General features: G+C 39.9%; 11 protein-coding genes, 1 long non-coding RNA gene and 3 other non-coding genes across 21 annotated transcripts in view; 8 read left to right on the plus strand and 7 right to left on the minus strand.

The window, feature by feature from the left end:
- Positions 1 to 418, plus strand: part of foxo4 (forkhead box O4) — a 9,237-nt gene extending 8,819 nt beyond the window's left edge. Inside the window, exon 3 of the mRNA XM_008304030.1 lies at positions 1 to 418. This exon is cut by the window's left edge and continues 2,806 nt beyond it. The gene's annotated coding sequence lies outside the window, so the exon portion shown is untranslated.
- A 1,880-nt stretch (positions 419 to 2,298) lies between these two features.
- Positions 2,299 to 14,244, minus strand: sesn4 (sestrin 4). Of its 2 annotated transcripts, none has more exons than XM_008304042.1 (9): positions 14,065 to 14,244; positions 7,886 to 8,083; positions 7,504 to 7,686; positions 7,037 to 7,282; positions 6,338 to 6,452; positions 6,029 to 6,153; positions 5,103 to 5,269; positions 4,838 to 4,982; positions 2,299 to 4,279 (listed from the first exon to the last, which is right to left on the minus strand). In XM_008304042.1, the coding sequence occupies exons 1-9, from the start codon at positions 14,128 to 14,130 to the stop codon at positions 4,190 to 4,192; spliced, it is 1,335 nt and encodes a 444-aa protein (XP_008302264.1). In that variant the 5' UTR covers positions 14,131 to 14,244; the 3' UTR covers positions 2,299 to 4,189. The 2 variants fall into 2 exon arrangements, with proteins under 2 accessions (XP_008302264.1, XP_008302271.1); XM_008304049.1 differs by lacking the exon at positions 14,065 to 14,244 and adding an exon at positions 10,931 to 10,964.
- Positions 14,245 to 20,531: 6,287 nt separating this feature from the next.
- zgc:92907 (ALG13 UDP-N-acetylglucosaminyltransferase subunit) lies at positions 20,532 to 26,198 on the minus strand. The gene is made up of 4 exons (XM_008304058.1): positions 26,040 to 26,198; positions 24,308 to 24,470; positions 22,176 to 22,314; positions 20,532 to 21,712 (listed from the first exon to the last, which is right to left on the minus strand). The coding sequence occupies exons 1-4, from the start codon at positions 26,118 to 26,120 to the stop codon at positions 21,601 to 21,603; spliced, it is 495 nt and encodes a 164-aa protein (XP_008302280.1). The 5' UTR covers positions 26,121 to 26,198; the 3' UTR covers positions 20,532 to 21,600.
- Positions 26,199 to 31,166: 4,968 nt separating this feature from the next.
- rap2c (RAP2C, member of RAS oncogene family) lies at positions 31,167 to 35,307 on the minus strand. The gene is made up of 3 exons (XM_008304070.1): positions 34,598 to 35,307; positions 33,036 to 33,321; positions 31,167 to 32,477 (listed from the first exon to the last, which is right to left on the minus strand). Exons 1-2 carry the CDS (start codon positions 34,868 to 34,870, stop codon positions 33,043 to 33,045), a joined length of 552 nt encoding a protein of 183 aa, XP_008302292.1. The 5' UTR covers positions 34,871 to 35,307; the 3' UTR covers positions 31,167 to 32,477; positions 33,036 to 33,042.
- Positions 35,308 to 45,289: 9,982 nt separating this feature from the next.
- mbnl3 (muscleblind-like splicing regulator 3) lies at positions 45,290 to 73,887 on the minus strand. Of its 2 annotated transcripts, none has more exons than XM_008304083.1 (8): positions 73,617 to 73,887; positions 66,040 to 67,052; positions 57,289 to 57,453; positions 56,562 to 56,765; positions 56,229 to 56,468; positions 55,023 to 55,176; positions 46,679 to 46,773; positions 45,290 to 45,373 (listed from the first exon to the last, which is right to left on the minus strand). In XM_008304083.1, exons 2-8 carry the CDS (start codon positions 66,211 to 66,213, stop codon positions 45,371 to 45,373), a joined length of 1,035 nt encoding a protein of 344 aa, XP_008302305.1. In that variant the 5' UTR covers positions 66,214 to 67,052; positions 73,617 to 73,887; the 3' UTR covers positions 45,290 to 45,370. The 2 variants fall into 2 exon arrangements, with proteins under 2 accessions (XP_008302305.1, XP_008302313.1); XM_008304091.1 differs by lacking the exon at positions 73,617 to 73,887 and adding an exon at positions 67,145 to 67,279.
- Positions 73,888 to 76,734: 2,847 nt separating this feature from the next.
- On the minus strand, positions 76,735 to 79,817 carry hs6st2 (heparan sulfate 6-O-sulfotransferase 2). The gene is made up of 2 exons (XM_008304099.1): positions 79,009 to 79,817; positions 76,735 to 78,120 (listed from the first exon to the last, which is right to left on the minus strand). Exons 1-2 carry the CDS (start codon positions 79,590 to 79,592, stop codon positions 77,292 to 77,294), a joined length of 1,413 nt encoding a protein of 470 aa, XP_008302321.1. The 5' UTR covers positions 79,593 to 79,817; the 3' UTR covers positions 76,735 to 77,291.
- Positions 79,818 to 80,159: 342 nt separating this feature from the next.
- Positions 80,160 to 80,232, plus strand: trnaf-gaa (transfer RNA phenylalanine (anticodon GAA)). Its single transcript has one exon. It is a non-coding gene; the product is annotated as a tRNA-Phe (tRNA).
- Positions 80,233 to 81,432: 1,200 nt separating this feature from the next.
- On the plus strand, positions 81,433 to 81,505 carry trnaf-gaa (transfer RNA phenylalanine (anticodon GAA)). Its single transcript has one exon. It is a non-coding gene; the product is annotated as a tRNA-Phe (tRNA).
- A 1,164-nt stretch (positions 81,506 to 82,669) lies between these two features.
- Positions 82,670 to 82,742, plus strand: trnaf-gaa (transfer RNA phenylalanine (anticodon GAA)). The gene has a single exon. It is a non-coding gene; the product is annotated as a tRNA-Phe (tRNA).
- Positions 82,743 to 87,018: 4,276 nt separating this feature from the next.
- Positions 87,019 to 94,895, plus strand: LOC103374078 (transmembrane protein 179). Its single transcript, XM_008304111.1, has 4 exons — positions 87,019 to 87,584; positions 88,854 to 88,991; positions 89,478 to 89,556; positions 91,616 to 94,895. Exons 1-4 carry the CDS (start codon positions 87,262 to 87,264, stop codon positions 91,811 to 91,813), a joined length of 738 nt encoding a protein of 245 aa, XP_008302333.1. The 5' UTR covers positions 87,019 to 87,261; the 3' UTR covers positions 91,814 to 94,895.
- A 739-nt stretch (positions 94,896 to 95,634) lies between these two features.
- Positions 95,635 to 103,969, plus strand: si:ch211-107m4.1 (heterogeneous nuclear ribonucleoprotein U-like protein 2). The gene is made up of 11 exons (XM_008304151.1): positions 95,635 to 96,267; positions 97,273 to 97,349; positions 97,515 to 97,757; positions 97,886 to 97,998; positions 98,120 to 98,386; positions 98,860 to 98,982; positions 99,088 to 99,189; positions 99,466 to 99,634; positions 102,057 to 102,284; positions 102,360 to 102,412; positions 103,578 to 103,969. Exons 1-11 carry the CDS (start codon positions 95,735 to 95,737, stop codon positions 103,653 to 103,655), a joined length of 1,986 nt encoding a protein of 661 aa, XP_008302373.1. The 5' UTR covers positions 95,635 to 95,734; the 3' UTR covers positions 103,656 to 103,969.
- On the minus strand, positions 103,813 to 108,860 carry nudt22 (nudix (nucleoside diphosphate linked moiety X)-type motif 22). 4 transcript variants are annotated; one of them, XM_008304121.1, is made up of 7 exons: positions 108,799 to 108,860; positions 107,233 to 107,397; positions 106,512 to 107,103; positions 106,326 to 106,445; positions 105,430 to 105,527; positions 104,369 to 104,462; positions 103,813 to 104,140 (listed from the first exon to the last, which is right to left on the minus strand). In XM_008304121.1, the coding sequence occupies exons 2-7, from the start codon at positions 107,316 to 107,318 to the stop codon at positions 104,000 to 104,002; spliced, it is 1,131 nt and encodes a 376-aa protein (XP_008302343.1). In that variant the 5' UTR covers positions 107,319 to 107,397; positions 108,799 to 108,860; the 3' UTR covers positions 103,813 to 103,999. The 4 variants fall into 4 exon arrangements, with proteins under 4 accessions (XP_008302343.1, XP_008302357.1, XP_008302365.1 ...); XM_008304135.1 differs by having other exon boundaries at positions 107,233 to 107,382; positions 108,799 to 108,853; XM_008304143.1 differs by having other exon boundaries at positions 107,233 to 107,377; positions 108,799 to 108,816.
- A 1,570-nt stretch (positions 108,861 to 110,430) lies between these two features.
- Positions 110,431 to 112,674, minus strand: LOC103374122 (uncharacterized). The gene is made up of 2 exons (XR_521110.1): positions 110,993 to 112,674; positions 110,431 to 110,859 (listed from the first exon to the last, which is right to left on the minus strand). It is a non-coding gene; the product is annotated as an uncharacterized LOC103374122 (long non-coding RNA).
- Positions 112,675 to 114,783: 2,109 nt separating this feature from the next.
- Positions 114,784 to 119,697, plus strand: dnajc4 (DnaJ (Hsp40) homolog, subfamily C, member 4). Of its 2 annotated transcripts, none has more exons than XM_008304176.1 (7): positions 114,784 to 114,848; positions 115,966 to 116,090; positions 116,233 to 116,323; positions 116,718 to 116,899; positions 117,688 to 117,855; positions 118,355 to 118,441; positions 118,572 to 119,697. In XM_008304176.1, exons 2-7 carry the CDS (start codon positions 115,999 to 116,001, stop codon positions 118,666 to 118,668), a joined length of 717 nt encoding a protein of 238 aa, XP_008302398.1. In that variant the 5' UTR covers positions 114,784 to 114,848; positions 115,966 to 115,998; the 3' UTR covers positions 118,669 to 119,697. The 2 variants fall into 2 exon arrangements, with proteins under 2 accessions (XP_008302398.1, XP_008302390.1); XM_008304168.1 differs by lacking the exon at positions 114,784 to 114,848 and adding an exon at positions 114,947 to 115,059.
- Positions 119,698 to 124,088: 4,391 nt separating this feature from the next.
- On the plus strand, positions 124,089 to 136,985 carry vegfba (vascular endothelial growth factor Ba). Its single transcript, XM_008304187.1, has 8 exons — positions 124,089 to 124,166; positions 129,005 to 129,056; positions 129,146 to 129,342; positions 129,427 to 129,500; positions 129,591 to 129,626; positions 133,869 to 133,952; positions 136,165 to 136,377; positions 136,911 to 136,985. Exons 1-8 carry the CDS (start codon positions 124,089 to 124,091, stop codon positions 136,930 to 136,932), a joined length of 756 nt encoding a protein of 251 aa, XP_008302409.1. The 3' UTR covers positions 136,933 to 136,985.
- The last annotated feature ends 4,264 nt before the right edge of the window (positions 136,986 to 141,249 follow it).

The raw sequence follows: 141,249 nt of genomic DNA on the forward strand, positions 1-141,249 counted from the left end.
GAGGATCTGCCGCACCAGGCTTTCAATGTCTCTAGTTTACTGTTGCCTCTTTGAAACAGTCAGGTGTGGTGTTATTGCTTCTCTTGTAATCTCCCCTATATGTAACTATCTCCATATTTTTTCTTTTAAGTAGCAGTTAGTCCCTGTATGTTTTTAAAATTTTTAAATTGCCCCCATTTCATACAGTATTTAGTATTCGGCAAGGGTTGTCATTTTTTTTTTCCCACAAGGGAGGGTGGGAATGAAGAGTTGTGCATAAGCCAATTATGTTTATGATTTCTAAATAATGTTGGTAGTTTTTCGCTCTTTCTTTCTCCCCTCCCTCACGGTCTTTTCTTTCAACACACATTGTAAAGTCAGCCAGGGATGACAAACAGTTCTGAACAGCAGAAATCAATTCAATAAACCGTTTAACCCACTTGGTCTCATTAATGACTTTTAGACAAGTGACTTGATAAAAGAGAATCCCCACATAATGTGTCTCAGTAAGATGCCAAGCCTCCAGAAAAGCTTCATTTGTTCTCCAAGTCTAGAAATCTGGAGGGATGAACACCATTCTGCTCAAAGACATTCCCTCAGTTGGTGATGAGCTGTGTAGAGATGTGGTGACTGTGAAGGCCACAGTGTATGATTCATGTCATTTTTAATCAAACCACCCCCATGCCCTATTAATGGAGCCATTATCATCCTGGAAGAGATCACTCCCATCAGGATAGAGATACTTCATCACAGGATAAAGGTGATCACTCACAACAACTGTATTGACTTGCAGTAACTCTTTCCACTTAAGCGACAAGTGGAACCAAACCATGCCAGAAAAATGTCCCCCACAGAGTAACAGAACCACTGGATCGGCTCACTGTTGGGGTCCAGGGTTTAGTTATTTCCTTTTACAGTCACTAATATGTTTGCTCACAAGAAATCTTTGGAGTTGTTGGGTTTTTCATGTATAAGTTTGTAGGATATTAACCTTTATTTATAAATTAAGTAAATGTGTACAACATATATTGTAGGGCCCTGACTTTAATATATAAACTTGTTGGGTACATTGTTAATGTTTATCTTGTTCCTCTTTTGGAAACTTCAGCTCAACGTCTGTTGTTGTAAATGTGCCACAAACTGGTAGCTTTAGAAGGTACACCTGATGAAATCTAATGCAATCCAATACAACAGCTCCACCATAAATTCTACTTCTATCAAGCTTTTACATGTTCACATTCTGCTGTCATAAAGATGATGATTCTACTTTATATTCAGTATTGAGGGGACATTGTGTAGTATGATTTTTAAATGTGTTCTTAATATGTCGTCCAGTTCACCACCACTGCCCCCTACGACCTCAGCAATAACCATGAAGTAGAATAATCCCCTTTTAGTGAAACCTAAAAATGTAAATATTTTACAACAGTACAATTTGTGGCAGAGCTGTCATGGCATTAGATTTCACAGGTATATGTAATAAAATGGCCGGTGAGTGTGAATGGGCTACATCTAAATTTGCCACCTGTCTGTGTCAGACTTGGTTCAGTTCTTCAAGTTGGCCACCAGAGAGCGCTGTGCTCCTGGAATTTCTGAATACCCAGTCACTTGGAGACAGTTGCTGAACACAAAACATACAAGTCAGAAGTGTTCAAGTTCATCTTTCATTTTGGAAACAGCAGTGTGAGCAAGAAGCTTTTTCCACTTCTCCAGCGCTTTCAACCACCTCTCAGGGTCGTCCTCAGCAGACAAGAACATGTCGAGATTCAAACTTAATCCTATCAGCTAAGAACAACAGGGAGATGTGGTTGAAAACTCAAGGAAATGCGTGTACGAATACAGAAACCTGTTGATTTTTAAATTATTTACAATTACAATTGTTTTCCCATGTTGGTGTGTATTCCTTTTTCCACCCACTAAAGACTGGTTATGAGGCAAATTTTTGTTTTGTAATGTTAGGCAAGGACATATAACTAGATAACTTGGTAACAGTAAAAGTGATGACTGCAAAAAAAAAAATAAAAAAGCTGTTAACACAAGTGGATTTTTATGCACCCTGGAAGGGTCATTTTCAAAAAGCCTCCTGTGGACAAGTGTTGCGAATTAGCACATGTGCTAAAACACTCAAACAAAGCATCTGGTCTGTCCAATGTGATTGTGATGTCCACATCAAATAAACAATAAAATAAAAAAATAAAGGTTAAAGGTCTAAAAACTGAGGGAAACAATTGGGATAATTTGAGGTTATTATCACTCAATAAGGCATAAAAAAAAACTTTGGTATGGTTTTTAAGGAAGAAAGGAAACAGTAGGCAGCAGTTATTTTCATAGAGCATCTTTATAGAAAACATTTCTTCACATTTTCAAAAAACATTTTTTTGTCTTTTCATGTGTTCTCTTTTTTTAGTTGCTTTTTTTAAATAATTGTCCTTTTTTTTTTTTTTTTTGTTTAAATCTGCTAAAGTTGAACATTTTTAACATCCATCTGTGTCAAAGGCTCTTGCTGAGTTGCTGGGGCTTGTAGAAGGTGTCTGATAGAAAACACGGGCGTTCACAGCTGCAACAGTTATCAGAAATGGTGCTGAGCAACACCAAGAAAGAAAAACGTTCCCAATCATGAGGGAAATGCCCCAAGTTTTTTCAAGTGGGCGTGTTTCCCAGCTGCAACTAAAGCCCACATTCAGCCTCCAGTAGTCACATCCCTCCACTTCAGCAGCACTCCAGTTTTAGCCTGAAGGCACCTGTGTAACAGCGCTTTTGCTTTTGTCGATATGCACTTCTGTTTCTATTCTACGTCCTGCAGGTACTAATTCTAACTGTGTCACACCTCTACGTCTACCCAGGCTGCAGCACGACAAGAAGGTCCTACCGTCACACCCAGAAACAAACAAAGTACTCCAAAGTTTACAAAAACTGTAAAAATAAAAAAAAGACAAAAGAGATACACGTGTTTTTAACAGCTAGTTTGCACATTGTTCTGCTTTGCAAATTGTACCGTGGATTTTGACTTGATAATTAACTTTGATACAGCTCACAAATAAAAGCTTTAACACAAAGCTTGGAGAAAACATCTGAACTCATGACCAGCGCAGATCTACTTCTGGACGTTTTCAATCTATCCAATTTATTACTTCACTTTAGTGAACATTTTTACTGACCTTTGGTCTGAAACTCAGGCTCTGATTCGATCACTTCTGAAGGACGTCAGTAAAAAACAAAATTATCCTGTGAATGGCTCAGCTTAATTGTCGCTGTCGGAAACAGCTCACTGACTTCTTCAGATTAGTTACAAATTTTCTTAGGTTTTTCAAACACTACCTTCAAAATCCTTCTTTGTGTCGGCACTGAACTGAGAGTAACAGAAAAACAATAATTCAATGAAATACTTTGAATCAAGTACCTTCACTCTGAAATCTGGGGCAAAGTCTGAAAGTTTGAGGACAAATAGTCTAAAAATCTTACACATCTTACAGTGGAGAGGAAAGTTATCAGACCCACAAACTCTGTGTCTCAATGTCTACTAATGAGCTACATTGCATTATAAATATATAAAGTTTAAAAAAGTGCTTATTAAAAGAAACTATAGTGATGTGATGACTTCCAGCAGTGTCACTGTTTTGTTTGTTCTTGACCAGCATTAATACGAAATGTCAGGGAGAGCAGAACCGTCGTCCTTCACAGTCCACTTAATGTTTTCCAACACTGACAAGGATTGTCCAAAAAAAAAAAAAAAACCCAAACAAAACAAAACGAAGGCCCTGGTCTCCCCTTAACATTCATTCAACTTATACAAAAAGGTTTTTTTGGGGGGGAAAGCATAGTTTTTTACAAAAGGAGACTCCAACTAAAAATGTTGGCCACTGGTAACACAGACATAACTGGAAAACAAGACAACAGGTAAAAATTAAAATAACTAGTCATAATTGCACATAACCGTTGAGAGCCGAGACGTTTGATAAGAGGACTTCACAATAAGACGATTTGCAGGAGGGTTGAGGAGGGGCTGTGGCACACTATGGCATAAATACATTAACTCTGAGAAAAAGAAAAGCACATTCATGAGACACGGCTACAAACAAAAGGAGCTCTGTGTCCTTTAAAGTGCCGCTCTCGTCCCGCGTCCCCGTCAGATGTTGAGATGTCTTTATCCTCGTGTCTCTGGGTCTCTGTGTACCGGCGGAGAGTTTTAACTTCGTGTCTCTCCGAGCACTTAGGCAATCATGTACTGAGTGATGGCTCTGAGGGCGTACAGCAGCTCTGCCTGCAGCCGGGCCTCCATGATTAGTAGATTTACGTGTATCTGAGGAGACAGAATCAGACACGATTAACCCCAATCAGGTCCTGAGGGTTGATGAAACTTGTCTGACGCGTTTGTGAAAACATACTAAACATATCTGTCAAACAACACGAGAATTAGATGAGAAGACTGACAACACTCTTATATCTTTCAATCAAATATGAAGCCGACATGAATTGCAGGTTAGCTTAGCTTGGCTATGGGAGATAATTCACCTACCAGCAACTGTAAAGCTCAAAATTGAACTCCTTTTAATTTGCAAAACATACAAAATGTTAAAACAATAACACATAATAAGATGGTTTAGGAGTGGGTGTTCAACTATTTCTCCAGGCCACCACCTGAGATTCAAGGAAAGAAATGTTAACAAGTGAACACTGACAGCTGCTGGTAGGTGTTTTTTTTCTTCTTCTAAACTTTGAGCAGAGCCAGGTTAGCTGTTTTGCTGTTTCCAGTATTTATGCCATGCCATGCCAAGTTTGCCAGCTGCCGCCTGTAGCTTTGTATTTAGCAAATAACATGCCAAACGTGGAAAAACATGTCCGTAAAAAGCCCTCTTACCCGCTCTGAAGTTTTAATGGGAGTCAAACTCAGCGGACACACTGAAGTTTTGGTGGCATCCGGAAAACAGGCAACAGCCTTGATGTACAGCTTTAAATCTCGCTCCAGCAACTGGTTCACTTCTCCGTAATCATAATCGTCATAGCTGCAACCAAAAGCAAAGTCATTATTGTCTGCTAGACATAATGCAAAGCAGGATTCCTGCGTGCTCAACAGAGGATGTTTCTGTTATTAGCACATGCATAAAATGAAATGGCACTCTTACCGTATTCCTAACACACAGTGGATGTAGTTCCAGATCGCCCTCTTCATGTCGGGGCTGTGCAGCGAGGGGAGGGTGGTCACGCTCCTGAATCTGTCGTCCAAGAGGTGCCCGATGTCCGAATACAGTCTGTTGACTAAGGAGAAGCCGTGGTCTTCCCATGAATAGTCCTGTAGGGCCAGTCAAACAAGTCAGTGCCACAAAACGGGACAATCGCCAAATATTACAGAGAGGACGTTCTCAACAGTCCCAATATAGCTCCTGTTTAGCTTCAGGATGTTTTGTCTTTATTTTTGTATATTTAGTAATGTGAACATCTAAAATGACCCAGGAACAATAACAAGAAAAAAAAGATTTCAAACTCATTTAAACAACAATTAAAGGAAAGCCTGAAAAAATGAATATAGTTTTGTGTTTTCTGGTGCTTTTAAATCATCTTGGCAGCCTTTGTGGGGTTCCTGACCCTCAGGTTAGGAGCATGACACTTAACAACACCAGACTAGTGACCAACAGATGATCATTATTTTAAAAATATTATAAATGCAGCGTAAGGTTAAAACTATTCAAAATATATGCAGAAAAAAAGAAACTTTACTCCCATCATGTTTTGTCCTTTCAGGAATTCATTTAGGTTTATTGTGTTAAAATGTCAAAAACTGCACTGATTAACTTGTTTTGCCTGACTGCAGACATTACATTTACATCTAGATTTTGATCCTGATCACTTAGAAGTGCACTCTTCTGACTGTGGCACAGATATAGTTTGGATGTAAAGATGGCAACAAAACTTTGTTAACACACTGAATGTCTGCATGACACATCAAAAACAATTATTTCCTAAGGCCACTGCACAAAAGGCCATTACACACACGTTAAATGACGACACCACCACAATCCCACTAATGCATTCAGAAATGTAACGTCCTCACCTGAACTCTAAATACTTGGAAGTGGTCCTCCTCCCTGCGAGCAAACTCCTGATAGCAAAAGTCAGGGTCTGTGATAAAACGTGACGGATCTGCAAAGCAAATCATCTCCTCCTCTTCTTCCATGTCTAAAAAAAGAGACGATGAATGCAAAGGAGATGGAGGAGAGGCAGAGAGAGTGCGTCAGTAAGTGTGGCTGATGAGTGGTAATTGCTCGAGTTTCACAGCATGTGACCTCAATGTAACGCTCAAGATAACCATTGGAAGAGAGTGTGAACAACTAAGCAGTGTTTGAGTATTTCTGTGTCCGACCTGTTTGCTGGAGTGTCTGTGTCTGCAGAAGGCGCTCTTCTCGCTTCTCGCGCTCCTCCTGGGACTTCTGGATCCTCTCCTTCAGACACACCATGTCACAACTGGAGTCCAGAGACTGTTGACAGAAATACCAGTGAATGTGCTGACAAAGTTCAGTGAAGCTTTATGCATATTAAAAAGAAAAGACAGCAGCAACTACTGGGGCAAAAAAACAACTTAATTGTGCAACATCAGAAACCGTTGCATCTCCTGTGTGTGTGTGTTTGTGTGTGTGTGTGTGTGTATAAACTATAGTTAATTTTATACTTTTCGGTAAGAGATCAAGTGCACTAATGAAGTACCGAGATAAACCACATTTGCACATGCCGAAATACTGAAACCAAGTTTAAATGTTAAATTTTTACAACAAAATAATATTTAATACTGTGAACACAGCAGCCACTTGACAGAAAATTAATCAGTTCGACTTCCCCTCATATGTTGGACATGATATTTTTCTGTTCTATATTACTTTATGTAATATGTTTGAGGACATTTGTTTAGAAAAAACATGTAACCTTAAGAGTTGAAACATTTTTAATTATGATCTGACATTTTACAGGCTAAAAATAACACACACACACACACACACACACACACATATATATACTACATCTGCTCTGCAAATCTCTTTTGACAAGAAAAGTCAGATTTTTTTACCCGTCGTCGTGTTATGTGTTCAGAGGGAGCGGCAAGCAACTGAGGCACATTGGTGTTGCCGTTGGCAGCATCAAAGGGGCAGAAGGTCGGCGGGGTACCGTTAGGAGATTTAGAGAGAGGGACAAAGTCTGAGTCTGTGTCGCATCCAAACACAAAGCTGCAGAGGGAGTGGCAGTGAGCCAGGATCACTACGGCCTGCACCAGCTCAGCCAGCGACCAGCACTGCTCACCGGACTTCAGCAGCGTCTGAAGGGATCAGAGACACAAATACAAACTGTGATTTAGTTTCAGGAAACAACAACAATTATGACAAATTTTTTAAAAAGAGGCATGGCTTTTAATAAAAATTTAGACTCTCTGTGCTAAACTGGGTTTCTGTGAGTGGTAATAGTAAAACATGTACTGCCGCCTTATTGCGATTTACACACATCTTATGTGTGGTTCGTGTCTGTAATTCTTTGTCGTACCTGGATGTGTGAGCAGGCGGTGAGCCAGGGTTGGTGGGCCAGCACTTTGTTGATGTGGTCAAGCAGACGAAGGCGAGGGGGTGCCGCCTCCAAACCCTGCAGCCACAGAGGGTCCCCACCCACCCTCAGAAACTGTGCTGAGTGCAGGTACACCAGGTAGTTGCAGTGATGTCGTGCTGCAGCCTGGAAGTAAAGAGAGGAGGAAGTTGAGGAGACAAATTTGGAAAAACGATGGACTGCAGAACGCATGCAATTCTCTAATTTTGTGCAGCACTGGTTTGAACTCTGTTGATTCTTGCTGCCCTAAAGGAGCGGAACAGTTTTATTAACTATGCATTTGTACAGTAGGACAGTAAACAGTGAAAACAGCCAGGTTACTGACCATGATGGCGATATAATGGCGGTATGGCAGCGGCAAGGGGCCGTCCATGTGCAGGATGTAGTGCTGTGTGCGCAGGAAGCTCTCCAAGTACTGGGGGTGAGGCGCCATCTGCTGGGACACGGCATCCACACTACCCCTGCTGACCAGAGCCTTCATGAACAGCAGCGACACTCGCTCCTTCTCACTGTTCACCATTACCTGCGCAAACCAGGACAAGGAGGAGGGAGAAGGCCGGTTTTTAACGAGAAACTTTAAAACCAAAAACTCTTTGTTATTACAGTACAAGCTGTGGACTCCCCCCCCACCCACTGTGTTGATGTTTATCAGTCTGAGGCAGTGGTCATGGTATCAGAAACACAGCACTGAGAGAAAAAAAAGTGGCAGAGAATTAACTGCATTGAAATTTTACAATCTGTCAACTGTTTCAGTCCATTTTTAAGCAATAAAATTCCCAAATTTGCTGGTTCCATCTGCTCAAACATGAATATCTACTGCTTTTCTCTCTATTATATCGCTGTAAATTCAGCATTTTAGGGTATTTTTTTGACTTTTGGTCAAAGCAAGCCACCTGAAAACAACACTCCAAGATCTCCGTTTACAGACAAAACAATCTGTTGATCGAGAAAGCAGATAAATTCATGGATTTTTATCGATCTATGTGTAATATGTTTCCTTCACAATATATAAATGCACCTTTCAGTCTAACATGACAAAAACCCTAGCAATGCAGGACTGTCTTTCCTTGAGAGTAACTATTAAATTAGCCAAAGCAGGTTGGCTCAAGATAAGATTAGACTTTCAGAGTCCAGAACATGTGATGATGGGCTCAGACTGTGCTTTGGACCCGAGTCATGTTCCACACCTTAAATCAGCTGAAGAGAGGCAGACTTGGAAGAACGGCAGTCGCGATGCTGAGATACCGGCGCCACCGGCAAGTGAGTGCATTCCTTACGTTATTCTTTGTCCAAATAAAACAAGCAAACAACAGAATGTCTGCGGGGAGCTTGACAGACACACACACACACACACACACACACACACCAACTCAGGTTGGCTGCAGCAGGGTCAGATGCTTTATAAAAGTCCACCACATTATTATTAAATGCAGAAGGAGCACTGTGGATTAAAAGGTATCCACTTCTGTGAAATGAAAGAGGATGCAGTAAGCAAAAAACAAACAGGGCTGAAAACAGGGCAAAAATACCCAAAATTGTCTTTAGAAGAGGGGATTTACACACTGGGAGGAAGCACAGATGAAAGAACTAATGTGAAAGTTGAGCTTAGGAGGCCTTGAAAAGGGAAGCTCAGCAGCAGCAAAGAAATGGATGAGACCAAACACACAAACATGGGAGCGACTGGGCTGAGGAGCCTGAGGCCAAGAGAAACAGACCCATGTGGAGAGGGAAGCTGGCCTGCCCTCATAGCCCTGCCATTTATTAGCTCTCTCACCGTCATACAATGGCCTCTAGGAAAAGGTGTTTGGGAGCTTGGCCATGGGCGAGGACTCAGTTCCTCTGTATGTGAAACCCGATGACACAGCGCTGATCAAAGCCAAATGGTTCACTGCGGGTTGAATTGTACGAATGCTGGAAAAGACGACTAATTTTAACAGCACAAACAGCTGTCTAGTAATGTTACAGCACTGTTAAATCACAAACACCTCAACTTATGTCACAGGTTGATGGAGATAAGGGCGAGTAGCTGGCCGTGTTACTTAATTTTAGCCCTGTACAGCTTTTTTGGCATTCGGCACCGTGTTTATCAGGCTGGTAGCTCCATGTGGTATTTCACTTCTCCCTGCAGTGGATGAGGGTTTCCTCCTGATCCTGCAAGAGGCTCCACCTCTCGACCTATATAGAGTCCATACTCAGATCTTAAAAAAAAAAAAAGTAATGCACATTAAACAAATCGACCTCATTCTGACGTTTACATTTCCCTAATCTCATAGTTTATACAAAGCAAAAGACCCAAAGGAAGCGCGAGGATAAAAAGGCAGTGAGTGAGCGAGGGGAGCTGGCACTAAATGAAACACGCTCAGACACAGACCCTGACCCTCTGTCGTCTGTCAACGTACATGAGAAACGGCGAGTGGAGAACGTAGAGCACACAGGTGCCTGCCAATCAAAGACCTACTGACAAGAGCACATTCACACAAGTATCTCTCTGCAAACACGGAGCTACTCATTAGTATGCCGAGCTGCAGGAGCTGGGTTACTGCTCCATCAAGCACTAACTGGCTCAGTCACCAAGAGAACAGCATTTCAGACGCCTGCGTCGCATTGAATACGTGCTCCGAGTGAGACTTGTCAAGGACTTAACATGTCGGGAGACGCTGAGACTATTTTTTTTCCCCATTGTTGTAGAATAATCAGGGATTGCAACATCGACTGATCACACTTCCATCTGATTATAAATGATGCATGTGCAACTCTTCTAACTCTGCTGTCTGTTCAGTCTGTGTTATAGATCAATACAGATATTTTTAGGCAAATACTGCCATAAAATATGTATTTTCTTAAGCACAAACGGACTGAAAACATTTTAAAGTGGCAGCTGCTTATAAAAGCCAGGTCAGTAAAATCCCACCAACGCTATGATAAAACCTTAAAAGTGGGACATCATTAGCGCTCAAGTGACGCAATGACCCTGAGTGCAACAAAGGCAGTCACCCTGCTGATGTGTCCCTGTACTGTGGCTTCTTGCTCGGAGGGAAAACCAATTTCTGAGCGAGGATTACTTCAGGGAAAGGTTACTGCTGTTGTTAGACGAGCTGAAGCTAAAATTACAGACTTGTTCAATGAACTGTGAACCCTGTGCCCACACAGGACAAAGCACTGTACTGCATCTTTAAATGGGCTCCACGGAAAGATGGCAAACACACGGCAGTCACCATCAAGCAGGAAATACATACAAGACCAGAATAAATGTGAAGACTAAGGGAAAAAAACAACAAATCTCTAAAAGCCACTGACCTATTATTAGTCTTATAGTAATATTTTACTTTAAATAGTTGTAAAAATCAGTAGAATAAGGGACAGTACTTACTCTTGTACAGACAGAGGAGATGAGATTTGTCATCACACAATCAAAGAGGAAATTGGTATTTTGTGTGATCGCATAAACATGTCTGGACAAACATCGGGAAAAGTCAAACTGAAACAGGAACTACAGTAGATGTGAGCATGACACATCCTACAGGTTGAACAGTCTGCTGACAACACAAAATCACAATCAACAATTCAGCTTTATCTACACCTCAAGACACTTTACAGTGTGTTTGTTTAGATACAATTATAGAAGTTTCTAGATATTTCTAGATCTGATCTAAAAGAAAACATTAGATCCAGCTTAAATACCTTGAACTTTTTATCTTTAGAAAAGTCATTTATGTTCTGCCACAAAAGTGATCCATGTGTAAGAAGGCCTTTACATCCAAACCAATCAATATTAGTGATTAATAAACACTGTGGTGGAGGGTGTATACAAACATCCTTTGTCAAAACTGTGTCCAGACACCCATCCACACTGCTTCATCTTTACTGCCTGAAAACAAGCCACAGAGGCTGCACACAGCTCTACTTTTGAGAAGGCGATGCACTCCTTATTGTCCACCCACATGAAAAAAACACCCGCATGAAAAGGAGAAAAAAATGGTAACAAGCTTGTGTGGGTGGATATATAAAGCAACAAGAAACAATCGTCATTTAGGTGACTGTGTATGGTATGACAAATCATATTTTGGTTTCATGTATATGCACACAAACCTATTAATTGTGTTTACAGCACTGCCTACAGCAACTGATTTTGAAACAGAGCTATTTTTTGTCGTAAAAAACAAGCTCGAGGGTTGACAAAGAGGGACAGCAATGTTGATATTAGAGCGCTGGTGTATTCAAATCACAAGATGCATTCAAACTTGTGGCATGGCTGCAAAATATGACAAAAAAACAACTCACAGAGGGCCGATTGTGAGCAAAAATTCACAGGTGCATATCATTTGACATTCAAAAAATAATAATCTCCCTTACCAAACAAAGGAGAGGTCATTTGTTTATTGATCAGAGAGGAGCAAGAGGCAGGGATGAAATGAAAAACAGGGGTGACGTCATATAGGGGAGGAAAGGTACACGGAGACAAAGACGGGCTTTGATAGCAGGCTGACAAACAAAACAGCAGCACCGTACAAGCAAGAATACGAAGGAGAGCGCAGGACTAACATAACACACAAAGAAGTGGAAAAATGATGCCAGCAGTCTTCCAAGGGTAAATGTGTCAGCTTCAGATGAGATGGCATGTGCGCATGTAGTGTGTGTGTATGTAAGTGTGTGAGTGTGTGGTGGGCTGCAGGAGGGGGCTGCTGCAGATATAGGAGAAGGACATTCAATCTGCATTCCAATTGAGCCTGAAGGGGGCTCATCCTTATCATGCGCTGGTGTCCTGACGGCATTCACTCCCCTCGCACCACGCCCCCCAACCAACACCACCACCCCACATTCATCACCGGAAACAGAAGCAGCCAGGGCCGATTTTGGCTCTGCAACCTGAACTCAGGGAGTAGTGCAAAACAAACCAGCTGCAACCCAGGGAGGTTTTGCAGAGGGCTGAAGAGGGGAGGGAAAGGAGCTGCATATACAACACAACCAAGACAAACAAAACACTATGCTGCAGGATGAAGAAAAAAAAAAAAGACAAAGGCAAGCCCTCATACAGCAGATTAGTGATTGGACCTGTCAGAAAACACGGCAGGCAGGTAGAACAAGGGCAAGCTGCAGGTACAAAAGACTCTCACTGATAACGCGGTAATTTATGACTCTTCTCACTCACAAACAAGCAGGGGGGTGTAGGCTATCATATCAAAGTCAGATGCACACCGAGCAAATTTAACAGACAGCTTTAAACAGCTGTAAGCTCCTTTGCAAGAATACAATTACTGGCTGATTGCCCCCAGTTAGGGACACTTGTGTACAAATGCCAGCTGACAATGGAGATGAACAGCACACATAAAGAGGGGCGGTGAAGAGAAGCACATCTTGGATTTGAAAGAAGAGTTGCTGTTCACATTACTGCCCGTTTTGTTCCATATCTAGACTCTAATCTGCAGCAAACATGTCTTTTTTGGACTGCACTCGAGACAGCGCCCCCCATCTGTTGCAAAATGGAAAAACAGCAGCAGAGGAGAAAAACAACTTTGATTGGCAGTCCAGTTCAGCCTGCAAAAACAGCACAATAAAAGTCGTCAACACTTAGGAGGAACGCAGGCAGGGGGAAATGAAAATCCCCGTCGGTCCTCGTGGATTAAACACACGTACAGTGCAGTGTCCGGCCATCACGTCCTCATATCTTATTAATGAGTAAATAAACGCCACTGCATTACTTCACAGCCTCCAAACTGACTGACACTTTTCTCCCAAATCCTCAGATGATGTCACCGTCACCTGCAGCTCTCTGCTCGCACTGCAGCACGTCAACACTCAACAAAAATCACCGTAAAAGTCAATTATAAGCACGTATTTTAGAGGAGCTGCTCAAATGGTCGCTGCTGAAGCAACAAAGGAAGAGTGCTGGTTACATTCTTTGTGCAGTGGCTGTGTGATGGGAGTCTGGCAAACATGGGGCTGATTTTTTTTTTTTTTATCCAAAACGGTCGAATTTAGCTCAACAGTAACCATCAACCAGCGACTTAATATTACGAGCAGTACGTGTCATGTTAACGACAGGAGATGGAAACCACGACATGTTTTTTTTTTCTTTTTTTGGATGGTGTGTTCAAGGTGGCTGTTCATAAACCCCAAAATTCAACCATGAAAACCCCTTTGTTGTCCGTACAGTTGTGATGTATTCTGACATGTTTGCTCGATGAGCCGTTAGCAGAGTTAGCAGGCTGGATTCTAACTTTGGCTATTCTTCGTTCGCTAGCTAACGGCTGTGGTTAACGTTAGTAACGGATACTGCTTTTTAAAAAAAAGTTCAGACACTGAAAAACACATAAAGGTAAGCACCTCAGTGTCCTACCAAAACAGGTCGTTAAAAGCTTGGAAGACAGCCAGTTACGAGACGAGCTTTTCTGTTTTCGCCAAATGAATGAACGTTAGTCACTGCTCGGTTAGCCGCTAGCTTTAATTGTGTTAAAACTAACTTAGCCTAACTATTCCCTGATGTCAGCTAGCGTTGCAACCTACCTGTTTCTGGACTCGCTGGCACTGGGTTCTCAGGGGGTACTCCATTTTATTCGTACAGATGATCATTTTCCAATAAAAGTGTGCTATTGCATGGATGCGGCTGCGTCCTTTCTTGGTGCTTTCCAACCTTTCTGCTAACAAAGGCAGGGAGCCTGCCGCCGGCTGCAGTCGGTCTGTCTGTGGCTACAGACTGGACTGAGAGCACAGAAACCTTCCAGAGCCGAGCTGACAGCTCCAGTAACAGTGTGCCCAATCAAAGCGCAGGAGGCGGGGCGGCTGGCTCAGGGTTATACCCAAATGCTAATGAACATCTGCAAACAACAGCGCAGAGAGACGAAAAAACAGGCCAAGGCAGACACTGGGTCGGACTAGCAACTTCAGAGCAGCTCCTGGGACGGGACAGTTGTTGTTTAGGAAGGAAGGAGCAGTTTGGAGATGACACAGTTGCTGTTTTTGTGCTGCTTTGTGGACCATACTTGGTGCTAGCTGTGCTCTTTAAGCTGCCACAAACCTTTAAAGCATAGGTATACAGATTTTCAAGTGAAACTGGCAACCATGGTGAGGTTCCCTTATGAACAGTGTAGTTGCTGTTGTCTTTCCTGTCAGCAGGTAGCTATTAAAGACCCCTCTGATGAAAAACAAGTTGTTGTTGTTTTACCTTGTTAACATGTCTGTGGTGTTTTTAATATGCTACATCAAGAGCCAAATACACAGTCAGAGCCATAGCTGAGCATTTGCACCATAAAACTGCAGTGTACCAATGGCAATGTCAAAACACAGACTCAGATATCAGGGATTTCACATGTCACAAACCCAAAGGCCAGTTCATGCAATCTGTGTCTATGTACTAGTTATTCTAGTCTGTAGAATGATCTGGTTACACCTCATCATGCTTCTACTAAGGGGAGAAAATGCTGTGCCATTTTAAATTACCTTTTTAATCACCCCCGGCCTTCTGGTCAGTATACCACTGAGCCACTACTCCCTGCTTGATTGTATTTCTTTAAACCAATCACAATCGTATTGGGCAGATCCAAGCCAAGGATGCAGCAATGATGTCCCCTCAAAATAAAGACAAAATGAGGAATTGTTTTAATGAAGCGCAGTCAAAAAACTAGCAAGGCTGCCTTACTGCATGATCCAAATCCTCTGCAAAATTAGACATTTTCACTGTGGTAGCATGCCATCTCAGAAGTTGCTGTTTCCTGTAGTGAAGGTGACTTTGAAAATGGTAGAATATGGACATGGAAAAAAACTGCTTGACATGTGCGGCCAATAGCAAGCTTATACCTGCAGTCTACATCCGATGAGTCAGACCAGTGTGCACTGAACAATGCAGACTTTGAAAGCTGACAACGGACACGCACACAGTTCTGTTGATATTACAATAGGTACACATCTTCCTGCTGCACAGATGGTGTCATCGCCCATCATATGAAACACAGAGAAACACATGAGGCTCCTGTGCAAGGTGCTCACAGACTTGGGTGAATGACAAAGTTTACACCATGCCTACATGTGGGCGGAGAAAGCATGAATTGCATGGATCAGTATTCTTCTTCAGAATTAGTTTCCAGTTCAAACATGTATGGGTGAAGGACTCCAATATTACAATTTGACATTGTAGTTTTACAGTGTTTGACAGTGTCAGCTGTGTAGAATGACCTCTAAGCATTTTAAGGCAGGAAGGGATATTGTTTTCATGAAAAATAACACCTTAATAAGCAACTTTCATACACAGAGATGAATTTTTTTTAGCGGTTTAATTAATGACCAGAGGGGACTTTAAAATAATCTTTCCTAACATGCTAAGTCATGGGAGACAAAGCAATCCTCATCCTGTGCAAAATTTATGTAAAACTTTATCTCAGGCCACGATGAGGCATCAGCAGGCTGAGTTAACTATGTGGATATCTTCCAATGTTTCAGGCTCTTTAGTGTGAAGTCTTTGTTTCCATATAGTGCTTCCTTGTTGAGCTGCAGTGGAGGAAGAGGAAGGGAGAGAACAATCGTACTGTATGTAAAAGCTGTAAACTTAAAAGATACTCGCTTCATTTGTTGGCTGGTGCTTCATATTAGCAAAGTCCTCCTTGACTACCTTATAAAATTTACCGTGTTAGCTTCAGATTAGGATGAAGTATGTTTTTGTATTGAAGGAGGAATATAAATTTCCATTCAGAAAGGGATTTCTTTATGGCTGCTGAGAACAGAACCAGTTTCAGTGTTCACATGGGAACATGATTGTTGTTTTAAGACTTTGAAAAACTGCATCCTTTACCTATCTGGACACCTATTGCCGAGTTACCTAGATAGCTCCTGAATCTACTGCCTGGACTTTAAAGGCACCATTTCCACATTTTGCACATGATACATTCCAGCCTTCACACTTTTGTATGTTTTTCACAAGGGGCCTTCCATAGTTGGGCTGACTCCTGTATTTTCAGACATTTTGGAATACCCTTCAAAAAACTCTTAAATTACAAAACATTCACATCCATTAATGAGTTTAAGAGTGTCACAAACAATACAGTAAAAGAGGAATGTCACTGTTTTTCTTGAGAGGCCACTGTCCTTGAATAGCTGGCGATCTGTTTCATTGTTTTACTGTTCATTATTCATTTGTGGGTCATGGATTTGTTTTATATTAGTTTTTTTGACTTTGCATGGCTGCTACCTTGGCCAGGTCTCCCTTGTAAAACAGATGTCTAGTCTCAATGGGACTTCCTGGTTAAATAAAGGTAAATAAATAATAAATAATTAATTTTTTTAAGGAGTCACTTCAGTGCACTTTTGTACAAACTGCAAGAGACAGATTTTTGAAAGCTGTCCTAATCAATGCAGCAAAGCCTGCAGAACCAAAACACTTCCCATGGTGCAATCTTTATAGCATGAACAGAGGCCAGGTCACGTTTTCTGTATAATTTTGTATTCTTCAACCCCAGACTGACATCCGTTCTCCTGCAGATATGAAAACGTAAAACAGCTGCTTTCATAGGTTGAGTTACCTTCCTTGTGTCATTTAATGCTACAACATACAATGATATTTTAAACAATAGTGTGCTTCAGACTTTGTGGCAGCAGTTTGGGGAAGGTCTTTTCCTGTTTGACAACACCTCTATACACAAATCCATACATAAGGAAACCGTTTAGCCAGTTTTGTACATGGGGAAGAAATTAAGGGGCTTACATAGAGCTCTGACTTCAACCCCAGGCAACATCTTAATTATTACATATACATCCATACATCCATATCCGTATACATGGAAAACTTTCCCAGAAGAGTGGCGACTGTCAGTGCAACACTCAGGGGTTTGGATTGAGATGTTCAACAACTACAAACAGATGCAATGTTCGGGTGTTTATTGTTGTCTTGTGTCCCTTTAAACATCCAGTAAGAATACGGCATCAAATTTGATTACTAAAGATAAAGCAGCTGGAGTCGAGATGGACTGATATCTTTTTCCAAAGCTGCAAGAGGAGGTTGGATTAAAACCCTAGACAGATTCCTCGGATGAGATGGACTGATCTTATCTCATTTGAAATTTATCTATCAAAGTCATGCAAGACTGACCAGAAGAGACAATAAAATCTCCCTCATCTTTCTCTCACACATCAAGTCATTGAAATCCAAAGGAAAGATGCATGATTCATGCTTGTGCCCTGATTTAAACCAGATACACAACAAGCATTGCCTAAAGTTCGTCTTGCCATGTGATATCCACGAATGACCACTGCATTCAGGCTTCTTTGATTGACCCTCTGCTTTGACCCAGTTGTCCCTTTTTGTATGGACTTATTCAGGCCACTCTTGTCTTCATGAATGAGACGTTTGTGTCTTTATCAGAAATTGAATTTATTCAAGTCAGGCTGTTTTCCGAAGACAGGAGTCACAACCTTCATGTCAGCAGTTGCACAGTCTGAGTTTTTGTACTTTCTCATAATAATCAGAGCAGTTGCTACTGGATGTTCAATCTTGGAAGTTTAGCAATATTAAATAGGACTTTTATTTTATTTTCCTCGGTGGTTAGCACCGTTGCCATGCAGCAAGAAGGTCGCCAGTTCACCTCCTGGTGAGGACACCAGGATCTTTCTGCGTGGAGTTTACATGTTCTCCCCGTGCAGAGTGGGTTCTCTCTGGGTTCTCTGGCTTCCTCCCACACAGTCCAAAAACATGTTGAGGTTAATTGGTGAGTCTAAATGTTTCTCTGAGTGTGGCCCTGCGATAGACTGGTGACCTGTCCAGGGTGTCTCCTGCCTTCACCCTGAGTCAGCTGGGATAGACTCCAGCCCCCCGTGACCCTAGTGAGGATTAAGCGGTGTATAGATGATGGATGGATGGTGTGAAAGCCTTTTGCAGCATGAAAACATACATTCAAACAACACTAAAGACCCAATATGGTGAATATTCTTTTTAACTTGGAGGTGTCAACTTGCAGATGTTTACTTCTGCCATTCTTTAAGCTCCCCTACAACTAGTTCGCCTCCCAGTTTTACAAGCAAGTAAGAATTCACATGTAACACCTAATTTACTAATAATGATCCAGCTTCAATTGTTGCAGAAAGTGTGTTCTTCCTGAATGGGGTAGGAACAGCAGCAGTGCACTGATTCTGAGTTAAACAGCTCTTAAATTACACAGTCATGGTGAAATGAACCATCTTTGCATTATTTTTTTTGCTGAAAAAATGAAAAAGCACTGTGAGGACATGTGAGACTTTGATTAAATTGCAGAATAAAGGCATAGTATAAGACCTTTAAGGCACTGTTGCCTCAACTTTGATTTCTCCAAATCACTAGACTCCTTCAAAACGAAGCCAGATAAGACACTTGAATATGGAATAAACACTGGAGGCTCCCTCCCTATTAGATTAGCATGCACTTGGTACAAACATCATGTGAATCTTATTGGGTCAGGCAGAAGCACTTTAAACCAGACAGTTAAGCTAAATCAAGGGGAAACTCAAATAGGCTGTGTTGTTGCCCAAAATGTTCACAGTAAAGAGGATTTTCATTCAGGCATTAGGCATAGTTGAACATTTAAACAGTCTTTGATGGAGATGTTAAAGACCCTGACCAAGCTTGGTATGTGTCTGGGAAACTAGCAGCAAATGTTTTAAACTGCCAAGGAATTAACCAAATGACGTGTTATTTTGTGTCCTTGGTAAACTGGACTGAATCCTATTCAGTTGTTTATGTCTGATGAGGGCTGTGAGACTGAGCAAATTCTATTGCTATCATTTAAGTATTTTTGAGTATGTTGCCTGGGATAAATTCACTATAGTTTTGTGCTTTGACCTTTTAGAGTACTTGTGTTTCTGTTGTTAGTTAAAAGTAAACATTTCCTTTACTTTAAGCTGATGAGGTGTACCAGATATGTGTCTTAACCACAGAATCAGTAACTGGAACTATTATGCGTCATATAATGCACTCTTTACAATGCCTAGTTTATGTTGCCAGCTGCGCACATGTACTTAAAGAAAGGAACTGAAAAGAAAGAGTATGTCCTGGTGAATTTCCTACCACAACTCCATTCCACAGAAATTCTTTTAAAAGAAAAAAAGGCAGAGACTTTCCTGTGAAGTAAAGCTGCATGTCTAGTTATAAGCAATTTGATACTTATCAAGCTGGCTAAAATGCAACTTGATCGCTTGCAGTTGCACCATAACATAATGCTGTTGCTGTTTTTGAGACTGTGAACAGGTTTTATCCAGTAAAATAAAGGGCTGGTTTTGTAATAAATGAAATCTTTGTGTGTCTCCACCTTCTGTATAAGAGTGAACAAAGTTTCCTGTTGTGACTTTAAATACTGCTCAGAGGCTGAGGAGTCAAACTGGACTACGTGCTGCTTTTCACCCATCATTTCCTGTTTGACAAAACGACTTCTAGTGAAGAAACTCCACTTTAACGAAATGAGGAATCAGCACCATCTTACCATCATCATTTTCTCTAAATTGGACTATATGAGTGCCTTTAAAATGGCCACTGCACACTAGCTATATACAAGAGCCTCATTTACAATTCCTTATCCTTGTTCTAAACCTGCACATACAGTATATATTTTCTCTGCAGGTTATATCATTTATTACAGCCTCTCCTGGTTACTGGAGCAGATGTTGGTGCTTCTTATCCAAGCTAAAAAAAAAACTAAACTGTATTTCTCGAATATATATCTGAAATGTTGTTAAAATATTAACACTATGACCTGATACAGCATCAAAATCCTTCTCATAAAATGGCTTAGAGTTTAAGAGACATCCAGCGTCAGTGTCTGTTCCTACCAGTTTAGACCAGGAGGAGATGGAGTGGTGTGCCTGGAAGGACAAATGATAATCGAGCCACAAGGTTACAAATTTCAAACATCATCTCACCCTTGTGGCAAGTGTTGGTACGACTCGCCTCACTGTGATGCAGCAAATTCAGTCTGTGAAATCAGAATCATTTACAACAAACTGGCACTCTGAGTTTTACATAAGTTTAAAGTTATATATTTTTTACAATCAGAACGCCATACAGTGTGGGTTTTGTTTCATAACAGACACTGTCACTGAAATATGAGGTAATCATATAAACTTAAATAAAAATAAATTGACATGTTAATGTAATTTGGAGTTGCTACAGCTCCTGGCCTACAGTGAAATCACAGTCTGGGATTACAGACACAGAATGAAACAAATGAGCAGAATCGCAGACCTGCAGGCAGAGTTTAGCCTCATTCAAGATGTCGGTCCCCAGACTATGACACATGCAAACACGCATGAATTCACAGCAGACTGTAAATACAACCTAAATACCACATAAACACACCAAGAAACACAAATAAACAACAGACCGAAAGAAATAAGCTGTTAAAAAGTAAACCGTCTGTAGAGATGAATCAAAGTTTTCTTTGAAGATAAACTATTCTTAGCAATGGCTGTCTTTTTCCATCATGACACAAATAGTAAAAGATGTACAGCTTTATAAAAATGAATGCCATAAGTTGTTTTGTCTAAAATTAGGAGTGAGCATTAAGCCTGGCCTTTCCATATGTTCTCTAGATTGAGCTGCTGATGTCAACACTTTAGCACAGGCAAAATGTGGACATTGTATAAACATTTTTAGATTAAAATGTAACAGCAGCTCAGTCATTTACCCCAACCTGAGCCTTGTGGATTGTTGAGTTGGTAAGGATCCTAGAAAACAGTTAAGATTGTTTTTCGTCTTTGCTGCACTGAACCAATGCGACATTTTGTGCATCTTTGTCTTTAACTCATTGTGTGTAATTTGACTCAAACCCCTCAGGCTGATGAAGTTTTTTCTGTCACTTGTAGAGAACTTTAACATAAGCAAAAATTAGAATTAATATACAAATAATTCACAACATACACAGGGATCTGAAGTTAGAAATAAATTATTATTATAATTGCATATAAAAATATCAAACACTCAGCAGTGCCAGTCGTGTACTATACAGTCATGATTTACAACAACATCTATGACTACGTACAAATGATCAGCTTTCTGTGTAAAAGAGAATAAACGGAATTTGGAATGAAGTTTCACTTAATACCGAGAGCTTTGTCTAGAAAGTTTGCAAAGTTCTGTGGCTGTCCAGGTAAGAAGGGCCGGAGAACAGAAAGGTCCATGGTCCTCAGTGTCTCCGTCAGTGTACTGAAACATTCATCAACAGAAAAAGAAAAAGTTTAGTTTTGCTGGATAATCTTACAACTACGAGATGCAATCAAGAAGTTCTGAGAAAACAACCAGGTTTAAAATCTGCTCCTGTCACATTTGGAACACTAACTGGAAATTCTGTCTGTAAACAACAAGCACTATCTGCGATGGCTTAGTGGATCTCCTCCACTGTATCGACACAGTAACCTTTCAACTTGAAACGCACAAACAGATGTTTGCTTTCTGTGCAAGTCTGAGACCCATGGTGAAATCATAAATTTGCACCAGAGCAAACGTCTAGACAGTGTAATAAATGTGGCAGGAGCACTGGGAGTAGTGTATTGCTGCACATGACGGCTACTTTGGAACGGATAGTGACCGAATATAAATCACAATGTCAGAAATTTGTGACTGCACCTTGTTGAAACTGCACCTCCTGTGTGAGGAACACATACTGTACCTGCATGTGCAATACAACAAGTGAGAGTCAACGTGCAGCTGTTTAGCCAGTTCCAGCTGGTGGTTGTTCATGAGCTTGTCATTGACGACGACCAGCAGAGGTTTTCCTGCACCGAGAGCCTCCAAACAACTTCCTGCCCCTGAGGAGAAAAACAAAAATCCTCATTCAGGACGAGAACTAAAGTCAATCTGTTCAATCAACTACAGTATAAGCAAATGTTTTCAGTGAGATTTTAAACAAATTTCAAAGCTGATGATCCACCACAACAAACACATCGTTATAATGAAGGCTGCAATAACGGAAGATGTCAGTTACAAAATCTCCCAACTATCCCTTGACACACATATCAAGGATTGAAGAAACTGTGAATAGTGACTCAGCAGTAATTTGAAAAACGTGCCTATGTGTTTATCTGTTCTCTCTTCTCAGGTCCATCAGACAGTTGAGGCTTCACTAATGTTTCTGTTTGCCACTGCATTTTATTATTTTAAACTGTCTTTCACTGTAGTGTTGCTCTAATTTCATCTCACATGTTTAATCTCTTTTATTCTATTTAAGCTTTTTTTTTACTTTAAATCCTAATGTCTGTCTTTTCTATTGCCTTGTATGTGTTTGACATTTTCTCAATCATATCATCTGTTCACAAGCAAATGAACCACTAACATTAACAACAGCTTATTAAGTGTCCCAGGAGGCCTCCTCAGTCGGCCAACATAAACAGCATCAAACCCCAGATGTGGGTCATTGAATGGGAAACATCCATAATTAATGTTATTAATTGCACTTGTACTTTTCCTGCTTTGACATGTCAAAATGTCTCAAGTGGAACATTTCTACAGGGACAGGGAAACATTAAGAGAGGCAACTAACATGACTTTAAAGTCACAGCTGTGGCTCAAGAGCTGATTAGTCGATTAACTGATTAGTTGATCAATACAAAACTAATCAACTATTTTGATAACTTTCAAGTACGTCATCTACACTTGTGACTCCAGCTGCTTTAATACCATGACTTTCTACTTTCTGTTTGTATTTTACATGATTGTAATCAGAATATTTTGTAGGGTTTGCACTGTTGGTCAGAACAAACTGAGGACATCACTTTCTCTAACAGGGATGCCTGCAGACGCTTTACAGACCAATCCATTAATTATAAAAAATAAGCAGCAGATTAATTGGCAAGCCCGAACTTCAGATATGTGAATCATGTACTGAGAATGATAAACCAAAGCTGCTCTGTATGAATACAATTATGTTTTGTACATTGAACATCCCCCTATTTTTAATAGTTTGCCCTACGTCTTTATGTTTTCACCTGATGCATTAATCATCAGCTTTCTGTTTGCACAATGTTTAGATACCTCTATTTGTTTTTGCTTTTCTATACAACCCTACACAGCATCAACCTGTTCTGGCCAATGTTTTGAATAATTACTAATCTGCCTTCTGTTGAAAAGAACAAAAATAAAATACACAGTTGTCTAAATGTATTCATACCCTTCCATTAAAGAGAATGCAAAATTCACATTAGTCACTCAAATAACTAGAAACTGAAAAAAGTTATAACAAATAAAAATGTGCTAAATTATAATTTAGTGAAGTAAGACATTGCTTTTGAATTGTGGTTGAAAAAAAAAAATATATATATATATTTTTTTAAAGTCCCAGACAAATTACAGCCCTTTGCTGGTGAGCAGTGGGCCAAAATCAAAATTCCTGCGTGCAGAAGTCTGACTGAGAGTTACAGAAAACACTTGATTGCAGTGATTGGCTCAAAGAGTTGTTCAACAAAATATTAGTTTAAGGGTCCCATCATGCTTCTTTGTTTGTTGTTGTTTTTGTTTTTTAAAATATTTCTGTTGAACCACAATTCAAAACAATGTCATGATTTTCATTATATTTGTATTTATTATTACTTTTGTCAATTTCAGCTTATTTCAGTGACAGCTGTTTTTTTTTCCTTCTTTAATGGGAGGGTATGAATACATTTGAGGACGACTGTACATCAGTTTGATTTCTGGAACAGTGAAAAAAAAGACTCGTGTGTATCATGTATTTACTCCTGGCAGCATCAACACTGATGCATTGTGTTGACAAGAGTGAAGTGTTCAAGAGCTTGAACACTGACTCACCTGCATGGCTGATGATGAGGTCAGCCTGCTCGATGTCTTCTGCTAGAGAGTTTTTGTATCTAAAGGCCTCCAATCTGATGTTTGGACAGCTGTCAGCATCTGGCAGAAGCGCTCCTCTTCCAACCTGAAGAACCAAACGCCCATATCCTCGAGCTTTTAAAGCCTGTGGAAGATAAATAGAACTTAATGTAAAACTAGTCACAGATTCACTCTTAGAATCAATCAAGTTGCTCTTTAGATTAAATAAATATACAATATATATAATATATACAAAAAACCTAGATGCAATATGTTACGGCCAATGAAAGCAAGTTTCACACAAAGACATAATCAGAGGATGTCTCTGTGATATATAAATGCCTCCACTGATCACATGGACAAGCAGGTTTGATTCACCTGCAGCACCAGAATTAATTTCCTGAGAACCAGCTTTCAAACACGACACCTGACACGCCACAGGTTTGGGTTCGTATTCCCTATTGTGTGACAGTTTTGTTCACAAAGGTTTTCAGCACACAGACACAACAGTGTCCCAATTTCACTCAAGTATATTATGTCCATGGTGCAATGTTTGATCCTCATGACAGAATTATAAGACGCTTTAAGGTTGGAAACATTTTCTTTTCATGTTGTATTAGTACGCTTTACGATGTTTATACTGAGGGAATATATTCAGATTGTTTCTTGAGCTGTCAAAAATCTATGCAGGGAAAACTTTACATTGTGAGACAAGAGTGTCTATCAGTGCCACACAACATCAACAACAACAACAACAACAAAAATCTAAGTAATCCAGCAAGTATTGCCACATTTACAAAATAATCAATCACAATTATGACTAACAGGATTAATTGACAAAGTTGTATCTGTGCTGTGAGCAGACATCTACTAACAAGGTCATTTCTAATGCTTAAAACTGTTAGTGGCACGATTAGTAAGTAGTAACAGTGTATGTATAACAGTGGGATAGAACAGGGTTGGAACTTCAAGTTTTACCTAATTAACTGAGTTCTATTTTGTCTAGAAAACGCCTATTATCACCTATTGTCATCATTTTTATTTCAAATTCACATTCAAAAAAAAAAAGAAAAGAAACCAGAGGACATTTTCCATTTTGCTTAAAAAAATGCACGAGACAAATATCTGATTGTCCAGTTTGTGGAGACTAAATTTGACTCTTGTTGCAGCTCTAGTATGAACCTGGAAAACACATTATTATTGAACAAACTCAAAGTACATGAAGGTAAACATGCAATTAATCTGCATATTGTCAACCATGAAATAGACAAAGCAATTCTAGGAAGACCTAATGGCAGATCTAAGACAAAATTAAAGAAAATGCAAAACAGGGACAGACATTTAAATCACTGCGGCAAATACTAAAGTAAATCATGAAATCATTAATAAAACAATAGAATTGAATGTCAGTGCGTCACCATTTACATACACAAACTGATTTTTTTTCCATTACACGAATACAGCTACCATTAAGAATACATATCACTAGTGAGAGTTTCTATTTAGCTCATATATAAGACAGACTATCTATGCTATGGCATGAACAGTTAAGTTTTTATTATTGCAAAGTTTTGAGCTGCATGTTCTTCATCAAGCCGAAACTTTTAGAGAACTATCAAAGTGCAGCTTCACCTGAACCCAGCTGGCGTTAACGTGCACGTTTATGTATGTTAAGAAATTCTTCTTTTAGCTGATTCACAGTAGCTCGACTCACCTGAGTAGCTTCAGAGGAAATTATAGTTTCAATGAGCTCATCGAAGCTCGTGGTGCCGACAGTGACAAACACCGTCTTCATGTCTTCTCACTGAAACTTTTCACATTTACTGTCAATTAAAGCCGAACCTCATCTTCTTCGTCACCCTGCAGCCGCAGACCTGACGCCTGCTTCCGCTTCGGACGTGATGACGTCACCGCAGAGACGTACAAATGCACCATGGCGCCACCAAGAGGCTCGGAGGAGTTTTCTGTAGACGGTGAAGCGTCTGGAAAAATACCAGTTTACAGCCTCTGTAGAAATGAGGATAGTTTATTAGATGAGCCCAAGAATTACATTTTACATAAAGTAAAAATATTGCAGTGTTCTGTTTTGCATTATCTTCCCATGTAACTGCATATGGTTAAAATAAAGGTGAAAATGTCAGACTTTTAAGTTCAGTTGTTCGTGAGACATTGTCATTCAAACAGCTTCAAGTTTCTTTCGCTTCCTCTCAGTTTGAGCAACACTAGAATGGAACTGGACATTAGCGATGGCTTTGAAAAGTAGATCAGACATCTGAACATAATTACAAAATATTTCTTCCTCCTTTTTGGTGCCTCTCCAGTAGGTGCCACCCAAAACAACAGTCAGATTTAATGTTCTGTCCAAAAACAGCCCTGTTCAGACATACACCAAGTGCTCATTCTATAGTGTTGGATAAAGACCAACCCTAAATTCAAACCTTTTTACTTTCATGTTTTACATCAGGAAAGAAGTTCTGCCCAGCTTCTGACTCTTATTTCTCCCTAAACACTCTTGTTTGTCTCTGGTTAAACTGATACAACGTTTGTGGGACCTGTGTATCATCAGGTCCCAATTTTCAATGAAAAGGTGGATAGCAAAATCCTGGACACACAACTATACGTCTATAACCTTAATGAGCCTTAAGGTAGGCCCTGTGTTGTCTCTGGTTAAAGTTTACTGTGCGCTGAAAGTGACCAACAGAATGCAAAGGGAATGGCGTGGTGGAGGGTCAGTGAGGACTCAGTAGAGCAGAAAAAGAAGCTTAAAGGCATAAAAATGTTTCTGAAGACAACACAGAAGTCCATTCACATTATGATCAATTTTAGTTTGAGCATTTCCTGCCGTGCTGGAAGCTTGTATCAACTCCGACACCTTCAACACTACCAGGTCACAACTACTACATATAAAGTCCAGTTCTGAGGCTGAGGAGGAAGAATATGAACTGTTCTTATGGTGAGATTTATCCTATTTACAGTCCTTCATTCTGACACCTGTCTGCTGGGAACAAGACTGAGTTTGTGTTGAATACCTGCCCTTATTCTGAACCCAGGTCCTTGAGTGTCAGTAATTGAGTGTATTTTGTCATTTAAAGAGTTGTTGTCCTTTCACTTTATGCCCAGTAAGCACTCCAGCACTGTAAGTGTGGGCGGTGGGTGATGTAAAGACCTCCTGTACCTGGAGGATGCAGGTGTGCAAACCTGCTGACAGAGCTCTGCAGAGGAATCAGGGCACAACTTTGTACTTGACACAGACAGCTGGGCTCTGTGGACTCGCTGTCACTGCTGAAGTGTTTCCTCTTCATACGGTGAAAAGGGTAGGGCAGGAGGTGTTCGGATAACCACATACTCAACAGCATTCCAGCAACCTTTTATTTTCTTTTTACGAGCCCTTTCCTAAAGATCTTCAACTTATCATTTCTCCAACACACCATAAACACTCAGGCCTTTGCTGTCATCACGCACACTTTTACCAGCGTATTATATGTACAATCCCACAGCAGCACTTTTAATGTCCTGAGTTGCTTTATTGTGTTTGTACTGCGTTCATGCATCCTGCAGAACAGTAGAGCTCTAAACTCTAGTTTCAAGTTACTTTACAGGTAAAACAATGCACTTCATTGCAAAACTGAAGTTAAAATGAGCTATAGCTTTGTACATTATCACTTATATTATAAAAATGTACAGGTCATAGTGCTGCATAATGAGCACTCTCACTTTTGATCCTATAAGTACTTTTAAATGCTAATACTTCAGGTAAAATATGACTGTGTTTTAAGTGCACTGTAGACAAAATTCATAAGAAATACTGTAATGTTCAAAACAGTAAAAGAAGTGAAAAAACAGAATAAAGACAGCAGAATGTCTCTAAAATAAGTATTTTTATAGCCAATTTAAATGTAGTAAAACCGTGTGATTTTGCATTTACAAGTTGTGAAAGAATGAATCACTATTTGTAAAAATACAGATTTTATATGTGAACATTATTGACAGTTTTGTCCCGTTTACTATTTTTTATGATTCAACAGAATTTAACAAAACAGAAAAAATATGTAAAACAACAGTATAAATAACTATTAATCATTTTCAAACCTTAATGTCCATATTTTTATTCCTGACTTCTGTGTTTTTTGATGATTTAAATGGAGTGATCATATTGGAATTTTACAGTTAAATGTTTTAAAAGAGCAGATTACCATTTGACATAATGCAGATTTTTTGTTGTTGATATGGGCATTATTTATGATTTTGGCCTATTTTTTTCAGTTACTGTACAATGATTTACTTTTTTCTGTAATTTTACAAATCTATAAAACAAAAACAGTGGAAAAAACAATCATTTTTAACATTTTAAAATATAGAATGCTGTTGGTATTTTTGCGTAGTTGTGTTGATGTTTTGACATGGGTAAAGGACTTGAAACCTTCCTCCACAACATATATTGACTTATGAAGCAAACTTAAACTAGTTCAAACTCATTTTAACCTGCAAAACACCAAAACCATGTTTTCTTACAGCTGACCACCAGAGTCATAGAAATAATCATGTTACAGAACTTTTCATCAGGTGAAGTGAACTACAAAGCAGGTAGTAACTTAAGATTTTACACCTTGATTATTCTGTAAGTAGACTAGTTTACTACGAGTCTATTGTTCAATCACATATCAGTTAGTGACATGCATCATAAGTACTTCTATGATCCTGGTGGTTCACCAAGAACCTCAATGTTCTCACCTGTTTTCCTTCTTAAAGGTTCAAACTCTGGTGTACATGGTCCCTGCTGAACACACATACTGTGAGCACAAAGTAGGACAGAGGCCCAAATCATTCAAACCACAACACGAACAAATGACTCACTTTGTTAGTGATAATCATGTTTTTGTATAGGATACCTCCTGGACACTGCAGGCAGCTGTAATGATTTTTTTTGCTTTGCTGTGGTGCAGACGGAGACAAACCCAGCAGGAACCAGGACAAGACATTCAAAGGGAGCTTGTGTTGGTGGAGGATCTCGCTGTGATGACTCTGCTGCTTCAGAGACATCACACAGCAGCAGCAGCAGCAGCTGGCGGTTCGCTAAAGGATGCACAGACTCACCGAGCAACCTTCAGCTCCACCTGACCAGCGACAGGAGGAGGCAGCTTTGTGCTCTGTGAGAAACTGCAGCAGCATCATGCACGACAAATGCAAGTGAAAAACAAAGAAGTGCACATCGACTCTGCTGCCAGGCCGGTGCATGAAAAAACACACAGCAACGAGGAAGTGGAAAGTGTGGCCTGTTTGTGACAGCTGGTATTTTTAGACAATGGAACATTTTAACTCTTTGTTTTATCGTTAAGTCATTATGTGAAGCTGCACTACTCCATACATGTTCGATGTAAAAAGCACATTCTGGCCTGTAATGATATACATTTTTAAAACATGGGATGGCTGTTAGCATCTCTCTGTGTAAAACAAGTACATGTGCTCACCCTTAAGGAGTTATTAGTCACTGTATTTGCTCTTCCTGTCCACACTGGCTGCTGTTGTTTGATCATTTCCTGAGGCTTCAGCAGTCTGACTTAAACGCACTAAGTTTGTATATTTCAACAATTACATATTTCCTTCGTGCAGTTAAACAAAGAGAGGATCTCACACTAACAGAACACTGTTTTCTAACTGCAACCGCTGAAGCCTTTAAACATTTTTGCACAGAAAGCCCACGGGGGGTTATGTTTAGGTCTCCGTGTGGCCAGTATGGAGAAGAGGAATGATTCCAGGGACAAAGAAAATCTCTCTGGTGGATCAGAGTCCATATGAGGAACCAGTGCTGTTCTTCTACACTAAACTTTACTTTTACCCTTAAAGCTCTCTGCAGTCACTCATATAAACCCTAAAAACTCATCTCTGCACACGTAATTACCCCATGGGGCTAATAAAGACTCCTTGAACCCCCTTTGGATAAAGGTTTAAAGGTATAAAGCTTGAAGGTTTTTTTTTTTTCAAAGAAAATATTCCCGTCCTGAATGAAAACAGTTCATGTGTCACTGTCCACTGTTCTGGGCTTCCTCTAAATCCCTCCCACCTCTCTCGCTGCAGCTCGGCACACCAGCTCACCTTCAAATTTGCTCAAACACTGTAAAACTGGTTTGCGCAACACAATGGCAAGTTATGACACTGGAGTAATTCAGTCGTACTCGTTTAAACCAGAAATCAGTTTCCTAGGAGAAATAATACAGAAAACCAAACTGCCAACTGACAGGATTGGGTTCTTTGATTTGTTACATATGAAAACCAGCAAAGTCTGAATCTGTGTTAAGAGTTTGTCATCGATACACTGCAGTTTGTAAGGTTATTTTTAATGCTGATGTTTGTTTTTTCTTAATTGATTAACTGAACAGTTGTTTGGCCTTTAAAGTTTAAGAAAATGGTGAAAAACATTGATATATGTTTTCCAAAGCCCAAGTTGACATCCTCAAAAGTTTTGTTTTATCCACAACCCAAAAATATCCAGTTTACTGTCATAGAGGAATAAATCAAACCAGAAAATATTCACATTTAAAAAGACACAAAGAATTTAGCTGTGTTTCTACTAGTTGGAATTGAAGAATTTATCAGCAAAATTACTCAAATAACTGATTAAGCTTAAGGTTGACACTCAAAATGCTCTTGAAGACTTGAATTACAGATTAACCCTGACAGTCTCCATTTTTGTAGAGAAATGATTCCCAAACTGGGTGATTCCACCAGTAGAAATGATGTGGCATAAAAAAGGCATAAATTCAACTTCTTGTTCTCACATTCTGAAGCTGAAATTACAAATGATTGTATCGAGGTTGTTATTGAAAATAATGGTGTATCTGTGTCCCGTCACAAAAGCAGAGTCCAGCACGTTTATTACCAAATGATGACAGCTGTTTATCTTCAAGGGGGAAAAGGAAACATGAGACCAGGGTGCAACAGAAATTTTAAGGCTCTGTTAAATTTTCAGCTTCAAAAAAAACAAAAAAAAGAACAAAAATGCAACATCATATCTGTCCCCAAAAGTCACAAAAAGCAAAAACTAGTATAAAATTAAAAGTTTAAAACCGGCTACCCATGTCATTAGTCTTTAATAAATAGGTTACTATTAGAAAAAGAAAAATACAAAGTTAAATCTGATTAACTGTGCCAGAACTTTTCAAAACCACGTTGCAGCGGGAGTTATTTGATGACAAGAAATCAGCGTCTCCTGAATTTAAAGCAACACACGTCATGTAGTCAAACACAAATATGCACTGCGAGCTTCCTTTGGTCGTTCCAAGATCGTTCTCCGACACAGACTCCCGGAGAAAACGGAAAATGGAAGACCTGCGTCCACGCGAGTCGCGCCTTGTAGAGACTTTGACAGAATTCAGAGTAAAAACAGAAAAATGGCTCATCCTCATCACTTCAAGTTGATTAAGCAGAACAAACATTTTCACTTTTGAGCGAGCATGTTTTCAGATGAGTTTAGCTGCTTCAGGTTACTGCGATAATAAAACCTAAATTCTCCCTTGATGTAAAGATTACTGGTTTAATCCACAGTTACACAAGTGTCCTAAAGCTAAAAAAAAAAAATACTCAGCACATACTGCTGTAATTTGTTTAAAAAGAACTATTTAGGACAAGATATTTAAAATAAGGTGAGCAGTACACCTCAGCAGCAAACTGGTGGAAGTATGCATGCTTAAAAGTCAAAATGCTTCAATATTATGAAATACTTTGTCAAATTCCAAACTCGAGACATAATACAAGTAATAATAAAGAATATAATAGTGATTAAAGCAGCTTTAAAAAGAAGCTGCAACCTCACAAACACTCCTGCTTAGTATTTCAGGGATACTTCCATCTACAAGGAAAAAAAGAAAAAAAGAAATTCACAGATGGCCGTTCTTACAAGTCAGTCTGTCTGACTCCTTCTTGGGTCATCACAAAGGCCGTCGAGGTTGCAGCAGAAACATCTTCTAACAGTTATGATATCAAAAATAGGACCGACGTCTTTCCTGTCATGTGCTCTGTAACAGACAGTCAGAAACCACCTCGAGCAGAAGCTTCACCAGCTGCGGTAAGTTTGTGTCAGCAGGGTTGAAAGTCAGGTTGTCCCCAGGTTCATGGTTCATCCAAATGCTTGTGGTGTTCCAGACAAATGATGCATCTGTTTGAAAAAAAAAAAGACAGAGAAACAGCAAAGATGAAGCTAATGCGACAGGCTTAAAAGGCTGGTGTGCAGCGGATAACACAGGCAGCATCTCTCACAGAATCTAAAAGTAAAGTTCCTGTTTTGGAACATAATTTCTTTTTCAGGATGTTACACTTTCCTCTTTCTGCGGCTCGCCTCACAGGACTGTCTGCTTCATTACCCTCTGCTCTCCGGGGCCCTTTTTTTGTCCCGGCCCTGAGCTGCTCCGACAGTTGTGTTCTTCATGCCACATACTTTCTGCGATCTAATGATAACAAGCTAAACCAACGGTTCTACGCCGAGCGGCACCACCCACTCGTCTTTCTCACTTCGAGCAGAATCTCTCCTCTCCCTCACACCGCACTCAAAACGCCACACAGTCATCCACCACATGACACATTTCTCCTCAGCTCAAGAAGCATCTCGACGCCGGCACTGCAGGGACATTTTAGCACATTTTGTAAAATTAGCGAGCGGCCAACTGTGCTGTGCGGTCCGAGTATGAACGCGACCTCATTAAGAGGATGCCCGTACCTCTTCCTCACTGCACCACACAGGCCGTGCAGCACTGTTCCTGCTTCTCCGGCAGTGTGGAGTAATTCATCTGTCGCACGATCTCTGCGAACAGCTCGTCCACCATGGTCTTGCTCTTGGCGGAAGTTTCAATAAAAGGGCAGCCCCACTCCTGAGCCAGAGCTCGTCCGTCTGATCCAGCAACCTCGCGCTCGGACTCCAGGTCGACTTTGTTACCGACCAGGATCAATGGCACCTTCTCAAAGCGCTTCACTCGCACTATTTGGTCTCGCATCGGTCTGATGTCCTGAAAGATGGAGAAAAAAAAAAAAAGAGAAGCATGAGAGTGTCATTCCTCCTGAAAGCCCTCAGGTTCTCTGGAAGGGGCAAATCAGTAAGGCAGAATGGTTGTGTACAACACAAACAATTACTAAAAAGTGGAAAAGTTGTAAAAACAACGACAAGCAAAAAGCTGACAGGTGGTTTTGTGAATATGCTTTTTATGTAAAGTCATGTCCCACAACACACCACCAAAGACAAAATGCAGGCATACAAGGATCTGCAAACAAATACTCATCAAGCACAGCTAAAAGAAGATTTCAGGCAACGACATGCCAAAGTCATAGTTTGACAGCTTAAGCAACTGCATCATTACACCAGTATTACAGCCTTTATCAAACCTTAACATTGTGGCTATTTCTAGTTTTTGTGTCCGTTCACTACAGCATATAGCTGCAACTAAAAATTATTTTCTCAATTATTGGATTAGTTGTTTATTCTATAGAAGATCAGAAAACATTGAGAATTGTTGAGCTGTGCTTCCCAAACCCCAGATGAAGTCTTGCTTTGTCCACAACCCAAAGATGTTCAGTTTACTGTTATAGAGGTTAAAAAACAACAAAAAAACACAACTTGAGATTTTTTTTTTTTTTTAATTACTCAAATCAATTGATTGACTATCAAAATAGTTGGTGATTTATCTGCTAATTGTTGCAGCTCCATTATGTTACACAAAGTGTGTAAAAACCCACTATGCAGACATTTACATTTTGGGTCATGTTAAGCCAAAGTTGTGGTCTTTATTTTGAGCCATGAAGCTTCACAGCCTCCTGTAAACTCTACAGATACACATCGATGTAATCTACAGTGAATTAATGTTTTGTAATATATGAGGTGTCTCTATGATGATGCCAACTGACGATGAGAGCAACATTTTAAATCAAAGGTTAGAGTCACCAGGTTGCATTTTTGCATCTTTAACCTGTTTTTGAATAACAAAGTGAAATTTGGATGGTGCAAATAGCAGCACTAACTCTTTAGGGCGTATGATCACACTCTTAAACAGTAATAATAGTCTTTTATATGTGATAACGAGTCTAAATGGCCTGATTAGCCACCTATAGCTGCATGTCTGGAGGTTCTCAGTTATCCAGGTCATGGTGATCCTGAGCTTCAGGGAAAAGCAGCTGGACTTATTCAGAGTAGCAGTCTACAAGAAGCAAAAAGAGACACCAGCTGCTTTCTACTGAAGCTCCGAGGATCAGCCAGGGCTGCAGTGTGCAGGTGTGTTGCTGCTCAGCTACCTGGAAGCTCTGCTGGTTGACCAGGCTGTAGACCAGGATGAAGCCCTGCCCGTTCTTTATGTACAGGTCTCTCATGGAGGCGAACTGCTCCGTCCCCGCCGTGTCCAGGATCTCCAGCACGGAGGGCGACGAGTCCACCTCGATCTCCTTTCGGTAGAAGTCCTCGATGGTCGGGTCGTACTTCTCGATGAAGGTGCCAGTGACAAACTGCACGGTGAGCGCGGACTTGCCGACGCCGCCGCTGCCCAGCACGACAACTTTGTATTCTTTCATTGGGGCGGTCGAGGCAGGCTAACTTAGCTTAGCTACACCGCTATACTCGCTCCAGAAACATTTATCAGGCCTTCAAAGGAGCGGACGAGCGAACCGGCGACAAGTAGGCGATATGAAATAACCCCTCCTCATTCACATAAACCGGGCTCCACCGCTCATACTTGCTGTTTTTCTGACGCTCGTCGGCGAGGAAAAAGTCCGTTAACTCCGCTGTTAGCTAGCCGTGAAGCTAGCTCTCGTCTGGATGAATTCCCGCTGTGCCATCCCGGAGCTTCAAGCCTTCACACCCGATCTGACGGACCACAAGCACCGGGGACTCATCGGAGAACTTGCTGCCCAGCTACAGACAGCAGGTCACGGTCATCCACAGTACAGTTCCCCTGCAGACGGACAGCATGCCCGCTCCCTCTCACAGCAGCCCGGGGTCGCAGCGCTGCCTCTGTCCGGGCCTGGTTCTGGCTCCGGCCCGGCCCGGCGCCTCGGCAGCCGGGCGTGCTATCGACACAGATTGACCACTTCGAGCCGACGGTCCATGGGCTGCGGTTCGTCGGAGCTGCGGTGGCTGTTTGAGTGCGAGCAGCGCAGGTTTGGTTTCAGAAAGAAAAGCTTTTTCCTCCAACTGATTTCCTGAAGAGAACAGCTTCCGCAACGAGGCTGCCGGAGACGCGGCTTTCACAATAAAAGCCTCGCTACGGGAGGCTTTTATTCTTTTAAAGTGAAAAAAAACTTCACAGCTGCTGCAAGCAACTCAGAGTTTCCTCTGAACACCCGCAGAACATGATCTTATAGTAGTCAGTGCGTCTGTTTTATATTAATTAGCACCAAAAGCTAAGGCATAAAATAACTGGACTTCTCTTTTAGGTTACTGAAGGCATTTCACCTCTCATCCAAGAGGCCTCTGCAGTTTTTTTATTTTATTTTTGTTTGTTTACTGATGACTCTCCTAATTACTGAAAACTGTCCACATAAGATGATAACCAAACCACTGCTTAACCAACAGTAAAATAAAGACATCTGGATGGCTGTGATGGAGCTCAGACTCCTACCTACCGAATGATTGAACAGCAGTTTTATTCCCACTAGAGGTTTGGAAAACTTCACCTGTTTTGCTCTGTTTTCCACATACTCCATGCCAGCAGTACACCAAACCCAATGCCCGGTTCAGTGCAAAGAGCCATAATGCAGTAAGGGATAGTATTCATTAGACAATAAAACTTGTAAGTGCGCAACTTTGATACCTAGAGTTGAGTTTTTAGGGATTTAATCAATAACCAGAGAGGAACTTTGGGGAACTAATTGAATTTCCCTTCTGGGATGAATAAAGTATTTTTCATTTTCATTCATTTCATTTTCATTCATTTAAATTAACTTTTCATTAATATGAAATTAAAAGAGTCATTTTCCATCTATTACTATCTAATTTTATTTTTATCTACTGGCATAAAACATCCATCTACTAGATGGTTAAACATGTACATTTGAAACTATTTCTTCCAGTTCCAGACATTCTGCAGAAACTAATTCACAGGTGTCTGACCCTTTTCATTTTCTATTCATTAAAGTACCATTTGAAGCCCCCTACCAATTGTGAGATTAAACCCATAAAAACCCATCTCTGTATTTCAAAGTTGTAGACTCACAAGTTTAACTTTTCCATCAAAATCATCCCTCTCTGCTTTAGGGCACACACCTGACGTGTCTACTTGGATAGAAAACAGTTTCTCCATAGATCTCAGTGGTCGTAGTTTTAATTCATTGAACTTTGTGTGTGCATGAGCTCGCTGCCATGGAGCAGCGCAAGCAATTGGAAATAATGGCTTTCAGAGAGCAGCTGTGCCATTGTCGTGCCCTGCGTGAAAGGGTCATTAAAATGGATTAGATGTAACTCGACATCTTTGCTTCCTCTAGAGTGTGCCGATCTGCATAATCCCTGCTCCTCTGTCCAATCAGCCCTCCACGCTTGCTGCAGTTTGAGCACACCAGCTCACCTACAACTCTGAGAGAGAGTAGACTAGAGTAAGTCAGCCATACGTGTTTAAATCGGAAACTGATCCCACAGAAGAACAACAATGTTAAAAGCCTCATCCTGCAAGTTGACAGGAGTGATTTGGTTGGCATCAAAGTCAAACTTGTTTTTTGGACTGTTATTGGTGCACTGCAGTTTCAAGGTAAACATGTTCAGCCGTTGCATTGACTGGTTATTTCACCATTACTGTTAGTCTGCTAATAATAAGTGAAGCAGCATTTCTGATGAGAAACAATGAAAAAGTGGGTCAGCTGCAGGTTCGTCATCACCACCTTCTTATGGAGGTCAGACACCCTCAGCTCAGACTGTGGTTTATCAGTTTTACGTCAGCGACATCAGAAAGTTTGAGGAGTCATAACTCTCTGTGTTCAGACTAATCAATCAGTTTGAGAGTGACAGCAGGTCATAATTCTGTGTTTTCAGTTCTTATGTTACCTTTTCTGTGTAACATACATTTGGATTGAACCTCTAAGTTCATAAAGTTTAAGGCTTTAAGTATGTCTGTGATGGTTTAACTTTTCTTTTTTGAACAAGTAACGATTAAATGCAGTGTCTTTAGTAATACTTAATGTACTGCACTCTAAAAGTAGCTGAAAAAAAAATCGAAAAAAGACAAACCTAATTTGCAAGCACTATTTGAATGGGTTGTGTTGACATAATAATGTTGGCTACTTGATATTGGGTATATTTTAAGCTGAAATTTCTGTGTTAAGTAAATTCAAGTTGTAGTAAATTAACAGAACTGGCTTGAATTACACTTTAAGATTTAAAAAAGTAAATCACTAACAATTTTGTTGAATTAATCGATTTATTAAAAGCTACAACATGAACAAAACTACTGATGAATTGGAGTAAGTTGTTTTTTTTTCTATTTGTTAACAGACAAAAATGTGTTTATATTTAGAGTAATTAAATATGTTAAACTGAAAAATGTGAAAAAAAGTAGCTGGAGCAACTAAAGACTTGTGTTTATGCCATCGATCATTAAATAAATAAATACCTTTGATTGAATAGGAAAAGACAATTCTCCGAAATAAATGTAGTTACTTGGTTGTAAACCTAACTTCAATTCATGTAAATATCATTATTCTTACACAGGTAAAAGAAAACAACAACAACAACAACAAAACTTACAGGTCAGGAGAAAAAATCCAAGTCTATGCAAAAATCTAATGAATAACAAAACACACAACAAGAGGGTCACAATGATGTGGTTTATTTAAGGTCAAACAGAAACCGCAGAACTCATCATAGGCACAGTAACTTACTCTTAATAGCTATACACTGCAAAGTAAATTGGCATGTAGCACAGCAGCACATACAAGCACCACAAGCAGAAAACAGAGTGAAACAAAAGGTGACTAAGAAACAGCAGTCACGTTCAAGTCTGTCCTAGAGTGTCAGAGAGAGTTTTCATATGGCTTAGTCCTGAACAGTCTTTGGCCCTCATCGTCTTCCACGGGTTGCCATTCCGTCTGTGATTGTACCCAATTTAAAAAATAATTTAAAGACTCACCGACAAAGGATTTTAAATAAAGGGATAAGTTTTACACACACTCGGTACATGTGCTGTTTTTAGTCAATTAAATGTAGAACGTAAAAGTACATTTTGCACAATAAAGGCACAATTACAGCTGAAAATAATGGTAACAACACATCAATTTTAAATCACAATCTTATCTACCGGTTTGGTGACTGGACACCCACATGTACTTTTCTGTACGCAGTGATGACGGGAGCTGGTGAGTCATAGTAAAGAAGCTTTGGTGAGTTTTGGGTACACGTCGTTCAGAGACCCGTCTCTGCACACAGACGCTTTGAAGTCAATATTCAACAGTCAGAGGGCTGTGAACCGATTCACCAGGATGACTCAGTCAATCCACCACTAGGACAAGTGCCATGGCAACAAAATCGCTGGCTTTAAGAGCAATTGAAGAGCATCACATGTCCAAATCTGCAGGAACAGAGTTGCGTAAGGATGTTGCTGCTGCTGCTGCTGCAAGAGTAACATTGGAAAACCAGGTTGTTTGACTAAAATCCTGAGGAGAATTCAGATTTATTGTTGTTTTGGATAATGACAACAAGGGAGCAAATAATAATAATAATAATCATAATAATCATAATAAAACTACAAAGTGACAGAAATTAAAGTGAATTTAAAACCCTGTGAACACATCCATGTTCCTCTGTGGTCTGATTTTATATCTGCTCCTGTTTCTCAGGCTGCTTTTCAACCTGCAGGTGGAGCTACTCTGTGCTTTATTCTGGTGCTTTACTGGAGAGAGGAATGTGTCTGCTGCCGTGGATTCATGGTGGGCATTTACACACAAGGTTAGAACTCTTTCTTCTAATCCGTCTCTCCTCTTTGATGTCAGGGTCACATGTTACTGAATCAAAGCTGATCCAGTAACTGAACTGAAAAAAGCTTTCGAAAGCAAATCATTCGTAGTTTACAGCTGGGCAGCGCCATGCTTGGCAGGGAACAGGGCTCTAGCAAACAAACAAACAAACAAACAAACAAAAGACAGATCCCCCAAAGCAATCATCTCACACTGTAATAAAACAATAGACATATCATTAACAATACATTGATTTGATTTTTTAATCAGCTCTTTTCTCTGTATTTATTCAAAATAAATTTTGAGTATTTTTGACATAGTTATGTACATAAGTGCAAACAAGGTGAACGTCACACATTCGTATACACCTCCGCAAGGATCGACATCACCCAGCACAGCTGGGCAGCAAGAGACTTCTGGACCGCCCTTCTCGGCCAAAACTGAAACAGAACTCACCAACGAAGGCTCTGAGCCGGGCTGTCCGGTCTGCAGACGAGTTTGACTTTACAGAAAAAGATCTTTCAGTCAGTCCAAAAGCCTCTTTACCTCCCTGACAAAAAGGTGTTTGCTTTAAAAGCCAAAGTCCATTCTTATTTTTCAAAAACACCATGTACAAGAAAAAAAAAAGAACGAAACAAAAAACGACAATTAAGGTCAAATAAACAAAACAAAATAAACACCTGACCTCCCCTAAGGACCTTTGGATATTACAAGGATTTAAGTTTTCCATATAAAATATTTAATCACGCTGCAATAACAAGACAAACTAATTAGACATTCCCTTTTAGAATAAGTTAGTGTTGTATGTTATTTTAATTAATGTGAAAAAAATTCACTATCAGGATAATAGAAAGGTAGCCATGTTGTCATTTTGTTGCCATAGCAACAGCAACTATTACCATTAACAATGACTCCATCATTGTGTACAAACGATTTTCATATCATATTGTTTTCTTGTCGGTCTACACAAACTATTAACTATATATAAATGAGTTTTTTAATTATTTCCATGCCGTGTTTTTTTTTTTTAATGTCAGATAAAAAAAGCGTAACTTACAATTAATACATGTCATTTTCATACACAGCTATCACATCTTTATACAGTGATCGAGAAATAAGGCCTTTTGTTTATTTGTATTCTCTGGACTGAATTAACTGTGTTACGCTGAAGGATCTGATCGCAGTACTGGAGGATCAAAGCGTTCAGCGCCCCACAGTTTGGATTCAGGACCGTGTGGGAAAATACAGCGAGGCCTAAAGGAAATCAAGTACAAGAGAATGAGGGAGGGAGAGAGGTAAAAACTATTTTTTTCTCGTGCCACACCACAGTTCCCCAAATGAACTCACTCTTGAGCATTATTAGACACACTCAAGTGTACTGAAAAATTCAAATGCCCTCAAGAGGCACATCTTATAAATCAAGTATTCTATTTTTCCAGCTGGACAGCAGTCAGTGAAGGCATACTGATGTTGGGGGTGGGGTAGGGTGGGGGGGTTTCTTGGCTGGACAAAGCTAGTCTTTAGTAGATTTAAGACAAACTTATTTGTCTGGACATTCTGATCTCAATTTCATCGACTAGGAAAAATGGAGCTGCTTGGAGGAAAGATAAGAGGCATGCAGGGGGCTACATACTGTATGCAGATAGAAGGTAATACACAGAGACTGCAGCATTTTCACTTATTTACTATTTGTTTTTGAGAGTTAAATGAGCAGATCATCACTCTCGTGTCTGTACAGAAAAATATGAAGCTTTAACCTGGAGAAAATTAGGTTGACCTGACACAGAGATTGGTAACTGAGCAGAGAAATGAGCCTGAAGCAGAATTAAACTGATATGTTGTTGGCTGATTGTATATACAGCGCTTTCCAAAAGTAGGATAACTGTAGAATGACAATGTTATGCTACTTTGAGCATTTGAAGATCAAAATGTAACAAAGAGTAAAAAGTAAAGACTGACTTTAGCTTTTACTTTATGCTATTTAATATGCAAATATCGTTTATATATATATATATATGTGTGTGTGTGTGTGTGTGTGTGTGTATATTGTATATATTAAAAAGTATGTTAAGTGTAGATTTAACTGTACTGTCAACGTACTTTTGTATGTGGGTATGTGTGTGTGTGTGTGTGTGTATAAACACTTTTAGCATATACACAGCATAAAAATAAAAGTTAAAGCCAGTCCCTACTCTTGTGTTATTGGTGTATTTTGATCTTTATATTATAACATTTATTTTAAACTTACATCTTTATGCAACATGTCGTGATGAAAACTGTCACCAGGTAATAAATACAGTAATTCTATTTAATCACTAACTAATCTCAATTTAAAATATATACATATCAGTTTCTATTTGAAAGCAGCACAACATGATATGAAATAAGGAAAAACTAAATTCTCCTGTGAAGAGTTGGATTGTATAAAACTCTCACACTCTCTACCTGTCACATGTATTTTTAAAGTTCTAAATGTTCTGTCAGTCTAATTATCTTAGTTTTTGTCCTTTTCATTCTTATTTACCGTTCGATTATTTTTTACTGTCTCGTGCGATGTCATATCATGTGCAATGTATGTGTTATCCGCTTTTTATAAATACATTTTTTGGAGGGCACAGTATATCATTACGTCAAGATTTTAATTGTGTATATCATGTCTATAAATAATTTTAAAATCAGCCAACATATCGGCATCTACGGTTTAAAAACAACCTCCTTTTCAGCAGCTCTAAAGCTCACTAATTGCCAAATTTTTGTCCTGTTTGTTTATTTTTGTACAGAAACTGGGTTGGAAAGAGGACAGTTTGTGGTTTTAGAGGGATTTTCTTCTTGTAACTATTACTTAATGAACAGTTCCTTGTCTCCAGTTGCACTGCTGCTGCCTGATAACCTCCCTGTGAAGAACCCCAGAATAGAAATGTCAGTAACACACGCTAAAGCTATAACTTGTCGCTCTACACTACTGTTTGCGCAGGGACTGAACAAACAAGATGCAATGTGTTGATTAGTGAGCTGTAGAGGAGCTGTTGGGTTTACTTTGTCACTTTTATACAGTTCCAGGCCTGTTGTAGCTTCATATTCAACACACAAACAGGAGAGCAGCATCGATCTTCTCATCTGACTTGGAAAGAAAGCAAATAAGTGCGCTGCTTCTTTAACCGCTACAATTAAGGTTGAACACTAATTGAGGCATCCAGATGGCAGGGAGGAAAAAGCATCGACTTGCCCAAAGCCTGGGTTAATCAGGGCTTCTAACTCGCCCCTGTTGAACTCAGCTGACAGTGCTGATGGGTGGGAAACCAGTGAGGGATTACATCCTTGTGGCAGCACCAGCAGCTCCTGCTGGATGGTCCGTCTACACTCCACACAGAGTTAACAGAAACAGGACTGCCGTGCAGAGGACGACTGTTCAGTCCACATCATTTGAAACAGAGAGATAAAAGTAGCACACTGACTTTTGCAATTTCTGCTCAATGATTTTAGGTTTTGTTTTTAGTGCATTTTGGCCACTTCGGGTACTTTCAAGGACAGGGGTACAAAAACTGACTAGCAAGAAAATGGTACTGTAATGTACCTGAATGGTGTACAATTGTACTTCAAAGAGTACAATTTTTCTCTACCTTTTCTGAGAGTGAAAGATATTTCTTAAAGTAGTCACACCACCCATTGACATTAAATATAAATCTATATAACAATACACATACTTTAATATGTCTTAACACAGTATCAGCATGGTACCTATGTGACCTCAGAAATAGTCTATATATAGTGAATCATTACATTTCAGCATGCCTGTCTTTTAGAAGGGCATGTGTAGAGTTTTTGCATTAGATACATTCACAACACATTAACATTATTTAAAATGAATAATGTTCAGTGGGAAATGCCGTAATATCTGCAGCATTTACAACTAACCAAATATGTGATTCAGTGTCTCTGTCGACACACTTACGTATGCACACAACTCACTGATTTATTTCTTTACATTAACAATAAGACAGCACAGCTGTCTCAGAGAAGAAACTAGCACAGATGTGATTTTCTATTATAGTATTGTACCAAATAACACACCTATCTTTGAGCACTGGTCTGTTCTTACAGTGTATTGACAGTGGTGGTTTGAGGAGACTTGAAAGAGGCACATTTGAATTTGGATAGAAGTGATTTCAGCCCAGTTTTCAAAGCTGTTTAGTTCAATTTTACTCGACTACAAAGCAATTCTTTATGGACATTTGAAATCCTAAAATCCACCAGGTTATATCTTTTTTTTAAATCTTTTTTTCTTCTCTTTTTTTAACCATCAGACATCTAACAGGTTATTTATTCCTACATTTCCAAACTTTAACACAACTCGATTCTGGTTACAACAACTGTGGCTTCAATATTTAGAGTCTCACGACTTTTGACAAAAAGGACACATCAGTAGAAAAGACGAGACATTTTAAAGTCGGACAGGACATTTTCAAGTTCTAAGCTTTCTCCCTGAAGAGCCATAAAACATAAAAATCTTGTGCCACTAATTCAATCCAAAAGCCACATGAAAGGAGATAATTACACAAACAAACTGCCTTTTAAAAAAATGCATCGCTGCGTTTGAGAGCGAGACATTTATTTGGAGGAATTTTTCAGGTATTGCATTACTGGGGGCAGCTCTTTGCATATAGCACAGACTTCAGGCACAACATCAGAAAGCAAGCCCAGCTTCCATTTTGTGCAATTACTGACATCTGGTGTAGAAGTGCCAATTATAAAAGTCTGCATTTTTAGATCTGATTCAGGATTATTGTTTTATTGTTATTATGATTTCAGGTAAGTTGCTGAATGTTGTTTGGACAAAGAATCATGATGAACAAATCTTTCCTTTTTGTCAGTTACAAACTAAGACAAATAACTGATTGGACATCATGATTCAAGAAGCATCAGTTTAATACATAATTTGGGCTGTTTGTTCTATTACTGGTACAGTTAAACAGAGTCGGGCCTTCACATTGACAACAAGACCTCATCTGCTTTAAGGCAGTTTGCTTCTTCAATCATTGTCAAGAAATTAAGAGTCACATCCTAAAACATTCGTGCACTCAGCTCCTTCAGTAGAAGTGATTGTATCTTAATTTGAAATAACTCAGTTTGCAGTTTTTAAGTTTGACAAGTAATGCTTCATTTGCTGTTTTGATCCATAACTGTGAAGCGGGGATGAAAACTTCTTCAAATTAAGCTTTACATTAAGGAAACAACGTCAATTTTAAGTGGCGATCCCTAAATCAGGAGTATTTCTGTAGCTGATGTTGCCTTTAATTGCAAATAAGAACATCTTACACTGTTTTGAGCTGTTTTGAAAAAAATTAAGTCTCCTCTGCAGCTGAGCAGAAAAATCAAAGGCACAAACAAATTAACTCCTTACTGACGTTTCATCAGGCAAGATGAGAACAAACTGAATGGTTTACATGGTTCAACACAAATGTTACATTTGTAGTCGTTTCAGAACGTAAACGTGACATGATATGAAACACTCTTTCATTTTGACAGCATGTCATGGTTGTAGACCAGCGGCAGGTCCGACTGAATATCCAGAATTAGCTTTTCAGAGTTTCTGACTTTGGAACAGTCAAATGTGTTGGGTTGCCTCATGAGATGGCTCCAACCCATAAAGGGCATTTTAGTCTTGAATGTGTGTGTGTGCGTATGTGTGTGTGTGTGTGTGTGTGTGTGTGTGTGTGTGTGTGTGTGTGTTTGTGTGTGTGTGCACGCATGTCTGCTGCACTTTAAGGTGTGGGCATGTATGGCTGTAAGAAGGAGGGAGCTCTATTGCTCAGCCTGATCGAGTCAGTATGCATCAGGATGGCTGCTTTAAAGCAACAGTAACACGTCCAGGCTTGTATTGCATGAGCCGTCGCAGCGTTCTTACTTTCATTACATCGTAGGAGGAGTTTCACATTGCCACTCAGTCAGTGTGCACTGTAGGTGAGGCACATGTTTGCTGCAGGTCGCAGGGACTTTAACTGGGGTTTCGGGAAAGGCTTACTGAGTTTAGCGCCATCGGAGCCGCCACCAGCAGTTTGGGGACGGGGCAGAAATGGGTTTCCATCGGAACGCACTGGAGCTCCACCGGATCAGAAGTCAGAAGCTCCGAGGTGTCTACTGGAAGAGCGAGAGAGAGAGAGAGAGCAGGGAGAGAAGAGCAGCAGTGAATCCCACTGATACAAACATCCGCTGATAACCTTCACAAGGAGATTACTGTAAATGCTGGTGTGCAAAATATATGTACAGCATTATTTTCAGCCTAATCATGACAATAAGCATCTTTAAAGCAAAGGGAGCAGTGAAGCACTGAGGTTGTTTTCATGGATATAGCTATTGAATAATCTCCTTCCCACTCGTGGCGCTCAGGTTATTTGCAGTAAGTAAGAATAGCTATTATAATGAGAGGTTTGTGTGATATACCGTGGAGCTTGTCCAGTGTTGAGTGGCAAAAATGAGCCGCAGCAAATATTTAAATGAAGGAAAGTGTGTTCTTTTGTGACTTCTCAAAAACCAGGATCGATGGAAAAAGATGAGCGCAAACTGAAACCAATCACTGATGCAGATCTGTTCTTCAACTGTAGAAGCAGCTTCTTGAAATCATTTCCTCGACATTCAAAGTCAGTACGGGCAAACTGATACTCTAAACAAACCCTGGTAGTTGGTGGCATTAATCATACATTTCCTCGTAAAGTATTTTACTGTAAAAATAAAAAAAACAGCTTTAACTAGTGAGCTCAGTTTAGGTGAAGTCATGTTCTTCTTGTTTACACTGAGCTACACTGTGAAGTTTTACAGTCTTCACGTGAGTCTAAATGTATTAAATTGCATTTTGGTTGCAGGTTTTGCAAACGTTTTTTCCTGCTCGAGCACAATAATTCAAACCGTTTCACAAAAGTGTCTTTATTGGACAACCAAATCCAACTCAGGTATTAAGGCGATAAAACAAACTCAAAATCTGCCATAATGCCTGGGAAAAGCTGTGTTGGCTAAAAGAATTTGTGTCTTTTTAAACAGAGCTACAGAGTTTAAAAGTGTAACATATCTGAGTCAATTATGCTGTTTTTTAAACAATGCAGTAAATATGACAATAACTAAATAATTGGCATGTATGTTATTTACAGCAGGGTTTCCAGACCACATGCTGTGTGTCCATAGATCAACAGAGCAACAATAAAGACTGAGACAGACGTGATGTGGTTCAACACCAAACCAAGACGTTTACATGAAAACAGTCGCTGATTTTAAGATTCCTCTCAAAAGCTAATTGTTTTCATTTGCTCACATGACAACAGACTGAAAAGTGAAGACAGATGAAATGTGTCTCACTACAGGCAGGAGTCTCTTTAACCCGATGAAAAAAGAAAAAGGACTGAACAGGACTACAGAGCTAAAATAAAAGAGAACTGAAATGAAAGAGCAAACCTGATTCGAGGCGGCAGATTCAGCGAAAGGAACATTGGTGACTGGGGTCGAGGCCGACGAAACAGTGGAGGTGGTGGCACCGTGCATCATGGGAACTTTTATTCAGGCGAGTCAGACGAAAGACAGAGGACGAGGATGTGGGCGGGCAGGAGGGGGGGAACAGGAATGATATGGTTACCATGGCAAAATGTGTAGAATCAAAAAGTCGTGGCACAAGTCAAGTGAAATTGCCAGGATGAATTTGAACAAGTATCAGGACACATGCAAACAAAATCAGAGATAAAGAAATTTACATATTTAATTAGCCAACCAGTTACAAAATAAAAGAAAATGCATCGTTCACCAACAAATGGTAGTTAAACAAACACGGCAATACACAGTCATACAATCAGATCAGACTGCAGTATCTGATAATTGTATTCGATGGACAGAGCATGTGTATGGAGGGAGCAAATGATCCATAAACAAAAAAAAAAACACATTTTCAGTCATGTCACTGCTTTAAAAATAGGTTTCTTTTTTCAGAAATAGTCCTGTATGTTAAACAAACGACTATTACTATCAGTTAAAATTTGACATTTTCACTGATAAGTTTGTGAATCAGTGACAACTTGAATGGAGTTTAGCATTCAGCTCATGCATGTCCTGTTGTCAAGGTGCTTTATATAAAGAGACATTATCCGTCTGGTGAGTTTTGCACCTGTCACATTTATACTTACTGTGGGTTCATTTTTCGTTACAATATAAAGTCCTGCACCTCTAAGGAGCCAGCACAATGGTTCGGTTGGTTGGTTTTGTGCAGTATAATAAAGGCTATAATGTCATAAAATATCTAAAAGATAATTTCACAAATGGATGTGTTGAATCAACAGGTTTCAATTTTTTCTAGGTGTCCACAATATATATTTTTGAAAATTCTACGTACTATAGATATTTTATTATTCATATATCTTATATTTGTTTCCATACTAGCCTCCTATCTGCTTTGTGTATACACAGCCTGCAGTTCAGATAGTGATACATGACTACAGTGGTGTTATTACTGGCTTCATGGTTGTGCTGAGGAGTGCAGAATATTTTCTTTTTACAAAATCTGATAATGCAAACAGTTTGCTTTTAGCATAAAAAAGAAGAAAATTAAATGTAGAATAAAGTGATTTCAGAGAAATACCATAATTTTACATAGTAAAGTTTGTTTAGGGTGGACCTGTAGGTCACAGAAGTGTAGGTCAAGAGCTGCCAATAGGGCTAAAAATCCAACGACTTTTTACTGTTTTTGCAGTGGCTTACTCTGGTAAACAGTGTAATTTCAGTATTTTTATAGATTATGTGCCTTTGAAACCCACTGGTGCGGTTTGGGATTTATAAGATTAACTGAAAAGTAATATATTTGTGCAGTTGTGCTTTCTGTCAGTCAGTCTACTAGTCATGGAGTACTACTAAGTCTGTGATATATGTGTTATGTCTCTCTGTGTGGAGTTTTATCACATTTGAGAGACAATGAATTTGTCCAAAAACCAACACTTGTGGTACTGGCGAGTAGTCCAGTGCCAACTCGTGTGACCTTTTTACCGGTACCTGTCACAGTATCCAGGAAGACGGCAAGTGTGTGTAAGTTTACCAGAGCTCACTGCTTGATGAATGAGAACATCAAATCACACTGACACACAAATGCTACCAGGACACAGTCAATCTCAGAGGATTTGTTGGAACAAAAAGTCACAATATCACAGTTACAATCACATGACTGAAAAAATGCACACAGAGGAGCTGAGAGAAGTAACACAGTTAAGAACTTTGCAAGAACTGTGTAGATGTACTGAACATAAAATAGACCTACGATGATCAATTTAGATGGTTTATGTCTGATAAAATGTTTACAGATGGAAAACATTTCTAAAAACTCATTTTATCTTCATATTTTTTATCTTGACAATGTTAAATCAGTGATATTCTGTCATGACTTTGTAGTGAATTGGCATGACTAATAATATCGTCTCTGAATCCAACATGTCATAAATCTAAACTTGTTCATGTCTGCTGATTATTGTTGTTCCTAAAACCCAGCTTACAGGTGCACTAAATGCACATTTAAGAGCTCAAGGCCACAATTGTGGGTATTGTGACACTCCTGCACACTTGTGGTTCACCCCCACAGGTGTTTTCACTTCTGCTGTCAAAAGAGCTCTTTTCTCAGGACTGTGTGGGTGGAAACACAGTAACGGACACCTCACTCACACCTGCACCTGTTCAGGAGGAACATCATACAGTTAATTTTAAGCTATTTTGATTAGTGGGATGACTTACACCTGATTAGAAAGCTAACTGACCACAGTGACTAGAACACCTACAGATGCTTTAAATGGACAGTTTGGTGTCTTTAACTGTCTCCATTTCTGTACAACTACTACTATGAAATGCACCCATACTGCACACTGCACTGCACTGCAGAGCTTCCAGTGCTGTAATACAATGCACGGCAGCACTAAGGCACAGGAAAACAGAAGCTCTACAGTGAGGAAGATGTAGCATCAAATGACTTTTCTGACTGCAAGGTAAAACTGAGAATATTCTAAATATAGTGTACACATCGACCTCTTTTTACACAGTTAAAATACATTTCCTGTTGTCCCCGTTTACGGCAGCACCAAACTTAGCTTCCAAGTCAGCAATCCTCAGTGCTTCTTCAAACTGGGGGAGAGCCGACCCTGATCCACACTCATTAACACACTGACTGCAAACTATACAGCTTCATTTCATAGAAACCCAACTATTCATTTAACCAACGGAAGACATAGATCTTGTTGAGAGGAACCAAATTTCAAAATGTGGTATGTTTCTACCTTAACCAGCATGTAGCCGTGGCAAATACTGTGTGGAGGACGCAAAGTTAGAAAAGTTAGGAAACGCACAAAGAGAGCTGGCCACACAAACATGCGCACGTGTACACACACACACGCACACACACACACACACACACACACGTGCGCGCGCACGTGGACATGAACATGACAACACATTTTCAGAAAACTTTTCTAACTACAATCTGCAAGACTTAGAGTTAGGATCTGTATTAACAAGTGTAAACCCTGGTTCACTGCGCTGCCATTTGGCTTTACATAACACCTGAACACCTGAGGAACAGTTACTGCCTCAACCTTAATTTTACTTTCTACAATTGCATCTAACAAAACTCAGTGAAACCCTACCCTACACCAAAACTGCACTCAGCTCAGTTCAGACCTGTTAGCTTCTGGGATTTTGTAAGAGTAAGCTGTGTGATCTGTGCAGGGATGACCTGGAGGGAATAACTTGATCACTGAGTTTGGCCACTAACAGCAAACGGCTGAAGTTTTGCCTGCAGCTGCTCCACTCCCTCCTTTCCCAACGGTCCTCTGCTGGGGTTTCATGAAGCCTTACAGCAGGCACATCGACTGCCGGCCCTCATCCTTCTTCCCTGAGCTGCCTGAGCTCATTCAGCACATGAGCACCATTATCCATTATCTATACACCGCTGGAGTCTATCCCAGCTGACTTAGGGTGAAGGCAGGGGACACCCTGGACAGGCCGCCAGTCTATCACAGGGCTACAGTTATAGACAGACAACCAAGCACACTCACATTCACACCTACGGACAATTTAGAATCACCAATTAACCTCAATATGTTTTTGGACCTTGTGGGAGGAAGCTGGAGAACCCGGAGAGAACCCACACTGCACGGGGGGAACATGCAAACTTAATGCAGAAAGATCCCGGTGAGGGCACCGGGACGCGAACCGGCAACCTTCTTGCTGCGTGGCAACAGCCCAGCACATGAGCACGCAGAGTTGAAATGTATGAATGAACTGTTCACTAAAAGCATGACTAGCTAAATAAACTGGATATTAAAATAGAACTTTATTATTCCTGAGAAATTCTTGATAACAGCTACAATAAACAATTCCTAGAGAAACTGCAAGTGTGGTTGCTGGAAACAGTTGCATTTTGCAGTTGCTGGAGCTTGTACAGTTTAGCACATATACTAAAGGATCCTGGTATCAAAGCTGCAACTGTGGCTCAGTTGGCAGAACACAGCCTACACTTTACATAACTGCTGACCAAATACTGGTTTCTTTCCGGCACAGGATGGCGTAAAAGTCGAGCCCATTTATTCTTCTAAAGCTTTTAAAGCTGTATTGACCACAAATGTAAAAATATGACAGCAAACAGAAATGTTTCTCAGGAAAGAAACTACCACAGCTACATCTGCAACTTAATATCTTTATCAATATTTCATCTGAGTGCAATAATCTTATGATTAAACAGAAAGCCACTTTCATACATGCACTCCTTTCCATTTATCTGATAGGGACCGAATGTTTCAGCTACTTGCATGAATGAGATACTTGGTCACTTTTTCATAAAAGCCACGGCAGCAATTTTACCAGTTTTGACATAGTCACATTTCCACCACTTTTAAGGTGGCACAAGACTGTACTGCATACTATCAACAGTTAGACACACACAAACAACAGACTGCAAGCTGCATGAAAGTATTTGGGGAAATGGGGAAACTTTTCTACCCATTTGCACCAACATTGGTCCATAAACATCACAGAGCGCAAAAGACACAGTTTGGGTGCTAAAAACACCTTTTTTGTACATTTTGCTCTACATTTTAACAGCTATTACAAAATGAAATGTCCATAAAAAACTAAAAAATAAAAACATTTTTACTCATGAGGCTCATCAGTAACGAATGTAATCCAGGTTCTCACAAAATGTTGACAGGAGGTGAAGCTTGGTTTGTTGCTTCCAGCTGTTTGTGGGAGTCTTTCCTCTGAGTGTATTAAACACCTGACGTAGCAGGATCCACGTGAGGGTCTCCAAAGCAAGAGAGCTGTGTTTATTTGGGCTTACACATGTGAAATATCACCGATTAACTTTCTTAATTATTTATAATTCTAAGTCGACATGAAGACAGGATTGATCTCGATCCAACGCTAAATAACACAGTTGACTTTTCTTCACACACAGAGTTGAAGTTTGCAATTAGTCTGCAAATAAATCATTTGTTACGCAGTGGACGTCGAGTCCTGAGCTTCATCACAGCTGTTGAGATGTTTTTATTTTACTGTTGGTAAAGTAGTAGTTAGATTATATCACACACGGACACAATTTATTTTTAGAGGTTTAGGAAATCAATAACAAACTAGGCTGTTGGTTGTAACCTGCTATTATTTTAGAATTTGTCTTTTGTTTGCTACTGCATTATTACAGATTCAGTTGATGTACTGTCCAATGTACTGCATGTATGACAAATGTCCCTCACTATAGTGTGTATGTCTGAATGAAGCCGTCAAGCATGTTAATGTATAAGTGTTGTCTGAATGACAGAATGTCGTTGCTTGAGCAGATTGATCAAAACATAAATATTATTTTGCCTATGTCTAAAAAGGGCTTATATAGAACTCTCCTGTTTCCCTAATTAGGTCAGTAAATGAACTGGATCAACTCAGACACTATTACCTGAGCGATACACACAGAATCATTACAAAAGCCCCCGTCACGAGCTCCACTCGCGCACACAGCTGCTACCATCAGACTGCCACTATAAGGAACCACTTCCCTAACCCTCATCAACTCATCTTTTAACAGTAGCAGCTTGCATTTATAGCTCATCTTCATTGTGATGTTTTTACTGTTTTACTGTTTTTGCTTTGTCTATGATTGAGCTGTGTCAAAGAGGAACCTTTTAATGACAGAAAATGAAGTTTCTTTATTCTAAACTCAATATTCTGCTCTTCTGATTTCATTCAACTACTAAAAATATTTTATTCCTTTCGTCTCCTGGGTGGCCAGACTTCTGCTGCATGTCATTCCTCTGCTCTCTTTCCTCCCCTTTCCTTTCTGTCTCTACTGTGCTATCTAAAATGAAGCCAAAGAGGCAAACAAACAAACAAAAAAAGCACAATTTTTAATTGTCGAAGCTTCCTTGGATGCAGATGAGAGAGTGCAGCATCTCTAGTTTGAATTTGGCCAGACCTGCTCATTTCATTTCACTCCCCACCTTTCTCTCCCGCTCCATTTTCTGCCAGCTCTCTCCCAAGGGAATAGTATTTCAAGCAAACATAAGAAAACATTCTAAAAGACAGTGCTGAGCTCCTTCAGGTTAATTGTACTGTTTAGGTATGAATAAAAACAAGTTTGCCTTGAAAAACACAGAAATTCCTGCATACTAAGGCGTTGTTGACAGTGCCGTCAAACATACATAGGTTGTAGTTGCTTGGCTAAAAACATGCTAACCAGTATGGTTACGTTGTCCACAAATCCAACCAATCAGTCATCCATTACTGGTCCAGTAACGCAGACAGTTTAGAATCTGTTGCATTTTGTTTGGACACAGTGATGAGAGCAGATGAGAAGGACAGCAAGAGAAGGACAAAAAGAAAACAAGGACAAAGAGTTCAAGTAAAGAAAAAGGTGTGATTGGCAACAGCAGGTCAAAGCTGCAGGTTCAGGTTAGTGCAGCAACACAAGCAACACTGAGGCAGTGACAGTTAGTGTGCCAACACACAAAGACACACCGATACAGGCTGTTATTGCTGACATGGAGACAAGACATCAAAGCTACAATTATTATTATTGTTATTATTATTATTATTATTATTATTATTATTATTATTATTATTATTATTATTATTGTGTAAATATTGAAGAAATGAAGGGAAAAAGCTGCACACCAAATGTGTATGAGCAGATACAGTCTTCCCGGAGCACAGAGCAGGTACAGTATGTGGGTGTTTTGGCTGCAGAACTCTGACTTATCAATAATTCATGCCTGACAGCCTTCAGGCCTTTCACTAACCACAGTTTCTTTACATTTCTCATGGAATAAAAAATGCCTGCAGTGTTGATACCTTGTGTCCAAATGTGCAAAATATACGTCAAGAAAATTCTTTTTCAAATATTTTTCAAATGAAACTTGATCTGTTTGCTCGATCATCCAGCAAAATATAATAATATAACGTCAGTTCTAATGTCAAATAAATGACTGAAATCAGTCTCCCCTGTTGTAAAGTAACAAGCTAAAATTCATGTTAAGGCAAGATTGTATGAAAACAATGATTCAGAACCATCTCATGAGACTTTTAATATGGTTGACATTGCAGCGTTGTTTGTTCATCTGTTCTGTCTTACTTTCTTTGTTTACATGTAAAGCTGCTACTTTAATTTACCGGCAGTCGAAGCACTTCCAAGATCTCCATTAATCAATCTGATAAAACCTGCAATGCATGCACCTAACAATCCATGCGCCAACATTCCCTCATAAATGCATTCTGGTGTGTTTGTTGCTGTAACATGGGTCCTTGTTTAACCCTCTGAACCCCGTTTTCTGAGCGATTTTTGCACCTGACAAATTTTTACCCACTGTGGCTTCATTTTTGACTAAAAATGAAGTCCTGCAGCTCTATGGAAATAGTGCAACTATGACCAAAAGTGAAGAGAAATTAAAACATGTCTGTTGTGCAGTATGACACAGTTATATTGCTATAAATCATAAATAAAAGAAAAATGTCGAATTTCTTTGATTATTTATTTTACAAACATTGAAAAAGTCTGGAATCAACATGTGCAACAATTTTCCAAGAGCCCACAAGTGTTACCAGTGCTGGAAAAAAATTGAATTGTTACTCTACTTGGTTTTGATATTTTACTACTTATATTTTAAATTTGTTTCCAAACATCACTAATCACATCACTAATGACTTTCTAGTTGTACTGTTGAGGGATTTTTTTGTTCGATTTTGACAGAATCTGGTTACTGCAAACTGTTGATTTTTTGGCCAATTTTTTAATGAGACATTTGAAATATTGTGATTTTGATGAAGTATCAAGATTTTAAGCTTAGGTTTGATTACTTTTGTTGACCAAAGGGTTTGCCACACAAGCACATGATTTTGTTTTTACAGTTTCTGGCTCTGATAAATTACATAGTTTTGGCGACTCATTGACGACAAAATGCCTTCAAACCTACTGTCGGGTGTTGGGGTTCAAAGGGTTAAGGCCTTAATAGCGCCCATCACTCGTGAAGCAAGAGTGAATCTGATGCAAGCAACACAACAGACAGTGGAAAGAAGAGAAGTGCAATGTGATAGAAGGGGCAAAGGCGAGCAGCTACACTGCGAAGAAGCCTGGAACAGACACAGCATGCATACTGTCACCACTACACTATTAACTCCTTGAAACCCACAGCATTGCAGTTATCTAACCTTTGCATTTGGCTACACAGAGCACTTCTGAATCAAGTGTTCATGAATCCAGGATGCGTCCTTGGTGTTTGACAGAGGTAGTCAGACTCACCAGTGGGGATAAAGGCTGGTTGCTGGAGCTGCATGTTAGCCAGGGCTTGCTGGTAGTGGAACATGCTGGGGTTGAAGACGGTGGCAGCAGCTCCATTGCTCTTCTCTACGATCGGCCTCTTTGGTAGCGTCTGCACGGCCCCCGGAGGCAGAGCCTGAACAGTCAGAGAACCAGAGGAAAGAAAACACAGTTTATCTTTGAACGCTGGCTCCTGCAGGCACTGATGAATAAACAGTAAACACTTTCTCTGGAACACAAACCACTACCTGGTGTCATCTCTGGGTAAATATAAAGCAGTCTCTGTCAGGGCTCTTTAGACTCCTGTTGACACGGGGGCTTTTTACCACCACAAGGGGGCACTGCAGTATCTAAGATTAGCTGAAGTGATGTAGGACAGCCCAGAGGTCAGGCCAAGAGCAAAATGGGATTGCTATGATTTCATTCTCTAATGGGGCCGGTGCTGAACCATCAAACTGCAGCAGAGGATAACCAAGATAACTTACTCACATTAGTGAAATATAGATAGCAACTTTAACACACAGTACATCACTGTACCAGGCTGATCCAGGAACACATTTTTACTATACAACCTGATTTATCTTGGATTCAGTAGGTTAAAATGTGAACCATCACTGACTATACAGAATAGCAGCAACAGCAGCAGTCAGCATTTCAGCAGCAGACGCATTAGAAACCAACATAACAAAAGCCTCAACCTTGAATGCATCGTGTTTCTAATTCTTTTCATTTTGCTGCTTTTTATCTTTTCTCCAACACTTTGCTTCTTGTTCTTCTGCATCAGCACTGCAGAATGGCCCGATTAATGCTAACTTTAGCCCTAGTAGCTTTCATTATTGAAAGCACAGACACATGAGACACATGTTCAGTGGCAGACATGTATGAAAAACATAATCCCCAGACTAACAAACTTGAATATGGCTGAGGGACCCTGTGGTACCCTGATCCTTCACTGCATCAGTAAACAATATGCAAGTACTTAACAAGACAACCTACAGGTTCAGTCTGTAGTTGACCAGGCATAATGAAAGTTGACTTGGCTTATACCTGTGTTTTTCTGTTTTATCTGGTTCTGTATATCAGAAAATCATGTGAAAATGTTCACCTCGATGACTAACGTTTATTTCTGGTATCAGGAACACATAGCTCTTAGTATTTGTCCCTGTCACAGCACTGAGAAGGACTCACCAAGGCTGCGGACGCTGTGTTTTGACTGGCTTGGTGCTGCGCAGCCTTAATCCTGGCCTGCAGGTGAGCCGGAGGATGGAAGTACTTGCACTTGTCTCGGCTGCAGCGGCCTTTAATGTAGTCCATGCAGACAATGACCGAGTTCTCACTGCAGTCCACCATGCCAGCCTCCAGGGGATGAGCGTAGCGGCAGTCGCTCTCACCTCGCGTGCAGTTACCACGCTGGAATTCTCGACAAACCTGGCAGGGCAGACGGGCGCACTGATCAACATTTACCTTCGAACATACTCTGGCCAAACATAGAAACACAACAACTGCATGCCAGCTGCATACCTCCAGCTTGTCTGTGCGCACATGTTTTTGTGCGGAGGTGCCATTGCCCATGGCTGCCAGACTGGTGGGACTCCCAGGAACCAGCAGGGGAGTGCTGGGCAACAGCTCAGGCATCAAGCCCATGGCCGGGCCCATGTGGCTCAGATATGGACTGAATGCCATACTGGGACTCGTTGCCAAGGAGGGCGTCACTGGGAATGTTGTCTGAGAGAAAAAGAGAACCGCAGAGACAACAGAGAGACAATTTATGGCAGAGCTTTCGCCGGCTTTAGGAGATTTGGTGTTAACATAACCAGCACTGTGGATTTGTACAGCAACAAGAACAATGCAGTTAATGAGAGCTTGGCTATTCTTTGTAGCAATAAAAACTTGAGCATGGATAATATGTAAAAGATTTTGTGTCCCTTGATAGTCAGTGAATTTCCTACCATCACTGTTGCTGCTTTAAAATTTGCTTCATGTGTTGTCGATCTGAACTATTGTGACATAAAAAAACAGAACAAGCAGCTTTTGTTTTCATATTTAAATAATAGAATATTGCTCATTTTATTTCCTTGATGTCATCACTAATAGGAGTCCAATATTATTATTTTATTTAAAAAAATAGTTGCTCCCTTGTTACTAGTTCATTGCATCACTTAGAGTACACACAGTGCAGCAGCAATATTTTGGTAAATAAATGACATTTCTTGAAACATGCTGCAGAAACTGAAAAGCTTTAGCTCACTATGGGCTGTAGTTGTGCTCCAGGCAGCATGAACTGCATCTGTTGAGCCAACATGGCTGCTGCGGCCTTCTGCTGGATCAGGTTGTTCCTCCCGTTAATCTCCAGCTGGGTTTTCAGGTGTGGAGGTGGGTGTAGGTATTTACAGTTCTCTCGTGTGCAGCGGCCCTGAAGAGGACAGAGGAGACCAGACAGTTGAGGTCCAGAGCAGGCAGACAGTGTGACACAAAACAGGGAGACGAGAATAATGTGATTGAGGAACTAAATCAATCAGGGGTGTTTCTCGAGGCAGAATTCTCAAACACCAAGAATAATAAAAATCTCAGCTTACTGCAGTAATATGTCTATGTTCTGCACAACACTCATAAATGTAATCAAGTACAATTTGTAAAACTAAACATCAAGGATCAAGTGCATTTTTTTCAGAAGAACTGGGTCTTGTAAAGTCTGGTGATATAAAGTACTAATGAAGCCCCAGAAGACCTTCTGATGCATAATTCATGAGAAATGTGCAACCACTTTCTGAAAGTGTTCTGATCTGAGAAGAACAGACATGTAGAAATTGTGCTGGCACTCATTCAAAGTTGTTTCTTGTTCCTATATAGTAATGTATAGAATCAAATTAATTGTGCAAAAATAAGAAGCAAATTCACCTAACTTCTAGCCATTTAGTTTTCATCAAACTGCATTTTATTTGTTGCCATTAATGAATTGTTGTTGAAAGTAATGTGAAATGACAGGTGTAACGTTTTCAGCCAGCTTTGGATTTTTCCACGGTGGCACAGCAGAAAAATAAACCACAGAGATAAAGCTGGAGAGTTCAAGCATATGCTAAACTCTCACTGTCCTGTACGAATGATTCTGTATCTCCACCTGGACGATATTGGCTCAAAAAATAACCTACTTTCTTGAAAGAGAAAAATTCACATAAGTGACTGCAGCATACACACTGAAGCTGTGTTGTTTAATGAAATGCTAAGGCAGTTTTAAATGGAACAGCCTTTTAAATTAATATGATTTAAGACTGAAAGAGATTAACGGATGCAGTGTGTTTGTGTGGTACTAGACAAAAACAGGCTGGCATAGGAAGCATACAGAAAATTTAATTAAGAAATAGAAGCCATCCTACAAAATAATACAAGAAAATACAAGACAATAAAAATTCTGCACTAAAAAACGCTACTTAACCCACAAAACTCCAAAACCTCTCAGCAAGCGTGGCAGACATGTCGTCTTTAAAAAACATTGTAAAAATTACATCATCTATCACAGTCAGAAATTGTAAAACAAGAATTGTTAGATTTTCACATCTAGCTCATCCTCTCTTTGCATTTAAAAATGCACCAAAAATAAATAGTTTGCTCTGACCATATTCTCAAAAAGCCAAAGATTCTGTCCTCCTCTGTTCAACTCATTGGTGACTCAGCTGTGATTATTCCTCTAAACCCCAAAACCCAGCAGCAAGTTGAAATGCACGTTATCTTTTAAAAATCACCAAAACACCACCATTTCTTCCTGCTAATGGTCCTTGAACTACATCTCTGTGACATACAGGTCTGTTTCAACTGAACTTAACCAAGACTAAACTTGAAATTATTTCACCCAATGGTTGCTTAATGCAAAGCATTTGCATTAATTAGATTTTGTAAAAACAAAAAACTCAGTAGTGACTTAGCCCCAACCAACAGTCACGTGACAAAAACAAATTTCTATGTATAATTAAATATGTATAGTACAAATAATCACCAATTTTCCAGTATTAGTAACAAATGTAGGCACTTGGAAAAATATTGCATAAGGTAAAAGCAAGTTATTTTATTTTTTGTAAAATAAGTAATCAAAGAAATTAAACTTTTATTTATTCTTTTTTATTATTTACGACATTTTAACTGTGTCATACTGCACAAAAACATTTCTTACTTCTCTGTCCTTCTAGCAATGGTTGTGCTGTTTTCACAGAGTAGCAGGGCCTTATATTGCAGTAAAAAAAAAAAAAAAAGAGCCCACAGTGAGCCAAAATGTGACAGGAGAAAAAACAGAAACTGCTTGGGGTTCAGGGGGTTCAGATAAAGTATTACCAGCCTTTTATTTTTTTTTTTTTTAACTGAAAATTAAGTATTAATAAAAACTTCAAAATGTGGAAAATTAGTTCCTGCAAGTTACAAAGAATTATAATACGATAAAATCCAATTTTCAGATTATTATTACTGATGTGTTCATGTGTAGAAATCATATTAATAGTGTAGCTAACTAAGGTGAGCTGATTTAAACACTTTGACATACTGCTGTGTAATTACACACACTAATGACAATTTACAAGCATGTCACATCTTTTGAATGTAAACTTTTAATATATCGTCTAACAGCTGGAATGTATTAAATCTGAACTACTACAGAGGCACATTATTTGAGAAAAACTGTATTATATATATAAAATAGTTATACAATATAGGGATGGAAAATTAAGCTCTGCATCATAATCTATTTCTGCTTGTGATCTGTATTTCTTTATTCTCACCTGCAGTAGGTCAGAACAGAGTTAAACAACCCACCTGGAGCTGTGAAGAAACGTCTTGCTAAATGATGAGGAGGGGGAGGTTAGCTGATATGAAGTTTTTCTAAATAAATCACATAGGCATGAATGCTTCTGTTGGAATACTGTGTCCACATAACTAGTGAATTATGAAAAACATACCTGAACTACAAAGATTTGTTAGACATGATAATCAAATGGTTACAGAACACCATTCATTACTATTGCTAAACAAATGCAGCAGGGGACATGTCTGCTGTATTCTGCAGCAATAGTTTGCTGTTGGTTTTATGTGAATCAACGCTTCTCTATTTGAATCTGAATGCAAATCTTGATTCAGTACACGAACACTTAACGAATGAAAGCAGACCGTTTGTATGACCATAACCTAATAAAGTCTTACACATAGCTGGGCAAATCAAATGCTGTTCATAATAGATTCTAATTAAACAGCAAATTCTCTAAAAAACTCAGACTCTAAAAGATTAACTCAGTGGTTAACATAATATTTCTTTCAATGCAACTATTAACTGCCAGTCGTGTTGTCTTTGGCAATTATCAAATTATTTGTAGATTTTTTTTCAGTTACTCGTTATAGAAAAAATAAATCTTCTATTTAGCTTCTATTTAGAGTAAATGGTTATTTTTTTATGCATTTTTAAATGTTCCATGTGATATAAAGTGATTTTCATGAAATATCATGACTCTTAGCTTAGATTTAGTTAATTTTCCCAACAGAACAGCATTTCATACATGATTAGCTGAAGGTACATCAGAAAGTTAAAAATGTGACGGTTCTTTATGTTTTTACAGTTTCTGGCTCCCATTAATGTTGTATATATATATATATTTTTTTTAAAAAGATAACATGCCTGTCAAACCTAGTGTTAACCATTTAATTTTCTATTTTGTTAATAAACATACTCGACCAATCAGTTTAGCGCTAAATGTTTTACATCCAAAACAAATATTTGAATGACGTAATTCTAACATAGGTTGTAAAAATTCTGTATTTCAGCCACCTGAGACGTATCCAGCATCAGCAACCACCGCCACAAGCCGTTGTGATCAGAAGTCATTCTTCATGCTCCTTTTAACTTGTCACTTCTGGCTTCTTGACAAACACTAAATCAAATTTTGAGCCATTTGTCTAAAACCAATTCATTTTGCCCCAGAATGTCATTAAAGCAGTGTCCTTCCTCTCTGCCAGACTGTGAGGAAGGTGAAGATGGTGCTGCAGGAACAGTGCAGGTCAACGCGCATTCAGAGGAGAAACTGCAGTCTTCATTAAACCCCTGGGCCGACAGCAGCTGTCTGCCCCTGCAGATGAGCTGTTAACCTGCTAAACTACCTCCACTGAGCGTCAGCCACATGCTTTGTCATCAAACCACACCCACGCAAACCAGCTGGCATTAGGTGATCATGAGCACTAAAGCAAAGGAACATAAAAAAGTCTGAAGACAAAATGACGTCATGGTGCAGAGACTCTGACGGTGATGGATGATGTCGCGCTGAGAGGAGGACACATAAAAAACGGGTTTCACAGCAGGAGAACTACACAAGAGGAGAGGAAACCGCAGTGTCTCTTATGCCGGCGTCCATTTACACAACTTCACACGGCAGACAAATAGAATACAAGCAAGCAAGGGTGCAGCCTGCCGAAAAACCGTCAGGGTGGTACACAGGCTTACACAAACACTCTCGCCTACACTGGAGAAGCGAGCAAGCTTTGCATCGGCGAGGTGTGTGTTTAGGGATGAGTCTGTAATGAAGAGACAGTCCCATGAGCCCAGCACGCCTGCTCCAACTCAGAGAATACGAAAAGTAGCTTTTAATGAGTCCGAAGGCGCATTTTAAACGTAAATTTAGACTAAATCACTATCTGAATGTGTGCTCTGGTAGCATACAGACACAAAACCTTTATAAAAGCTGTAAAATCTGTGGTAGAGAAGAAGGCCAATGAAAAGCGGTGCTGAGGAGAGTACTGGGTCAGGAATATCCTTTTGGTAGCCATAGCAACCCACTATGCAACAGAGAGAAAGTCCCTGTTCGTAGAGGAGAGTGTTGTTGATGCATTCAGTGAGAGGAGGGAGCTGGGACGTCGATGAGCAGGATCTCTGCACAGATCTACACTGTTGCATACATTTACATTTTTATAGCTGTATTAAGATGAAATCATTTTTCAAATGATCAATTTGAGAGAAATTTAGCTTGCAAGAATTATGCAACTGTATTTATTGTTTGAGCAATTTTAGGAACTGCAGTTTTCTAAAATGAAATTTTGTCATTCAGGGTGTGCAGAAGCTGTGAGGCTGATATTTTGTGTTTTTAAAAATATCTCAACAACTACTGGATGGACAGTATTTGATACAGATATCCTTGATGCTTAGATTATAGCTCTATTCACAAGGGAATAGTATTACCTAGGGACCTTTAGTAATTCGTAATAATGGTGAAGGTCATCTATGATCTCCACAGTGCTGCAAAATGGTCTGACTGCATCTCATTATTATTCGGCTACACAGGAAAAACGCTCTGGATTGTTTGCATTTCCTTTAACCAAACACAGTTTTCTTGGGTGGTGCTAAGCCCAGGATGCAGTGACAGAGCTCCTGCAAGACAGTGACAGGGGAATTGTTTTGGTGGAACATTTGCATGGCTAATTTATCAAAAGTCTCAAACAGGCCCGCCTTACTGCATGATCTGAATCTTCATGTAAAGGTGAAGGAGCGCAGGTTCTAGCTCAGACAAGGTTGTTGTTCAACGTTGCAAAAATGATTTTGAAAATGCAGAAGGGTATGAGAAAGTCGTGGGAAATCCCATGCAAATCTACTATGTGCTTATTCTGTAAAGGTAAAATTCCCCCGCAAATTCCCTACAATATTTTACCAAGCATTTTAGTATTGTGCCAATCAACCTCTCAGTTACTTTATTTTTTTTGTACTCTGCACTTCTATGTAATTTGTGCTTTAAAATTCTGGAGGCTGCGTTAGCAAAGCAGAAAGTTTGGACAAGACTTTAGGTGCAAATTCAGGAGGCTCATGAGTTAAACAACATGGAGATCCATTCACAGAAAGATAAAATCTATCAGAAGAGGGAAAAAAGGCAGATGAGATGGAAGATATGCAGGGCAGCATGTGGTAACACCAAACTCAACAGTTATTATATGGCCGTCTATTAATAGTAACGTCATAATATTTCGAGTGAAACACAGATGTTGGGGGGAAGGAAATCTGTAAGTCACATGACATCCTCAGGTAATAATCCTGAATCACTTTGGTGTATAAGTCCAAATTTCCATTTGATAAATTCTTTTATGTATTTACAGCTATATACCTGAAAAACTAATGACAACAGCCACAGGAATACACTATGTTTAGTTCTAATTAGAAAATGTTAGCTGAAACATGCAAGTTATGAAAAAAATGCCAAAATTTCCAGCCTCTCAGGTGTGAAGATCTTCTGTTTTCCTGCTTTTAATCTGACAGAGATGCCATCTTTGTCTCTGAGAACACGTAATGGGGATTGTTATATTTTTTCTGATGCAGACCCCAAAATTAATTCACAAAGTATTCAGCGGATTAATCTATAATTAAAATATTGTTAGCTGCAGCCCTACAATGCTGTCATTCAAAGGTGCCACTGCTATTGAATGGAGCGTATGTTGAAAAGCAGGATGGTGGGCAGATGTGATGTCCACACTAATCATTTGAGATGACAGCAGCACTCCAGTTAACAAGGTAAAAAGAACTAAGCGTGAGCTCCCCCCTCCCTCCCCTGCAGCAGGTTCAGACCGACCAGACAGAGCTAATGGAGGAGCAACAGGGAATGACAGCGGTCGGCTTGGACCGGCCTGGAGATGCCAGATATGGGAGGGATGGTGAGGAGGGAAGCCATTAGCAGATAAATCCATAAAATTAACAAAGGAAGGAGGGGTGGGCGGGGAGCAGGAGGAAGGAGCGACGCTGTGGAGCGTCTCTGTTGGGGACGTGGTGCTTCTTTGTTTTTTCTCGAAACTGTCAGCTGAGTATAATCCAAACAACAGCGAGGACAGAAAGTAAAGAAATGGTTGTTGACACACTGTGCTGGCACCAGATCACTGCTGCAACCCCTGATGAAAAAAACCGTTTTGACCTTCAGCTGTCACCAACTTCCAGCTCTCTCTCAAACCAACAACATGACCCCTGAGGCTTCAAACAGCCAAACGTGGCCTTTAATGCTTCTTCACTGCCTTTGGTATAAAGCCGCTCGCCTCTTTCTCCTGTCGATGCAACCAGTACAGAGCCAGGCTGTTGCTCTGTGCTAAAAACAGCCGTGCCACTCAGGAAGATCAAACTATCCAATGGGTACGCACTCCTGTGCTGTTGCTAGGCCCCCTCTCTCTGTCTCTCTCTCTCTCCTCTCCATCTCCCCCCTGCTCAGGAGGACATAACACAGAAAAATGGCTGAATAATAAATTCTAACTCAATAAACAAGGAGACAGCAGCTGCACTCAGACAGAAAGCCCCTTGTCTGGGTCGCACTTTTTCGCTGCAGGAAAGCTGGTGGAGCAAAATCTCCCACAAACGCACACGTCGACACAGCAACAGTCTATTCGATTTTAGCATAATTGGCCATTGATAGCCGAAGCTCCTCTAATATCCAATACACCGCTTCTTCTCGGACTGCTTTTCCACTGTGTGTGAGCAGTGTTGTGGTTCTGTGGCGGAGGAGAGCAGCTGCAGCGATGGTGAAGCAGCACGACCGACTAGCCCACATCAGCCGTGGTGGAGGAACAGACTGTCAGCAGGACAGCTTTACGAGAAACTACGTGTGTCTGGGGCCAAATGGAAACAATAAATATCTTGATAACATAACCAGAGATGTCCTTCTGATGCTGTTATCTATATGTGCTTAGTTATAGGAAATCAAAGGTCTGGCTAGAATACAGCTCACCAATATCATGATTCATGCCACGGCTGCAGACACCTATGATATACGTGTTCGATTTCAGTTCTAAATGAATGCAGCAGTATTAAAATATACGTATAGGCAACAGTAAGGAGGCTTAGCAAGAGAACTCACAGCTAATGCTGTTTATGTAACCACCAAAAAATAGCTAATTAGCAGCACAGTGAGAACCAAGTCTAGTTTCAGATATGTTTGGTAGTTGTCCATCCAGCCCATATTTATTCTGAAATAAAACTTGAAATAATAATAATAAAAATAATAAATCTGTTTACAATATGAAATCAGTTGAACACTAACACACAACACAGCCTTTTTTGTAAAAAATCACAAGCCATGCTTCTACAGTTTTCATTTGTCAGTGGAGAAAAGATTCAACTCTTTGCATTTCAAAAAAAAAAAGATAAATAATAAAGAAAAAAAAAGAAATCCACATTTCGTAAAACATTGGGTAAACACAAGCAAAAATAGATATTTTTTGTATTTTAAAGCTAAAATTACAAGATGAAGTTGTTTGCTTTTTATGTAATTTATGATTTCAAAACTGATATGGATTAAGAGAAGGTATATGGATTCTGGAGGAAAGACAACATTTAATATGATGACAGCACAGAAAATGTATATCCAATAATCCACTACAATCATGGCATTGACTCATATGTCCTCCCCTCAATTAGACATTTTCTGTCCATTCCAAAGTAGTCTTTATAATGCAGTCACGTCATGAGAAAAAAAAAATCACATTAAAGTTTGACATGTTGAATCATGAAAAGTGACTCATGTCACCCACTAACACTCATGGCTTTAGACTGCATGGTGACAGGTCAAAATTGTAATTTTCAGTTGAATTTAAAAAATCACTCAAAGGTATATGTGGCTTTTTTTACTGTATTTTTTTTTATGTTCAATTTACTTTGCTATTTAGGAGGTAAAACAAAATTAAAATGCATCAGCTGACCAACTGACACAGTTTGCAAGGTTTCCGTCAGGATATTGTTTAAATAAGAGGGTAGGCCGCCTGCATCCTGACACATCTTTATATGATATATATTACATCTGAAGTGAGAAACAAGATCTTTTCTGTTTCCCTAAAAGTGGTTTATCCCATCTAAAAACACTACAGTTAACCCCGGTTTGCATCCATAACATAAATATATAATAGAAGAGAGCTAAAAGGCATCAACGAACCTCACATGAACCATAATGAACACATGGAAACAAACAAGCTGTAATAAGGCAGGGACCGATGTGCGTAATGTCTGTTGCATTGTTACCTTGAGTGAATCAAAGCAGGCGATGACTCGGCCGTTCTCCACATGGCAGCTCCGGGAGGGATGTGCAAACTTACACTCGGCATCAGACCGCGAGCAGGTGCCTCTCTGAAACTCACGACACACTTCCAAGGTCAGCCATTTGGTGTCTCGCCCCATGGTCATGCTGACGGCCATCAGAGACGCTCACAAACACTGAGTGGCAGGAGGGGGCAAATGGACGGAAAACTGTCTGATGAGAGCAATGGTGACTAATTGTGATTCAAGAAAAAAAAAGTCCCCAGAAAAACACAGAGGAAACAGACGCAGAAATATTTTCGGTTTTTCCTCAGTGCAAACAGGCAGCGAGTCCTTTTGGTTGGTGTATTTTGGGGGATGTTTATTAGCTCTTCCTGGGAAAAGTGGCAGCTGAAGTTTTCACAGGGGTGAGATAGAGGGGTTGACTGTGAGCAGAGGCCAGCTCTGCCTCAAAAGAAGAAAGAAAAAAAAAAACTACTGTGAGCACATCACTCTGGCATGCCTGGATATGTTGCTGAGTGTCTGTGCGTTCACCTGTATCAGCTGACACTCACTGCAAGTCACTGTTACATTCACGTCAACATGGCCGAGGCTGAGGCCGTCACTGTGGCTCTGCTATAGTTATATCTGCCTGACAGAGAAGCTAAAATGATTTCTGTAGAGCAAAAAAAAAAAAAGCAGAGCCTTACACCGAGATGTCCTTCCCAATGATGAGACGAGGTGGCGGCTCAGTTCAGAGTGTGTCGGGGCTGCAGCTCAGCAACGTGGGATGGATGACTCTGTGGCTGTCAGGATAAAATATAGCCTCCATTCAAGGCCAAACACACACTGAGCCCTGTCCTGCTGTAATCCAGCAGATTCGGCAAGACGAACCCTCGAAGTAGGCACTTTGGAGTTCCTCCTTTTACTTCAGTCTCTTTCTCATCCCTTCTTCACCGTTCTTCTGTTGTCATCCTCCTCACTGACCTCTCTGCTGCATGTCCTTCCTCGTTGCCTTGCTGTGGATTGTAAAAACACAACAGCAAACATTAAGGCATTAGCAAAATAGAAGCCTGTTGAGGAGAAAATGTTGTTAATGTAAAGCTACAACCTCGTGTGGAGCTTGCTGAAACGGAGAGTGATGAGGATCACGAGGCAGGAGGGTGGAAGCAAAAAGAGCCAAAGAGAAGAAAGCGAGGGCAAACAAATAGGGGAGCAGAGCATACAGGAGGGAGGGAGGCAGCAATGAACAGGAAAGGGCAAGCTATGTCTTGATTAAGTGATACAAAAGAGAGAGAGAGAGAGAGAGAGAGAGAGAGAGAGAGGGAGAGAGAGAGAGGATGGAGGGAGATTGCAGGCAGGACAGAGACGTCACTTCAACTCCCGTGAGCTCCACAGAGCAGAAAGTAATTGACCAACTTGACATGAATCATGCTGCCAGATACAGTGAAAAGTGGCGTCCTTGAAGTGGCACAGGCTGGCACATGTGGTCAACACAGATGATTCCCAGTTATTAATGAGAAGGGAAGAGGTAGGAAAAGCAGAGACAGGGCAGAAAGAGAAGGGGTAGTTCTTCACAACTGCAGCTGCTGTGCTCAATGCAAAGCAGCAGCCAATCAGGCAGACTTTTACAGGCAGGCAGGGCACATCACCGGCCAATGACGAAGCGTTTTGGAACGAGGCTCCTCCCTTCACAGAGCCTGTCCTTGTTCCTCTCGGTTTTTTCACTGGTACAAGCACAGTCATGGCAGTCATGGCTGAGCCACATGCTAATATTCAAACTGTGCAACAGCTCCGAGCTGTCGCCAAACAGTTTGGACTTCTCACAGACGTGGAGGAGAAAGTTGTGTCTCATTCAGACAGTGGACTGTACTGCAGTATGATGCAAGGATGATGCATGCAGCCTGCTGTGCAGCTCACTCTCAGGGAGCAGAGTGACGTGTCCGGACACTAAGTGAATACTGATAATAATCAGTGAGGGGAAGGAAAAGTCGAAACTGCATTTTGGACTTTGCCAAAATGAAGGAAAAGGAACACTGCCCCGCATTAAATCTGCTGTAGCACATTAATGCACAAAACAAATAAACAATAGGCAAGATGCAGGAGAGGAGGAGTGCAAAAAATAGGAGGAGGAGAGGGCGTTGGAGCAGATATTATCAGTCCCTGCGTCTGATGGCGGCAGACACAGACGGAGGAAGCAACGGGGGGGTGGGGGGAGTGTGAGGGAACGAGTGTGTGTGTGTGTGTGTGTGTGTGTGTGTGTGAGAGCATGCAGATACAGCCCAGAAGGAGAACACTGCAGCGGAGTGGGAGAAGGAGGGATAAGGGGGAGGTGGGAACTGAATTGATGCACCCACCTTCAAACACAAGAACAAAGACACATCCCAGCCAAAAAAAAGAGGCAGGAATGAGAGATGAGCAGGTACAGCAACTGCTTTGCTTGCTTAACCATTATGCTTGTCTGTGCCTCCTCCTCCTCCCAGCCTACCTACAGATCGATAGGAACTTTTCTCAGGGGGGACAAGACAAGCACTCCTCCTGCAGCTTTGCCTGTCCTGCATTCAGGTCCACATCAGTGTCAGGCGCCTTTGCTTACGCACGCCCTGATGATGCAGCTCAGCAATATGCAGCCCACATCATCAAAATGCTCCTCAGCAACGCTCCTCACTTCCTCTCCTCGCTCTCACCACGCCAGACACCAAATGGCGCACAGTTGCCATTACAACCATTCTTGGAAAGCCACGTAGCAATACTGGCCCTCCTCCAAAGCCATTCCAGTGTATGCTGCATCCAGTACCTTTGGATATACACAGGAATGACCTTTCACTTTCTAATATACACTGTCATGACTCTGCCTTCGAGGAATTTGACCAACTGTTTAACCAAGCCTTTCCTTGTTATCTTTGCCTTTGGTCTCTATCAGGGCCTTATCAGACACTGGAAGACAAAGGGGACAGTTAAAAATAGAGGAATCGTGCTGTGGAATAATGTGGAAGTAGGTTAAATGTGACATGCCAACTCGGGGATTGTTTTTGTTTCAACATGTTCATGAACAAACAGAACAAGCTGGGAGAGATATCAAACTAGTAGACATGACACTCAAGTTAGGAATTAAGTTGTATTAATTAGTTACTCATTAATGGGTGTTGCCACTCTGCCTCTGCATGCAGAAATTTAGGACCATGGAAAAGGACATGACTTTTATTGCATACTAGTGCTAAAAAACTACTTATAGGTACTTTGAATCACATAAACAGGAGTCTACAGACATGCTGTTGGCTCTGGAAGGCTGTACCTGTCCAGTAGTGCCTTGAACTAAGTGCAAACGTTCACATGACAAAATTCTTACACTGACAATGCTAATATGCACCTATTGGGCAGGTATATATATTTTTTACTATGATTAACGTTTTAGCATTGTGTGTTAATATTTGATAGTTCATTTTGCAAGTGTTTGACATTTAGCAAAAACACTAACTAAAAACCGAAAGTGTTGACCTCTTTTTGGCACCAGAGTAAAGGTCAGAGAATCACTAAACTAGTTAGGAGTCATCGTTTAGGATCTATGCATTTCTGTACAAAATCTTATGGTAATTCATTAAAAAATTGCTGTTTCAGCCTGGACCAAAGTAGACTGACATGCTGACAGACTGACATTGCGATCTTTGAAGCTAGGACACTACCATGTCTAAAAAAATTGTCATTTTTGAGCTTTGAGTTTTGTTTGACTCCATTGTGTAAGTACACTATGTAACTAGGGCTCACCAATTAATCAATTTAAAATTGAAATTGCAATTTGAAACAATGCAATTAGCAAATGAAGAAGGCTGAAACTTAGGATATCTGAGATGTAGCAAATAAATAATAAAACTACTGCTGTATTTAGGTTTTTAAATGAGATTTTTAACTTTCATGGGGTTCTTTATACTTGTGCCTACGGCTGAATGTATGCAACGTTCCTCAGACAGGTGCGCTATGGTTTTACTGACATAAGCACAGTCTTATTATTTAATAGCCACATCTTGTACATTTCGCAGCATGTCTCTCCCAGGGTTTAAACTGTCGTGTCAGTGGTTTTACAAATTAATGCCGTCCTCCTTGTATGACAGTCACGCTTTGGATGTGGTAATGTTCCATCATGTATTAAATCTATTATATGAGAAATTTTGAACTAAAGCTTGTTTTTCTTTTTAATTATATCCCAAATTAAATCACAATAGCAGTCAGAAAAATCTAAATGAGATATTCTCCACAAATCATTGAGCCCTACATAGGATTAATCCACACATTCGTCAGATTGATACACCAAAGCACATAACTACCTACATGAAAATTTTGAACTTAATTCCAAAATGCAAACAAGAGTTGCCCAATATCTAAAGTTTAGAAAAAAAACATATAGACGACTGTGTCTTCAAATATTTCACAAACTAAAACAACCCAACAAAGATAGACCAAAAATGTACAAAACCAAACAGCTTCATTAAGTAAAGTATGCTCACTTGCATTTACGTGATGTTTTATGTCCTAATCAGAAGTCTTTTTCAAGCGATAGTCCTCTTTCGGAATAAAGCGCCTTTAGTTTGGAATGAAGCATCTGCTGCCAAGCTGCTACACTGCACAACACTACGGTCCAGAGCAGAGATCAAACACGAGGAGGCCAGAAGATGCAGAACAAACAGCCGAGGAGCAAATAATTAAGAGGCAGGTGAACTGAAAATACTGAGAAGGAAAAAAACAGAACGAGAGGTTTAGCTTCAAATGCTCTTATAGTTAAGTATTGATCAGCAGAGAGGAGCTTGATGCTACATGCTTAAGGTTGTTATTGTGCAGTTTCAGCCCACACACAGCAGCTATCTCAGTGCTGTCCACTGATGAATGAATTAAAAACAAAACACATATAAGAAAGATGAAAATAAGGCTTAGCTATGGATGCTAGGATGAAGCTGGAGCAAAACATTTTTTTTAGCATTTCTTTACAAAAGGATTAAAATAATTTTTGGATAATCAAAATAGCTGCAGATTAATCGTTTTTCTCAATCCACAAATTAATTGGCAAACAGTTTCAGCACTAGTGCGCAGATCTACTTAGAACCTACCACCTGTATTCCCACTTCATTATAAGCCAGAGTGTACATTTTGTGCAGAAATAATCTCGGCCTACTGAACTTGCCCGACCTTTACAATGCAGCATAGACAGCCGTATGCAGGGATGCGGCACGGTGAATAGAAACAGAGTGTCCTAGTTATAGCAGTCATTACACCGCTGCCTGTCCTCCAGGTGTCTGTAGCGAAGGCGAGGGGCTCCGGCAGCCAGCAGGTGGGGGTCAACATGTAGGTGGAACAAGGCTGGGTGAAGTGTAAGGAGGACAGGCGAGGGCGGCTGCTGTTGACTCCAGCGCACTGCGTTCCTCATCAAACACAGTGCACCAAAGGGCTACCGACAGCGTAACCTTCAGCGCAGCTCTGACGTCTGCATTATGGCTGGTGTGTAGGCTGGGTGCCACTTCGACAGACAGCCCTGCACCTTGTCGCCTCACACTAATAGGTGGCCTTATACCGATAAAGCTGTCAGATACGCACTCAGTGAAAGGCACCGAGGCACATTAACAGTTTGCACAATCATCATATAGGCGAGGGAATATTTTAAGTGCTTCTTAACAATTTTGGTGGTTTAAAACTTCAGCATGCTCTACTGTTTATTTTGAATTGTTCTATATTAAGAGTGTTAGGCAAATGTGTTAACAGGAAAATGGTTGGTTATTACTGCAGGTTTAAAGTGAGAACAAAAGAAATTAACAACTAGGATGAGGTGAATTCTCCTCTGAGGAACATATGTGTGCTCATGGCTGAGTAATCTGCAGTTGAGATTTTTGAAACAGCTGAAATATTGAAAGAAGTTGAGGTTGGATTTACAGTTACTAAAAGATGTTGAACTCCATTCAGATGAACTCCAATGACTGAGAGGTTATTACATAAAGGGTCATAAAACAATAGAGTTCTGCTTTTAATAGACACTGGAAAAAACCCTTTAGCCCAGATCAGTTTAGTTTCACACGAGAATCTGTGAGTTTCCTGTGGGACTTTTTTTGTTTAATTTAGAGTTTCCCCATTCCCAAAAGCCTGGTGATTTCCATTTTCAGAAGCCCAGGTAGTTGTGGAACAAACACCGAAGCTGTGAAAACACAAATCTGATCTCCATCTAAATTATCTCTGTGTCACAGTTCAGTAAACAGACAACTCTTTTGAGAGCAGTGACAAGGACGAGTGCAAAACAGGCCAACATCAATGGGCAGGTGATTGATTAAAAAGGTGAACGATCCATAAATCACATTGAGAGTGAAAGCCGGCAAGCTGGAGAGAGGGAGCAAAGTAATTAGGTTAAGTATCAGTAATCTTTTCAGCTCATTAAAGCACCACAGCTCCCATTCAAGCAAACATACAACAAGCTGATTTCATCATACAGGGACAACACAGCCTAAACAAAACGTAATACTTGGAACAATGCAGCTTAACTTGCTTGTTTCATTTGAAGTTTTAAATCAGACTGAATAAAGTACGGGCCTTGGAGCTTTCATTTCACTTCCCCAGATTTGAGCTGGGAGTTTCACATCCCTGTAGTGAGATAATGAAAATTAACTGCGTGGAAAAATGGTCGATATTACAGTCGACCCAATAACATATTGTCAGGAGTTACATTTTTGATTTGTTATTGCTGCTGCAGTGTTGGCGATTGGTTTTATTTGTGCCATAAAAGATGCCGAGCAGTCAGCATGTATCTGTGTGAGAGGGGAAACAGGTTTTGTGGGAAATGGTGTTGCATGCCCTTGTGTGTGTGTGTGCGTGTGTGTGCTTGACAGTTTATCTGGGTTTATATTAAGTAAAGAAAAACTAGCTAGACTGGTACAGAGTCCACAGTCTGGAGGGAGAGTGAACCTGTCTTGACTGGCTGTATTGGTAATACGAGCCAGGATGATGGCAACACATTCACAAGAATGGCATACAGTATCTGTAGGCAAGTAGTGACAACACAGTGTGGCATGGTGGCGTGAGTGTCTGACCCCTTACAGGACGCACAAGGACAACACTCAGCCTTCTGCACTGCTGACTGCATGTGTGGCAAAATCCTGCACACATGCAGCCAGATAACCAGGGTTGCAGCCTGCAGGTGTAATGGATTTACTGTGAACAGAGTAGCTCAGAAAGTCATTTCACATTGATTTTTTTTTGCACTTCACTCTCTAGCAAGACCGCAACTTGTACTTAAAACACTGGCGCGGTGAAGACACCCAGTAAAAGCCTGCACGTTAGACTAAACCAAGCCCCTCTGTGCAGACTAAACTATGACAACAGCGCTATTTGCATGCAGACACACCTGCTCAAAGCATGTAAATGTTATTACTGTTTTGCCTATGTGTAGCACCACATTTACGCCCGTATGTACCAACAACAAAGGCAGCTTTGAGAGGCAACGCAACAGGCAATTTTAAATGCATGCAACGTGGATTAAATGCGAAGAAATAGTTGTTCAAATGGCTGCATTGATATTGCTGCAACTGCGCCAGACGTGCTGAGCCTCTTACCTGTTTACAGTCCAAACGGATCCGGGATCAAATGTCTCCTTCGAAATTAACGTCGTTATTTTCCGTCTTGATCTGTAACGCACTCGGCATTGCCTTGTCTTGAGGAAAGCATGTGGGGAAAAACAGGCGCTAGTTAAAAAGAAAGAAAAAGAAAAAGGAAATCGAAGCAGGTACAAAAAAAAAAAACGTGTTGCAAGCCGCGGAGTGAAAGAAAGAAGCGGGTCTGGGTGCTGATATGTTAGCAGCAACTACATTGGCTTCGGCTGCAACACAGACTGGACACACAGCAGATAACAGATTTGCTAAAAAAAAAAAAAAAAAAAAAAAAAGAAATCCGAGGGAGGGCGATATGGAGAGGGAGGAGTTGGACGAGAGGGAGTGTGTTCGCTTCGTTTATTTGATAACATCATTAAGGGGGAATGAGAGTCACGACTAAAGCACAGCAGGTATGAAGGTAGACTGCCATTACACGTCGCCAGTACGACAGGTATGTGTGTTCAAGATGACACCAATTATGGCGCCACTGACACCTGACAGTTGTAGAGATATTCAGCCCTGACAAACTGCTAACATGACGGTTGGAGCTAGCCAAAAAATAAATAAATATACAGCTACATATGGCACACGCAATAGTTTTGTCATTTGAAAGATAAAAGCTAAGTTAGTCCAGCTGTATTCAAATGTTATGTTAGCAATTCGGCTAATGTTATGTTAGCAGTTTGGCTAATGTTGTGTTTGCAACTTGGCTAATTTGGTCTGTCGTTCTTATCATGTGCAGATGTAGGCTGTCCTGTACAAGTACACGAGCGCACATACGCAGTAAAAGAATCTTTTTTTAATGTAACTTTCAATCGAGTAAACTCTAGAACAGATGCTAAATATGTGCGTCATTAAGCGTTGATGAATCCTAAAGATAGTTACACATTTAATTAAGCAAGTTTAAAATGACCATGTTCTGCTCAGGACATCCCACCTACGCTATTAAAAAAACAAACAAAAAAACAAAAACAATTTACTGTTATTTTACATATTTTCCCTGTTATATTAAATTACAGACACTAAAACAACAGGGGAAAAGTATTCATTTACTCATTAACTAGAAAAAATTCCAAACTGTAAATAATATCCACAAAAAATCATCAGCAAAAAATAGTGTTATTTTCAGATATTAGCCATTATTTATAAGGAAATGTATGTATATTAGGGTTTTTTATACATGGCAATATGATTTATACTTTTTATACCTAGATATTCTTTGGATTGCTGAATTCCAAACCACAGAAAAAAGAAAAAAAATTTACTCGGTAACTGTAAACAAAACAAACAAACTATAAAATAGGCCTAAACTGTACATGTTGTTCACATTAAAAATCTGTATTTTTACAAACAGGAATTTGTAGTAATTTTTACAGTGCGTGGCAGTAAAATGACACTGTTTTACTGCATTTAATTAGCTTAAAATATCATTATTCTTGAGATATTTACTGTTATTTTTATTGTTTTTACAGTTTTTGAATGTTGCAGTATTTCACTGCTCCCTTGCTGACATTTTTAAAAAAAAGTTTTTTTCTTATTCCTCAATTTTTTTAACGTAATCTTTTAACACTGTATTTGAAACCTCACATTATGTCCATCCAGGGTTTTCGTTCTTTCTTTTTTCTTTCTTTCTGTTTACTGCAGGGTCTGGTGAGCGCTGCATTGTTAAGCAGTCTGTACCACTTGTCTCCAGAGCTCTTTAGAGAAAGTTTCATCCCTATACACAAAATTACTGTCGTAGTAATGAAATGAAATGAAAATACTTTATTTATCCCAGAAGGAAAGGATGTAATGGATGTAAGTCCAGCTCTGTGAGTGTGTGTGCAGCCCTCTAAGGTGATTCACTGTTTGTGGTGTGGCATGGCAAAACTTGAGTCTGTGGTGGCTAAAACAGTGTTTGCCATGTTTTTTTTTTTTTTTAAATAAACTATTCTATAAGTCAGCTTATAAATGATATATGAACAAACCCCTCAGAACATAAATAGGAATAAAATTGGAACTTTGGTGTATGGAAGTGCTCCTGAAGTGGTTCAGAGTATGAGCAAAACACATTTTGAGAAAATGTCATTTTTTTCCCTGTGTGATAGCTGCAGTAAAATTCCATACTTTTTTATTAAAAACTAATTTTCATGGATTAAAATGTAAGCTAACAGAAACAACCATGACACTTGCCCAGCTGATTACTTAGTTAAATGACTTTCTACATTTTTTTGTATATCAAGCTTTCTAAAATGTTATGCTTAAATCTGCAGATGAGTTATGCTCATTAAATATACAATAATTTACCTTAATGTCCAATAGACTAAGTGTAATAAAATAGACACCTGACTATGTCACAATGATGTGAATTTGTTTTAAAAAGGTTTAGTCAATAATAGGAATGAAATGAAAAATTAATGATAGTTTACTTAAAATTTGTGTGTGAATTATAATGTGAATATCTACAAAGCTTCTAAATTTGATTTCCAGTGACTGTCAAAGTAGTAACCTACACTTGGTGGAAAAAAAAGAAAGGAATTCATTTACCAGAGCAACATCCGTCACCATCAGGGACCATAGATAAGCTGAATGTACGCATGTGTATCTGCTGCATGGGCATTCGATTTTTGTCAATAATCATTTTTCAATTATATCATCACATATGCACAGAACATTTACACTTTTAAAAGTGAACAACATGCAATTATTTCTGCCAGTACAACTGCACTAAGAGAGAATAAATCAACCAAAAATCTTGTTAACTCTTCAAAATTTTGAGCATTTTCAGTATATTACTGAAAAATTCAATAAAACTTTTGAGCAGCTGTCACAGCTGATCCCTTTATTAAATCCTCTGAGAATCAGACTGAAAAGCGATCCAAATCCTACCCAACCAAATTTAAGAATAAGCTGTGATGTCAACTATCACCTCAGCAGGGAGTTTGGATTTCATTAAAATCACTTCAGCGCTCCCTGCTGGTGTTCTAGAGATTTGCAAGGGCAACACAAAAGCTTGGCAGTCCTTTGTGCACATGATCAGACAAAAGACCATCAGACACAGAAAGAAGATATCCTAAGGCAAAAACAGACCAGGAGTTCAATATATGTAAAAGCATTTTTATATAAAAACAGACACATTCAGTAATTTTACAACATTAGCAGTTAATGCTACACATTGAGGTATCTATGAAAACTCCATTCTCCTTGACTGGTACTGAAAAGACACTTTAAAACACAGGTACATTTAAAAATGTACGCGTTTCATACGAGACAACAATTTGACAAACATATAGATTGTTAATCACAATAGTAGATTTTTTTTTTAAATAGAAAAACATATTACATTTTTTTTTGTTAAATAAAAAATAAATCCCCCGTTGTTCCAAGCTACATTACAAGAGTTCAAATGTAGAAGGCTAGTGTCATCATCAAAAGGTACACGATTCCTGGTAGCTAGACTTGTCTTTCCTTCTGTCTAGAAAATGTACCCATTGTTAATGTCAGTTGTGGCAAAGAAATACAATCAGTATCAATAAATTAATGTGTAATTTAAAACAGTTCATGGTGAAAAACCGTGGAAGGCATACACTAAAAACACTTGATGAAAACAGACAAGGCAGAACTTGGCACACTTAGACACCCTACAGCTCGTTTCCGTCACTACCACTGTTCCACGTTGTCTATGTAGTCGTCCATGGTGCTATTCTCATCCAGATCCCACCAGTCGGGAAGCAGCACTTCAGACTCCACGTTGTCTTCAGCTGCCTTCTCCCTCCGCTTCTCCTCAGTTACAGCAGAATGGCTGTTGGTCAGACGTGGTATTTCTGTCGGCTTCAGCTGCCTTCCTTGCTTTGTTGCGAGCCTTCCACGGAGTCGCCTCCTCTCCTGTTGTCGCCTCTCTCTGGCCTGCCTGCGCTCCTGCTGCCTCGCCACCTGGAAACGCTGCAGGAAAAGGTCACGGGCATACTCATACAGCTCCACGTCCCATCGGTTTAGCTGGCGGATTCTGTGTTGCGTTTCAGGAGGAACCTCAACACTGGAGGCGCGTGTGCCATTGAGCTGTGTGAATGGTGCAATGAACTCCAAGTTGAAGGTTCGCTCAAATAGATACTGGGTCTTACGCTGGTATTCAGTCAGTCCAAAGAAGGCCATGCCCCGTAGATTGCGTTTGGCGCTCTCTAGAAGCACTGCCCAGCGCTCCTCTTCATTCATGGCAGAGACGTTGTAACAACCCACCAGGCTGAGGTCAGCCAGCATGCGGGTCTGCCGGTTGTTTGCCAGGTTGTAGGGGCAGTCCATGAACTCCTGCAGCGAACAACCTGACCAGTCATCTCCTGAATAGCAGCTTGGCAACTCTGACAGCGTTGGTGAACGTCCATCACACACATGTAAGGAAGCCTTCCATGTAGCACCACGTTGCACGTGACGCCACTCACTCAGGTAGCGCGACACTGGGTCTCTTAAGATGGTTATGTAATAATAGTTCCTACTGGAGAGGAAAAAGACGACGTTAGGTCTGTAACAAGCCGACTCAAGTAGCCTCAAAATGTCTCAGTGATTAATTTGTTTAAATAAGTGCTGCATCAATTTGTTATAATGTTCGGATGAGAAATGCAGTAAAAAGCAGTGAGCAGTAAAGAAGATAGTGTTACATGCAGGAAACCATCAGTCTGTAATTGTAACAACCTGCTTTGACAAAACTAGAGCAATGATCCTGCAGTGTTTTGGCCTGTTTATACGGTCTGCGTGCACCAGAAGCATTTGTGCTTTAAGGTTTAGCCACTAAATTATACTTTGTGTGTTGGTCTCTCGTAAATCTTCTGTACAATGTACATACTCGAGGAAAGAGCAAAGACTATGGTAAAGCCAAAGTTTAACCACCTGCTATTTGCAGTGGTAAAAGTTGCTCCAAGAGTCTGCACTTTGTTACATTCATGCAGTCTTTACATTTAGGCTAAACTGGGAGCAATTAAACATAAGGTTTTCCAAAGCCCAAGATGCTGTTCTCATATGTCATGTTATGCTCACAACCTAAAGACATTCAGTTCATTGTGACAGAGGAGTAAAGAAACCAGAAAATATCACATTCAAGAAGATTGAACAGCCATATTTACACTTTTCCTCCTAACAAATATTTCAAGCCAGTCAATCGATCAAAATCTTTGACAAGTAATTTAATCATTGAAAAGTAACTGAATAATCACTGCAGCTTTAGTGAGAAAACTTTTATTTGGAGTAATTACTCTTCCTCAGAAATAATGACTTTGCGAAGTACTCCTTACAACTATAGTACACTGTAGTGGATTGCTTAATAACCTTCTTAGTGTAGTTATAAGTAGTGTGTCATGATTGTGCGAGTCCCCTTTCTTTCACCAACCTGGGCAGGTTCTTGGGAGCCTCTCGGGAGTCCATGCGTGACGGGACACAGCTGATCAGCTCCGTCCAGTCCGCATGAAGCCCACAGCTCCAGCCGGTGGAGAATCGAGAGAAGAGCCAAGTTTCCTTTTTACCTGGACGGAAACAGGTACACTTCTTCTGACCTGCGTGGCACTCGCAGGGCCTCTCTAGCTGGATATTCCGCACCAGGTGTCGCCCAAAAGTCGTGCCGCCTGTCTTCTGGATGTGCAGAAACACTATAACATCATCCCCCTTGATGTTAAAGTCTACAACGCGATTCAAGTCTGCTTTTGTGAAGTTGAAGCGAGGGACAAAGCGAGCCAGAGCGCCGTCTTCTGCGATGTACGGATCCTTTTGAAGCCCGTCTTGGATGTCAGTGCCACCGCCCCGGGAACCAGTTGCACTGCCGACGTTAAACCAGGACCCCAACTGGTGGAGCATCTGGCACTCGGACCTGCTCGGGCAAACGTACTGGATCATAATGACGCCAAAGAGCAACACCATGAGCAGGACGATCAGCAGCCGGTGATGGTGGCTGCTGCCGCCGTTGGATTTCTCATCCATCTTCCCGGGACGGACAGAAACACATCACTCAGGTAGTCCAGACCCCTGCCTCGGCTGGGGGAGAGCAGTGTATATGTGGCCGCCAGATGAAGCGACAACAATAACAATGCGGCTGTTAGCCAGCCAGCATTAGCCAGCCGGAGAGACGGCTGAGAGTCAGAAAATCAGCCGAAGATCAGCCTCTTGTCATTTTGTTTCTGTATCACAAACAACAACCCGCTATGGTTTCTTTTAAAATAGTGGAGCAGTTCTGTTCTTTTTGTATTCGTTTGCTCCTCAAAGCGAAAATCTTTCTTATGGCAGTATATCAGCGTCTTCTTCTGCCATCGATTCTTGACCTTTCTTCCCAGCAGCCACCGCGCTCAGTGTGGGAGCCGTGAGAATTACGTCACCGTGACCGCTCCAATCCAGAGCCGCGGAGATTCAGCGTTAACCTAACATCTGAGTGCCGCTGTGTCTGGCTGCATGTCTGCAAATTGCTCGACGTGCCAATAAAATAAATATAAAGTGATAGATCATTATATTTGGAGCCTCTAAATTTGACAAGAATGTTGTGTATGTTTCATCGCCGAAATAGCTCAGTTGGGAGAGCGTTAGACTGAAGATCTAAAGGTCCCTGGTTCGATCCCGGGTTTCGGCATTTTGTCACGAACGTCAGTTCACGACAGAGGACGCAATTTATTTAGGCTGTTTGTCGCCGCAGAAATGTGCAGGTTCTTTTAAGGTGGACATGTATCCATGATCACACCACCAATAACTGCCCCAGTAGAAACTTCATCAAGGCCATTTTTTGGGGAGAAATAAGTGACCACTTTTGGGAATAGGTACTATTTTATGACATACCACCGGAAAGATAAGGCAAGAATACTTAAAGCAGGTGTCAGCCAGTCACAACTCCTTTCAAACCTATATTCTGAAGCAACTTCAACATAGCCAAGCTTTCTTCGTGTAACTTCTTTGGGCTGTATGACCTTAAATTGAAAACTGCATCATGGTGGAACCTCCAAAGCCAATCAGACACAGAGTTAGCCCAACAGCCATTGTTAAAAAATTTGCTGCGTCTATCATTTAAATTTATTTTTGTAAATGTGACATGCACAACAAGATTTGGTTCCAAATCCATAACCCTAACGCTGGCAGCTGCTAGTTTGCACAGAGTCGCAGAATGACATCAGTCATGTTATCAGTTGTAAACCAATCACGTTAGGAGGGTTACCATCTGAACACCAGTCATGTTGCCTGCTCAGTCTTTTGAAAGCAAATCAGAACCGGCTCCGTATTCCATCGTTCTCAACACGAATCTGACGCAGAGATCCATAATTCGACTTCCTGTGATACGTGAATTACATCAACCAATCAGGAGTTGAGGTTTAAATCCCTGAGTGCGCTTTATGTTTATAAAATATTGCCAACCCGACTGGAAACGTGCATGAAGTTCACTATTTTCCAACGTGATTTTCTTAATATAAGATAAACCTGTATGTTGTAATCAGTTGAGTTTGATTCCTAACTGAAGTCCTCTGTGCATTTTGGTCGATGCCTGTCAGGACTTACCCTTCTGTTTTCAAGCTTTTGAATATTTAGCCAGTGATGGCGGATTTTAGCTGGTCACAGGTCTTCTCACGTCTGAGGGCTACATCATGAAGCAGACTTTGTTGTGTAACTTCATTGTGCTGTAACGTCTAATATAGTACAGCTGATACAGCTCACGTTATGTGTGTCTTTTAATTGTTAAGAAATCAAACAAAATATGAAAGAAATGTGCCTCATTAGGCCTTTCGTGCTTTTATTTTTTCTTGTTTGTTTTCCAATTTCGACGTGCTAATTAACCTATTTTACTGCCGAAATAGCTCAGTTGGGAGAGCGTTAGACTGAAGATCTAAAGGTCCCTGGTTCGATCCCGGGTTTCGGCATTTTAATACAGTGCGCTAACATTAGTTCACTACAGTGAATACATAAGACAGTCTTCTCTAATCATTCTCTTCAGTGTGAAATCGGTCTTCCATTGTTCCATTTCCTATGTCCTCACACAACAGGAGTGATGCCCAGTAACTTCTATTAGTCTTTGTTTTGACCTACTTGGAATTAAAGTCATGGTCCAAGCTGGTTGGATCCAACACTGCAATGAAAACAAAAATGCTGACACTGTCGATAGTGATAATTAAACCAAATAGAGCCATATCTTAAACTGGTCTTAAAACATTAATTAAAGCTGTAAAAGGCAGCAGTTTTGGCATCAATGGATAGAATTCCATAATAATGTTTCAGGATATTGTATTTCAAGTGATCAAAGAAAAAATCTGACTTCTGCGCCTCCTCTTGGCTCTGTTATCAAGCCTCAGAAAATGTAGCCCGTGACAGCAGATTTTAGCCAGTTACAGGTCTTACAGAGAGAGAGGGCGTCCTTTCTTGTCAACTGTTCTACAAATACAGATCCATATCCTTGTTGTCCTTTCATATGATTAAAAGTCTGAATCAGTTGTGGAAAATCCTGTAGTAAAAGTTACTGTTCCAGCATTGCAACAAGTGCCTAAACTGCAAAGCATCCTGAAAAAAGGAAGACATTTATTGAAAAGAAAGTTTCTTAGAGGGTCTGATAAATGCAATAAAAAAAAAAGGTCAATATTGATTAATGGTAATACTTAATTTGACTGAATACTATATTGTTTGTGTGCCCTTCTCATTCCGGACAAGGTACAAACTTCACTGTCCTATAATATCTATATGTGTTGTGGTGCTTGGTTAAGTTGTTCAGGCAGAATTAACATGTATTTAAAAGTGAGTGGCTATGTTGGCTCTGGCTTGTTAAACTTTTTTCTTCTTTTTTTTTTCATAAACAACGATGCACACAGTGTTCAATATAAAAAGTTGAGTATTTTTGTTATTAGTATTTTTTTGCTCCACAAAGCAATAATCTTTCTTACAGCAGTAAAGTTTTACAGGACCTTTAGATCTTGACCTTTCTTCTCAGTAGCTTATAAACTTATGAGAAATTGCGCAAAACACATATTTAAAGAGCAGTATGTCATTTTAGTTAGTTTTTGTAAATTTAGCATGCACATTTTAATCATCTTGTCGCCGAAATAGCTCAGTTGGGAGAGCGTTAGACTGAAGATCTAAAGGTCCCTGGTTCGATCCCGGGTTTCGGCATATTGGTACAACTAACGACAATTGTTTCAGTTATGTAAACCCACTCTGTCAATGATTTGGAAAAATATCAGCCTGTTCTCCACTGCAGGAACTGGAGGCCCTGTTATCCCTATCTGGGTCTTTTGGACCCCACGCCATTTGGTTTAGGTCGCAGATACTGTTTTATTTTTTTTATTTTTTTTATTTTAATTTTTTTAAATTTTGAAGATTTTTTTTGAATATAAAAAGAGAAAGAAAGAGAAGAGAAAGATTTGTCATGCATTTGGAACCAAAAATACGTCAACTTATCAGAACATTTATTTAACATAGTACAAAAGTCTCTAATGAATACCAACAAATATTTTGCACATATTCTTTCTTGGGGTTCAATGAACCTCAAGGAAGACCGTACACATAACATGAACGTCCTGAATAGGGTTAACATAGCCTGAATCTTTGTGCGTGTTCTGACTGCAGGAACCCCACTGTAGACCATTTTCTGGTCCAATTTCAGAGGAAGAACACTTTTCTTTTTAAATTTTTGGCCTTTTCCAGATTTCTGCCTACTCTGACTTTAAAAGGTTTAAATTGAGTGATTTTTAAAGAGTGGATACCAGTGTCTACCACCATGCACAAGTATGTTGGTGATGATAATAATTTTTAGAGTTTTAGGCTTTTGCTCATGTAAACATTTTGTATGGATTTCGAAAAACCCTCCCAGCTAGCACTCAGGTCCAAAATCCAAGACACTGTGGCATTTAAACACATTTTCTAGGTTTATTGTCGTCTGGCGACCTGTCCAGGGTGTCCCCTGCCTTCGCCCTTAGTCGACTGGGATAGGCTCCAGCACCCCCACCCCACCCCCCGCGACCCTAGTGAGGATTAAGCAGTGTACAGATAATGGATGGATGGATTGTTGTCTGGCTGTGATGTCAACAAATCAAGACACAGATGTACATTGATGATTAAAAAGCTCTAATCTTATCTTCATGTATATGTGTATGAATGGCGAAGTTTCTCATGTTCCACATAAACACGATAACGTGAAAATTATATGCATATGAACTTTGTCCTTGAATTAGGCACATTTGGACAGTAATATCAAAGAAGCACAGTTTTTTGTTGTTGACCATGTTACAAAAGCAGAGCAGATCAGATTAAAATAATTAATAAGTTACACAACTTTTAAAGGGCTGCAAGGTGTATAGAAAATGGATGGATGGATGGACAACTTTTAAAAATGTTGAGAGCCTGCTTGGACTTCAGTCAAAATCTTATCTCCAGTTATTCCAGTTATTAGTCTCCATCATTAACATAATGAAATTAAACGCCAACCAGTACTTTAAAGGTTGTCTCAAACTGTATTTGCCTGTCTTAGGAATCAGTTCACCGTTTTTCAGGTGTGTCTTCAACCAACAGTCAGTTGACACTAAGAACACTGAAACAGGTTTTGCTTGCTGTATTACTGTGATTCCTCCTATTTCCATTTACTAATATAACATGTATTCCTCGTGCACTTTTAGTGGAAATGTAAGTCAGTATCACTGCAAGTTTAAAGACAAACCTGTCCTTTAAGGAATTAAGATAGTTACAGCAATATGTTTATGTGTGTATTGCACCTTAATTAACCTGCACCCTTTTAACACCATAAAAAACAACACTGCAAACTTAATATTGTGTTATATCGGAGTCAGTTGCCATATATGTAGCCTAGTTATGTTCAGTTGTCTTCATAAACAGGAATCAACTAATGTAATCTATTTCAAATTAAATCAGTTGCTGCACTGAGCTCTATGTGTGCCGGCCTTGTTTCCAGCCTGCCCTAAATAGAAACCTTATGAGACTCATAATGCTCCACATTTGTTAAGTGTCACCAACATCATGTTCAATCAATTATGCAGTCATTCACTCTGGAAAATTTGGCTGGAAGTACTTCATTAAGAGCTCATCAACCACTCATGAGTACTTGGTTCATCAGTCCGCCCTCTGTTTCGTCACTGATATAATCACCATTTTCACAACTTCATCTCTCAGTGTGTTTTTGTGATCAAGAATTTGCGTTGCAACCAGAAATGCCTGTTACCTCAGTCTGCATGCGCCGTTGTCATGTGAATTTACAAGCATGCACTAATAATCAGTATTCACTCAATTTTTTTTAAAACAATTTTTGTTGCTTAAATGCTGTTGTAATAATCATTCATTGGATAATGATTTTATAAAACAATAGTTTACATATCTAAGTGATTTAATCACTTAACAGATGATAATGGTGAAGTGTATTATTATAAGTATGGGCTGAGAGTTAATAGTTGCTGCAGTTCATGAATTAAACAGTTGAAGATAATGTTTGCAGGGGCAGGTTTAGAAACTTTCATAAAATGAGCAACAATGGGTTGACACTCTTTTTAAAACTCTGGGGTATTTTTTTTTAGCATTAATAACCTGTATGTTAATAGCCTAATACTGAGATTGTTCATACTGTAAACTTCCTATGCAAGGCTGCAACATACCAGTGTAGGAAAATGTTGTGTATCGTGGGCGATGATGATCGAGACAGTGACGCCGTAAAAGCTGCAACCTAATCCCAGAGAAAGCTACTGGTGCCACTTTACGGTTCTGTCTAATCTCGTGGTTGTTGCAAACATCATACTTCAGCTCTCTCTGTCACTGTTGTGTGTCTGAATGAAGCTGTGAGGAACACTGATGTAAAAATGACACATGATTACATGCCGTCTCTTTACCAGATCGATGAAGCAGCAATGTTATGTATCCTGTGTCTGGAAAGGGCCCAAGAAACACAAAATGCTGCATTGTTTGTAGTTGTTTTCTGTGTTTACCCTTTGTTTTATTTGCCACTTCATTGTGGTAATTTTTTAGAAATATATTTGTTGCAGTTTTGAGTCTCTTTTTGTCCTTTGAATCGCTTCGTACCTAGTTTTAAAAAATATATTTTTTGGTCTTGGATGTCATTTTTATGTCTTTGTCGTCGTATAATTGTCTTTCCAACAATGAATCTCAACTGTTGCTTCACACAGGGGCTTTTGTCCCGCTCAGTGATCCATCTTTGACACAAACAAGACAAACAAGCCTGTCACCTCTGGTAGGATAAGTGTTCTTTGAGCTTCTCTCGGTTGTTTTTCATTCAGTTTCAATTCTCTGCCCTCTCAGTGGGTTTAAAACTGAAACTTTACCCACATCATTTCAGCTGATTTTAGGAAAACAGTTAATCAGTTGGCTTGGGGGTGGGGGTCGTAGAGACGAGAGGAATTTAACCCAGCCCCACCCCACATTCCTCTCTACCAAACTGAAGCATCCAATTCAGAGCCCTCTGGGGCAAATTAAGAGACATACTTAACATGCAGAGTGGGCCTATTTTCTCTAATACACATTTAAACCCAGACCACTGCTGCTTCTCCATCCCATCTGCCTCTTGAACTGCAGTAAATTGAATTTCTATGGTGTTTACAATGACACCAGTATGACTCTGCAGGATGGGAAAACATGTCTCTCCTAGGAGCTAATACCTCTTATATAATCATGACTGTTACACTCAGCATTAACATGAGCTTAGAAATACAACTACAACATTTGTTTCTTAATTGTAAAAGTTTATAATTTGCATTTTAGTTAAAAAAATATTTCTAGGTCCATCCAAAAAGCTGATGTATTAAGAAAAGTTGGATTTTTAAACGTTTAAGTTCAGGAATGTAGGTCAAGTTTCCTGTATTGTGTTTGTGCTGAACTAAAATAGATAAAAACGGAAGAAAACAAGTCCAGTTCAGATATCTACAGTGCAGCCTAAAATATCTGCTGACTGCCGTCACTGATCAGACCTTTCATCAGTGACATGATCCAGACTATTGATCAGTCTGCAGGATGTTTCGATCCTCCTCTGATTTAAACAGGTCAGCTGGTCAAAACAGACGTCACTGATGGAGGATCAAACTAAAGGTCGTGTGTATAACAGGATGCCTCACTCCGCTTAGAAATCAGCAGGATACAAAAAGCAATTTAACATTACACATATACTTAAAATCCAAAGGTAAGCACTCCTCATGTGAATAGCCCACATCAGAATAATGACAATATGTTACTGGATTATAATTACTGACGAATCAGTGCATACATCACTTAAATGTTGTAGTTTGTGGATTGACCCACATAGATCTATTAAGTTATCATCTCAATTTATAAATAAATAATAATCTTAAATTACAGTCAAATGCAGTCATAAATAAATCTAATCAGTTTCATAAACGTATGCTTTAAGTATCCCGTGCATCTCTCCTAAATGTATTTTGACAACAGTGCATGTCCTCCATGTCTGGTCCCTGAGTTTCGGGGCGGAGTGATCCCTCTGTCCTCCCCCTGCTCTGTGTCAGTACGTGCGGGTAGTTGTATAACGGCTCGGTCCCCGCCCTGCAGCTTTAAATACCCTCCACATCGGAGCACGCCAGATACACGGGGGTGTGTTCTTATCAATATTTGTTTTTCCACAGCGTGAATACTCGCACCGGCTACGTGTTGTTTGCTCGCTGACATGGAGCTGGACCGGCGGCTGCTGCTGGCTCACTGTGCGGCTCACGCCTTCTCCGTGGTGGCGGGGCTGCTGGTGGTCGTCCCGATGGCGCTCAACGGCTCCGCTTTCAAAGGCCGCTGCGCCCTCTTCTCCACCGGCTACTGGAGGACCGAGGAGCGGCCCGAGCTGACGGGGAATCTCGGGGATGTGTCCCGCCTGGTGGTGCAGCAGTGGGGCCCGCCGGCAGCCTGCCAGTTCGGCACGTTTGTGGGTATTTTCACGGTGCTGTACGGCGCCGCGCAGGGCTGGAGGTGCCTCTTCTATCTGCACGGACGACATGACGAGTGAGTGCGCTGGCACGAAGCACACACACACAGACACACACACACACAGACAGACACATGGTGACCAGACATCAGGATCAGAGCAGTGTTCCTGATTCTGATCATCATTTTGGTAGCAGCAGTATTATCAATAAGGTATTACTGTAGTAGCAGTTTCATTACACACATACTGCAAATATTGCTCTACTTGCACGTGTTGCAATTATTTAATTTCCTAATTTTACTGCTTATTTTTACTGTGGTATATTTGTGCATTTGACACATTACGGTGCATTTTTCACTCCACTATATATGTTTTTTTTTCAATTCTAATTATAACTTCATTTTATCTTCTTTTTTAAACCTCACTTACCAGATGTTGCTGCTTATTTATTAGTGTTTGTGGTAGTCCCGACTTTACTCTGTGCTTGCTAATGTATCAACACAATCTCCCCTTCTGGATCAAGAAAGTATTTCTGTTATATTCTATTCTATTCTGCTCTGTTCTATTCTAATATATTCTATTCTATTCTAATCTAATATATTCTCTTCTATTCTATTCTATTCTATTCCAATGTATTCTATTCTGTTCTGTTCTATTCTAATATATTCTATTTTATTCGAATCTAATATATTCTCTTCTCTTCTATTCTATTCTAATCTAATGTATTCTATTCTATTCTATTCTATTCTATTCTATTCTAATGTATTCTGTTCTGTTCTATTCTATTCTATTCTATTCTATATCCCAAATGAATTTGCTCCTTTATGAATGCACATCTTTATATATGCAGGAAAGCATTATTACTGTGTCTATATAATATCTAAAGTATCATAAAACAGTATGCAAACGTGAAAACACCCATTAATATTGTAAATAAAATGAAAATACATTTTGATAAAGTAGAGTGCACATTAATAATTTTATAAAGTGGACTCCTTCAATTCCTCATTTTATCTGAATTACAGTGTAAATCCCAAATGTTACACTGAAGCACCGTCGTATGCCTGATTTGTATGTTTTCTGTGTGTCTCTGTTGGCCTTGTTAGACGCCTTGTAGTTAATCAGTTTTCAAATTCGCAATGCAAAGCTGTTATTTCATTATTTTAAAGCAGGAAGCAGGAAATGTTTCTTGTCGTTACTTGAAGGATAATTAATCAATCATCATCGGCCTATTAACCGACTGTCTTCTGTCCGTTACATAATGTATTGTACCTATAGTTTCAGGTTGATGTTTTTATTAAAAGTTCTGAATGTCTGATGGCTGTCCGTGATGTGTTTCTGCCCAGCACCCTGTTCTCGTCCTTCCTCACGGTCCTGCTGAGTGTGTGTGTCCTCTTCCTGTCTGGAGGTGCCAGCGTCCTCGTGTCTCTGGGATTCAGTTCCTGGTGCGACACTGTGACTGATGACAACACGCGGCCATACAGGTACATCATCTCAGGATGTCACTGTGGACAGTTCTGCATGTTGAAGTTAGATTTAAGAGTTGCACAGTCATCTGTCCTCTCATTGGTGAATCAAAAACAGGGACTTTTGTACAATAAAGGCTGTGATTTTGATAGATACGTGACATTCATATCAGCCTTGATCTTTGGAGAGCTATTTTGAACGATGAGGCTCATCCGTGTTGTTTTACGAAAGACTTGAAAAATCCTGAAACTGTCCTTTAAAGAAAATTGTACCAAGATGTAAACAGACTGTAAAAATTTGTATCATTTCATGTTTTGTATTTTTTTTTTATACCCCCCAACTTTATTGATACGTCTACTCAACTTTTTATACAGTGCTGATGTTTTACTGTTAAAATGTAACCGCAAACAGTAACTTTGTTTTTTAAGCCACGTCTGTAACCGTGACACCTGCGAGTGTAGTCAGAGATCCTCTCTCATCCCTTCATGTTTGTTTGTGTTCAGCTGTGCAGAGTCCCAGTCTGTTCCACTTTACCTGGATGTGGACACTTCGTCTTTCTACACAGAGCTCAGTCTCGCACAGGTAGGAGTGCTTTAAAATAAACACACTGTGCACAATAGATTGCCAAAGTGACGCCAACTTTCAGCCTGGTTTCTTCTCCAGGAGCTTCCGTCAGACTACTTATTTTCCCAGACATTTTCCTCATAAAAGCTAAAACACATCACGCTGGGATCATCTGTCTGCATTTTAAATTAGATGAGCAGCTACTGTTGCTGTTACTTTTCAACAAGCCATATTTTCTCATAAAAGTCGAACACAATAATGAAGTGAAATGAAATGAAAAATACTTTATTTATCCCAGAAGGGAAATTCAATGAGTTGTAAATTCAATTAACTGAGAGGGTGTTGTATGCTGCACATTTCTTGTTTTGTGTAGATAATTTTGTCAGGCGATATTTATTAAGTTATTGTTGGATGCAACTATAAAACAGTGGAAAACAGTGTTGTATAAAAGAAATCCCCTGACAGTGATTATAAATCAGAAAAAAAGATGTGATACAATACATATAATTCATTACAAGAAAACTGGATTCACAAGATTTTAAACTAGAAGGAACAACAGAATAAATAATGTAATAAACAGTCCACAGAAGAAGTAAAAACGCATGACATCTAGTAAATTAACAGTTTCCGTACAGCTGGCTTGGTTAGCATTAAACTAGTCTGGCCCACTGAAGGCAGACTATGAGCATAATGATAAGTGGAGTCATAATGAGGCAAGACGAGTACTAAACTGCAGATTTTTTCAATAATAAATGATAGAAGTTGTTGTACCTGGCTCAGTCTGTGTCATTTCAGATGGTGAGGTTGCTGCACTGTATCATTTGGTTCTGTAAAACATGGAAAAAAGTGTAAAATTGTCCAACAGTGGTGGCATAGAAGGCCCCAGAATGCCTCTTTAAGTGTATATACATGAAGGTATCCATATTTCCTACCAAAAATACAGCCTTTGGTCTACTTTTCACCAACTTTAACGGCCCTTGTGGAATTTGAAGTGTGGGAAGTAATTTTTTTTATTCTCACTTGTCGAAATAGTGATGTGGACTTATTCATATGACCACAAAAACTGGTGTGCACAGAGGTCTCGATGTTGTCAGTATATGTGTAGAGTTACCAATTGCCTCCATGTTGTCTTCATGTTAAAATTTGACAACATATGGGGCTTGTTTCACTGAGTGTTCCCATGTGGACGTTTAAAATCAACACTGAGAAACTGATGATAATTTAGCACACATCAAAATAAATCTCATGTTTAATAAAACAAACAAACATTTCCTTTCAAGAGTCAATAATTAAAAATGTGGTCTCTGCTGGAAACAAGTGTCTGTATGCTCACCACATTTCATGTCTGTAGAAGTTATATTTCTGGAAGTGTGAACCTTTAAAATGGCTTTCAGTGAGGAAAAATACTATAGAACTTAGTTTTGAGTCTCAAATAACAAATAAGTAAACTCACAAAATCTGAGGTGGTACAGCAATATATTTCCAGAATTCTGTCTAAATTGACGCAGACTACTCAACGACTGGAGTAGATATTCCTACAGTGTTGCTGATGCTTTGTGTCTAGCAACAAAAAATCCATGACCAACACACCAGTGTACTTTACATGTTGCTGCGCTCAGAGCTCACGTCATGTTTGTCCTTCGAGCTTCTGTAGCTTCATTCAGATCGAACGTGTAGCATTTATTTATCTGTCTTTCTGAGTACAATGAGATGAGCTCCTGAGGTTTACTTGCTTCAAACTGGCTTCTACTATGACCATCGTTTAGCCTCTCTTCTTTCTCGCTGTGACATTTAGCCCACAAAAGGAAATGGTGTTTGTTAAAGGCTGCTTAAAGCATAAATACTGATGAACCAACATTATTAGGTTGATTTTTATAATGCTACCATGCTTATCTAAACATATGAGGCAAACCTCATGACACATTACTGGTGAAGGCTCTGATCCAGTGCTGGATATTCAGATGTGATCTTGATCACAAATGTCAATGGGATGATATTTGTGTCTTGCACTATTTGTCTTTTGAGTGTATTTTGAATGTACACGTGTGACTGTAAATGTCTCGCTTTATGTCCTCAGGCGTCTCTGTGGTTTGTCACGGCTCTGTGGTTGGCTCAGTCCATCCTGGCCTTCCTGCGGCTCTACCACTCTCACAGCCAGCACATCAGTGGCCCTTGTCTGCACCGAGAGAAGGAGCTGCTGCTGGGACACAGTCCGTCTGACAGCGGCTCCCCCACACCGCCACATCCTCCAGCAACACCCACCGTCTTAGTCTAACCAGGAGTACATGAGGCAGGGATGTCAGGTGTCACACCTATATTGTAATTTACTCCTCATTTCGTTCACTACCCTGACTGATAACACTGACTCTGCAGTTGTCAGTTTTTTTTTTAATGCTGTTCATCATCTTATATAATAGAGCCTGAACAATTATGTGTGTTTACTATCAACCAATAAGCAGCAAGAAACGGCAGTTCTGAAATACCAAAGATATATTGGAGGACTATTTTAGTTTGTCAGAGAATATAAATAAGTTACAGTTCTCTGATAACCACATTTCACAAAAAAGGTTTTCTATTGGCTGGTCTGTTGAAATCCTAAATGTCAATATGATCATTATCCTCTAATATCCATTATCAGTCAGGCTATATTATATAATGTGGATGAGCAGAGCCAACATCTCTCACACTACTTTATTCTGCCATCTGTTTTACAGTTATTCTATAAAAAACCTAGACGCCCACATGCTGCTGCTTGAGAGTATGTCCACAATCCTCAAAGTGTCTTCTAGCCATTTTGATCAATATTTATTTAGCCCTCTGCGCGATAAAAAATAAAATAAAATTAATGAGTTTTCCAAGTTTCTGTCCATACAGTGAGAAATGATGCAATCATCCGATCAATAAGATTGTCAGTAGACAGTTAGAGCTGGCCATTACATTTAAATAATGTATCAATAATACAAGAGATTGGTCCCGTTTAAAAGATAATGCACACAGTATGTTTGTGTGTTGTTTCATTTGTAACCGAATGGAAATGCTGAAAATACAAAATACAGTAGAAGCAGATTTAGGCTATGTATCTTTGAATGATATCAGAATAACGCGTACAATTACATAAATTCAGCCCGATTTACTTCTTACCGATTTACTTTGTGTGTCTTAAGAAAAAAGCAACAGTATTTTGTATGAAATTATCAAATAATGTTAATATTTTTATGGACACATGAATACTTATAATGCCATGTTATAATTATGGTACATGGCGCACAAATTAATTGAGAGCATATGTAGTTTCAAGTTGCATTATTTTGTTTTCTTAGAAAATAGAGTTACAGCTTAAAAACGTGGTTAAACATAATTTTTAATCATTTCATTGGTAGAAAAGCATTTGGAAAGGAAACAGAACACACTTAATGTTGTTTATCAAGCTTTTGGGTTTTTTAAAAACTTGTTTAGTTACAGCTGCAGTATGTGGAAAAGGCAATTAAAAAAAAAACAAAAAACAGCACAATGTGAAAATATACAGCCCTCCTCCTGCATCTCTCCCCTCTCTGTTCTAAGCTCATTCTACCAGACAGGTGCAGGCATGTTCTCACACTTCAGACACAAAAAAAGTCAAGCAAACATTCATTTTCTGCTTCACACGGGACTTGACTCTAATTGCCCTAAGTCTCCCTTTGTGGGCTACATTTTCATAAACCTGAAAATGGAGTATAAAATAGGTGCAGAGTCTATTGTCCTTTAAGATCACTTGAATTACAATATGCTGAAAAGTTATAATAGATTTTTTTTTCCAAATGATGCCCAAAAAAACCCAAAACAAAAAATACTGCCTCCTACAGCTTTGAATCTCAATGAAGTTAGAAACATATTTTACAAGGGAGATGTGGCAGACTCTGGCAGTGACATTAACACACAACACTACTAAAACCAGGGGACAGGTTACAAAAGTTCAAAGAAAAACAACAAAAACAACTGTCAGAACTAGGAAAGCTAAAATGAGCCAAAAAACAGACATTTAGTCAAAGAACCATTTACCACAGAGTTTACAGCAGGGTTGAATTCAGTTTGAGGTACAGAGTTCTTTAATATGTCTGTAGCAGCAAACATGAAGGATTTCTTTCCCATATCTGTTTGTACAGCAGCGCGTACAGGATGGGTCTTGTGATTTACAATTATGACTGGAAGATGAGCCGTGTGAAATCAGTTTGCAAAGATGTGACAGAAGTTTGTCCAGAATGGCTTTATAGATACACATATACCAATGACTTAAGTGATGCTTAAAGAGAAAACACAATGATGAGTTAATGTTGTTAAACCTTAATGCACTGTGATGATGAGTCCAGCATGTGAAGATATTTACGTGTTAAAATGAGTCGTAAGAAGGAGGCAGCCTTTAGGGCTCATGTCTAAAATGGAACCCTACCTTCAGTCTAAACTCAACGCTGTCTTCAGCCACAAGAACAAAAGTAGGAGCCCACATCAGAATCACTGCAGTATTCAGTGATCTTCTACCCACAGTGTTATTTAGAGGCTATTTTTGTCATTTCAACATGATTTTGTGAATCAAGGCTTGATAGTTCATTGACGTCACCGATGACACTGCAAGAACCCAGATGGTGTTTTTTTATTCCAGCCTGTTGTGCATATACAGTATTTAACATGCATGGTTGTTTACATTCCTGCTGGAGTTCGACATTTTGCACAGTTGTGTCCTCATCAGGGAGAATACATGTTTGTTCTGAGTGTAATATTCAGATGGAGCACTGAGATGCTTTTATTGTGAAGCATGTGGTGAGAGTGTGACTGAGCCACCATGTTCGTGAAACAGGCTCACTGTGTGAGCATGACCCGAATGTTCTGTTGTGTAACAGGAAAAATGGCAGCTGAGCTTCTCTCATCTTGTGACGGTTTTCATCATGATGCTGTTTGTGTGGATGCAGCTGCTTGCAGGGCTTCAGCGAAGCAGTCAAATCTTTGACCAGAGGGTAAACCTTCCAAGTCTGATAGGTTTCACATCAAGAGTGATTTGTGTGGAGCCCAGTGAGGTCAATGAAGGGGCAAGAAATTGCAAACTTTGCTGAGTTTTTTAAACAAATGATTCAAAGTTGTTACAGTTTCTCCTGTTATTGTTGACCCGAGCAGCTGTAATGACACACAGACAGCGGAGCAGAAAATCTGAAGCAGAGAGACGAGACAGTGCTGTCCTTTGAAACTACTGTAATATATGAAATGTTTTTGTATTTGAACTGACTGTGGTCTTGCTTTTTACCTCTTATACCTGTTTTGTTCTCATTCATATTCATGTTTTTGCATTTGTCTTGTTTTCAAATAAATCGCTTCCCACTACAAAAGAACATTGTCTTGGAACATGGTTCCTTTACTGTCATTTGAATTTGAAATATGAAATATGTGCCTCTAAAATATCAGTTGTAACAGAATTTGAAATACAATGTCAGAATGCAAATGTTGAAAACTGAATGAGGAACTGCATTTGATTTTAGTCTAATAAATTCAGTTTCAAACTATGTAGTTCAGATTACATTTAAATAGAGCACTTCAAACTATGTGATCCAAGTGCAGTCTCAGTTTCAATCCAGTTAATTCAATTTCTAATTGTGTAATTTGCAATGAATTTCTTAATACAATAGTTCAATTTCACGAATTAAATGTCAAATTATGTGATTAAAATTGAGGATCTAGTGGCACATATTTCTGTCACTTCTGAACACTTCAGAAACTGGCTGAGAATCAAAAGGTTTTAAAGATTTCTTCTGTATAAAAGCAATTTTAGTGACAGTTGTCAGTACACGGTTAGGTAGCAAAAGTGAATAGTTAATGGCTAATTCGGCCTATTTAATTCTCCGAAAAGAAAATAAATTTAGGCTAAAAAGGAATTGCGGCCCCCAGTGCAACTCATTGTTTATAAATGTGCATCCATTGTGTGAACATTGAGTGAAGTACCACATCTTGTCGCTGGGGGGCAGTAAAGAGCCAACGTGTCTAATCTGCTGTAAATTGTGAGAGAGAAGAAGTAAACAGCCAATCAGAATGCAGGGCTCCATATTGAACCGTTGTTTTGGACTCAAACGGCTTCACTTCACACACAGTTTAGTTTGTTTAGACCTTCTGTTTTTAAATTAAAGAAGTTAAGGTCAAATAAGAAGACAACCGAGTTCATACCAACGCGGTAACAATGAAGCTGACGGACATTAAAAAGTTAAAAGTGGCCGAGCTGCGGTCCAGACTGAAAGAACTCGGGTTGGACAGCAGAGGACTGAAGGCTGAGCTGGTGGACCGGCTGTGGTCCGCATCCCAGACGGGACCGGGAGGGACAGACGGCGGAGAGGAGCTGAAACTACAACCTGACAATTCACCGACAGAGACACAGGAGCTGAAACTACAACCTGACAGCTCACCGACAGAGACACAGGAGGTCCACACTCCGTCCTCCTCACCGCCGGTAGAAGCTGGTGTCTCTGCGCCATGTGAAGCAGAACCCAGCAGAGAGTTCACAAACACCGGCACACAGACAGAGGCTGATCTCGGTCCTCCAGCGCTGCACTCCGGATCTGAGTGTGCTTCAGGGGGTGTGCCTGTCTGTCAGACTGAGGGAGACCAGCTGGGACATGCAGAGGGTCCTGGAGAGGACAGGGGGGCTCTGTCAGCAGAGGACATGGGCCGAGGAAGAGCTTTCTACGAGTTCAAAGAGGAGATCCGATACAAGAGGTATATTGTAATATTGTTAAAAATTATTTTTAAAAAAGTTTAGTGAATAACTAATGCAGTGTCAGGGGCCTCTTTTAATATATTCCTCACAAAAGTACACAAAACAAGCTTAGAAAACTCCTGCAGTGGTGACTAGAGTCATCACTTTCTTTAATAAAGACATTCAAGGAAGTCTGCACAGTCATAAATCTCATAAAAAATGAATATTGCATGAAGCTGTTACACATCATTTTTTTTTTTTTTTTTACAGTTTTTAAGCCTTCATTTTATTTTGGACAATAAAGATTACAAGACAACGAAGGAAAATTGCTTAATTCTGCCCCTTGCACCCAGAAGGATCACTGTTAATATGAAGTAAAAAGGAATACGACTTGACAGGATCGTGATTTATTTTCAGAATTACAGTGAATTAGTTTCCAACAACTGTATCGCAGTCTGCTAGCGTAATAAAACTTTAGAAGCTCAAAGTCACCATCTACAGACGCTCTCAGACCAACTGATTGGCCCTATTAGTGTCATTTTAAATATTAACTGTAAGAAGTTTCACTATATTAAATGTATTAAAGTTTCCTGGTGCTGCTGACAGTTTATCTGGGTCAGTATTTGTGAACACAAATGGGGAAAAAAAATCATATTTCACTTCTGGAACAAATATTGCACATTAACAGCATCCTAAAATTGTATGTTCTATAATTCTGACACAAGAGGAGGGGTCTGATATCGTTTTTGACAGCACAAATAGTCAAATTTCTGTGTCCTACAGTAGCAGCTTGCTAGTAATGAAGAATGCCTTACCTCTTATCTTTTAAAGATTTTTTTTGTTTATGTTTTACTGATAGAAAAAAAAAACACACTTTCTGTACTCTATCTCTTAGCCACAGAAGAAATTGGAAAAAGAGGATCAATATCTTACAAGAGTTTGAGTTCAAATAGTAAACCTCTAGTAAAAGTCATCTTTTAGGAAAGCAGTGTTAATCAGCAGAATGTGTTTCTTATCTCAAACAGAGCCAAATCACCACAGCCCCCACTGGAGAGGGAGGAGGCAGAGGAACCAGATGAAGATAAAGTCAGATTAGATCCATGTGAGTCATTTTCTCACAATGTTTCTGAAAATAAATAACCTTTAGTCACAGCTGCGACTGACAGCTGTTGTCAGGACATTTTGTCTGGAAAATATCCCCACAGGATCCAGTATCTTATTATGACATTTTCATAAGAGCAGTGCACTCTCCTTCTTGCTGGCACAGATGGCTGTCACCTACACTTTGAGGTGGGTCCTGATGGATCCTGTGGGCAGCCGCGGTTCTGGTCTCGGTTCCCCTTGCTGTGGTCGGGCTGCAGGCTCACCCACGGGGTGCAGTGGGGCAGGGTGGGCTTTGAGGTCCGGCTGGAGAGGAGGTTGTTTACTACCCAACCAGAAGACCAAGACGTCAGAGAACCATATGGTCTGAGAGTAGGCTGGTCAGTGGCCGACTCCTCTCTGCTGCTGGGTAAGGATTAGCTTCATTTGGTCCTTCTTCCCAGAATAAGTTAATTGAACAGGGAACCATATTCTAGAGGTGTTCTTGTTCTTATTAAAAGGCTCCATGCTTCTGTCTCTCTCTGGTTTTCACAACAGGTGAGGATGAACTCTCTTTTGCTTATGATGGACGCGGTAAAAGAGTGTCATGTGGACAGGAACAGGAGTTTGGAGAAACTTTCTCAGAGGGGGATATCATCGGATGTTATGCTGTGAGTTACATTTTTTTTCTTTCTTTACATTCTTTGAGATCAGTTTTGATGGAACTGGAGAGATTTTTCTCTAATTTAAATTATGTATCTGTGTGTCATGTTTTCACCTGCACACCCACAGTCTTTCTCCACAGACGGTGCTGTTGAACTCTCTTTCCATAAGAACGGTCGTTCCATGGGTGTAGCTTTCACCCTGGACACTTCGGTGCTGCTGGGCCGTGCTCTGTTCCCTCATGTCTTCTGTAAGAGCTGTTCAGTCAGATTACTCCTGGACCCCACAGCTCCTCCGTGGTACCCCGGCCCTCCAGGGTTTACACCTCTAGCAGCTCTCCTTGCTGGGCAGAAGATTCGCTCCATGTCAGCTCCTTCCTGCAGAGCACAGTGTGAGGTGAGAGGCAGCAGTTTGTGCAGTTGTTTTTGAGCTAGATAGGCTCCCAGTGTTTACAAACTTGATATATAGCAGGTGTAGTGTTTACCCCATCCAATGTCATTTTGCTTTTTAGCATGCTAACATTTGCTCACTAAAACAGGCGTTAGTACTGATTAGCGCTGAACATGCTGACAGGAACACTTCTCAGTGTGCCAAATTTTGTGACAGTCCTTTTAGTAGCCCTTGACAAAAATGTCAGTCAGCGCTACAAATTTCAACATCACGGTGACAGGAATAATCACTGGATCCCCAAAATTGTTAGGATTCATCCTCTGGGAGCCATGAATGTCTTTACATAATTTCATGGCAATAGCATGACCTTATAGTTGAGGTAATTCAGTCTGGATCGAAAGTGGTAGACTGAGAGCCATGCTACTAAAAGCAACACCTACTTTGGTTGTAATATTTCATCTTTCTCTCTATCCCATCAGGTGGTGCAGGTGGTGGGTCTTCCAGGTTCTGGAAAGACCCTCTGGGCCCGAACTCACATGAAGCAGCATCCAGAGAAACAGTACAGGCTGCTGGGGACAGAGGAGCTGCTCGCATGTATGATTGTCAGTCAAACCTCCAGGCTTCACTGTCATGTTTCAAATTCACATTTAAAGATCATTGATTTCTGACCAACTGATCCAAAACATTTAACCTGTGTGTGTTTACAGAGTGGCGGACAGAAGGACAGCAGGCTGCGACAGGCCTCTCAGTGTCTGACTGATTTGATCAAGATGGCTGCTGAGACTCCTGCCAATTACATCCTCGACCAGGTGACCCCTCACACCTCAACATATTGATTTAACTGTCAGGACAGTGGGACTTCACTGACTTGTAAATCTCATCTGTTCATTTTTGTCTTGGGCAATGTTAGGAGCCATGTATATAATTCTTTACATAAAAGATTTGCATGTGGGGCAACATGTCAGCTACGGCCACCACATGCACATGTGATGTTTAAAGTCATTCACAATCCTGGACAAACAGTAGAAGTTCACTACGTTGTTCTCCAACTCCACATTTATTTCACTATATCTCTCCTTTTTCAGTGTAACATCCTCTTCTCTGCACGTCGTCACAAGCTGCAGCTGTTTGCAGGCTTCATACGGCGGGTGGTGGTGGTCTTCCCCTCTGCAGACGAGTGGAAACGACGACTGTTGCAGCACCAGATGACAGACGGGGAGCACATTCCTGAGACCGCCCTGCTCAAACTGCAAGGTCTGACTTCTTCATATTTTAAAATAAACACATGATCTAGATGAGTGTTTGCCAATTTTAATACTGTTTATGTGAAACCCTCTTTCATCATCTCTCTTTGGGAGTCATTGAACAACTCCCTAAGGAGGGAAACAAGAGGAGAGACTGAGAGCAGACACGCTTTAAATACTTAAGTAATAGCAGTTTAATTTAGCAGACTTTGATGATTAGACTGAAGTGCCACTTTGTTTTCCAGAGTAGTTACAGGTTTTAAAGACTCTCCAAAAGCACTAAATTTAGTTCCCACCAATAACGTTTACAATATTAAAAAGGATTATTTAAGACAAAATTTGCTAGTTATAAAGTGTTTCTGGATAAAATGATAGATTTCTCTGGGTTGGATCATTGTTGGAAACATCTGCTCAAATATAAGTACACAAGTCAACAAAACATAACATTGGTCGAGTCATTTTGAGACATTTTAATGAAGAAATTGGACATATTATATCTTTGACACATAGTTTTGTGTGTGAACAAATGTGAATGAAAAGAGTTTTGTAGATAAAATGTCCTGATAAATGAAAAACAAAAAATAATAAAAGGTCAAGTTGGTTCAGTCGACCAGTCACAACACTGGATGAACAAGGTTGTACTTCAGCTCTGGTCTCTCGTCTTGAGATGTAGCACTGACCTCTGCGAGGTAAAAAGACGCAGCATTCAGATGAGCAGCAATAACTATAATTTACCATTTCAGAAAAATACCAATCAGGGTCATACCACCAGTCAGTCAGAGAGAACATAAGCACACCAAACGTCTGTTATTCTGCTAGAATGGGACTGTCCTTGCTGTTGGCTTTATAAAAATCAGAGATGATAAATTCCATCTTAAAAAGGCTTTTAGGTGGTTTCTGAAGAGACCTAAAAGTTAGACATTAGTGGACCAGTGCCTTGAGAACCACTTTCCAGCTGTTCTCATGGTTCTCTGGCAGGCAGGTGTCATTTCTGCTGCAGGATCATTTGTCCACATAAGTATGCATCAAACAAACACATTTATTATTTATTTCATAGGGTTGTAAGATCAAGCTGAGTGTTTTGCATGCCCACATACAAGCTAAAAATAGGGAGAAAAAAAACAACTTCCTGCAGTGATCTTCTTGGAGAGATTCTTCACTCTGTTCCACATATACCCTGAATGCAGTGACCCAGAGTCCTCCTGTCAACACCTTATCTGATCTTTACAATATAAACAAAGAAGAGAACACAAATCAAATACATCTGCGAAATATCAAAGCAACATTTCACACATAAACGGTCAATTCTGTCACTCCATTCTTCTGTTAGCTTTACTTCTGTAAGAAACTTGTCCACAGTGGAATGGTGGCGACAAACAACTCTAACCTGTTAAGGTTTTATCTAAACCAAGACCACATTAATTACTGGTGAATTTCCTTAATTTGACTTGTTACAGACTCTGTTGTCATCACAGTAAGGTGGTATTTGTAACATTTCTATCTGTAATAGATGTGAGTTTATAAAGTAAATCAGGTAAAACTCATAATAAGCTAGTTTTGTGTGCACCTTCTGTTATCTAAAGGCACACAAGCGTTTGTGTTCTGTGAAGTTTATGAGTCAGTGTTGTTGGTGAAATGTGAAAGAATGCCAGATGTTTAAACTAAAAAGCGTGTTAAATCTATATTTCTGGGCCGCCGCTTTAGCTTACCTGGTTGAGCGGCGACCCATGTTCAGGAGCTACAGTCTCCGATGCAGCAGCCATGGGTTTGAATCCCGCTCAGGGCCCTTTGCTGCAACCCCTTCCCCCATTCTCCTCCCCCACTTTCCTGTCTCTCCTTCGACTGTCCTAAGTAATAAAGGCCAAAAAATAAATTTTAAAAAAATCTATATTTCACTCTAAAGCAGAGGCTCTGCTGCTTTGTCTTCTAGAAAGGAGGTGGTAGTAAGGTAGTCGGCTGATATTCTTTATTTTGAAATGTATTTTAAAATCAAAATCCTGCTAATAATCCCCATTTAAATGATAATCCAATTATCTTTGATTGAGGTCAATTATGTGTTAAAAGCATTGCAGTGACCTTTAGCTTACAGTATCGTTTGTATAAAAACAATGAAAGCAGGCACGGCAGTAATCGAGTACATGACACATTATAGCATTATCCACATATCATTTAAAAATATTTGTATGACAAGGAAAATATATTATTGACTTTGTTTTTCAGTAGACTTTCTCAGTTCAGTGCAATGAATCAAGTTTGATAAGACATATAAAATAATAAAAGCATTTATTTTGATGCAAGAGCCACATTTTACTTTGCAAAAACTCAATTAACAACAACAACAAAAAAAGACAATGGTAATGTTGGCAGTTATAAAATGAACAGTTTTAATTTCTAAAGTTCTTCAAAAGTTGAATTTTGTTTCTTCTCTCCAGTGAGCTGCAGTCTTCCGGAGCAGCAGGCCGACCTGCTGGAGGAGCTGCAGTATGTGGAGCTGCCTCAGGGCCAGGCTCAGATCCTCCTGCAGCAGTACAAAGACGAGGCTCGCAGACTACTGCCCCCCATCCACAAACAAGAGAAGAAGAAACCCCGACTTTACAAGAAAAGACCCCATCCTCACGGCCCTCCACTCCCGCACAGGATCCAGTGGACTGGTTTTAAAGGTGAGCAACGGTGGATGATATTTGTGGGGACTTTGTAGAGCTGAGCGTCAGTTGATGTTGTTTTTGTATTTATAGGGCAGAGCGACACAAGAGTCAACATGCAGCCATGGAACCAGCAGCCAAGATATGTGAGTTAAACAGCTGCACAACATACAAACAAACCTCGCTGCTGCTTTGTCCTCAGTTTAGCTGCAGCTTAATGTTTCTAGTCAGTTTTGGGCTGATTTCTCCTGAATTTATTTATATTATACTAAGTAACTTCTCATAAAAATATCATAGAGCTACAATTACAGACTTAAACTGAAGAAGAAATGTGCACCAGCAAATTTGTAAATATTACATTTATGAGTCACTTGATATATTTCCCTCAATGAACACACAATTTTCTTAAAGAAAAATCACTTGCACTCAATTTTTTTGTATTAACTCTAAATCTACAAAAGCATAAATTATAAAACTTTCAAACACTTCTTAAGATTTCAGGTTGATATGTGAAAATACTAATACTGAATGTACACATGATGCACTCTGCTGTAATAAAAATAGAAGACATATTGGAGAATACTTTAATGACATAGATTACTTTCATTACTATGTCCTGTGTTTTGTAGAAATCTCACACTTAGGTTGGATTCACGGTGGTTTAAGGTAACAAAGATTAATTTAAAGGAAAATATTAAAATACATTTATTTATGATGATCCTATGAAGGAAATCTGATTGTGCCAAACTAATGTGCTATTACATTTATAAAGCCTAGCATCTGAAATGAAATGTCCACTGCTGTTCCTTCTAATGTGTTTGAGTTTTGTATGTTGATGCTGCAGCAGATTGTAGACACTGAATAAATATTGCAGCACCACAAATGTTCTACAATCTGATTTACATGTGTAATAAAGGACTTACATAATATTTTTGTGATAGACAAAAGTGAAACTACACTCTATGATAAATAGTGTCTTTATCAGTCAATGATGCAGTCAGTTAAAATGTCAAATCAGACTGAAAACTGTATTGAACCAGTTCCATTTATCAAAGTTTCTTGTTAGTTCTAATATGGATGTATTGTATGTTCTCTTGAGCAAGAACAATATGAAAAAGAGTTCTTAGTTATTTAGAATGTCTTCATTATATATTCTAGTCTGGTTTGGTTCAGGTAAAGTCAGGTCCCTTTGAACCTGCTGAAAATGTATTTAGATCACAGCTGTATTCATCAGGTGTGACGTGACAGTAACAGATCCTTTAAATTGATTTTTTTAACCCGCGCTATTGTTCTGTGTTGTTTCCATTTCAGTGGAACGTTCCTTATCAGGAGCAAAGCTTCTACTACAACAGAGACGTCGGTTATGGCTCTCATGAGGGTTACTGGTGAGGAAACCTGGAGGAAGAAGAAACGGATTTTGCTGCACAATCTGTGATTGCAATGACAACAATGCTGCTGATGTCATTTAACTCATCAGTGAGTTTGTAGTTTACAGAGATCTCAGGCTGCACTCTCTGCGTTGACCAATCAAACATAACAAGTGTTGTGGTTTTTAATAATTTTATTGATAAAAACAAGGCCGCTTTTTATTCAAAAATATTTTAAGAAGTTTCTACTGTAACAGGCACTACACAGTATTTTGCACAGTTTTATCAGCAGTGTTGGTCAATAAGTGATTTAGGTAAATAAATCTCTGAACTTGACTCCAACGGTTTGTCTTTGTGCACATTTGATCATCTGGGTCCGTTTTGTATTGTCGACTTGTCGTCTGGTTCTCCGTCAGGCTTCACAATCTGATAAAGCAGCACGGCTCCTTTAGCTGAAGGACACAACTCGGACCACAGAGGGCTGCTGCTGTCCAGCTGCAGGACTTCCTACATCATATACAAAATATTTCAAAGATATATGGTGCTTTTAGATGCTTTCAGTGTCTCCACAGTGTGATTACACATTTACTTTGAATTCCATCATTGAACACAACTTGTGTAACTACATTTAGTTACATTCTGCAGTTTTTTTCATAATACAACAACCAAACTCAGAACGCTCATTCTAGTGTTGCTGTTCAGATAATTACACATCTGTAACCACACACTACTGACCGTTCTGCTGACGAAGACGACGTCTGTGGACTCGTGGGCCTCTGCTCCTCCTTTCCAGTAAAACTTTCTAACTTCATCAGAAGTCAGTGAGCAGCTGAGGACACAGAAACAATGAATACACATTACATCTGTATAAAACCCATTGTAAAGATCACAGCATTTATGTCTGCTGCCTGTCCCTCACAGTCCTATTTTTAATATACTTTAATCAGTTGTCGTATTATCTTCTGCAGCTTTGATGCTGCTATTTTCAACTTTAGACAAAGATGGTTAGATTTAAAAAAAAAAAAAAAAAAGGTTTCATAATAATACACTGTCATAATGGACAGTAACACTGTTATTTCTCCCATACAGCACTGAGCTACTGCCTGTCTTGAATTTAGGGCAACTACTTTCTTAATGTGTATGGATATTGCCACATTGAAGGAAAAAAAATGTAAATACAACTTTTTAAAATGATATAAGCCAGACTACAGAAGCCTGAGGACTCAGTGACTAAAGGGGTTGGTTTAGGAAATCGCAGGAAAGCTAATTTTCTTCTATTGATATATTGTATATATACTGTTGCGTAATCTTTCTCCAACAATGTGACTGCTTTTGACTTATGGCTATTTGATATCATTAGATCCCAACACAGGCATATGTTAGCTCACAGCCTTAATTTAATGTTTGCAACACGCAAATGTCACAAATAAACACCGTTACATTAGAAAAGATAAAATCAGCAACACACTTATTTGCAGCTGCTGCTTGTTATTTGGTGTTAAATTTGGGCCAAAACACAGGAATAAAACAGAATAAAGACAAAAATAGATCCCTGTGATGTCACAAAACCCATTTGGCTGTAACTTAAGAATTCATATGTAATTATGACAAAATTTCACAAAAACATCTAATACAACAAAAACATGACATTTAATAACCAAAAAGTCAAAAGTCCAGTCTTAAAGGACGTGGATTTAAACTGCAACTTGACTGGTGGGACAATAAATACAGCCACAATACGGTTATTCTAGTTCAACTTGTTTGTTAATTAGTATTAAAACTAAAGAAACTAATACCTGACGTAGAACTCAGCACTTGGTCTTCCAGCACTGGTGTGATTCAGAGCGACGCCCAACAGAACCGGCTCTCCAAGGGAACTCAGAGGAACGTTGACCTGAGGACAGAACAGCTTAAGATTGCAAAGAATATCTGAAGTAAAAGACATTTTAGTCGCTTTTTCTTCAATATCTTTGATAATCATTTGGCTACGTGCAAAAAGATCCCTCCATCCATTTGTTTTCCTCTAATCCAGAGTCAGATTTTGATGGCAGATGCAGAAAAAATGGGTGTGAATATTGTTTTCATGGTTTCTCATTTTTCTTACAAGGTTGGTTTTTGACCATATTTAGGTGTGCTGTTCAAAAATCATTAAAGTGTGAACATGTACCCGTAAATGAACAATCAAACCAGTATGTGCAGGATCTGGAAAGTTCTGACTTTGTCTCCCAACTATTTTCTTGGGCACATTTAGAAGCTGATAAATCATTAATGTGACCACAGAAAGCTGTACACTTACTACATAAAAATCTGCAAATGCAGCTTTTTTTTTATTCTATCAGGACATTTTGTGACTCTGCTTTCAGCAGCGCCTCACATGGAAATGAAGGTGTTATAAGAAAGATGTGTGAATGTGATAACCACTGCTGGTACTGATTGCCTGAGTCTCGCTTTTGTGGCACATTTGGTTTACATGTGATATTAGTCTTTATATTCTGCGCCTCACAGCACTCACACCCCATCACACATTACAGATACCACTGACGCTGATGCACACACTCCAGCCTCATGCAGCTTACTTCAGTGACTTAATAAATTTATTTTCCTAATCGTTGAAACATTTTCTTCTTGTCCAAGGGTTAATAGTGAAGTAACAAGCCTGAAGTGTCTATTAAGGCGTTCTCAGAGAACCCACCTCGTCTCTGATCTCTGCGCACACAGAGGAGAACAGCTCTGAGACGACGACCTCCGGCTGCATCATCACCACACTGATGTCCTCCTCACACACCGCCTGGCCCAGACGCTCACACACCACCTGAGGAGAGCAGCGATGATGAGAACAACACATTGAGCCTTTTCAGTGCCACTCTGGTTACGTCACCTTGGGCTCTGGGTGTCCTCCGGGAAGGTCGAGGAACCCTCCGGCCTCTGCCACCCTCTGACTCCTTCTGATCAGCACCACTTGACTGTCAGCTGTTCGCAGCACGGCGCCGACACCCAGAGGCTGAGCCAGCAGCGCCAGAGGATCCCCGAACTCCACTTCTCCTCGCCGACGAAGCTCCGCGACTTGACTCGACCAGTTAGTTCCTAGATAGTCCTTGTAGCAAGTGAGGCCGAGTCTCAGAGTGAGGAATGGCCCGCATCGTGATGGAAGTTCAGGTGTAGCGTCTTTCTGTTCTGTGCAGCCACATGTGGAGAAATCTTGTAGCAATTTAGTGTCAGTCTGTTGAATGACGTCCGCTACGGGTTCTGTTTGGTTTATACAGCTGTTAGTTTGTCTGTTCTGGTCCTCTGCACAGTTCAAAAAGGGGATGTTGGAGGAATGAGTGGATGGAGGCTGTTTTTGAGTAGCAAAGCAGAAAGAATGAAGCCTGAATTTGGCCCCGTTGAAAAGCCACGGCTCTTTGGACACCCGCCCCGTCCACAGCTCGTCGATGTGAAGCTCTACAGCTGGATCTATCTGCCTGTTAAACCTGGAGGATGAAGAAGTAAAACAAACACTTCTGAGGCCACTGCAGTCAGATAGTATTTATAAAATGCTCTGTGCACTGTTCTACACTAAAGCATGTACCGTCTGAACACGTCTCAGGATTCTTAATTACCTTTCAGAAAGCTCCACTTGTACTTGAGACTGCAGCAGCCCCTGCCAGCGTTCACAGTGCAGCAGCACAGACACCTCTGGGTCCATAACTTCTCACAGTGAATTACTGTTGGAGTCTTCACTTATCTCAGTTAGCTGATTGCAAACTGTCCTTTTAAAAGATCAACTGTGGAAATATTAATACAAAACAATAAGAAAAACTGAAGCTACAGCACGTCTGAAGCTGTAAAAATGCTGCAGAAGGTAAAAAAAAAAATCAAGTGTGGTAAGAACTTCTCTCCTGACCTCTCCCTCCACTCCTCATAGGCAAACAGACACACTAAGAGCACACAGGTGGCAAATAGTACACCGGTTGATCAAACAAACATCTGGTCTTTGCAAGTGTTACTGCAAACACAATGTCCCAGCTTTATATAGGCAAATGAATACATTTGTGTTGGTATCAAGACACTTGCCACAAGTTAATGTTGGCTTCCAATGAGTAAAACAATCATTAATGTTTGTGTCAAAATTTATGTGATTAAATTTGGTCCTTCTTAAGGTTAAATGACCTGCAAAAAAGAAAGAAAAAAATAATATTGTGATTATTCTGACAAATATTGCAATTTGAGTTAGTCATGTTTTTAATGGAATTTCTTTTCCCATTTCTTTTCCACAAGCGTGTTAAATCACATCTGGAGAAAATCATTTGTAGGCCCCGGGGCGTCTCTGCAGCACCACAATGTCTGTCAAAGATCAGACTTTGTGACACATTTTACTTTTATTTTAAAAAACTGCAGCGCTTTTAAATGTGGACATTGCATTTGGTCATATTGCCATTACAATAGTATTTTAACTGTTTAAACTTAGCCCTCATGGTGGAGGTTTATGTGGGTCATGTAGAGTCTGTTTGGTTCCACCAGGCTGATATTTATTTATTTATTTTTATTTTTTATTTTTTTACCATTTATAGCTATAATGTTGTTATCCTGATTGTACGTGTTGTTTACTATATTTGTCCATTCTGTACAGACAACACCAACATCCATCTTCCAGCTTTGATTCCCTGTTAAATTGGTTATATACTGGTGTTCTTTATTCTAGAAGGGCTGTTGTCTGTACAGGTTGCACAACATTTCTGTATATGAATGTGTGATTTGTAAGATTAGGCTATATATATCAATATTTGTCAACCAACTGATTAATCATTGCAGCTCTAATGTTGATTTACCTTAGAGGAAGCTTACAAACGTTGATAAAGTCAAGCATTAAAGCTGAGCCTAGAGCGAGTTAACCTGAGCTAAAACCTAACAAAAATCAAATGAGTGACATCTGTCACCCTGCCGGAGTCCCAGAATCTGATGGTGGTTTGTTAGTGCTGACAAAGTTATTCTGCACTCACCGTAGAAAGAGTCAAACAACTTCCCGTGAGCCTGAGCTGAGCACTGACAGACACGTTCAGGACAAACAGCTCCGATAAAACAACAAGATGTCTCCTTCGCTGTATTCTCTATCGTGTTCATGTATCCTGGACGATAATACGTTAACGTTAAAGTCCTCAAACTTGTAGAAACACAGTTAATCTCACCTTTTCCGAGGTGGAGCGGCACCCGTTCACTTCTCCTTCTTCCGACACACTCCCCAATTGATTTCCGCCCCATGCACAAGTCACATGACCTTTTCCTCCAATCACATTCCAGCATCGCCGAATCACACAAGTCAATATAACTGCTGTACAGTTGTTAATACTGAAGCAATGTAACCATCCATGGTTAATAATCAGTGTTTTTCCAAGTATGAATTGAACGTGACTAGAATTTGTCTCGTTAGATAAAAGCGCATTAAACAGCAAAACAGCGTGTGTGCACTGTTGCCGCTGGTACGATTCGAATCCAATAGTATGTGTCTGCAGACCCGGAGGCTGCGCTCTCAGGGCTGTGCCATCAGGGCCCTGCGTCACCTACCACAATGAATGATTGCCAAAATGCGTGATTGAGTTCTGAAGGATGATTTCTCTCAAAAAATATTTCTAATTTAAAAGGTAACTCTGACAGAAGCAGCAGCATCACAGCAGGATCTCTGCTCAGAGGAATGAAGCCAGAGTTACAACACCTCTGTTTTCTCTACTGGGACAAGTTCAGATGCCTGCAGTGAACAACATGACAGTTATTAGTATGATTAGAATGTAAAACAATGAGTATATGAACAGGCATCAACACTGAAGGTTATCACTGCTTCATGGAGCTGACAGTCATCACTTCAACAGGCTTCTATCATCTGATCAAGGTTCATTAACGTCATCTGTAGTTTATTATCATCATCTCTGAGCTCTGCTGCCCAAATCTAACTATGACTCAGTTTAACATAAACAAGCTAAATGTTGGTTTTAGTGCAGCTTTCATCAGTTAAAACGTGACCGTTTGCAGTTTAATGAGGACTTAAAACAAAGTTTTTCTCACAGTTCAGTGAGCTACCAGCAGCTGTGCTGTGCAGATGAAGACAGCAGAAATGTTCATAATGTTAAACAACAAAACGATATAAACAAACGTTCATTTGTTTTACGACGTTAAACTAATACAACAATTCACAATCAGTACTCACATTGTGACCGTCCTCCATCATGGCGAAAAATGCTGCTGCTGTCTTTAGCATCCAAATCAGCATGTGACACAAACACCACCAACCTGTCGGTGGGTCCTGAGAGCTCTGAACACACTCATACTACTGCATCTGGGTTACAGCTAAATCAAATTTTTTGCGATCATTCATTGTGGGAAGTGACGCAGGGCCCTGGGAGTGCAGCCCTGAGAGTGCAGCCCTGAGAGTGCAGCCCTGAGAGTGCAGCCTCCGGGTCTGCAGACACACCCTTCTCTTCGAATCTGCGGCCAGCCTCCTGTAAGTGCGATATTGTGAGATATTTCATAAATCTGCCAACTAAATTGTTACCAAACAATTTCTTCACCAATATTTTGTAAAGGTGTGTAATAACATGCTTTAAAATGTTGAAGTTCAGCTCCCATGGGAAATCCTGAAAAAGCCTGCTTAAGTTAGGGTACTGATAAATGATTGTCAAAAAATTTATATATTTCATATATATATTTTTAATTGGCTTTAAGTAACTTATGAGGGGCCAAATCAGGGTTTTTTCATGATTCTGAGTTGATTGCTAGCATTTATATTTCACCACAAACACTCCATTGTTGAAAAAGGCCACACTCACTTTTACATTTACATTCACAGTAGCTTTACTTTCACATACTTATATATTACTCAGTTATTTCCCATTCACAATATCTTCTTCAGACTCAACAACATAATGACTGCAGTTTCTGCATGTAATGCCTTTACAGATTCCACAGGCCCAGATGCTCGTGAGCCCGTTCTTCTTGCAGCTGCACCGCTGGTTGTTGCAATCTCCATGACAATTACAGCTCGTGAACTTCAGTAGCTCCTCAGGAGCCATGGGGTCTAGTGTTGGAACTGGCTCATACCCAAGCACACCTAATGTCCAACCATAGTCATTGGGGTTCAGAGACATGCTCTGTAGAAGGATCTAGTCCCGGGTCTGCAGGTCGGCTCAGAGTGCTGTGCAGCTGCACCCTCTGTTAGAGGTAGAGTCTCTGGTTTGATCACTCCTGCTGCCGCCTTCCTTGAGAACATGTACCAAATTTGAAACAGAAATGCAATTATTATAAATATTATTTTTAATATTTTTACCATGATGACAATGATGATGATGATGATGATTATTTGTCGAAGTAAAGCAGTGCTATCATTATTACCTTTCAAACAGAGTTGTTTTCCCATGGCCAGTAATTGCAGAAACTGTGAGAGATTCTTCTTAACCACATCAAACGTATTGGTATGTGCTGTGCAGCTGCACCCTCTGTTAGAGGTAGAGTCTCTGGTTTGATCACTCCTGCGGGGTTTAACGGACTGATGTTTTGAAGCATACATTGAACTGATTTGAAGTAATTATTGAAGAAAATGGAGCAAGACTGTTTAGAGGTTGAATGATTTTGACACATGCCTGCCTGCCTGCACAGGTGTTGACAAGATAAAGACTACATGAAAGATTATGTGCACAATGTGAAAATGTTAAAAAGTGGGTTTTATGTGCATGGAAGCTAGTGGGTGATTATGGTTGTAAATGATTTGCTTCCATGCATGTGAGGGCCATGTGAGTAAAAAATATTTTAAGTTTACTTTAAGTTTAAACACTTCAGTACTTGAATTGTATTTTATTTTCTTTATCTAGAAATAGAAGCACTACTGTTGTCTACAAGACCACTCTTAGTTGTCTAATGATAATAATAATAATAATAATAATAATAAGAAGAAGAAGAAGATGAAGAAGTAGAATACCTTTTATATTGTGCTTTTTAAGCATGTAGTATTCTGGAAGCTGTCTTGTAAAGCTTTACTTTCAGTTGTCCAGCAGCTAAGAACCAAGACCTTATGTGGACAAGTTTAGGGAAGTTTTCTGTTTTGTCCTGAGCTCATCTATCCTCAGAATGATTAAGTCAATACTGTTGATTTATGTATAACGTTCAGTCGGAGAATAAAAACCCACATAAAATCATTTTTTTGGTGTCTGGTCCCATCCTTTATGACCAGGCCACACACATAGATTTGCAAACATTTACATCATTTTGGCTTTTTAATAATACCATCCTTGCCAATAAGGCATATGGAATGAAACTCCATCACTCTCTCCTCACTGGTGGATCAGGTGGATTGAAAGCATAGACTGTATCTTTCTTATACAGTCAATGGGTGGAAGCAGCAATGAACATAGCTCAGGATGGTCTCTTCTTCTTTTCTGACAGATGGTAGAAGTGTGCTCAGGTTCTCCCCCTCCCAGCGGCTGAGAGGAGAAACTGCAGCTCATCTTGTGTCATTGGAGGTGTGGACACTCCGTTAACTTTAACACGGTCTGTAGTTGGATCAGGGGAACGGACGCTCTGCTGTGACTAGTTGAAATGTTGCAAAGCATCTGCTGAGGGTCCACCACTACCTGAACACACAGTACCTGAACACACAGCATTCACGGACTGTATGAGAGAGATGGACGACCTTTGACCTCTGAAGCGGTCACCAATTCATGTATTGACCCCAAAATCTAATCACTGTGAGAAGGGACCATACTGAGGTCATATATGAAGGTTCCGGTTTAAAGTCCTCTCCTGTAAAGCGCTACACTGTTACCAGACAAAAAAATAAAATTAAAATATGCACACACATACACACAAGCAAACACACGGACACCATTACTCTATAGTTGCTATCGATGGGCAAATATAATCATGAACAGTGTTCTGTGGAGGAATGTTAACTTTAGTTTAGTTTAGTTTCTATTTGCTGATCTTTACCATCTATATGACCTGATTTAGCACCAGTGTTAACACTAAGTCAAGAAACCTAACCTGGGATTTAGACAACAACTTCTCAACATGACATTAGAACATGTTTTACCATCAGCATCAGTAAACACACCAGACAGCGAGTCCTCTGCGCTCAGTCAGTCTGACCAATCACTGCTCTCCTTGTCACATCTTACTCTGGCTCCAAAAATCCAAGATGTCAACCAGGAAGTAGTAAAATCAAAATATCTCACTGCACAAACCAACGGGTGATGTCCCGGTAGCTCGGTCCATCTTTCTTAGACGTTTTTCTTAATAAACTCCTGTACTGCTCGTCTCTGCAGCTGAACGCAGGGTTAATATCCTGTAAACAGACACTTGGAGGGGCGGTTTGTTTTTGAGTCAAGCTGCCTGAATTAATCACAACTTTCGGTTATAACCAAAATAAAAATCCTCAGTGGGCAAAGTGTGGCTGAATGGTGCTGTAGTATAAAGAAGTTGAATAAATGCGAGTTCTAAGAAGTACTATTTTGTCAAATACAGTGCAGTAAATGTTAATCTACATAATTCTATTCTATTGTATAAATTAAACTGCAGAAATGTATGTTTTTGTTTATTATTATTTTTCTAGGTTTGAAGACATAATTGTACTTATTTATTGTTATGCCTGCTCTGTTATACACAGTGGTTATCTATGTAAAGCTTTTTGTCTTTTAACCAGAAGCTTTGTTAGGCCTGGGCATCCAAGGTTATAGCCCCACATGTTTCATTAATTGTTCCACATTAAATTTGTCTATTTTAAAAATATGAATTATGATTTCATAAAAAGTGACTTGGATCTATCATCCGTCATGCATTATGCATTAAAGCCTTAAAAAGTAATTTGATGCAGGTAATCAAAAACACTGTATACTTTCAGTATATGTTTGATCTGTTTGCTAAAGTAAATGATTTTTCTGTCAAGCAGTGACATCTTTTTGTGTATGTTTAGCATAACTACATGTGGAAGATGATCTCTCATAGCGAAGCAACGAACAAAATGTGACAACAGGTAGCTGAATTTTTCTTGTTGTTAAATAAATTATGATGGGTCTATGGACAAATTTTTTTTTGTCCAGATCATTTTGTTATAAAGCTTTATGGTTGAACTTTTTTCTCCCTCGCCAGGACTATTTAAAGAGTCGGCCACCCAAATTACTATTAAATATTGCTTACGAGAATCTGTGTGCATTTTTGCATATGATTATAGCTTTAAATCATCAGAAATAAAGTAATTCCCAGGCACACTGTTTGAGAACCACTGGTGTGACTGGCCTGCTCTCACTGTGATAATAATGTTGAACATGGGCTGAGCACTAAAAAGACGGGGAAAAAAAAGGTGGGATGACCTTACTTTGACAGTGTCGTACATTTTACATTTTACTGTGAAATAACTTGACAATTGTGCAGTTATGAGGTTGAAATCTAAAAACTGGTGGACTGGGTTGAAGGACACTAACATGTGAAGACTTTAACAGCGCCTCTTGTTTCATTGCATTCAGCTGATTGAGATGTGATCCTGAAGTGGTGAAACAATAGCTGCTTTATTTTGAAGGCGCACTCTGTTTTGTTCCGGCGTAACTCCTGTTAGCTTAGCCTGTGCTGCTACTGTGTTACGACACTGGGTTCCTCTGGTATGTCACCTTTCGTACAATTAGCACTGGTTTTACACTTGTTCCCATTGTTAAGTATTGTCTCATGTTTAATTTTAGTCTGTAAAAGAACACCACTAGCTAAATAACACCGGTTTTGACAAGCTAACATTAGCTGTTAATGCTGTTAAACACTTAAAGCTAACCCGGGCTAGCATTAGCTTTACTGCTCAGGCAGCAGAACAAAGTGTTCCTGCTGCTGGTATCTCATGAGCTCTGTCCGCTTTTTACTGAACACGTGTGATTGTTTTATGGTATAACTGGTGTGCAAAACCGGCAGCTGTAGTAGCTGCCGTGTTTGCATGAGCTACACGTGTCAATTTAGTGAATATAAAACTAATTTAGATTACAATGGATCGACCCGCCCCCTAATAACAAAGCTGCATGCTGTCAAAGTGAAGCACGTTGTGTTTTATGTTTCAGCAGATTATGTGAAATCTCCTCGGTTCAGCTGGAAGTTTTTGGTTGGTTTGTCCCTCACAGATATTTCTCTCATTCGTCCTTTGTTGTGGACCTCAGTCACATGTGGACAGATGAGGGGTCAGTTGCTGACACCAACAGTTTCATTGGAAACACACTGAAAGGTAAAGACACAGAAAACGGTCTGTCTGCCAACATGTTTGTGGTGTTTCTCTTTATTTAAAACTATAAATTGGTCGTTTTTTGTTTCTTTTTCAGGTTAAATGGTTGATATAGTATGGGCAACATGTATGCCAGTTATACAGGGTCAGGAACTTTCAGTGACATGTAAAACTGGTTGTAGTGTGTCCCAAAAGCTGTGCAATTCTTATCTTGGTAAGTATTTTAGATATTTTTCATATGTACTTTTAGATCATTTTGTCTATACAATTTATTTTATGGACAACCACAATCTAATTATCTGTGGTTGGAGAGCTTCCTGTAGCTATTTCAATGCTCTGGATTTGTTTCTGAACTCTAGAATTATTTTACTGTGACATAATCCAACCATAATATGACAAAAGGGACAATCGACTTCTCTACCAAGTAAATACCTCTTTGGTGATCTCTGACCCTTATGGGGACGTTGACTGACAAGTTTAGAAAATGAATATGAAAATAACTAGCCACATTGTTAGCATGTTGCCTGCAGTGTTGGTTTTGTCCCTAAGAGCTCCTCTGAATACATTTTGACTTTCAGAAAAAAACACTAGATTGTGTTTTTCCACCAGAAGTAGATTCGTAGTGTTTATACCTTCAGTGTACAATAAGAGAGCGTTGGGTCTGGAGTATCACTTAGTGCCGCTGCAACCAATGCTTATTTTCATTGTCATCTATTGAGTTTATTGTTTTTCAAATAATTGATTACCGTAGTCAGTTTTCTATAAAATGTCAGAAATTATTGAAAATGTTAGTTTTTTCCAGAACCGAAGATGATGTCCTCAGATGTGTTGTTTTATGGACTCAAATATATTCACTTTACTGTAGTAGATGAATAAAGATCCCAGAAAATATACAAATTAGAGAAGCTAAAAATTAGAGATTTTTTTTTTAATGAAAGGGCTCAAACTGATGAATCAATAATCAAAATAGTTGTAGAGTAATTTAATCATTGACTACTGACTGATTTATGGATGAAGCTCTGTCACTTTGTAGTTAAGATTTTGGTTTTAATTGTCTCTTCTGTCCTGTAATGACCTGTCTTTGTATCATTGCTGATGTTAACATTTGTCCTCTGTGCAGGTCGTCTCTGTAGAACCTCGGATATTTTCCATCATGCAGTTGGAGGCTCAACTGCGTCTTTGTCAAAGTTGTATTTGGTGCTGCAAGAGTGGACTGAGGCTGCTCTCCCAGAGTTCTGCTCACAGGTAGATGCTGTATATATGTATATGTGTGTGTTGAACCAAAGCAGAATTACTGGAAACACCTCAGTAACTGTTTTTATATATTCTGTATTTGCACAGGTCTGAATGCCTGCTTGGTTTTGAGTTCTTTGCTTTCTCACCACAGAAAAGCTGTGAATTACTACGAGCTCCTGGGAGTCAAATCTGATGCCACCTTGGAGGAAATAAAAAATGCATTTTTTGATAAATCTAAGAAGGTATCATCCCTATTTTGTTAACAAGCTCTGCTTTTATAGAAAATGTCTGGCCACATGAGGGCAGCCTTTCATTAACTAGTTTTTACTTGCTAACTGTTCCCACAGTGGACTTCCTGACTGTTTGTTTTCATGTGTTGGCTCTCAGTGTAAATAAGGATGGATGTGTGTATTTAACTTGTGGTTCTGAATTAATTGAGGGCTGAGATAACTCAGACTTTAGAGAAAGAAGTCTGGTTGTAAGTGCAAACCATTCACATGCATGGATTTGTTTACCATAGAAAATAAGGACATTTTTGTGTTAATAGAAGTATACATGTCCAGATAATCACACAACTGCTTCATTTGCTGTTGGATTAGCAAACACATTACTGACTCTGTTCTATTCATCATGCAGCTGCATCCAGACAGCGACCCTTCCAACCCGGCGCTGCACAGCCAGTTTGTGGAGCTGAATGAGGCCTATCGAGTGCTGAGCAAAGATCTGAGCAGGAAGGAGTACGACATCAAAATCCAACCACCGTACAGTGGAAGCCAGGCCTTCAGCTCTGCCTCCAGTCACACCAGCTACAGAGCCAGGTGAGGATTCACACAATCTGATAGCTTGTAACCTGACCTTCTACTGTACAACAATGAAACAATATAATGAAATATCTGTGGCCTTGGGGTACAGGTTTCTCTGCTGTAAGTCTTACTGGACATAACATTCTTGTGAAGACTTAACAAAAGCTAAAGGGCTGCCGTAAAGATGAAAAATGAATCTGTTTTCTTTCCCAAAGAAGAAAAAGTGTCCTTGCAATTTATTAATCAGCAGCTTTAATTCTATCTTTATATAATGAAGGTGCTGCATAGCTTGATGTTTCTGGCTTCATTCAGTTTTGCACACAAATCTAGCAACTGTGCATGTGAGGTTGTTTCTGCATGCCTCATTTCCATTAAGTGTCCCAGTAAGCCATAATAATGAACAAGTATACACAAACACAGGACCGTCCCTAAGGCTAAATCCACACTAATACGTCTTCATTTTAAAACAGCATTTTAAAAACAATCTCTGTTTCCAAAGTAATCTGTGTACATAATAACACACATCACATGACCATTCATCTACACTGAGGTGTTGGTGTAAACATGACGCAAAGAGTTGGTTGCTTCAGTACACAAAATACTATCCTTATTGTTGAGAAAAAAATGAAAATCCATGTGACTCAGAATTACAATTTTCACAGTTTGATGAAAACTTACTACTGAACAGCTCTCATTCCCTCAGGCATCTTTCCCAGTTCAGTTCAGTTTGGTATTATCACGTGACCCACTGTTGTTTTTGAAGTCACCAGTCTTGATCAGTTTTTGTCTTCTCTTCTCGTCAGTACGTACACTCAGGACAACGCTCATTACTGGGAGCAGTTTCGTCAGTCTCAGACTCCGGGAATGACAGCAGAGGAGCAGCAGAAGAGGAAAGCAAGGAACTTCCGCCTGGTGGCCTACTGCATCATCACTATGATGCTGAGCATCGGAGCCCACGCAGTCTTCTTCAAGTAAAAAACCCTACATATTATACTTGCTGAGTAATGTCGGACAATATACTTTTAAACACTAAATTATTAACTGATCACTTCACAAAAAGTATATATTTGCTCAATTTTTTCCTGAGTTGGATTATTTTATACTCTGCTAACATCCTGTCCTTCAGTCCATCCATATTGTTTCCTGACTCCCCTCATTGCATTTGTGAGTTTTCTTTGCGGCTCATTTACATCTAGATGTATGAGGTATTTCATGGACGTGTCTCAGTGCCATGTGTTTTGGCACAACCTCACACCTTATGGCCTTGTATTTGTTTTCACACACTGACTCGGTGCCACTTCTGTTTGTTGAGATTCACATCTTTGTGATCTGAGGAGCTGTTATAACAGCTGTACAAACTCATAAATACAGCAGAGCATACAGAGCGCCCGCTGACCACAGAGTGTTTAGGTTAAGCAAAGTTATTCTCTGAACGGTGTCTTAACTCAAGTGTTTCTCCAAATCTTGCAGGAAACTGGAAGAAGTTCACACTAACTTCATGGATGAGAAAGACAGAGTCATTACGGGAATTTACAATGAAGCCAAAGAGAGAGCCAGGTGAGCGCAAGAACTCCTTCACATGCGTCTTTCTTTTCTGTAATGGTACATTATGTGGTCAGTAATTTTGAGTTTTGTTAATATGGAATATGGAATTGAGTCTGACGGCGTCTTACGTGTGTTTTTCCAGGGTCAATGGTTTTAAGAAACAGACAGAAATCCTGCGGCAGAAACATGCTGAGTTTCTGGAGAAATACAAACTCCGCAACGATGGAGAGGACAAATAGAAGAGTGTCCAGCTGTACTCTGTGATGATGGAATCTGAACTGCCAGCAGGCAGAGGACTGGATGTGGTATTAGTTTTAGGATTTTAAAGTTTTTCTGACATTTTAAAAGATGTTTCTGCACCCATGTTTGTCTTCAGATGTGATCTTCATATCTGCAGAAGACGGGTGTAATGCAGGAGGGTTTCATCTGGTCATATAGGTGTTTGTGCATGACCACACTGAGATATATATATCACTGGACTGGTCTGAACGATTTATAGTTGGTGCAGTGTTGAAATGATGTCAGAAGGATCCAGCTGCAGTTTGTCCACAGGAGCCATAATGAACACTATCAAACTGCCTCTAATGAACTCACAGGAACATGTTTAATGTCCGCTGCCTCATGTCTGTGTTAATGTTGTTCAGCATGCGCGGCTCACAGATAACCATGAGTTAATGCTGGATGACAGCTGATCAAGTTATGACGAGACAGATCCTTGTTACCATCAGAATGTTAGCCTGCTTGTAAAAGAAACCGATTGGTTAATCTTGTCGCTCCATCAAGTCCTCTAAGGTTTGATGAGCCTCAGATTGTTTGAAGGGAGATTTAAGAGGCTTCAGTATAACATGTTCCAGGTAATGTGGTTGATACATGCTACCAGACCTGATCTGTCCACATTTGGACTCTCAGTGGAAATGCTCTGCATTTCCTGCCAGCTCATAACACAATTATCCATTAGTTTGAAACAGAAACTATGAATGATCAGTGTTATGAGTAGAGAAGACAAGCCACTGACTCCTTTTATTTATAGTCAAACTATTGTAATACTATTGAGACTGTAAAGATGTATAAATTTAATGGAAAGACCCAAAACAGAAAAGTATTTAACTGATGGTCATTTCAACCTCCAGAGCCAACATTCACCATTTTGCCTCACAGTTTTTAGATCTTAGAGTTTGTTATTGTTTATCAGTTTTTGACTGCCTTATCTATTCCCTGGAGGAGCGTCAGAGAGAGAGAAACGATTAAAGGGTCAACTTTTACTCATCGGTCTTTACTCCCTGTTTGCTTTGTCTCTCATTCACACATGTTTTATTTCTGTTTTTAAGACACTGCAGTTGAAAAATTGCACATTCCTTGTTTCATACCATTTTACTGATCTCTTTCCATAGTAAAGCGGTGTCAGTGGTTAAAAAGAAGCTTAGACATCCAGCTGTACTGTTACATTTTAATGAGCAACTTCACAGAAGAGCCAGCACCATAATTAGCTAATTATTGATCTACCTGGTGTCAGAATTCAGAACTTTTTTCCATTTTCCATTATGTGAGTGGTTAGAATAAACATGAACATGAACATGAGTTTGAACTTCTTGAAACCTCTAATTGTGTATTTGTAATGTATTAAGCACATTCAGTCATGTTTTTATCTTTATATTCACAGGAAAGCTCAGTTATTTGGTTATGAAACTTTTCTTAAGATCATCCAGGATACACAACATCTGTTTACTTTTGACCTCATAAATCTGAGGTCTGGTTTTAAAAATAATTGAAAGAATAATGCACAAGTATAAGCTGAACTTGTGAAATCCCACAACTACTGTGTTGTAAGAAAAGATATTACCCTTTTCCCCTCTCTGTCTTCTTGTCACCAGCGGCCCCTGCCCTGAGACGTCAGCAGGAGATAACATACTATGTCCCCGCATAGCTTACAGACACCCTCACCCTCATGTGGCGTGTGAGTGCCCTGTCATAACCCAAACACACCATAATGACTGAGATTCTGGTGTCGGCGTGCCTCCACACACACACACATACTGATGTAAGACGAGGCTTGTTGGAGAGTTTGCTGCCAAACAGGAAAGCCGGCTATAAATACTGTTTTAATTGACTTTTATCTTCAGCTTAATGCACTGCTGAGAAAAACTGTGTCAAATCATGCACTGAAATGATACTCTTGGCATGCCTGTCCTCTGATTAATTCTTTGGAAAACAATAGAAGGTTGTATAATACATAAATCATTGACTTGTTCAGTAACAAACTGACCCTCAGACTTGCACAGCCTTATCTGACTTGATTCAGTCCCAAAAAAACGTCTGAGAGGATTTTTTATTTTTTTACTGAGTAAGTTGACAGGAGGAGATGAAACAGTCCAGACTGCACCGTTTGGCTCTGTGTTCACCATTGGATTGTTTAAAAGAATACAAACACAATATTTTTTCCACCAGGGCCGTAGGTAGGACGCAAGAAAGTCTCTCCAGCACCTAATTGACCACCCACCGCCTCACATCAGAAGGTTCATTTCATTTCTGTCTTTTTTTTTTTTAAGCAATTATTTGGACAGAAAAGGTGTAAATACCAAATGTAACAATGGTTGAATTCCATTTAGCTGTTTCAGTTTCAGCGTCACTGTTCATGAGTAATGCTGCTTTCAGTGGCAACTCAGAACTAAGAGTTTCTAATGAAGAAAAATCTGAGAAAACACCCTCAGAAGTTGTATTTCCTTTCTGGTAACTCAGACAATGTTTCTCAACCCCAAACCAGAACGGCAGCCAACACAGTAAAGGGTACGTAAATATAGCTTCTCTACTTTTAATGGCTTTAATGTCTAAAACATCAGACAATGTACCTTTTGGACTTATTTTGCTCTTCAGTTTCTTTAGTTCAATGAACTACATATTTGTGGATGAGCGTCTGTTGTTTGGAGAAAAGCAACAAAACAAACCTGGAGGCAGATATGTTTTTTTGTCCCCCACACTTTGTACACTGAACATGCAGATGTTCAAAATTATGTTATTTTGAGGTCCAAATTCTAACTTTCATCAATCATGTGTTCCAGTTGCACTGGGAAATCGGAGCTCCCAGTTAGAAACTTCAGCTGAAGTGCCCCCTACAGCTCAACTGCATTCTCAGTTATAGTTTGAGAGACACATATTTTCTGCTTGATTATGTTATTTTGTGATGCATCACAGATAAATTTCCAACCAAATTGTCTCTGTAATTTATGTTATGACTTTACTGTCACTCATTTTCAGTCAACCAATCATATATTAGGTGGGGCGGGACTTGTCACCCTGATAACCCAGAATATGGAGGAGAATCTTCAGACATGTGGCAAATAGGTCGTAGTATTTTCCTAAAGTGAGACTAAACGACAAATGAATACGCTAATTTTAGGAATATTGATCCCCCATGAACGTGAGCCCCAGTCTTCTAGATGAAAGTCCAGTTACAGACTTATTCAGGATTTCTCACTTTGAAAGTCAGGAGAACATCACTAACCTAGGTCTCAAAAACCAAGATGGCTGCTAAGTGCATGAAAAATAGTGAAAGCAGTCGTATACTCAGTACTGTCCAGCCTCTATCTGTGGATGTTCCTACGGTGTTTGCATGCACAAATTACCACATAATGTATGGTCACGTCTCTGGTGTGAGGTCATTTCCAGCTTTGACTCAGAGAGATAAATGGGACACAGCCTTACTGTGACATTTAAACAGAACAGAGCCATTTTTAATGTTACCAGTAACACCTGTGTTTTTCCCCCTATGAAAGGTAAAAGTATCCTTCTAAACAGTGTGACCCACTTGGACAAACTTTTGTTTGTTGTGTTGACTGGCTGATTTCCAGAGGAGTTGCTTTTAAAAATACTGCTCAGTTTAAACTAAAGTAAATGTTTATGAATCTTCTCAACCTTTATTCTCTACATATGTTGAATTGTTTGCTTTACTGCAGAGAAATGTGTCTTTTTTTTCTCTCAAGACTTTCTACCATTCATTGGCATTTAGTGTTTCAAAGTCTACCAATTCAGCTTTTTATTTTTCCAATAATTAGTTGAAAACTATTTATTCCAGGAAACATTTGTAGGAAGCTATTCATTAAATAGGAAAATTATTGGAAAATTATGAAGCCCCCAAAATATGGTGTTATCCAACGAGTGTTTAAAGTACTAAGAATACAAATCAAATCTGGGTAGGTGAAAACTTTTTGTTCAGCAAAAAAAATAAAAAAAAGTAAATATGTTCATATGGCTGCAAACATCAGCTTTTGCTTTGTTGATGAATCTGCTCATTGTTGTCAGAAAATAGGAAGAAATCCCCATCACAATCTTCAAGGTGACATCTTAACTTGCTTGTTTTGTCTAACTGATAAGTGGACAGCCAAACCCAAGTTTTCTATCAACAAGAAGTAAGAAAACCACTTACACTTCTCTTTATGAAACGACTTAGTCATTATTCAGCACCCACCTCATGTTACAGCTCTTTATTCATATTTAAATACCCAACATGGATTGATTATTTGGGTAACAACAACCTGCCAAATGAAAAGGTGGATAAATAAATACACCAGTGACATGACCTCGGTGTCCTCAGTGGAAGCTACAACCAGGCTCCCCACTTGCAAGGCGGCCCTTGGAGGCCCCCCAGACCCCCGCTGTGGCTCCAACAGCAGAGCCGCTGCACCTGTATGCGGTGCGTCTGTCCCGTTTGGAAAAAGTTGGCAGCGCAATGGTTACGCTGCGTGCGTCCCAAGGGCAAAGGAAATGAGGAAACCGATCACAACAACAAATGAGGACTGCTACCTTCCCAGACGTGCCCGTGTCTGTGAGCGGACTGATCTGCTACTCTGTTGTAGCTGCACTGCCGTGTCAGTGGAGGACGATATTCTAGGTTTATTTATAAGGGGCTAGAAAAAAAAAAGAGAAAAAAGAAAAAAAAAACCGGAGATGCGTCTGGAGGGGAAACGTCACATTTTCAGAGGGAGCGACAGTGTGGAGAGACTGTGACCGAGCCGGGGAGAGGAATATGCGGCACTGTCCCTCTGCACGTCGGGCCAAAGCGTCGGATCTTTTACTGGATGAACGTCCTATAGCTGGATGGTGTGATTTCTTCCAGCCACACAGGCGGATTTTATGATCGCATCACGTTTCAGCGGGAATCTGAATGATCACGCCACCCCGGACCCCCCAGACCGGTGTCTTTGGATCAGAACCAACAGACTGACGGTACCCAAAATAAATACAAGGAGACATCACTTGAAAGTTCAGACAAGTTTCAAGAAAAAAGGCAACGATTTTTTGGGATAGATATTAAATAATATAAGAAAGGCACATTTTGTCTTTAGGGAGGGTTATTTTTGGCTTTCTCCAGTGTCTCACTAATTAAAAGAATATAACTATCAGATAGCGTGTAGGCTGGGCACTGACTCCTGGTGTAGTTTAGACTAGAATTTAAGCACAAATGCAACAAAATAAAGTTTTTATTCCTACAATGAGGATGCCACCCTGGGAGGCATTGCAGGGAAAGGAGACTGGAGAATGAAAGCGGGATTTCTGCGTCTCTAATCGGACACAGAAGCAAAAGGAGGGAGGACAAGCAACCTTCTTTTTTCTTTTTTGGATTGGTCCAAAAATATTTTTTGCGTGCCCCTTGGACTCCTGCACAATGGGGATTATGCTTCAAGTTATTCTAGGAATGTTTCAATTCCTGCTGCTCACCAGAATACCGACGTCCCATGCCAAGGTATGTATGTATGGACCATCTGACCTCAAACCCTGCATGTGTGAGCTGCTCCACCGGCCACCAGCATGGAGCCTCTGTAATTCATTTCAAGCTTACTCCCTTTATTTGCACACTAGGCTTTTTTTTTTTTTGTATGAATTTGGTGTGGTGGGAGGTTGTAGCTTTGTGGAAGTTATCCCCGAGGTCAATGACACCTGTCACAGAAAAACACAATATAATCCTGCAGGAGTTTATCTGTGCTTCTCAGTAATTACTTTACAGTGGCGTTATCCTTTCCTGACTCCTTTTACTGTCATAATTAAGTGATGTTTTATAAAAGGCAGCATTATAAAGTGTGATGAGTTATAGTGTTTGCCTGTTACAGCTTCATCACGACGATTATTGAGTTGCCAGTTCGTGGAAAATCCCCCTCCAGCATAGCGCTTGCTTGATCTCTTTTAGCTAGCTTTTCATTTACGAAATTTACTGTTAAACTCCATACCTTTTAGTGAAAGGGGCTGCAGAATCCGTAGTAGAGGCGTCCATTCATCGACAACGTCAGTATTAAAGAATTAGTTTGATATTTTGGGAAGTAAGCTTCTTTGCGTTCATATTTGGAGTTAAATAGGATCATGCCGCTGATGTTAGCTTAGGTTAGTTTAGACTGAGAACAAATCGAACGGCTAAGTCAACTTGGCCCTGGCTAAAGGTAACAAACATGCCTAATAGCACCACAAAAGCAGCGAGCTAACATATTTAGTCTTATTTTAATTTGTGGAATAAACGAAGAAGAAGAATGACAATTTTGGCTCAGTCTGCTAACTTCCTGGATTCTCCGCTAGTTGCCTAGCAACCGGTTCGGCTAGGAAAAAGTACCCTTCATCATGTTATACTAATGTTTTCACTAGATAAACTAATTATGAATAACAACATTATTAGTTAACTATTTAATAAACTTCAGAGACACTGGTTGGTGGAATTTTAGCTGTTGAAGAGCCTAGCTGGCTAACTGTTTTCCAGTCCTGGTGCTAGGCTAAGCTAACAAGTTAGCTTCAAATTTATTAAACGGTCACAAGCTTCTCATTTAAGTCTGGGTAAGAAATCTAATGAAATTATTTCCCACAATGGTGGGAAAGTATTCCTCAAGTCATTAAATTGCACCACCAGTGCATTTCAACTGCCATACTGAGAGCTAGTTAAAAATACAAACAAGTTATTAGTATCTCACAATTCATGTCTAAAGTCTGAGTAGACTATTTGTTCAATATTATTAATGTCATTTTGAAATGCAACTAACCATTATTTCAATTATCAGTTGATATGTGTATTATTTTTATTGATAGCTCAGTTGATGTATATGTTAATGTCTGAAAATAGTACAAATAAGCCCTTTGCAATTTTTCAGAGCCCATGGAGAGGCCTTCAGTTCAGTGACTTAAAGCAAATAAACAAAACCCCACTTTCAATTTGCAGAAATTAGAGACTGATCTATATTTTTGATTGATAAACGCTGATGAACAATCAGTTGAAATATTAGCAGTTAATCTCTGTCATTTGAGATAAATTGATGAATTAACTAATCATTTCAACTGTAAGGATATTATATACTAATAAATACTATATTAGTCTTTATCAAACTAATGTTTTGTATTGCATAATGCAAGAGTTATCATTTATAAGAAATGTTGATCGCACTGACTGACAGTCCTCAATATGACTTTCCACTCTCCACACACACATACATATGGAGAGACCTGCATGTGCTGGTTTTTTATTTATGTCTGGAGACTTCTATCAGGAACAGGCAGTTCTCTGAAGTGATGTGGGATCCAGCCCTGACTCTGTGCTGCTGTAGACTGTATGTTTTAGTGATTCATCATCCTAGACAATACATGGCTCACAGCAACGTGCACCAGAAAGCCTCCTCACCTGCTCACGGCTGTGTCTCACACCCAGTAATTTCTGCTTTCATGCTGTATGGTTTACTGACAGCTTCTTTGAAAAAGGGGTCATCTTTTTCCTCCAGTAGTGATGTAGGCCAGTATCTTCTTCACACACATGGCCCATCTGTACTGTGTGCTCTGGGAGTGGCTGGAAGTTAGAATGGTTAGACAGTAGACAGATAGCAATGCCAGTGCAGATGGCTTTGGGCTGGCACTCAGGAGCGTGTGTGTGTGTGTGTGTGTGTGTGTGTGTGTGTGCGTAGATATGGCTGCCAAAAAGAGTTAATCTTAGACTTGTCTCAAAGACTGATACAGAGACGACACACTTCAGCCCATACCAGTCACAAAATGGCTTCAGTCCCAGCTTAACTCAGTGTTGTTCAATCAATGTGAGCCAGACTTGTGTGAGTGTGTGTGTAGAAGGGGGTGGAACAGTTAACGGGGGGGCAACTGGACAAAGTCTACATTCCCTTACAAATGGCCTTGGTCTTCAAAGGCCCAAACATAGTGCTGTAAAATTCAGTTTATCCTTCTGTGTGTTTTTCAATAGTGAAAAAAGTATTTAAATCTTTTACTCAAGTAAAAGTACAGTTACGACATTGTGAAAATACTCCATTACAAGTAAAAGTCCCGCTTTCTATATTCCTCTTGAGCAAAAGTACTTGTTCTGCCCCTGTGACGGATACATTGTTAAATGTCAGATTATTAGCTTATTAACATGTGTATGCTTTTATTGTTAAAGCTGCTCAGTCCAGTGGTTTCCAACCTAGGTTTTAGGTCCCTGCAAGGGGTCATAGCGAAACATTTCTTATGAGCCCCAAAGAGACACTCCTTTTTTATTTTATTTTTTATGTTTTTAAGTTATCACAAGCCAAACAGCCTGGAAAGCACAGATGTAATGTTTAATAGCACATGGTGTTTTTTTTAATACAGTTATTGATGTTTTTGAACGCAAAATGTTAATCTGCAAAGTAGCTATATCTATAAATAAATGTAATGGAGCAAAAAGTACAATATTCACCCTAGGAATGTGGGTGAGTATAAGTGTAAATTTGCAGAAAATAGAAATACTCAAGTATATGTACTTCCACCTTCCTTTAGCTAGAAGAAATGGGTAACAGGAGGTGAGATTAAAAAAAACAAAAAACAAAAGTAGATAAGAATCATAGACAAAATATTGGACTAATATTCATGTCAAAGTAAACCATCATTTTCCTAAAAAGTAATATTTGCTGAGAAATCCAGCGGCAGACACTCACTGTCTACAACTGTGTGCCTGCTGAAAGTGTTTCAAATCAGGTGAAAGGCTTCAGGACAAAGGTAACGGGTGCAACTCGTTCAAAAATTCAGCAGCTCCCTCTCTCATGGAGGTGAAGTTGTGGTTGAAATATGATTATAAAGGGTTGAATTCAGTTCCATATACATACATTCATATATTACATACATATACTATATTATATATATATATATTATATACATATATACATATATTCCAAATACTGACAGACCTCACCTGTGCAGAAAATGCTTTACAACAGGCCTTAAAAAGAGAATAGTTTGAGTTCTCAGTGTCACTGCTGGCCTGCTTTTACAGTCTTGCAAGCATATCTGAGTATCAAAGTTCAGAGGTTTCACTTTCTTCCAGATATTTACCTCCTCACTTTATTGAGCTTGTCATGTTCAGATGCCAGGTGTGAAATATTGTGGTGTTCATTAACAGGAAACACTTTGATCTGCTCCTGAAGCCTTTTACAACAGTTTCAAACAGGAGGCTGCAGACAATAGCTCAAAAGGCAGATTACAGCCCTGTAATGGTTTACTCAAGAAAGAGTTTAGGAGTTTTGATCAATAACAGCCAAAATATGAACTGTTATCTTATTGAACACCTTTGTAAAACTGATATATAACAAACTGTAAACATTGAAGCTCAAGCCTTTTAGCATATGCAGGCAATCTGGAACAAATCTTGTCGGGTTTCCTTCGTGTCCTTACATACTTTTTTGTATTACATTTGACTTTTTATTTCCTTTTTTTTGTTCTTTTGTATTTTTCATGTTCTTGTTGAGAAACACTGTTATATTTTGGCTTCATTTGACAGTTACATTGGGATTTAACTGTCTAAACCTCAAGCAGTCGCTGAGGTTTTTCTGCTCCAGTCACATTTTTACTCACCCTTGCCTCGTTTTTCACTGCTACATAAAGCCCTGCACCTGCATGGAAAAAGCACAACTATGACTTGAAGAAATAGGTAACTCAAAATACCTTTTGGGCAGTTTGATGTACTTATAATGCCATAAATCATAAAAAAGAGAAAAAACTAAAGTTAAAGTTCTTTATTTATTTTACAAAAATGAAAAAACAACAACCTGGAATCAACATGTACAACATTTCTCCAAGTGCCCACAGGCATTACCAATATGCATTACCAATGGAAAAAAAATGGTGACTCTACTTGCTATTGATATTTTTATGACTTACATTTTTAATTTGTTTCCACATTTGTCTTGTACGAGCTTCATGTGACTGTTGGTCTCAGCTGAGTCATTCATGATTTCAGATTCTTTTCAGACACTAGCAGGTTTTGGGGTTCAGAGGATTAAATAAATCCAGAAAACCAGGCTTTTAGTTTGGTCTCTGCATGACTGACATGATTATATATCGCTCAGATTCACTGTGAAATTACTAGAGCATATATGAGGATATTTTAGTTAAAGAAACTTATTGTTTTTCTTTGATGAAAACCTACAAATGACCTAGTTTACCTGCCTTTTTGCTGATTTCTCTGTTTTTACTAATCTGAAATTAAACCACTCTAGCATGCAGCGCTAAATCCTCTTTAACAGGTCAAGTTGAGCTCTGAACTTATTGAAACAGGCTTTTCACATGAATTTTCATTACTTGTATTTCTCTGTCCAGCTCGCTCACTGGCGGCCAGCAGACTCCCCCAAATCCAGGGAAGGCAGAGAAGGTACACTCCATCTTTCTACGAACACTTTCACATCATGAAGCTGAAAGAGTGAAATCGAAACACATTATCTGTCTGCGTCTCTCCACCAGTGCGACGGTGGTTGGAGGTTTATTCTCGGAGCGGTTGTGAGCCTCGGGACACATTGGTGGAGGTTTGGCGGGAGTTGCCGGGCGAGATCCACCATCTCTTCGTCCCGTCCTGCGTGTCCTTGAGGCGATGTGGCGGCTGCTGTGCGGACGAGGCCTTGGAGTGTGTGCCCTCGCTCACACACACACTCACCATGGAGGTACACTCCCACGCACACATGCAAAATCCCTATCTGCTCTCGCAGATGATAAAGTTGAATGATTTTCTTCTGATCTGTGTGTAGCTGATGAGAACGTCCTTCATGAAACATGAGCTCATCGAGCTGCCCTTCATCGAGCACAGCCAGTGTGAGTGCAGGTAATAAAAAAACGCACTCTCTATACACAAAGGTAGGGTTGCACGGTGTACTTGTTGGTCATTGACCTCACTGCGCATTTATACTTGCAGGTTAAAAGAACAATTCCAGCCAACGCCTACTGCAAGGTAAAATATTCATCAATTCTTTTCTCTCTATATTTCTGGAGTTCATTCTTCCTGTTGTTTGTGTGTTAGTGAGCTTTTCCAACTTTTTTGATGACATTATAAACCCTGTCTATCAGGCCAGGTTCTACCTCTGCGCTGATGATGTGCTTAAAATTATACTAATGATGCTAATAATGAACAGACAGTAGTCAAACTGGCACTTTGATCAAAAACAGCTCTTTTTGATGAAACGCAAGTAGCCATAAGTGGCTTATTACTGTTTGAACAAGGTTACATGCATCAGCTACTTGTCTTCATATTCATTATACAAGGCCAGCATGCTTTAATTAATCATTAATTCCAAATCGTTTGCCATGTGGGTTGATATTAAAGCTCTTCCTTACTGCACAAGTCCAGCATCTCTGGCAAATAACTCAGCTTTTACAGTGCAACAGATTATCAAATTCATATCATCTGAGTCATGTCAGTCCATGAAACATCTCAGTGTTTAATGTGTAAGATATACTTATAATAGCACATAGAGAAAAATCAACGTGCTTGCACCTCTTGCTGCATTTAACAGCAAAACCAGCAATACCCAGTAAAATCTAGCAGGATGCTGATTAGCTTAGGCTGGTAAAGGTATCTTGTGGGCTTTTCTTATAAACAAACAAAAGTCGAAATGTTTACATTTAATGGTACCCCCCAAAAATGCGTTTTGCATATTCATAGACTAATTAATCAGTCAGGCAATTAATCTAGCCAATTAAATGTCATTTTGAGTTAATTGCTATTGGCTGCTTACCAGGTGGCTGCTAACAGGGGCTACATTGGGTCGTCTGCCCCAGTGGATGGGGACCGACTTGCCTCTTCAGCTAATGAGGTGTTTCCCATTGTGCAGAGTCACGCTTCCGATTCTGTAAGCCTCGCATCCAATGCTGACAATAAACTACGTTTGTAGCAAACATTGTTGCTTAAAGGAGGCAGAGGAAAAACTAGAAATGTATCACACTGAGCAGGAGAGAGAAGGAGAAACACAGTGAGAGATAGAAGTCACTTCGTTAAACTTAGACAATGACATCGCAGACAATGTAAGCATTAAATTCAACTTGTATCTCATCATTAACTTGCAGTAATTTGTCAGATACAAATAAACAAGACATGATATCAGCATTACATATCGGTACTGACCATTGAAATTCCCATATCGATGGACCACCATTTGAAATATTTACATCAATGTTTGCTAGCTTGCAGTCTTCTCCTCCCCTGCCCGTGTTGGTATGTTTGTGCCAATTCATGCTTTCCAAAGTCCACAATGCATGACGTTAATATAGTCATCCGCTTATGCTTGAGGAAAAAGAGTATTCCTAAAATTGATGCTTGTACTGAGAAGAGACTGTGCAAAGAGATTCTCCACATCCACACATATAGAATTCAGCATTAAAAAGTGTAAGTCATCCCTGCCGGACTTTGGAGGTGCTTTGACATATACATGCTTTCATTGACGGTGCCCCAACACAGGGGGAAATTCCAAATTCTCCTGAAATCCTGTGTCCGTCCACTGTGCTTGACACACCCCAGGAATAATCACACTGACACAGTGCTACAGCCCAGTTTGTAACTAACTATTTCCTGTATCCTGTATTGACCCTTACTTTTTATCATGGCTTATTATCACCACCTGTAGATCAATAAAAGAGAAACTACTGGTAGGACAGTCTATTACTTCATCTGAAAGTACATGTGCGTTCATTGACTTCTAGTTGATCCATAGCACTATTAAAGGTCACAAACTTCCCAGGGAACCTTTATTTTGCTCTTCTGCAGCAGACTGTAAAGTGCATTTAATACATCAGGCAGGACATATAAAAAATAATGTAGGAAAGGTGGAAACAATACAGGGACATTCTAGTTACATGTTGTGGATCTTAGAGCGCCGCCTCAACAGGATACTGCAAATTCATTTGATAAATTCTTCTCTATTTATTGATCTCAAGGGAAGCACGTTTGACATTTCTGCAGCTTGACCTTATCTCTTCAAATTTCTTCTGCATTGACAAAAACATAGTAAAGAAACTTTCCTGTTCAGCATGTAGAAGACCTGCTGTTGAGGTTTTGTTGAGTGTCATCTGGAACTGACAGCTGTACACTGTGAAAGCAACATTTCTGCTGCATCCCTGGTGTTTGTTTGTGTGCCTCATACTGGCAGGTCCAACCACACAATCATATGATTGCATCTTTAATGTTTATGTCCCCAGCTTCCTGTTAGGATGTGCACATAAATAAAGGATTCCAACGTATGCGTGTATACAGTTTTTTCCCCTTCAGTTAAAGGTCATGTGCATGACTGTGTGACGTTTTCCAACATTTGCACATGTTCTTTGCATGCATACATACTCTTTGCGTTCATACAAATGAGTGTTATTATATGAGGGCATGTGTGTGTGTGTGTGTGTGTGTGTGTGTGTGTGTGTCTCAGTGAGTTAGCATCTGTGTGACTCTCTCCCAGCATCCCCTGGGACCGACCGCATCCTGTTGTCACCATAGTGATGATTTTATCTCCCCTGCCATGTGCTCTCTCACAGACTGACGGAGCAAAGTCACGCATCCATAATAGTAAATTAGAGCTCCAAAAACAACAGCAGCAGCAGCAACAGCAGCAGTCTGTTAATAATGTTAGAGCTAGACTGGTACACACTGTCCCAATAACTGGATACAGTTTAGGACAGCAGAGACGATCAAGTTAAAGGTTGAAACACTACCACTAGAGCTGTAGATGCACTTTGTTATATAGAGCATGCATTAAAGTAAAACAGGCTTGGTGCTCAAAATAATAGAAATAAAAAAGTAAATAAAAGTTCAAAGCTAAATAGTGACATTTTCTCCATTTTTGGAGACACTGACTTCCTCTCCCCTGATAACTGGTCCTCTGTACTGATGTTGGTGTTTCTCTTCTTTGTGTCATGTAATGGGAATAGTAATCAAATGTTCATTGTACTGTTTTGTTCATTGATAAGTCCATCCTTCTTTAATTTTCATTTACTCAATCAGTGTAGTAATAACTGTCCTTGGGAAAAACAAGAACATTTATTACTGGACTGGGTCCGACCCAGTAACATTTCTGTATTACTTTCAACGCAGAACAAGTCTGAACTGAACGACGCCAGACTTTCACAGATCGGTTCACACACACACAAAAGTGTTTTGGGAAAAGCAGCTTTTTCCACAGTTCAACAGTAATTTTGGTACAAAAACATCACAGAGACCACAAAAGACACCTTTCTCATTTTCTTAGCAGAATAACTGTTACAAACTGAAGTCTGGGGAAAAAAAAAAAAATTTCCAGCTGTTTATAAGTGTTTTTTCTATCAGTTTATTACATACCTGCAACATCAGGCAGCAGCAGGCGCCATATGAGCGTCTCCAAAGACAGCTGTACTCATTTACACACAATACATAACAACGATAACTTAATGAGTTAGCCTACTTATAATTACAAACGATCCCCAACATGGAGACAGGATAAATCAGAATCTAGCGGCAGCTCACACTATGTACTTTACGTCATACACAGAGTCACTGTTTATAAGATACAGAAAATGACTAGTTACATAACAACACGCTGTCCAGTCTTGCGTCTACAACAAATATTGCAAGTACCAAGGCTCTCTGCGTAACTGTGTTGGATGTGTCTGAATGAATCTGAAAAGTGACCTATATGTGAGTGAAAGAAATCTGTATTATAACAGATTGATGAAGCCAGCAATGTTACATATACCATGTCTGAAAAAGGTTTATAACATCACACGTGAAGTAAAATGGTGGATAATGTTTTAAATGTGTTATACAAGGAATGTTTCTTATAGTGTTCTGATATGTTGGGTTTTTTTTGTTTTTTTTTAAAATAACATCTTAAGCCGAAATATACTGGAATTAGGGTTGAGATTTTTTTTTATTTTTTTTAAAGTTTCTGACTCTGGTGTGCAAACCCCTTTTTTATTTAACAAAGAAGTCAAATTTCTAAAATCTCAGAAGCTAAATCCTAGTAGACTTAGTCATATGAAAGCTTTACCTAAATCATACAAAACTTTGAAAATTCTCTCTGCAGTATGCAGTTTATTTGGTCCATCTAAGAATGTATTCAATATACTCACTCAGGAGTATCACATATAGATATCAGATATCAGAACTTAAAACAGTGTTTTGCATGGCACAACTCCTGATCATGTGTGTAACATTTTGTCTCCTGGATTTTCTCAGGTCCCATCTGAAGCCAGCAAGAAAAGAAAAAAAAAGGGAGAGGGGAAAGTCCAAACAGAGGGCGACTGGAGCTGTCAGACCTGCGTAGGTTGAATTTTCAGTACACGCATTTGATTTTTTTAAGCTTGTTCGAAGCCTTGAGTTTAAGTTTTTACTTGTGTTAGTCAGTGTTGTCCAGATACTCACAGCCTCAGACTGAATGTTTAGATTAGGGGAAAACTGGGTTATCTGGTCTACAATATTACTGAAGGACAATTTGTTTTACAGCCACAGCAGTCAAGGTCTCACACAAATACACACACAGACGCACAAATGCAGTAATCCACCAGTAAACTCAATAATCACAGCAATCAAGACACTGTTTAGCCAGTAGTTAGTTAATGTTGACTGTCATTAGGACATGTTATATCATTCTCATCTCAGTAATAAAAATATGGAACTACATGGAACCTGATCTCCATAAGTCCTGAGCCGTGAAGGATAAGTTAGTGTTCTTTTCCTCTCCACTCTTTTTTAATCTGCTTCCCCTTCGCTTTGCTGTCAGTCATTTCTGGGCCTCAGGGGGCCGGAGGTGGCTTGGTTTGGGTGTGATGTCCCTCAGCACCCATCCATCACTCAGAACAGGCTTTATTCAGACTCTGGCAGGGGTGAAATCTGTGTAATTTGCTCCTAAATGCCACCTCCTCCGTCCATGCCAGCGGCAGGCGTGGTCATCGGGATGTGAACAAAGATGGTCCCTCTCTGCCTCATTAAGTAACTTCATTAAAACCGCCAGCCTCCCGGGAAGACTGAGGCAGAACCAGCTCCAGTTAATGGACCGACTGACGTAGGCAACTTTCTCAGACTCAGACCTCAGAGAGGGAAAGTGCAGGGCGGCTAGAGGAGAAACTGAAAGCCTCATAGGCAACTATGTGAACATAGCCATGGTAACAGACAGAGAGACAGACGGACAGAAAGAAAAAGAAAGTTTGTCAGCAGCTAAGGACACAGTATCCCACATTAGTCACACATCTCCCACACACTGCATTGTGTGGGTTTGTTTCAGTCTGGCACTGTTCAAACAATCCTTGCATTTCATTTTTAACCAGTCAGCCGGTCCTCCGCTTTGGTCTAGACGGAAATATCTCAACAAAAACTAAATGGGTGTGTTTTGAAATGTTGAAATTCCCCAGATAATGATGCCTGCTACCCTTTTTGAGGATGTTTGTGGTTTTTAAACCAAATTTTGTTGACTGAGTGATATCAAGTGTTTTTGAGGATTTTTCACCTCTAATCCAAGAGGCTTCTCCAGTTTTAACTGACTGATGGAGAGTCTCACATTGGCTATTGGGCCATTACCAGCCCAAGCCTCACATGCCTTGAGTTGTAAATAGTAACAAAATGCCAGGTCAGGGATGACTCAAGGTGTTAATGCTGGTGAAAACTTCTGGTGAGTGTAGTCCCAAGACGACATTATAAATACCTGATGTGTGGTAATGCAACCCCCTCCTCTGTTTTGAAATGGTTGTTCCTGTTTAACATGGATGGCTTTCTTGACTTTTCTGTCAGAAAAGTTGTCTTCTCTGTCCAGAATGTGAGCATTGCTGTTCTCAGAGGAGTGCCCCTTATCTCTTAGATCCAGGTGGACTTCTGAGTCTTTTCCTGAGGAGCTGGATTTACTGCTTTTTGTATTGTATGTGAAGTAGTTTTTTAGCCTTCCCCATACAAAGTCTCCACTATATCTTCGCTAAAAACACTCACACTCAAGCTGAAAAATGTGACATATGCAGACCAATACAGCAAGAAATGCACAGATCTCTATATAAGAGACGACTACTCCACAAGCACCTGCTACAATACAGTAAATCTGGCTTCTTGGGACAAAACTCAGCCGTCCACCTGCATCTATAGGACAAGGGACACTCCTTTGAGGACAGTAATGTTCACATTCTGGACAGAGAAAACAAATAATTTGAGAGAAGATTCAAGAAAGTCATCGATGCTGACCTGGAACAACCATCTGTAAACAAAGGAGGATGTCTACTTCACCACTTATCAGCTACTTACTTAAGATCTCGCTACAGAAAAAATCCCCAGCGTTGACATCTTAAGTCAGTCTTGACCTTGTAGTTTCACTACTATTTACATCTCAAGGCATGTGAGTCTTTCTTCGTTAATGAGCCATTAGCCAGGTGATTTGAGGATGACAATATACATCTGGAAATGTTCTACAACACTGGCTGTAGAACATTCATAATCAGTGAATTAATAAACTCTTCAGCTAACCACACTGTTTGTACACCCCTCTTCCATCCAGAACCCATACTATCCCTTCTCTTCCCGTTACGTCCTCTCTTCCTCCATCACCCCCTACCACCAGTTTCTCTCCAACTCCCTCTCCAATGCCTCGTTGCCGCCCCTGCAGAGGGAGGAAGTGGGCCCTGGATGTGACGTCATGTCAGTGCCGCTGCACCATCAGAGCTGAGAACTGCAGCCAGAAGGGCCTGAGGCTCAACCCTCGCCGATGCAAGTCAGTCAATGTGCAACCAAAACATAAAACTCTGTTTCTTAAACATGATTATTTTTTTAACGATACGTGTATGTAACAAAAACACAACACCTTTAGTGAGTTTAACTTTAGTAAAATGCAATCAGTGAAGCCCCAGTGCCTACTCTAAACTGAATCTTTTGCTCCAGTCTAGTGTGTTCCCATTTTTCCTCTGTTATAACAACCACAGATGCATTCGCTTTAGCGTTAATTGCAGTAAGAAAGCTTTGCTTGAGCATCTATAATTCATGTGGTAGTGCAGTTTATATGTAAGTTGTGGAGTCAGCATTTTGATTCCACATGTTGTGTCTTTTAACAAAATGCTTGATGCTAAATAGCTGCTAATGTGGGTATATTTTATGGAGAAAATGCAACCTGTTTGGCAAGACCATCTGCCAAGAAGCACCAGACTCATAGTGTGCATAATTGTAAAATTCAGCATACATGTGAGAATCATTCTGGTATCGGAAAACTATTTTAGCAAAGCTAAATTTTTTCTCTCTTCATTGTTCCAGGTGTGACGCCCTGAGGACTTGATATGTCTGCCCGCTGTCTTTTCACCACCTTCTCTCCACCAAATTCCTGTCAATTCATCACCCACTCTCAGCATCAGTGCCATGGACCATACAGACGCTTGGACATCCAGTAGCTCAAACTGAAGGAAATATTAGTGGAAGCACACACACACACAAACCTGCAGTAGAGCTCTAGTAAAGCAACAAGTGCGTCATTGCACCCTTAAAGTACTGTAGATCTACGTGTGTTTTTCCAGCTGCTTGCTTTAGTGACAAAGCTTCTGTCAGTCCACATGTACGTGCATGTACAGACATGTAGCGTCACAAAACACATCCAGTGAGTGGAGGGTGAAAGTGGCAGAAAAATGGCAACTTGGAGAGACATGGGAATAACCAGGCAAAATCTATTTTGTGAACACAAGCTCAGAAGTGAATGTACTCTGCTGTGGTTTTGAAGATTGAACTCTAAGATGTTTCTACTTAAGAGAACAGTGGAAATGAGAATGATCATACCATACAAGGACAATGTGGATGAAGTGGACCAGTCTGACACAGGTGTCGTATGTGTGAACGCTTCAGTGGAGGCTGTGATTGTTGGCTCACAAGGAAACTGCGTATGGAGACGGATTCCTGGGTTAAGTCAAGGCCAATGTTTAAGCAGAGGATTTAAACAACAACAGCAACAGATCATTGGTGGACACATGCACACTGAGACATACCAGAAGGACATGGGACATGCACATGAACTGGCACCCCAGTGTGTGGACCAATAGTATATCTGTGTGGTCTTCCCACTGAAAGACCCAGATGGGTTATCCCTGCAGCCGTTCTCGCTTATTCAAAGCGCACGACCACAGGCTGGCTCTCCAAGCCGCTTTCCGGCATTTGTTTAATTTGGGCCTTTTGTCTCCATCTTTCCTCGGTTCGTCGATTGAAAGGAGCCGCTTTGCCTCTCTTTGCCACTCTTTTAGGCAGTGAGGAGAATGACAATAATGAGGCCTGGCGGCTGTCCACTGCTTCACACACATTCACACTTATTACACCAGGAACACAGACGACACAACACACACACACACACACACACACACACACACACACACACTCTGCTGCAGCACACATACGTCCATATTTTCACACACGTGATGTGAAATGAATGCAGGTAGCCATAAGCTTTTGTGTGTGCCACACCAAGTGTGCAAATATATGCCAGTTGTTTATTTGCAGTTTACTACAAAGTCTTCATAAGTATTGTATTACATGCCACTGTTTTATATTTTATTATAATTTTGTCACGTTGATTGGAAAGATATTCTATATTGCAGAATGTGTCTTTGTTTTGTTTTTGTTAATCTTTAATCCGTTTGCATAAAGAGTCACGCTGGGTGGCCAGTTCAACCAATATCCAAATGTATTGAATTTAAACAGAGACGGCTCACACGGGCCACAAATGGGAGACTCTATACATTATAATGTGTAATTCAAACAATCAGAGGGGTTGTGTCGTCGGCAGCACACAGAACCCAAGCAAATAGCCGTCCCCAGTGCAGTGAAAGGAAAACACGGCAGTTGTTGTTGCATGTTAGAGCCAGGATGGGAAGAGTATTATTCATTTGGAACATAACTTGTTTATATTCTGACTGAATCTCACGGTTTAACTCCATGTTGGTTCATGACTGCTTGGCTGCTGGGTGGGAAAAGGCATTTGAACTGTGACTGTTTCAGAAAGGATGAGGTCTTGAGTAGCTTGTCAGTCAGTGTGACGAGCTAAAGCCAGAGCTCAGAGGACCCAAAGTAGCAGTTTGGTGAGTTTAAAGCCATTTTCGACACCCATTCAGAGCCTGTGTGCTGTGCTAACATTTTACCAGTGACGTTTAGGCTCCCTGAGAAACAGTAGCTTTGAAACGCCATGATTCATATCCATATTCTCCCCCAGGATTCACATGATCCTGTGGATTGAAGAATAGTCACCCAGAAACAGCGTGCAGTCCACAGTCTGAATTATTTATGTGTCAGCCTTGAAGCAACAGAGCTTTGTTTCAGTGGTTGCTCTGATAAGCTTTGTATTTATACTATCCTGAGATGAGATTATTTTTTCCATGCTCAAGTTCATTGTTCAGTGTGTGTTACTGTCAATCAATTCTTCAATCACTACCTCTATATCTTAACATATTAATGATGACCATGTATTAGAGCATTATTGTTACGTTCTCTGTGTTATTTCAGGCCTCTTTTAAGAGATGAATAAATGATACATTTAGCAATAAGCACAGTCTTGAGTGCAGAGACTCGGAGCTGCAGCAGATCTGTAGTGAATATCACTGGTTTAGTGGAAGCTATAGGAGTTTTCTGAAGGGAAGAACTTTTCATGAGAAGAGAGCTGAACTGGTCCTCTTGAGTACAGACCAGACACTGTGTGATAATCTGGAGCAGGAGAGGGTTTTCCAAAGCTTTTGTATTTTCCAACGACTGGTGACCATTCTTGACCCCCATACTTTAACATTTGGAAGATAAACTTCAGAGTTTGATGAGAAAATCAATGCAGTTGAATCTGTACAGTAAATATGAAGCTAGAGCTGGCAGTCATTTGGCTTAGTTTAGCATAAAGACTGGAAACAAGGGGGAATAGCTTGTCCAGAAGGAGCAAACTCCATACAGCAGCACTTCACTCTCTGGTTTTTAGACATCCATCAATCTATTTTTTTTCCCACTGATTCAGACTTGGATCGTGATGGAAGCAGACAAAGCAGGGCATTCCAGATGAACCTCTCTCAACCCCTGCTGAGACATCCAGAGGGGTTCCTAGACCATATGGGATATGTAATCTCTCCAGCAGGTTCTGGGTCTCCTCCCAGCCGGAAGTGTCCGGAACACCTCTAAAGGAAGGCGACCAGAAGGTATCCTAATCAGATTCCCGAACCACACAAGCTGGTTCCTTTTAATGCGAAGCAGCAGTATCTATACTCCATTCTCCCCCTGGATGTCTTAACTTCACCAGATTTAGCAAGCAAACTTTAAAGGCGCTGTTAAGCAGCAGTTTGTTCCTGTTTCCAGTCTTCATGCTAAGCTAGACTACCAAGTGGATGCATTTACTGGACAGACATGGAAGTGCCATCAATCTTTTCACTAATTCCAAGCAACAGAGCAGTGTACGTCACAATTTTGAAAAACTATTCCTTTAACTTTTTTCACTTGTAGCTATTTCTCTTTATGCATTTATAATTCATATGAGCTGATACACTTTCTGTTATTAATAGGGAACAATTGCATTTTGTGAAGAAGCAAACAAATGTTTTGGGAAAACCCAAGAGGGAAACTCTAATCTCAGTACAGACTTTACTTGTGTTTGAGATTACAAAGCACATATTGTAGAATAGTCCACTGGAAGAAAAAAAGGATGGTGACGACAAAGCTGAAGGAGTTAAGGGACTCCATTCATACAGACATATGTGACATATTGATGACATTCCACTTAAAAGAGTGTTCTGAGACAAACCTTCTGGGTTCATCTCAGGCTCCAACTGTTACGTCTTGTGACCAAATGTTCTTGTATTAAAGGACTAACTCTGATCAATGAAAGCACCAACAGCTAGTTCTGCCAAGATGTATTGTTCTCTAGTGACGCCTCCAGTCATTTCAACATCACAAGCTTGGACGTATTACTGATCCTGTGTGAGCATCAAACATCAGAGTTTCTGCATAGTCTACATTGTGCTGTTAAGGTAGCCCTGTAGCCTATAGATACCCCTTACTAAACTATGTAACATTTTATAATCTCTAATATCCTGCCATGACCTTGTGTATGACGTAGTGCATACTTTAGAAATGTATTTGTAACTTCACTTTAGCTGTACCTTGCAATGAATCTCTTCTCTGCAAATACATTGTACTACTGTAGCCTATGTATAGAGAAAAACTACACTCTTTTTTTGCTGCTACACCATTTGTGCCCTTTTATGATGTCTTTGTAGAAAACAATGCAGTTTTATGTTGTATTAGTATATAATGCCAATTAATCAATTCAATGTCCACATTAAAGTGTATACTGCATCGTCAAATATATTCAAAATGATACCAGGATCCAACCGTGATGTTACAGATGTTATTAAAGGAAATGTCTTATTTTTCATATAAACCTCTCGTTTTCCTTCTGTTCTTGTCTAACGTTCCTCTGCTGTGACCTCGGCCCCCCCTCCTCCCCTGTTTCTTTGTTTTAATCGCTCATTTGACGGTAATGAAAGGTAAACAGGCATTTTTGATTACAGTGCCACCCTGGGAGTTGGGTACAGGGAACAAGTGCGTATGTGATGTGACGCGATGTTATGAGACATAATATTGTTCC

Source organism: Stegastes partitus, unplaced genomic scaffold, assembly GCF_000690725.1.
Source record: "Stegastes partitus isolate 25-593 unplaced genomic scaffold, Stegastes_partitus-1.0.2 Scaffold39, whole genome shotgun sequence".
NCBI classification, from domain to species: Eukaryota; Metazoa; Chordata; class Actinopteri; family Pomacentridae; genus Stegastes; species Stegastes partitus.

Excerpts from the sequence above, each read along its gene's own strand:
- sesn4 (XM_008304042.1), bottom strand. The coding sequence starts at position 14,130 with ATGATCATCTGTACGAATAAAATGGAGTACCCCCTGAGAACCCAGTGC. Across the intron at positions 7,687-7,885 it reads GCCATTATATCGCCATCATG|GCTGCAGCACGACATCACTG; the intron begins GTCAGTAACCTG and ends CTTTACTTCCAG. Across the intron at positions 5,270-6,028 it reads TCCAAGTATTTAGAGTTCAG|GACTATTCATGGGAAGACCA; the intron begins GTGAGGACGTTA and ends CTGGCCCTACAG.
- zgc:92907 (XM_008304058.1), bottom strand. The coding sequence starts at position 26,120 with ATGAAGACGGTGTTTGTCACTGTCGGCACCACGAGCTTCGATGAGCTC. Across the intron at positions 24,471-26,039 it reads TTTCCTCTGAAGCTACTCAG|GCTTTAAAAGCTCGAGGATA; the intron begins GTGAGTCGAGCT and ends TATCTTCCACAG. Across the intron at positions 21,713-22,175 it reads TTGTTGTATTGCACATGCAG|TACACTGACGGAGACACTGA; the intron begins GTACAGTATGTG and ends TGAATGTTTCAG.
- rap2c (XM_008304070.1), bottom strand. The coding sequence starts at position 34,870 with ATGAAAGAATACAAAGTTGTCGTGCTGGGCAGCGGCGGCGTCGGCAAG. Across the intron at positions 33,322-34,597 it reads TCAACCAGCAGAGCTTCCAG|GACATCAGACCGATGCGAGA; the intron begins GTAGCTGAGCAG and ends TCCATCTTTCAG.
- mbnl3 (XM_008304083.1), bottom strand. The coding sequence starts at position 66,213 with ATGGCCGTCAGCATGACCATGGGGCGAGACACCAAATGGCTGACCTTG. Across the intron at positions 56,469-56,561 it reads TGCGCACAGACAAGCTGGAG|GTTTGTCGAGAATTCCAGCG; the intron begins GTATGCAGCTGG and ends CTGCCCTGCCAG. Across the intron at positions 55,177-56,228 it reads ACACAGCGTCCGCAGCCTTG|GCTCTGCCTCCGGGGGCCGT; the intron begins GTGAGTCCTTCT and ends CTGACTGTTCAG.
- hs6st2 (XM_008304099.1), bottom strand. The coding sequence starts at position 79,592 with ATGGATGAGAAATCCAACGGCGGCAGCAGCCACCATCACCGGCTGCTG. Across the intron at positions 78,121-79,008 it reads GCTCCCAAGAACCTGCCCAG|TAGGAACTATTATTACATAA; the intron begins GTTGGTGAAAGA and ends TTTCCTCTCCAG.
- LOC103374078 (XM_008304111.1), top strand. The coding sequence starts at position 87,262 with ATGGAGCTGGACCGGCGGCTGCTGCTGGCTCACTGTGCGGCTCACGCC. Across the intron at positions 88,992-89,477 it reads GACAACACGCGGCCATACAG|CTGTGCAGAGTCCCAGTCTG; the intron begins GTACATCATCTC and ends GTTTGTGTTCAG. Across the intron at positions 89,557-91,615 it reads CAGAGCTCAGTCTCGCACAG|GCGTCTCTGTGGTTTGTCAC; the intron begins GTAGGAGTGCTT and ends TTATGTCCTCAG.
- si:ch211-107m4.1 (XM_008304151.1), top strand. The coding sequence starts at position 95,735 with ATGAAGCTGACGGACATTAAAAAGTTAAAAGTGGCCGAGCTGCGGTCC. Across the intron at positions 97,999-98,119 it reads ATATCATCGGATGTTATGCT|TCTTTCTCCACAGACGGTGC; the intron begins GTGAGTTACATT and ends GCACACCCACAG. Across the intron at positions 98,387-98,859 it reads CCTGCAGAGCACAGTGTGAG|GTGGTGCAGGTGGTGGGTCT; the intron begins GTGAGAGGCAGC and ends CTATCCCATCAG.
- nudt22 (XM_008304121.1), bottom strand. The coding sequence starts at position 107,318 with ATGGACCCAGAGGTGTCTGTGCTGCTGCACTGTGAACGCTGGCAGGGG. Across the intron at positions 107,104-107,232 it reads CAAGTGGAGCTTTCTGAAAG|GTTTAACAGGCAGATAGATC; the intron begins GTAATTAAGAAT and ends TTCATCCTCCAG. Across the intron at positions 104,141-104,368 it reads TCGTCTTCGTCAGCAGAACG|GAAGTCCTGCAGCTGGACAG; the intron begins GTCAGTAGTGTG and ends TATATGATGTAG.
- dnajc4 (XM_008304176.1), top strand. The coding sequence starts at position 115,999 with ATGCAGTTGGAGGCTCAACTGCGTCTTTGTCAAAGTTGTATTTGGTGC. Across the intron at positions 116,324-116,717 it reads TTTTTGATAAATCTAAGAAG|CTGCATCCAGACAGCGACCC; the intron begins GTATCATCCCTA and ends TTCATCATGCAG. Across the intron at positions 118,442-118,571 it reads GAAGCCAAAGAGAGAGCCAG|GGTCAATGGTTTTAAGAAAC; the intron begins GTGAGCGCAAGA and ends GTGTTTTTCCAG.
- vegfba (XM_008304187.1), top strand. The coding sequence starts at position 124,089 with ATGGGGATTATGCTTCAAGTTATTCTAGGAATGTTTCAATTCCTGCTG. Across the intron at positions 124,167-129,004 it reads TACCGACGTCCCATGCCAAG|CTCGCTCACTGGCGGCCAGC; the intron begins GTATGTATGTAT and ends TTCTCTGTCCAG. Across the intron at positions 129,501-129,590 it reads CACAGCCAGTGTGAGTGCAG|GTTAAAAGAACAATTCCAGC; the intron begins GTAATAAAAAAA and ends TTATACTTGCAG.